This window comes from Mauremys mutica, chromosome 2 (genome assembly GCF_020497125.1).
Source record: "Mauremys mutica isolate MM-2020 ecotype Southern chromosome 2, ASM2049712v1, whole genome shotgun sequence".
Taxonomy (NCBI): Eukaryota; Metazoa; Chordata; order Testudines; family Geoemydidae; genus Mauremys; species Mauremys mutica.
In genome coordinates, this window is record NC_059073.1 from 210,983,492 (window position 1) to 211,117,971 (window position 134,480).

At 45.1% G+C, this 134,480-nt stretch overlaps 4 protein-coding genes, 1 long non-coding RNA gene, 2 other non-coding genes and 1 pseudogene across 8 annotated transcripts; 7 read left to right on the forward strand and 1 right to left on the reverse strand.

Annotated features, from left to right (window-relative positions):
• The first annotated feature begins 24,488 nt into the window (after positions 1-24,488).
• LOC123364301 (C-C chemokine receptor type 8-like) lies at positions 24,489-31,575 on the forward strand. The gene is made up of 2 exons (XM_045006310.1): positions 24,489-24,619; positions 30,417-31,575. The coding sequence occupies exon 2, from the start codon at positions 30,425-30,427 to the stop codon at positions 31,493-31,495; it is 1,071 nt and encodes a 356-aa protein (XP_044862245.1). The 5' UTR covers positions 24,489-24,619; positions 30,417-30,424; the 3' UTR covers positions 31,496-31,575.
• Positions 31,576-42,188: 10,613 nt separating this feature from the next.
• On the forward strand, positions 42,189-45,402 carry LOC123363254 (annotated as a pseudogene).
• A 2,827-nt stretch (positions 45,403-48,229) lies between these two features.
• On the reverse strand, positions 48,230-70,974 carry LOC123364884 (caspase-14-like). The gene is made up of 7 exons (XM_045007377.1): positions 70,861-70,974; positions 67,901-67,995; positions 63,617-63,772; positions 56,571-56,799; positions 54,607-54,735; positions 50,414-50,523; positions 48,230-48,337 (listed from the first exon to the last, which is right to left on the reverse strand). Exons 3-7 carry the CDS (start codon positions 63,758-63,760, stop codon positions 48,230-48,232), a joined length of 720 nt encoding a protein of 239 aa, XP_044863312.1. The 5' UTR covers positions 63,761-63,772; positions 67,901-67,995; positions 70,861-70,974.
• Positions 59,103-76,789, forward strand: LOC123364885. Its single transcript, XR_006577325.1, has 3 exons — positions 59,103-59,217; positions 59,472-59,581; positions 76,623-76,789. It is a non-coding gene; the product is annotated as an uncharacterized LOC123364885 (long non-coding RNA).
• A 7,046-nt stretch (positions 76,790-83,835) lies between these two features.
• On the forward strand, positions 83,836-94,918 carry SLC25A38 (solute carrier family 25 member 38). 2 transcript variants are annotated; one of them, XM_045008123.1, is made up of 8 exons: positions 83,836-84,212; positions 84,839-84,915; positions 87,849-87,970; positions 88,789-88,873; positions 89,491-89,670; positions 90,597-90,765; positions 91,460-91,626; positions 93,717-94,918. In XM_045008123.1, exons 2-8 carry the CDS (start codon positions 84,847-84,849, stop codon positions 93,837-93,839), a joined length of 915 nt encoding a protein of 304 aa, XP_044864058.1. In that variant the 5' UTR covers positions 83,836-84,212; positions 84,839-84,846; the 3' UTR covers positions 93,840-94,918. The 2 variants fall into 2 exon arrangements, with proteins under 2 accessions (XP_044864058.1, XP_044864059.1); XM_045008124.1 differs by lacking the exon at positions 83,836-84,212 and having other exon boundaries at positions 84,742-84,915.
• Positions 94,919-99,387: 4,469 nt separating this feature from the next.
• On the forward strand, positions 99,388-107,711 carry RPSA (ribosomal protein SA). Its single transcript, XM_045007857.1, has 7 exons — positions 99,388-99,488; positions 101,380-101,548; positions 103,379-103,497; positions 105,079-105,324; positions 106,241-106,369; positions 106,588-106,771; positions 107,569-107,711. Exons 1-7 carry the CDS (start codon positions 99,414-99,416, stop codon positions 107,661-107,663), a joined length of 1,017 nt encoding a protein of 338 aa, XP_044863792.1. The 5' UTR covers positions 99,388-99,413; the 3' UTR covers positions 107,664-107,711.
• LOC123365468 lies at positions 103,141-103,300 on the forward strand. Its single transcript, XR_006577602.1, has one exon. It is a non-coding gene; the product is annotated as a small nucleolar RNA SNORA62/SNORA6 family (small nucleolar RNA).
• LOC123365466 lies at positions 105,520-105,679 on the forward strand. The gene has a single exon (XR_006577600.1). It is a non-coding gene; the product is annotated as a small nucleolar RNA SNORA62/SNORA6 family (small nucleolar RNA).
• Positions 107,712-134,480: the final 26,769 nt, after the last annotated feature.

Genomic DNA, 134,480 nt, shown 5'->3' on the forward strand with positions numbered 1-134,480 from the left:
GATCTTGGCATTAAATATAAAGTAAAAAAGAAGAAAACAGCCAAAGCATAATTGAAATCTCTTTTAGGCAGGGACTGTTATTTTGTTCTGTTTATTCAGTGCTGAGAACAACTGAGTCTGGCTAATGACTGGAGCTCCTAGAGGCTACTGCAATACAAATTAATAATAATAATAAAAAATCTTCTGGTCATTCCCAATTTTATTTTATAAAACACACAAAAAAGTTTTGGAAAAGATGAGATTTCAGGCATCTGATAGCATTATGTTACAGCCGTGATCCAGGACCTTCTTCTGGTTGGTTATGGGCATACTAAAAATAAGTCAATATATCTTTAATCGCTGCTGCTTAAATGTCACAGAATTTACCAAATTTGCTTCAGGATTTCCCCAGGCTTGATGCAGAAAGTAGCACCAACGTGACATTGATTTCTATAGACTGATTGTCACGCAGACTTTATAACACTAATTGATGACTGTCTAATTTAAAATGTTTATTTTGAATTAACTTTGCATCTGCAACCTTAAAATACATGGAACAGCCTTTATATGCCTTACTCCGCACAACTCCAATAACTTTTGAAAACTACTGACATGAAATGTGCACCAGGGTCTGACAAGATTTCGCTGGGAAACCTACTCTGCTAAAAATGATGGCTAGGGCAGTAGCCACAGTCTCAGCTTCTGTATTAGATAGCGCTGCGGCTTCAGGGTACCTGGTGGCAGAATTCACAACAAGTATATATTTCTTTCTAATCCTGGAAAGTTTGGAGAGGTGCCCTACAATAGCTAAAGACACTCTGGCAAACATTGCCTTAATGATACGCCATAGCTGCAAAGGTGATTTGCAGGGTCCTTTTAACCTCTCATGCTTCTGACATAAGTCATAACTCTGCCCGTAATTTTTTACTGTCTTAAACATGTGAGGCCAATAGAAATTCTATTTAAGCCTGTAATAGGTTCTTTCTACTCCTAAATGTCCAGTAAATGGGCACCCATGGGCTAACTGCAGCAACTCTGTTCCATAGTTATCAGGCACAAGCGCTTGCTAATCTCACCAGGATGCCTCTTTTTACCTCTGGGAGCTGCTGAGTACAACAAACCTCCAAGAAAAAAATCTACCCTTCCCTTTCCCAGCCAGCAACCCTCTCCTGGTTCAAGGAAGGGTCAGCTTGTTGAGCCTGAAACTCCTTTTAAGTTTCACTTAAGTTCAGAGCAGACTCCGGTAAGACAGTGGAATTTTCAAACATCTCTTCTGAGGACAGGCTGACAGAGGACTGAGCGTATTTCCCTCCCTCTCACAGCCCTCCCTGCTGTCCACAGATAAAGCAGGTGAGGCAGATCTAGACTCTTTCTGGCTATGAGTTATGATGTTAGCCTGCTTACACATGGCTAAAATATTCTTGCCTATTAAAATGTCCACAGGAAGCAGATTTCTGATGCCTACATCTCCCTTAAAATCCTCCCTCTGGAGGTGAACCTTACCCAGAAGTACAGTTACACCAAATTCAGCCAAAGCTAAAATATTTGAACTCTTATTAAGGAGTTTATCTTCCTAACTTACCAACCTTTCCTTGACCTTAATGACTTGGGACACTGCGTCCCTCCTTACAATCTATGCCATTTACTTTAGTAGCCTTAATAAATCCCTCACCACCTTCCCAAGACTCAGTCTTAATATAGTTCACTGGGTCTTCTGCCTTTTCTGCTGGTACATTTATGGCTATGATAGCAACACTCACATTGTGGGGTGGATCCTGGGGTTCCTTTAAGTTTTGGGCAATTTGGTTTTATATGGCCAGGAGCCCTATAGGGACAGCACACTAACTGCCTTCCCTTAAGGTAGGAGGTTTTAAAACCTGGGCTCCCTTCTTTGTTTGTTTTTTTTAAATCAAAGTTGGGATTAAGTTTATGCCCAGACCTCTCTTCCCTCTTAACCTGGGGAACAGGGAGACTTCCCTTCCCCTGGGATTTATGACCTCCATCAATCCTTGATTTAACATGTTCATCAGCAATTTCTGCAGCCTCCAAAAGGGTGGAAGGTTTTTTTGTCACAGATGGCTGCTTGTACCTCATCTGTAACTATCCATAGCAATTGCACCTGGACCATCAGATCAAACAGTTTTTCATTATCACCTTCAGCCTCTACCCCCATTATCCATTGTCTCATGTTGAATATGTGTAATTTTATGAGTGATGTAGTCAAACATTTTAGGATCTCTGTACTTCAATCGATAGGTTTCAGGGGTAATCGTAAACCTTTCCAGTACATTTTCTTTAAATTTCTTATACACCATAGCATCACCCTCCTCCATATCATTAAAAACTTGTCCCATCTTCCCCATTAATCTGACCAAGAGGATAGGCATCCACTTACCCTCTGGGATCTTGTAGATCCCATACAGTGTCTCAAAGGTGGACAGGAACATTTCTATATTGTCAGTCTCTTGGAAAATTGGGCACACTTTCTCCCACAACCTTGTGTGTTGCGGGGTGGGGAGAAAGGGTGGTTGTACTCACTGGATGGAGAGTATTTGCTGCTCCAGTATTTTGAGCTGTGTTGTTTGAGCTTCCATCAGCATCCTGTGGGCTCTCTCTTCTGCTGCCGTGACTTCTTTGGTCTCCATGGTCAGGGGCGGCTCTAGGAATTCCGCTGCCCCAAGCAGAGCGGCGCGCCGCAGGGCGCGCTCTGGCGGTCGCCGGTCCTGCGGCTCCGGGGGACCTCTTGCAGACGTGCCTGCGGAGGGTCCGCTGGTCCCGCGGCTCTGGTGGACCTCCCACAGGCATGCCTGCGGATGCTCCACCGGAGCCGCGGGACCAGCGGACCCTCCGCAGGCATTTCTGCGGGAGGTCCACCGGGGCTGCGGGACCAGCGGACCCTCCGCAGTCATGCCTGTGGGAGGTCCGCCGGAGCCGCCTGCTGCCCTGCCAGCAAAATGCCGCCCCAAGCGCGTGCTTGGCTCGCTGGGGTCTGGAGCCGGCCCTGTCCATGGTCCGCCCTTCTGCCATTAGGCTCTTGTGTTCCTGGTCCTGTCGGGTTCTCAGGTGCTGCAGTTGGGCCAGTTCCATTGTAGTGGTCTCTGTGTCACCTGGGGCAGGAAGGTCCTTGGACGCCTGGTCAGAACTTACGAGCAAAGCGCTCAGTTCCAGATATGGGGTTTTATTTTCATGAGATAGTCTCCTGTCCTTACATAACTTTTCAAGGTCTTTATTTCTCAAGACGATCATATGACTGTGATTCACTCATTGTGGCTAATCTTTAACATTTAACAATTGTATGTTCTATAATTATATTTCACCAACCCAATGACAAGTGTGAACACCTGAAGCACTATAACAGTCTTACCATAGAGTCATGGACAGTCCCCTTGGGCGCTTCCATCTATTTTGCCTCCCAGGCAAGCTGGACTTTGTAATAGATGGTCGCTTACACCAAAAACCACAACAATATTCAGGTATCAGAAGGGTAGCTGTGTTTGTTGCTTTTTACAGATCCAGACTATGAGTCCTGCGGCACCTTAAAGACTAACAGATGTATTGGAGCATAAGCTTTTGTGGGTGAATTCAATATTCAGGTTACTCCCAGTCCCAAAGGACTAGTTACATACCCCAGTTTGGCTATACTTTAGATCTCGAACCAAAGACAACGCTTGTAGCCAGTCTTGTAATAAACTAACTAAAGGTTTATTAACTAGAAAAAAAAGAAATATGAGCGTTATTGACAAGTTTAAAGCAGATAAAGAGACACACACAAATGAGATATGATCTTAGGTGCCAAAAGATTGTAGTAGCTGCTATAAAATTCACGCTTTATAAGTCTCTTAGGGCTAACCCAAGCTAAACAGCTGGGGACTCCTTGGTTATGCTTAGAAATCCTTGCCCCTGAGAGTTCAAGCAGCATAAGAATAACATTTCTCCTTAACAGGTATTTTTATTCTCTTCCCCCAGAATTGAAGCTGTAATGGGAAGAGGGCTAGAGCCACATACCCTCTTCGGGGGGTGTTTGAACTCCACTGCCCTGCAGCCAGGTAAACAACCATCCACCCCTCACCTTTAGAAGCCCCTGGAATTTTTGAATTCCATTTTGTGTTTGCTCTGCATGGAGAGGTTTCATTGCATCTTCCCAGGTGACCATGGCAGGCTATTGCAGCAAACACTGTCCTGCTTGGACGCTGCAGATCTGCTGGAGAGGAGGCTATGCAGTCACAGCTGTGCTTGAGCTGTAGGAATTTTGATACCTACGGGCAGATTTCTCGAGGCGTGTGCGAAAAGGGCTATGATCGAGACACACAGCAGTGCAGAGCGAAGATAAAGGAGCTGAGGCATGTGTACTATAAGGCAAGGGAGGCTATCCATCGCTCCGGTGCTGCACCTAAGACCTGCTAATGGTAAGTCATCTTTATTTGTTTCCTATAAAATGAGATAGCAGGCACTACCAGTACATACACAGGCAGTTTAATCATTTGCTTACTGGAATGTAAGGCCCCAAATGTCACCATTGCTTCCTAGGAAAACTACATGTAATGTAACATTGCAGCACCAATCACAGAGATATACATTACTGGTTCTCATTTTCAGTGTTGCCTCAAAGCCTCCCTGATTCAAATTGCCCCCCTCTGGGCTCCTCTGATACCCCTGGTATCTGGCTTGCCAAAATCAGCAGCCAAGCAGTCTGCCTCAACACTTCACCCCTGAGCAAACCTTTTATCCTTAGTTTCACGAAGATTATGCAATGTACAACACACAGCTATGACCATGAGAATATTATCCTCCTTGAGGTCTAACCTGCCATAAAGGCATTGCCAGTGCACCTTTAATCTGCCAAAGGCACATTCCACAGTCATCCGCCACCTGCTCAGCCTGTTGTTGAACCGCTCCTTACTGCTGTCCAGGTTTCCCATGTAAGGTTTCATGAGCCATGGCAGTAAGGGGTACGTTGGGTCTCCCAGGATCACTATGGGCATTTCAACATCCCCTACTGTAATCTTCTGGTCTGGAAAGAAAGTCCCCACTTGTAGCTTTCTATACAGGCTGGTATTCCTGAACATGCGTGCATCATGCCCCTTCTCAGACCACCCCGCGTTGATGTCAGTGAAACACCCACGGTGATCCACAAGCACCTGCAACACCACGGAGAAGTACCCCTTCTACTGATGTACTCTGTCGCAAGGTGGTCTGGTGCCAAAATTGGAATATGTATGCCATCTATCGCCCCTCCACAGTTAGGGAAACCCATTTCTGCAAAGCCATCCACTATTTCACACACATTTCCCAGAGTCAAGGTCCTTCGTAGCAGGATGTGATTAATAGCCCTGCACACTTACATTAACACAGCCCCAACAGTCAACTTCCCAACTCCCAATTGATTCACGACTGACTGGTAGTAGTCTGGAGTCACCATCTTCCACACAGTGATTGCCACACGCTTCTCTACCGATAGGGCAGCTCTCATTCTGGTGTCCTTGTGCCACGGTGCTGGGGTGAGCTCCGTACACAGTTCCAGGAAGGTGGCTTTCAGCATCTGAAAATTTTGCTCGTCATCCCACACCTGCATGACGATACAATCGCACCATTCAGTGCTTGTTTTCTGAGCCCAAAAGCGACAGTCCACCCTCTGCAGCTGTTCTGTGAATGTCAAACGCAATCTAAAGTTCCTCCTAACCATATCACACAGCACATCAGGCAACTGGGAGTCTTCTTCAGTTAGGAACTTCAAGGTTAATGGCCCTGCCATCCACAATGTTTTCATGACAGTTATCAAACCATAGGAGAGCAGTGCGGGGTCCATCCCTTCTCACAAAGATGCCAAGGTGCATAGGAAAGAAGAGCCGTTGAAAAATGCTGCGAAAGAAAACCGGAAGCCCATGGAAAGCAGTGCACCACAGGACATTGAGCCTGCTCCCAAGAAGCGCCACGATCCGCTTCACCTTCCCACAAGACCTAGCGGCAGAAGGTGTCGAGTTGAACTGTGGGATAGGTACCCACAGTGCACTGCTCACACCGCTGATGCTAGGGCCCCAAGTATGGACACGCTCTGCTGACAGGGGGCGTGAGTGTGAACATGCAATACCGATTTTTATTATAGCACTTTTTGAGTGTCGACATAACTTTTGTTGACAAAACTTTGTAGTGTAGACAAGCCCAAAGTCTTTTGTCCACACTGACTTGTCTGAGGCCTGTAAACCTTCTTTTGTTGGGGAGAAATAACACCTATAGTGGTGAACTAGGTATTTCACACTCAGTAATGCTTCTCCCCTGACTGTGGGGGATTTACAGTCTTAGGCCTGGGCTACACTACAGAGTTAGGTTGACCCAAGGCAGTTTAAAGAAGTGTCTACACTTAAATTTAGCTCCTGCTGATGTAACTGCCCCACTACGCCAACTTAGGCCATGTCTACACTAAAAAATTATATCAACCTAAGTGTGATGGGGTATACAAACCTCACACTGGAGTAAAAGGAATTAAGGAATTAGTTTGGGCGCAGCCAGCCCCGCCCCATTACACGTGCAGCAAATGCACCATCTGGTGGAGGAGGAACTAAAAGACAGGGAAACAGCTCATTTGGGGGCAGAACTGGAAAAGAGTAGAGCTGCAACCTCTGGTTCCTGCAGCGCAGCACAGCCTGAAATCTCTAAGATAACTACCCCAATGGGCCCTCTGAAGGCAGAGGTGAAAGTAAGCCGGTACACCCCAGTACGGTGTACTGGCAAGAGCCGGTGTGCTGTACCAGGGCGGCCCAGCTTCCCCAGGCTGCAATTTAAAGGGCCTGGGGCTCCCAGCAGTGGCTGGAGCCCCAGGCCCTTTAAATTGCTGCCAGAGCCCCGCTGCTGGAGCCCTGGGGTAGTGGGTCAGGGCTCCCGCTGCCTCTACTGTCCTGGGTCCTTTAAATAGCCGCCGGAACCCCCCTGCCGATATCCCAGGGCTCTGGAGGGCTATATAATGGGCTAGGGCAGTAGAAGCAGGGGGGTCCTGAGCCCTTTAAATAGCCCCCAGAGCCCTGGAGCAGCGGAAGGACTCTGGGGGCTATTTAAAGGGCCTGTACGGGGACACTTTGGCAAACCAGTAAAGTGCCTAAAACTACTATGGCTTATCATTAAAAGCAAGCTATTAAACAGTCTCAGCTTGACCGAGGCAGGGAGTTTTGGATGCCACAGAAAGGGCAGCTTGACCCCGTGTCCTTCCTGATGAGGATTGTGTTGAAGTTGCTGATACATGCATTTTAAAAGAGTAGGATATGCCCCAGGAATGTCTACTGGGGTCTCAAGGCTGCAAACTCTGGAAAAACCCACACCTGGTTAATCAATAATCAGAAGGAACCTCTTGCTTGATGATTGAAACTGCTTACTTAACAAGGTTTCTTTAAGGGACATGTCATTCTATTACTAATGTATAAATAAGTGGAAAAAGCTTGACATGGAGGGGACTCTTCAGGACTGGTCTCTCCCTCTGGATGCATCTTGTGTTCCCCACCAGCAGACGGGCTGCGAAGGAGAACCAGGCTGTTATCAATATTATTTTTAATCCTACACCTCACTCAAGTGCTCAGGGACCTGTGGACATGTATAAGACATGTAACTATCAACCTAATTTATGAGCTTAGTTTTATAGTATAATTCCAATTATCCAAATTCCCTTTATCCAAAACTCCTAATTACCCAAATCTAGTGTGTCCATTCAGAAGACTTTTATGTTAGTTCATCACACAAACAACTTCTCAATTAGCCTCTTTACACCTGTAAGCTCTGATCAACAGCTTTGCATTTGTATAGCGGATCTCAAGAAAGTTATTTTTTTACACTGCTTTAAGAATATTACTTGTGTAACCGCTCTATGCCAATGGGAGAGAGCTCTTGCATTGACATAATAAAACTGACATAGCACTGTCCACACCAGGGGTTCTCCTGTCACTGTAGTTAATCTATCTCCCTATAGATGGTAGCTAGATCGACAGAAGAATTCTTCCATTGACCTACCCCTGTCTACGCTGAGGGTTAGGTTAGAATAACTACGTTACTCAGAGATGTGGATAATTCTGGCTTCAATGGGAGTTTTGCCTGAGTAATAACAACAGCATGAGACCATAGTTGTGAAATACAAATTGTGCTGAGAGAATACTGCAAATGCTGCATGATATTCAGCAGTATCATTCTTTTCCATGTTGTGTTGTACTATACGTTAAGGCCAATGGGACAGAGTGTCCTCACACACCTGTTTTATTCCATTGATGTCACTGACTAGCTGAGAGGACAGAGCAATCAGTTTTTCATTATCACCTTCAGCCCCCCACCACCATTATCCATTTTCTCATAAAATTACACATTTTATGCACATATTCAACATGAGTGATGTGCTCAAACATATTAGGATTTCTATACTTCAATCGATAGGTTTCAGGGCTAATCGTAAACCTTTTCAGTACATTTGCTTAAAATTTCTTATACACCATAGCATCACCCTCCTCCATATCATTAAAAATTTGTCTCGCCTTCCCCATTAATCTGACCAAGAGTCACTTACTTGCTGGGATCTTGTGGATCCCACACAGTGTCTCAAAGGTGGACAGGAACTCTTCTATACCATCAGTCTCTAGATTAATTGGGCAGATTTTCTCCCACTCCCTAGTGTTGTGTGGGTGGGTGTGGGTAGGTGCTCACTAGATGGAGAAGTTCTTTTTACTGTTCCAGTATTTTGAGCTGTATTGCTTGAGCTTCCATCAGTGGCTGGTGGGCTCTCTCTTCTGCTGCCTTGACTTCTTTAGTTTCCCTTCTGCCATCAGGCTCTTGTGCTCCTGGTCCTCTCGGACTCTCAGATGCTGCAGTTGTTCACAATTGCTTGTCTGATCTCTATAAACCTTCTTTTGTTGGGGAGGAGATAACACCTCTTGTGGTGAACTATTTCTTACTTGGTAATGCTTCTCCCATGACTGTGGGGGATTTACAGTCTTAGGCCTGGGCTACACTAGAGTTAGGTTGACCCAAGGCAGTTTAAAGAAGTGTCTACACTTAAATTTCACTCCCGGTGATGTAACTGCCCCCCTATGCCAATTTAGGCCATGCCTACACTACAAAATTATGTCGACCTATGTGTGATGGGCTGTACAAACTGCACCCTGGGCAACAAGGAGCTAAGAAATTACTTAGGGCCCAGCCAGCCCTGCCCCACCAAACCTGCAGCAAATGCTCCATCAGGTGGAGGAATTAAAAGACAGGGAAGCAGCTTATTTGGGGGCAGGCCTGGAAGAGAGCAGACCTGCAACCCATGGCTCCTGCAGTGCAGCATGAAATCTCTAAGATAATTGCCCCAAAGGGCCCTCCCTGAGTGAAGGGAGGACCCACCCCAGAAACAGAGAGGGAAGCATTTCCCTGTCCCTTGCATATGGACCTTGGACATTGGTAATCCCATTTTATCTTTTTTGGTTTGGACTACCCAAGCAGAGGAAAGCCTTGGAGTGAGCTGCCTGGGGGGAGGTGGGGATAGGAAGTGGCCCAAGGAGAGCAGTGTTAAACAGCTTCATTTGCCAAAACACTGGTAGCCCCAAAGGGTCCTGGGTAAGAGCCTGGTGAAGTGTAAGGGGCCAAGCTCCTCTACCAACAGGGAGGGATAGCTCAGTGTGGGGGGAGGGATAGCTCAGTGGTTTGAGCATTGGCCTGCTAAACCCAGGGTTGTGAGTTCAATCCTTGAGGAAGCCACTTAGGGATCTGGGGCAAAAATTGGTCCTGCTAGTGAAGGCAGGGGGCTGGACTAGATGACCTTTCGAGGTCCCTTCCAGTTCTAGGAGATTGGTATATCTCCTGTTATTACCTAACAACCCCCCTGCTGGTCATGCACCAGAGCCCTGACCACTAGGTGACACTTCCCAACCATTCCCCAAGTGAGGACCATAATACTAAATAACTGCAGCATCTGTATGCCGATGTAATTACATCACTTGTGTGTGTCCACAGTATGCTCCTTGTGTTGGCAGTGCGTGTCCTCACCAGGAGCACTTGTATCAGTGTAGAGAACAGTGCACCATGGGTAGCTATCCCACTATGCAACTCGCCACCATCTAGGGCAGGATGTTTTGAGAAGGCTTTGCACTGCCTCATGGTGCTGAAATGAGTTGCACAGGGGTGACTGGGAGCATGATTTCAATGTCCCATAATGCAGTGTTATCCAGCCTATAATTTACTCCTGAAAGAATTTTGTGCCAAAAAGATAAAAATTATGCGCACAATATTTATGTGCACAATGCTGCAGAAACTATGGGCCTGTCTCCTGGGACTGTACCATGTGCCTCAGTGAATTATATTGTGTTGGACCAATCTCTGTTGCCCATGCTCAATGCTACCGACTGGCAAAAAGCTCAACTGCAAGATACTGACATTCATGACACACTACTTGCAAAAAGAGAAGGGTGAAACCCTGTTGCAATTATTCCATTTATCCCCAAGGGTAGACAACTATTGAGGGACTAGAGCAAACTAAAACTGATACAGGGAGTGCTGCACCGGATCACAGTAGATCCTTTACAAAATCAACAAACCCAACTAGTGCTACCAAAAGAGTACAGAGCCCTGGCCATGAGGGCCCTGCATGATGACTTTGGACATTTGGGAATAGAGAGAACCCTGGAACTTATTCGTAGTAGGTTCTACTGGCCCCGGATGGCTGAGGATGTACGCAAGAAATGTGAGACATGCACTCGGTGTGTTCAAAGGAAAATTCTGCCCACTAGAGCAGCATATCTGAAGAAAATCACCGGCAGCAAATATTTGGAGCTGGTATGCATTGCTTTCTTCTCTTTAGAAATGGACAGGAGGAATGGTGGGAACATTTTATTAGTGACTGACCACTGTGATAAATTCAGGATGGACAGCTGCAGGGGGAATGGGGGGGTGGAGGGAACAGAAAACAGTCCCCAGAAGGTTAAAAGGCCCTCCCCCCATCAACTAGGAAGGAGCTACCAGAGATCAATTAGGATCAGCTGAGAGGGAGTTACCTGAGGTTAATTAGAATCAGCTGATTCCAACTAAGGGCTGCCTGAGACCTGTTTAAACCCTCCCCTGTTGGGAGAAGAGGAGGGAGAAGAAGTCAAGCTGCCAGTAGCAGGAAGGGGTGGTGAGTGAGTGAGTACCCGAGCAAGTAAGGTACCTCTTTACCACGCCCAGGGAGGGAGGTGAACTGTGCAGACGTACCTCTGAACTCTGAGTCTGCACTGGCCAAGGACAGCAACTGTGAGTGGGGTGCAGAGAAGGATTGGGCACATGAAAGGGACTTTTGGGTTGCTGGACTTAAGAACCTGAGGGGGAAAGGACACTGCCCAACCTACTTGTGGGTGGGTCTTTTACTCTTGGTTTATGTTTATGAACCCTGTTTGCGATGTTTTCCCAAATTAACGCTGAGTTACTTCCCTCCTTTTATTAATAGTTTATTTCCTACACTCTGCTTGCGAGTGGGGAAGTATTGCCTCTCAGGGGCACCGTGGGGTGGTATGTAAATTTCCCAGCTTACTGGGTGAGAGCTCAAGGCCAGCTCTGTTGTATCAATGGAAAGGACCCCTTGGATATTGAACCTGGCCCTGGTTGCTTCTGGCTCCACCGGGCAAAAGGGTAATACCATAAGTGCCTTTTCATAGCAACGGGCATAATTATCATTCATGCCCACCGAGGGCCTAGGCAGATGGCGGCAATATTGATTTTTCTCTTTCACATGCCCCAGTCACAGATTCAGCCAAGTTCTTAGGCATTCACCTACACAGCCTGGGACTTTTTCTCAGGCAGATGGAATACTGAACATAACCGTGATCTCTATTTTCTGATGAAAGACAGTTACAAGGTATTTCTGTGAGCTTCACGAATAGTGCTTGGAAACTTTCCTTGCACCTAACACCGCCCCATGTTGGCTTTGGAGTTCTGCTGACTAGATCAATGCTTGAAACCACACTGGAATTTCCGCAAAGTGAACTGGGTTGCATATACCGTAGAAGCTGAAGACGGGATACATCGTAGTAAGCCGATCTCAGAAAACTATGACTGCCTTGTTCACCTTCTTATTAAAAACTGCCATAAAATAGGTTCTGTGGCTATCACAAGGTCTCTTCTCATTGCTGGCAGCTGAATACAGAAGTACCCTGCAATGAGCCTGAGAAGAGTGATGATCTAGACACAGCAAAAGCACTAACAGTTATTGAATTCTGCCCGCCTGAAGAGATAGAACAAGTAGAGCCCCGAAAATCCATGGCTATCCGCATCCGAAGCCGTTGTATTGTTCACCATGTTTGCAGATCATGGATTGGATGTGGCTATAATGAGATTCCTGTGTCACTCCTGGGGGAATTCTGCAGGATCACATGCCCGCAGAAAACACCTCCCTCTCCCCGGAGAATTCCTGTGCTTCCCCGCAGAAAAGAGCAGTGAAGCAAAGGGAAGCTGCATGGGGAGGGGAGATGACCATGGGTGCAGTTTTTTGGGGGGGATTGCCCTCCCCTAACAGGGGTGAGGCATGGAAGGCCACATTAAGTTACATGCCACTGCCCACCTCCTCATGTCTGCAAGCGCACAGCTGCCCAGCTGAAGGAGGCTGTGTCTTGGCTTCGCTGATTCTGCAGCTGAATGCTGCCTCTTAAGTCCTAGTGCCAGTCATGCTCCCCTTCTGTGTGCTGGGAGCCTTCCTGTTTTATGTGCAACAGTGAGTACCAGCAGTGGGGCTGGGTAAGGGAGGGTGGGGGAAATGAGGGAAGGAGGAGTTGAAGGGGGTGGGGGAAAGAGGCAGTGTGGAAGGAAGGGGGTGGATTAGGGCAGGGGAGGGGAATGTGTGAGTGAGGAGAGGGGGATGGGACAGTTGGGGAGAGGGATGAGATGGGGAAAGAAAAGGGGATAGGGGAATCGCAGGGGGAAGCGGGAGCCCAGCATGCGGCATCCCCTCGGCAGCAGCTGAGGCTCCCCCTTTAAGCAGGCCCATCAAATCTTCACCCTGACAAGCCCTACCCCTCTAAACCTGGACCCTCTCCGACAAGCCCCTCATACCCAGACCCCCACCCCACTGAGCCCCAACCAGCTTCAGCTGGACCCCCATCAAGCTCCATTCCCTCAGCACCAAGACCCTCCTGCTGAGCCCCATCTCCCCACACGCAGACTGCCCCTGCTGAGCCCCAACCACCTTCACCTGGATCCCCTGCAGAATCCTATTGCCCCTGCACCTGGAGCCCCCCAACGAGCTCCTGAGCATCCAGATCTCCCACTGAGCCATCGGCACCCAGACTGCCCTGTGGAAGCAGGGAAAGAATTAATAAGGATTTGAAGGGGATCTTAATGCATGTCAGTCAGTTAGCAAGAGTTAGCCCAGCTGTAACCCTAATGACGTGAGACTTCTAGAAGCAAGGATAGTGTGAGGCAGAGGGAAAGAACTGTGTAAAAAGTTATTACGACCTTGTAACTGATAACCAAATATGCAGCCTGGTGTCTTCTAGGAGTGAGAAAACAAGATAGCAGAATGGCTTATGTATAAACAAAATGTAGTTGTTGCTCTTTATTGTCTGTATTATTGCTAGTTATTGTCTATAACAAAAGTATAAAGGCTTGCTGCAATTGTTTACCAGTTGAGAGACCTGTCCGGGACTGGGACGACCCTGTGTCCTATGGCACTCTCTCCCTCCATTGTAATTACTGGAGAAATAATAAAGTATTTGATTTTGCTGCACCCAAACGAAAAAGCAAGAACTGAGTTTTTCTCCGACAATTTGGGGGCTCGTCCGGGATGGCAACGCCCACGGACCCACAGACGGCTACTACGGATCATTCCCCTTCGAACCCCATGGCGCCACATGAGAGGTATGAGACCTTTTGAAGTCTCTATTGGGGTATCGGAGGAGGACTGTCCGTGAGGACGTCTGTCTCTGTTGGGCTCACACCATCTGAACTTATTGACTGTGCAGCAAGATCAGATGCAGAGTGGTATTGGGGAAAGGCCCCAACAAGGTTAGTTTATAGCAGTATTGGGAACTGCTGAGTTGGCCAACAAGGTAATGCATAGGTAAATGCATAAGGTAATGCATAGGTAAATGCATTAGAATGCACCGGTGCTGAGGGTTTTTTACCGCCTCAAGAGGGGTTGTCATACCGCCTCATGGTATTGTTCCGGACCAGGTAAAGATGCATCATGGTTTAAAAAAAAAAACACAGAGCCTCTAACGCAAGCCCGGTAACTAGTGGATCTTTAGGAGATCCGACTCACGGTGGGCTGACTCAACCTGGCATAGTCCGGCGAGGAAGCTGCCTGGGTCTAGGAGTGTGTGAACCCATCTTCCCTCCCCACCTTCCTTTCCATGTGGGCTACTGACAGTCTGATCATCTCACTGGATGCAATCAGAGTAAGCGTCTCCGTCTCCCAGAGACTAGCCGACGCTCTTTGCTGAAGGGAGGTGTAGGAGAGTCGTGGTCATCCTCGTTAGTCTCTCCCGTGTGAGTACCCTGTAGGGAGAGATCCTTAGTTTCTGAGCCGCTAGCGCGGACAGGGCACCCTCTCTGTGTGTGTAAGTGGAAAATGGGTAAGGGACAGTCTAAACATTCCACCTCATCCCCTAAGGGTACCCCAGCATATTACATGTACGTACATTATGGTCCTAAAACCTGCAGGTATTGGAATCTTCTCACTCGTGAAAATCCATCTATACAATGCCCATTAGAAGGTACCTTCAATCTAGATAAGATCATACATCTCAGAGGAGCTTTTAATCACCAAAGAAAAGCCTCTGACACAGTGTGAGCAATTTGTCTAGGAACGGGTTAATTTGAAATTCAGCTTGGCTTAGAAATAAAGATAAAGTTGCTCTACGTTCAAGGTCAAGAATCAACGCACACTATGCTAAGTACAAAGAAAAACTGCTTTCAGCCTCAGCTGGCTGTGGAAAATAGAGACAGAGGCAAACCAAAGGCAATACAAGTTACAGGATTGAAATTACATTTGCAAAGCTTAACTTTCCAGTGAGATCCAGCAGTGTGCTTCTGCGACCCTGTAGCTGGTGTGGCTTGGTGACACTGGAAAAGCCACAGGCAGTTGACCTGGACTGGAATCTCTGAAATCCGCAGGAGATTCCAGGGTGTAAAAGAACAGCCGTCCCAAGAGTGGAAGCATGTTGGAAATTCTGAACAGGCTGTATACAGGATAATCTCCCGTCCACCTATTCCCCTTCTCTGAATGTTATACACAGACGTGGCCAGTCTGGACATGTGTGAGTATTAAAGTGGCTTAAGGCTTGGAGCATTCATATTTTTCCCGAGTGATGTGGGAGCGTTCCCAACACTCTCCATTGTTGTTTTATTATTTTTAATGAAGCTTTCAAATTTGGTTATATGGTGTGTTTTCTTCCCCCAACCTCCTGCAGTGTCAGCCTGATCACCTGACATGAGGGATAAATTGGTAACAGATATTTGTCACAGTTTGGTGAGCAATTGAGAATGGGGGAGCCCTGCAGAATTTACACCATCTATCTGTTTTACTTTTGTTATTTTATGTTTGCTTTGTTTGGTACTGTTGGTGTTATATGATAAGGATTGCATGATTAAAGGTGAGCCCTAATAGAATAAGGAAACACTATCTGGTTCTGATTCTGTTCTGTTTAACCGGTTACTGTTGTTTTTCTGCTCTGTTCATTTGGGCGTTAGGTGTGTGGGCGGAACTGAACTTCTCGTTCGTAATTCCTCAGGGTGGAAGCCATGTGTGCGATGAAGCTCTGAGGTTGTATTGAGATCCTTCTGTCCCGCTCCCTGTAACGCACAATGTAATAGAAGTAGAAAAATCTGGCTTAGACTGTAATTCTCTCTGCTTTCTGTGTAATTTTCTTTTCTGTTTAAGTGTCAGCAGACAAATGGGTGGGTCTCTGGGTAGACCCCCTAAAGGGGTTTGGATTATGTGTTAAGTAAATGGCCTTTACCCAATGGCCATGTATTTTTGCCCAGGTGGCAAGCCTTACTAGGGAGGACTCGGGTAGTCTTGTAAGTAAAAATGTTCTAGGGGAAAGACCAGAAGGGTGGGGGCTAGTTGAGAAGCCCACCCTCCTAGCTAAACTAGTAGTGGAACAAGCTAGTGCCCATGGAAGGGACGGTTCAGCGAGAAAAACAGGATCGGGCCCAGGCGGGCAGGCAACAGACAGAGATTGGAAAACAGGTTGGAAACTTTTGAGGGTGTAGTGGAAGGAAGGAGTAAGTGAGTATAAGCATGAGGATTTCAAATACTCAGGAGGATATTTGGAGCGGTGATTTGAATTGGTAAGTGGCTGTTGGAAGACAAAGCAAGTGATTTAAAGGAAAGTAAAAAGTTGACTCTGTAGTTGCTGGAGGGAACAGCAGTTGAACTTTGTAAAAAATGCTAAAGAGAAAAGTTTTTGGTGTCTTTAAAATGTTTGTAAATAAATTCGAGCAAAGAAATTATTAGATTGCAATCATTTGGCTATGAACAATTTTGTTAAATTAGTTGAAGAATGTATACAGTGCTATGTAATGAAAATTGTATTAGGCTCTAAGGGCACTGTAAGTGGTGATGTTTTCTTTCAGTGTTTAAAAGCAAAAGTTAAAAGTAAAAAGCAAGCCAGAAAGCATCTGTGTTAATGCAAATTATCTAACTGATAAGGTAGAAGCCACTGAAACCTGGGCTGCCTATGAAACACATACGAGAAAATATGGGGTAATTCCCCTGTTTTGCCTGAAATCAACAAGGGTATTTGTATATTTTAAGTAATTGACTGCCCAGAAGGGGTAGACCTCTGTTTTTGTCTTTCAGATAATCAAAGAAAACTAATGCCAGCTGAACAGCATTCAACGTACCGTGCATTTACTGACAGAGTAAAAATTATGTTTTGTGTTCTATGTTCTGTCTTGTGGTGTTTGTCTCGTGGCCAGAATTGTTGTGTTTAATATTTTCATGGGATGGTCTGATTTGAAATCTAGCGGAAGTGTTGGATTGAAATGCAGATACTTGTTTTGTTCAACTTAGAATACAAAGTGTTTGGATACATCAGAAAAATGTGATATACTAAAGTCTAATACATTTTCTTAAGTAAGAGAAAGAAACTACATTGGCCAAATCTTTTAATTAAGAATTGTTGTTAAAATTTGCATACCAACGGTCTGCAAACATTAAATGTACCGCTCACAAGACTCCTCATGATGAAGTTACCCGTGGAAATGCTTTGGCAGACTCTGGAGCCAAAGCAGCGGCCCTTTCCGTACCTCAGGCTGAACATACTTGTGTCCTAATTGAGCAGCCTTCACTAGCCTCCCTTGAGGATCTGGCTAAGATCCAGGAGGCTGCATCAAGAACCGAGAAACACTCTTAGAGTGCTGCTGGATGCATTTTACATACTGATCATCTTTGGTGTGCCCCGGATGGTCGCCTGGTGGCACCGAAGATGTTACTGCCCTATCTTGCTCGCATATACCATGGAATGGCACACGTGAGCAAAGGGGGGGATGGTTGCTGCAGTTAACATAGATTGGTGTGCACCGAGTTTCCCTTCTGTAGCACATTCCTACTGTCAACACTGTGTGATTTGTCAACAGCACAACATTGGTAAAGCTGTTAAAGCTAAGCGGGCAGCCCACCCTCCTCCTTGGGGACCTTTTGTAAATATTCAGATTGATTTTATTCAAATGTCTAAATGTTGTGGTTATGAATATGTATTAGTTTTAGTTGATGTATTTACCAATTGGGTTGAAGCTTTTCCTTGCAGGAAAGCAGATGCCAGGACTGTTGTGAAACTAATGCTTAAAGATTTTTATACACGTTTTAGCATCCCTTTGAGTATCAACAGTGATCGTGGAACTCATTTTACTGGACAGATTGTAAAGGAGTTATGTGCAGCTCACTGCCCTCACCACCCACAGTCTGCTGGGACAGTGGAATGCCAGAACCGGATTTTAAAGAATAAACTGGCCAAGATTTGTGCTGAGACAAACTTAAAGTGGCCAGATGCTCTTCCTTTAGCACTGATGAGTATGAGAGCCATTCCCAATCGAAAGACTGGACTCAGCCCTCATGAAATTTTGACAGGATGCCCAATGCGACTACCAGCTGCACCCCCACTAACCCTAGCTCAGATGGACATTCATTTGATGGATGACATAATACTTAAGTATTGTCAGGCACTAATGAAATGTGTTAAGTCTTTTTATACACAGGTGAAGGAAGCATTACCGACGGATCCTGTGCAACCTTGCCACTCGTTGGAACCAGGAGACTGGGTCTACATAAAGATCCATCGACGGAAGACTGCCTTGGCTCCACGCTGGAAAGGCCCTTTCCAAGTCCTGTTGACTACCAACACCGCTGTAAAGTGCCAAAGACTGACTGCTTGGATCCATGATTCTCACGGCAAAAAGACCCCTCCACATCAGGAGAATTCTCCTACTGATAATTAGCCTATTCTTTCTTCTAGTTCTACTGTGCTTCTGGACAGCAGGGAAAAAAGGACAAGGTGACGTGCTAGCAACCTCTCCCTTGTCCACTGACAAATCTACTGTGCCTTGAAACTTTTCTAGAAGAAGCAAAATCATTACAGGGTGATGTCCTGGTAATCTTCCCTGTAGGATGCTGAACCACGACTGCTTCAGGAAAGAAGAAGAAACACCCACTCCACTGACATTGCCAAAGTCCAGGAATTCCTGACCAGAAAGGACATTGAGAACTGACCCTGGTGAAGAAACAAAGAATTACACACTGGCAGGGAAAAAAATTTGTGGGACCCATGCTTGGGAATGTGGTATTGATTGGATTTTGGGGTTTATTCTACAGGCTGCGCCCTGTGTTTTGGATAAATCCTTCAGTATGTATTGCCCTCCCTAATTGGATTTTAAATGACATTGCCCTTATCCAGTTTTCAGATCACTTCTACATACCCAGATTGCTCACAAGGTGCTGCCATTAGATTAGCACAACAAAAAGCCTGGGTTATTTCCTCTGGACAAAAAGGGAATTGACCAGATCCTTGTGGGCTAGGGCCAATAGTGCAGCAGCCATTTGGAATATTCTTAAAAGCCAAGAACATGATAAAAAAATTGGGCCAACTAGAAAAGGCCACTAGCCTTATTTTTAAAGCTCAGCTATCTTAAGTACAGGCTGGAGTTGGTGAGTTACATGTCATTTCCACCCATAGTTCTATGACCCAGAAGTTACTGACAGAGATGGTATTGAATATCACTGAGGCTGGGAAGGCATTGCAGTGGGATCTAGTATGTTTAGAAATCCAGGATTTCCTGAATGACCAGCTGATGGCCATTCCGAGTGATCTTGAGCACCAGACTTGGCCCACTGCCCTTACAGACACATCAGGATTACCATCTGATCTATGGTCATGGAAACATACTTGGACACTTTCTGGATGGAAGTGTGGACATTTACAGTGCTCCTTCCAAGCATATGGACCGGTTACGGGGGTGTGGGCTCCCACATACCGAATCCTGCCGGGTCCATGGGGAGGATGCATGTGGGACTGAATTATTTACCGAGACATCTGGGAAATTAGACCACCTGGTATACCTAACTGATTTATAGACAGTACCCCTAGAATAACACCTGACATTTTGGATAAGAATAGAGAGTCAATGGACATTTTGGCTGTTAGAACCACCACAGCTCAGTGTATCTATAAACTGAAGCCAGGGGAAGTTGTCACTGTTTATGACAATATTTGCTGAGAGGGTGGAGGTCAAGGAACTACCCTGACGGGACACCCACTTTTTCAAGCTAATGATAGCTGTGTGTACGTTAAAGCCACCACATTGCAAGATATACATATTAATCTTACCACTGCTGCAGGCAATCATATCATTTACTGGCCTGCAGATAGAATATTGCAAGTAGCTCTTAAATTTCAGGTATATTTTAATTGGACTAGAGTAGTGCCTGATCGGTTTCAAAATTTGCTTTCATTGTTACCAGAGGTTCAAAGAATCTCTGAATTGCAAGGGCAAATTCACATGCTTCAGAATATATATCAAGCTGAAAAGAATGCCTTTCATACAGCTTATAGAGTGTCTACTTTATGTACTAAGTATGATGTCTTGTGCTTTGTAACCAAAATTGTACAACAGCCCCATTATATTATTCCTATGGGAATGTTATTGTTTGTAGTGTTGTTAGTTAGCTTAGGATTATGTTGTTGTTGTTGTAAAAAAACGTAATAATAGCAATACCTTTCATGTTCATGCTAATCATGCATTGTCATTACATCCAATCAAAACTCCTAAAGTTGAAACATCTGATGTAGAATCTGAAATCCACGAATTAATGCAAATAGAGATTTGAAAATATTTGTTGTACTAGAAGTACAAAAGGGGGGAGTGTGGAAGCAGGGAAAGAATTAATAAGGATTTGAAGGGGATCTGAATGCATGTCAGTTAGTTAGCAAGAGTTAGCCCAGCTGTAACCCTAATGACGTGAGACTTCTAGAAGCAAGGATAATGTGAGGCAGAGGGAAAGAACTGTGTAAAAAGTTATTACGACCTTGTAACTGATAACCAAATATGCAGCCTGGTGTCTTCTAGGAGTGAGAAAACAAGATAGCAGAATGGCTTATGTATAAACAAAATGTAGTTGTTGCTCTTTATTGTCTGTATTATTGCTAGTTATTGTCTGTAACAAAAGTATAAAGGCTTGCTGTAATTGTTTACCAGTTGAGAGACCTGTCCGGGACTGGGGCGACCCTGTGTCCTATGGCACTCTCTCCCTCCATTGTAATTACTGGAGAAATAATAAAGTATTTGATTTTGCTGCACCCAAACGAAAAAGCGAGAACTGAGTTTTTCTCTGACAGCCCCTCACAGAAACCTCTCACCCCACACCAACCCCCTCCATACTTGGGGATCCTGCTGGGCTGAGCCTGCCTACCCACACCTAGTGTGTCTGGCAGGGTGTTTCTGGGGCAGGCCCGGCCCTTGCACTGTGTCAGAGTCAGGTGCAGCCTCACTGCTGAGTCCCTGTACCAGTGGAGGTGGGGACTTCAGGTTGATCTCTTACCTCAATGCAGCCAGTGGCCTGTGCTCCCCACTACCATGCTGGAGCCACATTTATTTATTGACAAATAAAATTTGCAGAATTTTAAAATATTGTGTGCAGAATTTTTTTAACTTTTGGTGCAGAATTCCCCCAGCAGTATTATACACACTAAGAGCTGCTGCTGACTACTGCTAGGAAGCCAGAAGCTGCCGCTGAGAGCCTGCAGGGGTTTTGATCGAGCAGGGAGATTCAGAGATGGTTGGTGGCTTCACTGGCGCCGGGGAGAGACTGTTGCTGTGCCTGGAGCTGACTGAGGGGGGGCCTGCCATGAAGGAACTGTGAGTAACCCCCTCTTGTTTGGGAAAGTACTTGCAAGGGACGGGGCACAGCAAAGAGACTGAGTCTGAGGAGATGCAGAGTGATCTTCCCATTGAACCAGGACCCAGAGCTGCTGACATTTGGTGGGGCCAGCTCCAGTTATCAGAGGGATTGTGCAGCTTGTTGCCTTGGTTGGACTGATACGCAGAACCAACAGAGCGCTGTCTCCAGCTTCAGATCTTGAAGTGTGCCCATGCAGCAAGTGTCTCGGACTCTGAAATCCAGAGGAGTGTACACTCTGGGGTGGGGTAAATGGTGGCAATGTAAATGCCAGTTACATACGTTTTGTTTAGCACTGTGTACTATATTTGTTATTTGATTTTATTCAACTGTCCCCCCACCCCCCGGTGGATTTAAATTAGTGGTGACATTTAATTTTAGTCTGTTATACTGTTTCTTTAAGTTGTTAAGTAAAGGTGTGAAAATTCAAATTTAAGTATCTTGGATGTATATTATTTATAATTGGTATTTTTTGAGTTAGACTCATCCCACAGATTATTATTATCAGAATGGGTTTATTCCTGGAGGTTCCCAAGGCACGCCATTGAGTGTGTTCAGAGGCTAGCCAGGTGGAGGCACCACCAATTTTAACTTCCTTTAGGAGTAAAGGGACTGCAGCAAAGGGGTGGATAGAGGATACCTACCTATCCAACATCACCACTGGGATACCCAGGTAGTAGCGTAGCTAGGGGGGGAGCAGGGGTAGCGGCTGCTACCCCACTAAACATGTTTCAAAAAGTGGCGCCTTATGGGTTAAAATGGCAACAATGGCGCCAGCGGGGCCCACACTCCACTCTGAAACTTGGCGCTGCCACTGCTGGGCTCCTGCAGCAAGGCAGGCTCTGAGGCAGCAGCCAAGCTCCTTCCCCCAGCTGGGCCGATCAGCTGGCTCCCAGCTGATGGGCGGCAGGGAAGGGCGACCCGGGGGAAGAGAGCTGAGCTCCAGCAAGCTGCTAGCCACTCCTAGGAAGCGGAGAGGCGGGGGCCCAGTTCCAGCAATACTTGGGGCTGGGTGTCGTTCCCCCCCCCCGTGCCTTCCCCGAGTGTCCCCTGGCCCCGACTTGCTGCCCCCGGCTCACCTTTCACGGGCTCCCGACCCTGTCTCTTCCCTGTGCTGCCTCCCGGACGCAGGGTCCTAGTGCCCCCCCCGCTCACTGCCAGGGCAGACTGACTGAGCCTGCCCTTCCCCCTCAGACCCTTTCATTTTCCAGCAGGACCCTCCAGCAGCACAGGGGGGGCCCCCGCCCACAGTCACCGCTCCTGCCCCATGCTGAGCAAGGAGGCAGCCCCATCCCTCAGTGAGGCTACAGTCAGAGAACAGCATGGGGGGAGGTGCATGCAGCACCCCCCGGCACAGACTATGGGGGAGGTGAGGGAGATTCCTGGACCTGAGAGGGACCCTAGGAGCACATGTGGTGGGGGTGAGTGTGCTGCTGGGGGGGTGAGAAAGGGGGGGCTCCTCCTCCCCCAGAGCTTGCTGCTGCCAGCAGGGAAAGGGCTGGGGGAAATCCTCCTCTCTGGCCCCTCTCCTGGAGCAGACTGCCTGCACCCCAAACTCATTCCCAGCTCTGCCCCACCCCAGAGCCCACACCCCCGTCAGAACTTTCACCCCCCACCGCACCCTCAACCCTCTGCCTGAGCCCCTCCAGCACCCCAAACACCTTATCCCCAGTCCCAGCCAGAGCCCTCACCCCCTACACCCCTACTCTTTCCCTCAATACCTTCCACACTCCAAACCCCTCATCTGCAGCCGCAGCCCTCACCTCTGCACCCCTCCCATCCCCAAACTCCCTCCCAGAACCTGCATCCCAATCCCCTGCCTCAGCCTAGGGCCTGCACCCCAGACCTCCTCCCTCACCCAAACTCCCTCCCAGAGCCTTGGGCAGGTGGGGGGCAGAGTTTGGGCGGGGGCGGGTTCTGGGCACCACCAAAATTTCTACAATATGCCACCCTGGACATGCCCCTCCAGCCTTAGGGGCAGGGGCACCCACCCACAAGTCAACTGTTTATGGGGGCCACGAGCCATCAGCTGTTCGGCCGGGGTGGGGACAGTAGGGTAGCTAAGGGAGTGCTGTTTGGCTGGTGGCTAAAAACCAGCTAATCAGTGAGGGGAACTCTGCTCCTGGAGCAGGAGCTGGCTGGGATGAGCTGAGCGGTCCCACTCTCCTACCTGCTTCTTGTGGCAGGCGTGCTTTCTCTGGCTCTGCAGCTCCTAACCTCTCACCCAACTAAAGGCAGCCAGTAGCAGCAGCTGGCAAGTGTATTTCAAAGGGGGTCTTGTGGTGAGGGTGGCTGGGTGGGGAGACTGAAACCCCATCCCAGGGGGCTGTGCTGAGAGACAGCACCTGGCTGCTGGCAGGGTGGCCATCTGCATTGGGGTGGGGGGGCACCAGTTGCCACCCAGCTCTCTGCATCTGGCAGGGGGCTCTTGTGTTTTTATTTTATGTACAACATAAATATGTATAATGAATTTAAAAGTATGTAATTAGTAATTTGATATGTCGGGTGGCACCTTTTTTTTATGTGTTTGCTCCCCCTGATGTTAGAACCTGGCTACGCCCCTGTACCCAGGATCTCCTTTAATGTCAACAACATCAGGCACACAGGTGAGTGGTGCCTGCTCCTGAGTAACCCAGGGAGGAAAGGGAGAGTTACACATGCTTCCACCGGGAGAACAGACTTCCGGTCCCTTGCACTATCTGGACTATTTAGAATATCATCGGCTTCAGTTACCTCTTTATTAGCACCTCACACTGGGCAATGCAGATAATCTAGTCGGGGGGAGGGGAGGGGCTCAGTTTTGGAGCCCAGCACCAAATACTGGGCTCTGCCTCCCTTTAATGGAATGGGCAGGGACAGCAGAGCTCTTGTGGAGACTGTTGGGTGGGGAAAAGTGTGGAGTAAAGGGAGCCACAAAGGTTATGAGCCAGCACCTTGTGGGTGTCATTTACACCTGTGGAAAATGAGTTAAAACACTACTGTCCCATGACATTTCTGAGGTTGCCTAGTGAGCAAAATTATCTGCCAGATCTTAAACAGACTGAGGTGTGATTCTGTGGTGAACACTCACATTCTTTAGTCAAATCGGTACAGTATTTATATTCTCAGTGCTGAAGAGTAAAAGGTAACTTCTTTGGCTAGTCGTTATCCCAATTCTAGAGCTGTGGTACTCAAGTAATAGATAAAGGAAGAAGACGACTTTACCATTTTTAACTGTGAAGATAAAGCGCTCATTTATGAAGTGGCACTGAAAGAAAAACCTCAATTGCGAAGGTAAGTATAGATGGTGGGGGTCACAAAAAATTACAGCCAGCTTTCTAATAATTAATGTATTCTCCTCAGTGTCAATAGTGTCAGTGGCACAATGTATCCAAAGCATCAGAAAAGGAGCAGGAGTTAGAATATTTTGCGAAGTTAAAATTACGAACATAAAATGATACCCCATTATGGCTAAGAGAAAACTCACAGATACTGTTTGATTGCACAGGTAGCTGGATGCCTTATGTGGCGTTTTCTACCCGGTTTTAGCAATGTGGGAGGCAATGTGGAATCGATGGACAAGTGGCTGGATCTGCTGTGGCAAATGCTATGATAGTACTTGGATCAATGTTGTGCTTAATTTATTCAGTGCAATGGCTACTTCATGTGATTTCGTGCATGCTGGTGAAGAGAGTGAGTAAGCGTGTATCTACACATATTAAACAAAAAGGGGTTCTTAACTTGGGTTAGCTAATTCACATTAGCTAATTTGGGTTCAAACAGCAGTGAATACTGGCAACTGCAGCTCACATTAAAATGTATGAAGGAGCCTACACTCGAACTTGAGCTGCTAACACAAGTTGCTGTGTCTTCTCAGCTGTTTTAATCCAGGTGAGCTAACCCAAGCAAAGAACACAACACACCTTTTATTTGCCATACCCTAGAACTGAATGTATGAGTGGCTTGGCTAATCTTTAATAAGAATTGTCTTTAACTGAAGATAGTGCTGCTGGTATGCAAGAAAGGACATCCAATCTCTCACAATATTCTTTAAAAGTTTCTCACCGGTGCTGATGGGTGTTTGTTAGCATTTTAGCACTTTCTCCATTGGATGCCTGAGGACTCATTGTGTAAACCCCTCTGCACTTGGATGTGACTTCTGTGCAGCCAATCTACAGTAAAGTGTTGGTGTAATATGGGACTTTTTGATCAAAATTTTCAAAAGCATCTGCTAATTTTATGTGCCTCCCTTTTGAGATGTCCTGTGACAGGGACGCAACCCCTCTGCTCCTGTCCTCTCCTACTGGCTCTAACACCTCTGGTTTGTAAACACCACCCTTTACAGTCCCATGTAGCAATTGTCTTTACAGTGACAGACCAGCATCAGGACCCCTTGCCATAGAGGAGAGAGATCTCTCCACTAAGGGATTTCCTTCTACCTTGGTCTTGCTAGCATTTCCTCCCCCCCGCCCCCCGCCCCGCACTTCCTTCTTGTGTGCCTTTCTACTCTTCTAGTTAATGGGTTAACTAGCTCCTTAACTCTCCCCAGCACAGACTGATCTTGTGATTAGTCCGAGCTTCCCTCAATCAGGCCCTTCTCCAAGGAAATTAGGTGGACTTGCAGTAACCAGAGTCCTGGTTCAGCTGCTGGTTCTCACACTGTCCCACACCTCCCCACCTTGTCTGGCAGAAAAGTTCCTCCTTCCCTGGGTTCTTACTACTTTACTGGATGTGATGCTCTTCTGGTGTTGTTCTTTGCCCCCAGGGTGCTCTTCCAAGGTCCCCTGATGGGGTTTGCTCATTCTCCACCCGCAAAAAACACAGTTGGTTTTCTGTCTCAGCTCATAGATCTTCATGTCAGGGGCAACCCAGTGGGATACTCTTCCCACTCTTGCCCTCTTTGTTTTGTGGCAGGGTTGTTGGCACCCCTACCCTCCTGGTTACCCAGGGTCTCCAGTTCCCCCAGACCTCCAAACTGCTCCTACTGTCCCTCCTCCCATCATTCAGATGGCGTGGTTCCAGTGATCGCCCAACCCCCACCTGTGAACTCTGGTTATCCTTATCATGCAAGGCTAATTCTATCCTCTCTTCTTTCTCCCCTGCTTTCTCTAGGGGTCCTCCCGTCCCTTTCTACCTGGCTTTTGTTTCGCTAATGTTTTTCCACACCCCATTCCCCCATGTCTAGCTTTGCATTCCCCTTCCCCAATGGTTTTATTTTTTTTCCAACGGCGTCCCTGAATCCCCATCTAATTCCCTAATGGGAAGGGGCTCCAGTCAGTGCCTAGTGAAATAGGGTGGGATATGGTCACCACCACCCCAACCCCTTTCCATCTAAACTTCCCCTGAACTTTCAGAGGTACCTCGGCCATGGGGCAGAGTTTCTTATCTCCATGGAAGCATTTGAGCCACAGCCTTTCCCCCAGGAGCATCCAGTGGGGCTTCACCGGTCCCTCTTAACTAATGAGCAGGCTGAGGCAACGTCAACTAGACCCCTTTGACAGCTCCTCCGCAGCATTACAGAAATCGTGGGTAGTTTCTTTCCCCTTCAATGTCCAAAATTCCTGGCCCAATTGCAGAACTCTGCAAACCCACATTCCATAGGTGGGCAGCCCCTTTTTATGTGTCCTTGTCACCTGTACTGATAACACATGATACCCTGAGAGCCAGCTGGAGTCATCCTAGGTTCTGCCCTCTTCTTCTCTGCCACTTTTCCAGCCCACCAAATCTAGGATGGCCACCTTAACCACATCATAATCCTGTGCCTGCTCGTCATTTAGAGCCAGGTCAGTCACCTGAGCGTCCCCTGTCAAATAGGGTGTAGCCATAGGGCCCAGGTTCCCTTCTCCCAATCTGCGCTCATAGCTACTCTTTCAAAAGTGACCAAACACGCATTGGAGTCATCTGCAGGCTCATCTTACAGAGACCTAGCGCCTCTGCCCAGCTGCTGTTCCCTGCCACAGGATTCATCACACCTGGGAGTAGCTGCTGCTGTATATCAGCTTGCAGTGACAATGCTGGTTCTCAGTGTTCTGTCCCACACCCAAGTTCAAGGTCACTCAAACCTGATCCTCAATGGTGATCCTCACTGCTGGGCCTGACAGGTGCTCAGCTAATCTGACAATCAGGCCCTAATAGTCTTCCTGACTTCAGCTCCCTGAAATTGTAACCCTAATGAGGGACAAGGGCAGGAATTCTAGAGCACTCCCACATAAATGGAAAATTGATGCCTCCATAGGTGAGGTCCTTAACATTCGATCTACCCTGACATTATAGTGCATCTCTTGACATTCGGACCTTCACCTAGTTACCCAAGTTAGATATGATGAAGATTAATGAAAAACTTATTTCTAGGGCTCTCAAGCGATTTAAAAAATCAATGGTGATTAATTGCGTTGTTAAACAATAATGGAATACCATTTATTTGAATATTTTGGATATTTTCTACATTTTCAAATATATTGATTTCAATTAAAACACAGAATACAAAGTGTACAGTGCTCACTTCATATTTATTTTTATTACAAATATTTGCACTGTAGAAAACAAAAGAAATAATATTTTTCAATTCACCTTATACAAGTACTGTAGTGCAATCTCTATCATGAAAGTTGAATTTACAAATGTAGAATTATGTACAAAAAATAACTGCATTGAAAAATAAAACAATGTAAAACTTTAGAGCCTACAAGTCCAATCAGTCCTACTTTAGCCAATCACTCAGACAAACAAACTTGGTTACAATTTGCAGGAAATATTGCTGCCTGCTTCTTGTTCACAATGTCACCTGAAAGTGAGAACATGTGTTTGCATGGCACTGTTGTAGCTGGCGTTGCAAGATATTTACATCCCAGATGTGCTAAAGATTCATGTTCCTTCATCTTCAACCACCATTCCATAGGACATGCGTCCATGCTGAGGATGGGTTCTACTTGATAACAATCCTGCTTGATAACAATCCAAAGCAGAGTGGACTGACGTATGTTCATTTTCAACATCTGATTCAGATGCCACCAGCAGAAGGTTGATTTTCTTTTTTGGTGGTCAGGTTCTGAAGTTTCCACATCTGAGTGTTGCCCTTCTAAGACTTCTGAAAGCATGCTCCATGCCTCATCCCTCTCAGATTTTAGAAGGCACTTCAGATTCTTAAACCTTGGGTTGAGTGCTCTAGATATTTTTAGATATCTCACATTGGTATCTTTGTGTTTTATCAAATCTGCTGTGAAAGTGTTTTTAAAACAAACATATGCTGGGCCATCATCCAAGACTGCTATAACATGAAATATGTCAGAATGCAGGTAAAACAGAGCCGAAGACACACAGTTCTCCCCCAAGGAGTTCAGTCACAAATTTAATTAATGCATTGTTTTTTAACGAACATCATCGGCATGGAAGCATATCCTGTGGAATGGTGGCTGAAGCATGAATGGGCATATGAATGTTTAGCATATCTTGCAATGCCAGCTACAAAAGTGCCATGCAAACACCTGTTCTCACTTTCAGGTGACATTGTAAATAAGAAGCAGACAACAGCATCTCCTGTAAATGTAAACAAACTTGTTTGTCTGAGCGATTGGCTGAACAAGAAGTAGGACTGAGTGGACTTGTAGGCTCTAAAGTTTTAATTGTTTTGTTTTTCAATGCAGTTATTTTTTGTACATAATTCTACATTTGTAAGTTCAACTTTCATGATAAAGAGATTGCACTACAGTATTTGTATGAGGTGAATTGAAAAATACTATATATTTTGTTTATTATTTTTACAGTTCAAATATTTGTAATCAAAATAATACAAAGTGAGCACTGTACACTTTGTATTCTGTGTTGTAATAGAAATCAATATATTTGAAGATGTAGAAAAACATCCAAAAATATTTAATAAATTTCAATTGATATTCTATTGTTTAACACATGATTCATTGCGATTAATTTTTTAAATCACAATTAATTTTTTTAGTTAATCATGTGAGTTAACTGTGATCAATTGACAGCCCTACTTATTTCATCATGTAAAAAAGTTCTACCAACCCCAAGGATCAGACACATTATCTCCCAGGTTAATAAATATTCCAGATCTTTCCCAAATACACGCTTACAGCCAATTCTTATTAACTACACTAAAATTTATTTAAAAAGAAAAGAGAGAGAGTATGGTTAAAAGATCAATATATGTACAGACATGAGTTCAATACTTGAGGTTCAGACTCATAGCAGAGATGGTAAGCTTTATAGTTGCAAAGAGTTCTTTTAGATGTTAGTCCAATGCCCAATATTATATTCAGGGTGGACCAGTCAGCACTGGGATATCAATCTTGTGGCTTAAGCTTCCTCTGCATTAAAGCATCAAGGAGATCTGAGATGACAGGATCAGGACTCAAAGGTGTTTTTATGCAGTGTTCTAGCATCCACTTGACCATACAGTCCTGGGCAAACAATTGGTTTTTGATATAACCTTCTGCTTCCTTAACACCGCCAGCAATTAGTTACACAAATGAACATAGGACAATTTATTCATTAGGCAGTATATCACAAACTTCAAAAAGACATAGTGACAATATTTCACCCAAGATTTATCTAAATGTTCATATTCCCTTTTGATCTCTGAATCCATAGCTATAGTGACAGGAACTGTCTGTTTCCATGGCTAACATTTATGAGTACACATATACAATTAGTATCACCCCTAACTTTAACAATATAGGTTTGCATTTCAAAGTTCTAACCTATCTAGCATCAAATGGCCTTAATGACCATTTCTAACATGTCTCCACAGGCTGACTCTGTGTTAATTAGCCTGCAGGATGCTTAACCCATTCTGGCCATGTGTTACACTCTTTATAAGATTTGTTGCCAGTATATAACAGTGGTAGAAATGATTTGCATGATTACATTTTAATTAGATAATGTCACAGGTCGAAGTGTTCCTTTACCTGAACAGGCTAGCCTATCCTCAGAACCAAATTCTACCCCTTATAGCCTGTGCAACCCTATTGACTTCAGTGGGGTTGTGTGGGGTATCGGGGCAGAATTGTGCCTAGATACTTACTAAAAAATAGGATTGTTGGATTGTATTAAATTCTGTGCTCCTAAACAGGTCACCTCATGATGAATAATTCAACTGAGTCGAATCTTCTCTCTACTCTTGATGATGATTATTATTATCCTGAGTTTGGCTCCGTCTGCAGCACAGAGAATATCAAGATCTTTGGATCAGTATTTTTTCTAGTCCTTTACTGTGTGGTGTTCGTGTTCGGCTTGGTGGGAAACAGCTTGGTCATTTGCGTTCTGATAGTTTGCAAGAAACTGACCAGCATGACTGATGTGTATTTGCTGAACCTCGCCATCTCTGACCTGCTTTTTGTTTTCTCCCTCCCCTTCCTGGCTCATTATGCTTCAGACCAATGGACTTTTGGAAATGCAATGTGTAAAACAATATGTGGAGTTTACTACATTGGCTTCTACAGCAGCATATTCTTCATAACCCTCATGAGCATAGATAGGTACTTAGCCATCGTCCATGCTGTGTACGCTCTGAAAGTTCGAACAACCATGCTCAGCACTGTTATAAGCCTCGCCATTTGGTCAGTGGCCATTTTAGCTTCAATACCAAATATCTTTTTTATCCAAGAATTTAATGAAGAGGGCAGTGTGAAGTGTGCTCCTTATTACCAAGATAATAGGACTACTTGGAAACTTTTAACCAATTCTAAAGTCAATGTTTTGGGCCTCTTGATCCCGCTTGGCATTCTCATTTTCTGCTACTCCCACATCTTGAAAAATCTGCAGAGATGCATGAACCGAAACAAGTATAAAGCGATGAAGCTGGTTTTTGTTGTTGTAGTTGTGTTTTTCCTCTTCTGGGCACCCTTCAACATTGCGCTTTTTATGGACTCTTTGCGAAGCCTGCACATCATAGATGACTGTGAGACGAGCAAAAGCCTAGACCTGGCCCTTCAAGTGACTGAAATCATCTCCTTCATCCACTGCTGCCTGAACCCAGTGATCTACGCTTTTGTGGGTGAAAAGTTTAAGAAATACCTTCATGAAATATTCAGAAAACATGCAAGATTCTTATTGATTTGCAAAGACCACAGTGTCTTTCAGAATCACTATAGCATCTCTTCTATGCGCACCCAGTCCTCGCATTCTTCTGTTATTGACCCTGTCATATAAAATAGAATGGGCCAAATACAACCATTCAAGGATGTATTTAGTGTGATATAAGTATCAGTGACTTTGAAAGAAAATACTCCAGGAAGCTCAGTAAATACATTACTTCACATTGTAGCTGGGAGGACTTACCTTTCAATTAAAGCTCTCTCTTACCCTAGTAATGACTGGTATAAAAGCTCAGACAATGTTATAATTTTGGTGTCCTTAAATGTATTAATTTGAGCTTCATATGTATAATATGCTACCTTACAAGGAGAACCAGGCTGTTATCAATATTATTATTTTTAAGCCTACACGTCACTCAAGTGCTCAGGGACCTATGGACATGTATAAGACATGTAACTATCAACCTAATTTATGAGCTTGGTTTTATAGAATAATTCCAATTATCCAAATTCCATTTATCCAGAAATCCTAATTACCCAAATCTACAGTGTGTCCAGCCTTATGTTAGTTCATCACACACACAACTTCTCAATTAGCCTATTTGCACCTGTAAGCTCTAATCAACAGCTTTATACTTTGTATAGCGGATCTCAAGAAAGTTATTTTTTGTACTCTTTTTTTTAATAAAGTACTAAGCTAACATCACCATTACTCCCTCTGTTCTCTGACTCAACCTGGCATAGTCTGGCGAGGAAGCTGCCTGGGTCTAGGAGTGTGTGAACCCATCTTCCCTCTCCACCTTCCTTTCCATGTGGGCTACTGACAGTCTGATCATCTCACTGGATGCAATCAGAGTAAGCGTCTCCGTCTCCCAGAGACTAGCCGACGCTCTTTGCTGAAGGGAGGTGTAGGAGAGTCGTGGTCATCCTCGTTAGTCTCTCCCGTGTGAGTACCCTGTAGGGAGAGATCCTTAGTTTCTGAGCCGCTAGCGCGGACAGGGCACCCTCTCTGTGTGTGTAAGTGGAAAATGGGTAAGGGACAGTCTAAACATTCCACCTCATCCCCTAAGGGTACCCCAGCATATTACATGTACGTACATTATGGTCCTAAAACCTGCAGGTATTGGAATCTTCTCACTCGTGAAAATCCATCTATACAATGCCCATTAGAAGGTACCTTCAATCTAGATAAGATCATACATCTCAGAGGAGCTTTTAATCACCAAAGAAAAGCCTCTGACACAGTGTGAGCAATTTGTCTAGGAACGGGTTAATTTGAAATTCAGCTTGGCTTAGAAATAAAGATAAAGTTGCTCTACGTTCAAGGTCAAGAATCAACGCACACTATGCTAAGTACAAAGAAAAACTGCTTTCAGCCTCAGCTGGCTGTGGAAAATAGAGACAGAGGCAAACCAAAGGCAATATAAGTTACAGGATTGAAATTACATTTGCAAAGCTTAACTTTCCAGTGAGATCCAGCAGTGTGCTTCTGCGACCCTGTAGCTGGTGTGGCTTGGTGACACTGGAAAAGCCACAGGCAGTTGACCTGGACTGGAATCTCTGAAAGAGACACCGCAGGAGATTCCAGGGTGTAAAAGAACAGCCGTCCCAAGAGTGGAAGCATGTTGGAAATTCTGAACAGGCTGTATACAGGATAATCTCCCGTCCATCTATTCCCCTTCTCTGAATGTTATACATAGACGTGGCCAGTCTGGACATGTGTGAGTATTAAAGTGGCTTAAGGCTTGGAGCATTCATATTTTTCCCGAGTGATGTGGGAGCGTTCCCAACACTCTCCATTGTTGTTTTATTATTTTTAATGAAGCTTTCAAATTTGGTTATATGGTGTGTTTTCTTCCCCCAACCTCCTGCAGTGTCAGCCTGATCACCTGACATGAGGGATAAATTGGTAACAGATATTTGTCACAGTTTGGTGAGCAATTGAGAATGGGGGAGCCCTGCAGAATTTACACCATCTATCTGTTTTACTTTTGTTATTTTATGTTTGCTTTGTTTGGTACTGTTGGTTCATCTCTGTCATCTCCTCTACTGTCTTTCTATTCTCTTTCCTTTCCCAGTTTATTAAAAAAATAAACTGTGTACTTTAAATGCCTTTCTATTTTTTCCTCATTTTTTGCTCCCTCATCCCCATAGATCAGAAGGCACCTCAGGTTGGTGGAATATACATTGGTGGCTCTTTGGTTTATTAAAACCAGCAATACCTTGTACAGAAAACAAAACATGGATCAAATTTGTCTCTGAAATAACCCTTGGGCACTCAGTGTTACACAAAGATTAATTTGGTTTAATAATTCAAAATTAGAAGCCATATTTTTCATTTTAAAATATGCTTGCATTTCTTTCTCCGTGACAGAAGAAAACAGAGTAGGGACGCCAACAGGAAACCGTAGCTAGCTAGATAGATGAGATAGATCATTAGAACGGTCAGTCTTAGGGAGAGACTCAAACATTTTAACATTTGGGTGTTTTCTTCAGCAACAAGTTATCTGTTTTCTTCATAATTTTTATGTGAATTGCACAAAATGCAAACAGTGAATACCAATAAAATAAATACAGATAATAATGTTTAAAAAGTAAAGTTTAATATGATAATATACTACTATGTCCCCCCCTTTTTAAAAAAGATTGTGACCAAAATTGAGCACATTTCCTTATGATGAGAGTATGACATTATATAATTTATATATTATTTCCATATTACCTAATCTCAGCGTCTTAATACTAATATATTATGATATAAAACTTACTGAGGACAGTGCAAAATTCAGGAGAACTAGAGCCCTGCAAATCCACGGATATCCCCTTTATATCCGAGGATGCAGTTGTATTATCCACCATGTTTGCCAATCAGATGCTGATACAATGAGATTCCTGTGTGTACTTCCAAGAGACACAAAGCCCCCATCCTCAAAGAGAGAGAAGTGTCACATAGACCAACTCACAGCAAAGTCCACCCCCTCCCCGTAGAAACAGACAAAATATTTCCTCCCCATCTCCTGCCCTGCCCCTAGGGTGACCAGATGTCCCGATTTTATAGGGACAGTCCCGATTTTGAGGGCTTTTTCTTATATAGGCACCTATTACTCGCTACCCCCTGTCCTGATTTATTACACTTACTATCTGGTCACCCTACCTGCCCCGTATACAGAGAAAGGAGAAGTGATACAGATCAAGACAAGCAGCAAAATCCCTCATGCTCCTATTGGTGATCACTGCTCCAAGGCAGAGGGCAGAAGCAGCACACGGCAGTACGGGGAGAGACAGCTGAACTGCCTGGCAATTGATAGCCTGCTGGGCAGCTCTGCACAGGGAACTTAGGGGAACTGATTGAGGGGCTGCCGGTCCACCCTGCTTCCAAGCCCCCACCAGCTAGCTCCAACAGGCTGCTCTTCCTGCAAGCAGTGGACAAAGCAGGCGGCTGCCAAATAACATTATAGGGGAGAATTGCGCAACTTTAAACGAGCATGTTCTCTAATAGATCAGTGACGTAACAACGAAACAATGCAACAACATTAACCAGGAGGACGTTAAGTGAAGAGTTACTGTACAATATATTTAACATAGAAATTATATTAAAGAGAAGATAAATATAACATAACAGGGTAAAACACTATTCTCAGGATCACCAGTGACCCTACTTATAATTTCCCCAGTCACGTGACCTAATATAGCAAATGTAAAATTAGTGTCCCATTGGTATGTGTACTTTCTAGGGTGCCTGGCTGACCTGTGACCACGATATCGTCTGTGCAGCAGTAGACTCACAAGTGGGATAAGGTGGTAAATCCTTCCACAAATTTAGTAGGGCACCAGCTAATAAAATCCCCAAACCGTTACCCTCTGGCTTGAGAACAAAGTTCAGGATGTGAGGGGTCTTCCAAACAATTTTCCTGACTAGCTAACTAAAAGATGGTGACTCACAACTCTGTAATGGATCTTCAGGTTCAGAGATGGCTCTGGGCTCCTCAGTCACTGCAGAGGGCTGACGATTGCTGCTGGCAGGTGTCCTCTTCATGCAGGAGTCAGGCTGCTTCTGGTGCCAGAATTTCCCCTCACCACCAACGGGTGCGGGGCTCAAGGTGCAGCTTACAAATCTATACTAAACTCCTAATCTCCCACCCCAGTGCTCAGACCCACTCACAGCAGGTGGGCAGCCCTGGACTAGCAGCCAGAGCAGTGGTGCCATGTGGTGACTGATCTCACCTAGAGAGCTGGAAGCTTAACTCAGTCTGGCTGGGGGAAATTTTCCCAACAAAGCTCTACACAGTGAGAGTCACCTTGGAGCAGGAAAGGCTCAAGCTGAGGGATCTTGCTGTCGAGTCCCCAGAGGCCAGTTCTCCGGGGGAGCCCTGCATGCAGGCCTGGGACTCACCAGCGCCCCACACAGCAAGTCCTGCCCTTGCCCTGGCTGGCTCCAGACTGGCTTCTCCCACCCCTGAGCCCCCAGGGAAGGGCTTCTCACTCCCTATTGGTCAGGCTGGCTCTTCTTCCTGGGCTTTCACTTGTCAATCATTTGAGTCTGCCCCTTCCTCTGAGCAGGCACACCAGCCATCTTTCCCCAAACCAAGAGGGACCCATGTTGTTCTAAATAGTGGCTCTCCTCTCTCCCTCTTGGCTGCTGAGCAGACTCTGAGTCTGCCCTTGGGTCCCACTTCCTCCAGGACAGTGTGCCTCTCCCTGAGCTACCAGCACACAGAGCCCCAGGAATCTAGGTAAGCTCCTTGGGATTTCTACAGCATGGCGGCAGTCCCAGCCATGGTGAGTACAGCCTTGGACATTGGGGGGATTGGCGATATGAGGAGGGATAGCTCACAGGCATGAGTTTATGTGTATAGGGCGACTGAACTGAATACTGGCACCGTTTTCCACAGTCGGTGGTGTTTTTAGCTGATATCTCACTCCTGAGGGTAATAGAGGCTGAAAGTGAACAGCTCCAGCAGGTGTCAGGGTGCCACCAGGACTGTATGATACTTACCTGTGTGTGCTGCAGTGGTAATTGCTGAGTGGGGTGAGAAAGTGTCCTACGGCAATGGAAGAAATAAGACAGCCACCCTCCCCCACAAACCTTCAGCAGAGAATTGCAGGGTACCTGCAGGAAAGTTTCATCAGGATATCGATTCATGGGACATCCCAGTGCATGTAAACAAACAGTTTACAAAAAAACAGGGGCCACCTCTGCTTAACTCTACAGGGGAATGAAAAGCAAATAGGACTGCTACCTCTGTTGGTTATTTAACTACCTCTTCTAGCACAAGTTAAAAAGAGTACATGAACAGATGTGTCCTGCTACTTTGGGGGTTCCAGTCCTGTAATTTCAAAACAAACAGCATACTTGCCAGAGGTTCCTTCCCCTGCATCAAGGTCCTCCATGCTCAGCTGTAGGGACTGGCTGGATTGTGCAGGACTCAAAAACATGTCCTGGCTCACTGAGCTGCTGGATCCCCCAGTCACCTGTCTCCCATAATCCTGCTCCTCTTCCTTGTCCACATGCTTGCTGTTCACAGTGGTGGCCTGTGATGACACTGGCTCCTCCAAAGTAACCACAGGCCTCTTGGGGGTAGTGTGGGGTCTCTGCTGAGGATGACATGTAGCTCTTTGTGAAAGCAGCATGTCTGCAGCTCCACACAAGAGTGATTGTCGGCCTCTCTTGCCTTCTGGGACGCTTGTCGCAGCTCCTTGGCTTTCATGTGGCACTGCTGCAGGTCTGTCTTGTAGTTCTTCTCCTCCATGCCCTGGGCAATCTGCTCATAGATGTTGATGTTTCTGTGTCCGGATCGGAGCTGTGCCTGCACAGCCTCTTCTCCCCGCAGACCCAGGAGATCCAACACCTCCTGTGTACACCAGGCAGGAGTGTATCTGCAGTGTGGGGCAGGCATGGTCAGCTGGGCAGTTGTTAGCTGTGCTTGAGAGTTGCTAGGTGAGCTAGACAACCAGGAAACGGAATTTCAAAAATTCAGGGGACTTTAAAGGGGACTGGGGAGGGGCAGTTTCATGTGTTCCTGGCCGCTGGCAGCGGAGTTCAAAACAGTGGCCAGAGCGGTCAAGAAGGGGCATTTTGGAACACCTCCTGTCATGCAGTTATAGATCACAATATTTAAAGCAAACATTTACACCACAAACAAGTAATAAGCTAGCTAACTATAGGCTCCCAAGTTGTAGTCATTTTATCCAACATAGCACTCACTTGGGTTAACAAAATCCACTGACATGATCATTTCAGTTTTCAGTTTCCATGTGGCCTTTCTTAAAACAACCAACCACCCAAAAAAGCAAAGACAATTCCAGACAAAAATAACAAAACATTAAAGTGCCAAATTCTCCCTGGTGCAAATTGGCATCGCTCCATTGATTACATCAGCAAAGAATATGGTCCCAAATCCATTAAGTCAAAACAACTTTATTAGAATGCTGTGGTTATGAAAAAAAAATGAAAGTGAGGAAATTCATAATTAAGGTTCTTCAACCAACTGTACTTTGATGCTAATTGTTATTTGTAATATCTATTGTAAATAGTTAATGTTTTCTGATCTATTTTTCATCTAGCTGGGATATATTAATGGAAAAAAGCTGCCTTATTTTGTTGTGGAGTTGGCTTATGTTGTTGGAGTTATTGGAAGTTTACGTAGTCTCACTGGAGTTCATGCCTACACTGCATCTGATAATATCTCTTAAATGTTCTTTTGTGGAGTTTCAAATACTAAAGGATTGTTATTCACTCTGAGAAAATTGTCCGAGGAGTCTCTCAAATGTGCACAGTAATAGTATTCCTCACCACCACCTCACAATAAACAGGAGACTCAGACAAAGTTACAGAAAAGAAAATGTCTAGAGAAAAATTGCTTGGTTCCTACTAGCTGAAGCCTCTGCTATCCGATCCCCATAGCTGTATGCAATTCAGCTGTACTGATTTTATAAAAAGAATTTCTATCAGTGCTTCTTGAGAAAAGGTCATTCAAAATGGACCATTTGTGGGCCTTTATGTTGTGCTGATAACTTCTGTTAGTCACTCAGATCCCTGGTGAGAGGGGGTGTGAGTATTTAGATAGAAAATGTGAAATGATCATGAGGGTTGAATGTTTGTTTTGGGCTTTCTTAAAAATCATGGGCTGCTGGAGATCTGAGCCTCAGCCGCCTCCAGTTACTGGAACCAGAGCTTTTGCTAACCCATAAGTTCCTTTTCTTAGCAACAGGCATAATTACCCATCATGCCCACCGAGGGCCAGGGCAAATGGCAATAATATTGATTTTTCTCTTTCACACACCCCAGTCACAGTTTGGGCCTTGTTCAGAGGCATCCACCTTCACAGCCTTAGAGAAACCATGGGTAGTTTCTTTCCCCTTCCGTGTCCAAAACTCCTGGCCCAGTTGCGGAACTCTGCAAACCCACATTCCATAGGTGCGCAGCCCCTTTTTATGTGTCCTTGTCACCCGTACTGATAATACATGATACCCTGACAGCCAGCTGGATTCACCCTAGGTTCCGCCCTCTTCTTCTCTGCCACCTTTCCAGCCACAGTTCTCTGACTCTCCTCCTCAGAGTCAGTCCCTTGAACTGTGGCCCCTCTTTGCTGGCAATGTCCGCCTCAATGAATTCTTCTGGGAGCTTGACTGCAGCATCTAGGGTGACTGTCTGATGCCTCCTGACCCACCCCTGAGTGTTCTCAGGGATGGGCTGCAGGAGCTGTTCTAAAATCATTGCATCCATAATCTCACCCACCGTCGGAGCATCTGGCCTCAGTCAGCAGGTAGCCTAGTCCATCAGTTTCTGGGCAAATGCCCTGGGCTGTAAATCCCCCATCCCGCCCGCCTGCCAGTCCATCTAGTGGCCCAAAAATTTTTTGCTGATACATTTCAGGGGATAAGCCCACCCGATCTAGGATGGTCACCTTAATCACATCATAATCCTGTGCCTGCTCGTCATTTAGAGCCAGGTCAGTCACCTGAGCATTCCCTGTCAAGTAGGGTGTAGCCATAGGGCCCAGGTTCCCTTCTCCCAATCTGCGCTCATAGCTACTCTTTCAAAAGTGACCAAACGCACATTGGAGTCATCTGCAGGCTCATCTTACAGAGGCCTAGCGCCTCTGCCCAGCTGCTGTTCCCTGCCACAGGATTCATCACACCTCGGAGCATCTGCTGCTGTATATCGGCTTGTAGTGACCAGGGCTGGTTCTCAGTATTCTGTCCCGCACCCAAGTTCAAGGTCACTCAAACCTGATCCTCAACAGTGATCCTCACCTCTGGGCCTGACAGGTGCTCAGCTAATCTGACAATCAGGCCCTAATAGTCTTCCTGACTTCAGCTCCTTGAAATTGTAACCCTAATGAGGCAAAAGGGAAGGAATTCTAGAGCATGCCCCCATAAAAGGAAAAGTGACTCCTCTGCAGGTGAGGTCCTTAACATTTGATCTACACTGATATTATAGTGCAGTGTTTCTCAACAGTTGGTCCGTGGACCAGCGCTAGTCCCTGCAATCTCCTTCAAACAGTTTATGAAGACAGCAGACTGGTCCCTGGTATCAAAAAGTTTGAGAAACACAATACAGTGCACCTCTCTTGACACTTTGACCTGGATTCTCTGGTCTAGTAGGGCCACTTTGTGTAGCCTGATACAAAATGGCCTTAAAATCGCCAGAGAGAGAGCTGGAACAAATCCCCCCTTGTACAGAGGAACTCTTTCAAGTGGATGGAAAACTATCAGAGGAGGGTCTGCTGCCTTCATCAACAGTGTTTCCCCTTCCCCTTCCATTCTTGATATAAGGGCAGGAAAGCGGCATTTGGTTTGGCTGCAGGAGGCATGATGGAGCAGAGCCTCTATTAATCCTGAGCTGTCGTTGATATAACTTACACCAGTGGCAGAAGTTAGAGTTGGCCCCCTGCTGTTCTAACATTCATGCAGGCTGGTTGGCCAAGGATCAGGGAGCTGCAACACCTTCCTTGAGGCTGCCACTCTCCACTGCAAACATAGGTGGGACGTGATGTAGACTCGAGGCCTTTACCTTTATTTGCCAAGATGATACATTGCTGCTCTGTAGTCAGATTGGGTTTAGGAACATGAAGTAACTTCAGGAGATCTTGGAAATTCAGACTCAGATGTGTTTATATTGAACCTCCTCGATGACTGGCAAATCCAGGGGATTACATTATAATAAACAAGCTAGATAGGTCAAACTTGCCTTTAGTTAGGCATCTGCATCATTATTTTGCTATATTTAAATAAAAATGGCCAGGTTTTCAGTGCTGCTGAGCACTCACAACTCTTATTGACTTCCAGAATAGTTAGCAATGCTCATCTCTTTTGAAAAACGGCTACTTTTACTTTGGTACCTAAATACAAACAAGGGTTGGGCACCCACGTATGAAAATTTTGTCCATGCATGTTTTAAAAAAATTCTTGACAAGAATTGGCAACTGCAGATTTAGTGTTTGTTTCTGCCTAAACAAGTGAGAGAGCGAGCGCGTGCATTCAAATTAACACCTTGACTCTGTAGGAACACCACACATACTATAGATGCAAAAGATAATTGCACCCAGCGTGCAGGGATGATAAGCAGAGCTTGTAATTTACAAAATATATTTGTAAAGTTAACTGTTTTTCTCTAGTAAATTAGAAAGGTGCATATTATAGCATGGCACTAGCAAGGCTGCAGTCCTGGGGAAATGTGGTTGTCACCTACTAAGAAAAAAATTCAAATGTTTTTTCTTTTGCACTCATAATTCTAAATTGACTTTGTGTGACATCTCAGGCTGCATGTGTGCAGTCCTCTGTGAGCACGGCTGTCTGCCCTTTCTGAAGAAAACATAGTTTAGAGACAAGGAAATTATAAACAATAGGGTGCTCGGCATGTTCACTATCTCAGTTTTATTGGTGCTTTAATTATGCAGCATGAAGTCAGGCTGGTTCCTTAACCCGCTGAACAGGATGCACAGTGAATGGGAATCCCCGTGAGTACCATTCATTCAGGCTGAGCACTGGGGACAGGATTTGGGCCTGAGTACAGTTATCTAGTTAATCAGACTCTCAAAATTCTTCTGCTCGCTAACATACTATTTGTTGTTCCCCTTCTCATGGAAACACATCACGTCGCTGATACACCAGCCAGGAAAGTCACAAATCCATTGCCTCCCCAATGCTAGCCTGTCTCCCTCTCTGCATCGCGTGTAAAACTGAGTAGGAAACCCTGTGAGAAGTTCTCTCATGGGCTTCCCACTATTTCCTCTTTTCATTTTCATGGAAATGGTTTGGGGAGAGCAGTGCTTAATTTGCAGTGAAAGAGGTGCTGGGGCTCAAACAATTAGGTGCCAGGGTGCAAGCATGTTTTTTACTTTCATAACTGAAAGAGGAAGCCAAGAGATGCTGAGGCTACGAACTGCCAAGCCCAGAAGTGCCAAAGCTCAGCCTTGGCACAAATTAAGCACTGGGGAACAACCTTTCTTGTGGAATTTTGACAATAATAACGGAAAGCAGAGATGCCCACAAAAAATAAATCTAATGAAACCCCAACGTTAGCCAAATATCTTCCAACTTCAAAAAAAGCTTTGATTTGGTTCAGGTGTTGTGTGAGGCTTGAGGGCAAAATGTTTTTACCTGAACAAGTTAGCCTGTCCTCAGGGCCAAATTCTACCCCTTTACAGCCTGTGCAAACCTGTTAACTTGTGTGATGTGTCAGGGCAGAATTGTGCCTAGATTACTAACTAAACAATAGGATTGTTGGGTTGTATTAAATTCTGCGCTCTTGAACAAGTCACCTCATGATGAATTATTCAACTGAGACAAGTCTTCTACTTTTTATGATTATTATTCCAAGTGGGGCTCTACCAGCAGCACATGGATCTTTCAAGATCTTTGGGTCAGTGTTTTTTCCAGTCTTTTACTGTGTGTTCGTGTTCGGCTTGGTGAAAAGCAGCTTGGTCATCTGTGTTCTGGTATCAAGTATCAGAGGGGTAGCTGTGTTAGTCTGGTTCTGTAGAAGCAGTGTTGGTGTCACTAGGCCTAAGTAAACCAAAGTTGTGACTTTGGGCCTGAAGTGAACCAAAGTTCTTACATGCTGTGAACTTTAACCAACCTGCATGCTAACAGCCTAAAAGCAAAATGTGTAACTGTCAGCAATCTCAGCTTGCAGATGCAGGAGGAGGGGGAGAGAGGGGGAGAAGGCTTCATGTGCCTAAGCTGACAAGGCCAACAGATAAACATGCGGATGAGAACTTTTCTAACACGCTGAAATGTAATGCCTAATGTAGCTGCTGTTGGGAAGGGAGGGGTGAGGGGGAAAACCGAACAAAAGGCTTACACAAGCAAGGGGGGTATAAATGCTGGGACCCCGCCTGCGCGGGGTGTGCAGGATTTGAGATTGTTATGTCTCCCTGGCACCTTATTTGGGCTCAAATAAACGTGGTTTTTGCTTCTCCACCCTGGGTGTGTCAATTAGTGCTACGCACACCGGGCAACGAACCACTGCTGTTGCTCCGCCTCAGGCTCCTTGAGCCGGCAACAGCAGCAAAGAATCCTGTGGCACCTTATAGACTAACAGACGTTTTGCAGCATGAGCTTTCGTGGGTGAATACCCACTTCTTCGGATGTGTTCTGGTAGTTTGCAAGAAATTGACCAGCCTGAGTGATGTCTATTTGCTGAACCTCACCATCACTGGCCTGCTTTATGTTTTCTCCCCGCCCTTCCTGGCTCATTATGCTTCAGGCCAATGGACTTTTGGAAACACAATATGTAAATTAATATGTGGAATTTACTACATTGGCTTCTTTAGCACCATATTCTTCATAACACAGGTACTTAGCCATCGTCCATGCTGTGTACGCTCTGAAAGTTCGCACAACCCTGCTCAGCATTGTTATAAGCCTCGATGTTTGCGACCATTTTAGCTTCAGTACCAAATATTTTATTTATCCAAGAATTTAATGAAGATGGCATTATGAAATGTGCTTATTACTGTCTGTTACAGCTGCCTCCCTGCTGCATTCCTTTTTTGTTTTCCTCTCTGTGTGGCCGCCCCTCCCGGCCATGGGACTAGCAAGAGTCCTAGCCTGGCCCTGCTCAGTGGAATGGCCTTTGCAGACTAACCGGAGCCATTGCTCTGCTCAGGTGGGGGTGGGCCCCTGCCTCCTTTGTTCAGACCTGGGCTCGGTGTAGGGGGCGCTGCCCAAGAATGCAAGACCTTATATGGCCACATAGCTGAGCATGTAAGTCATGCCTGTGACTTAGAACTAGCCCGGACACGTCTGTGCACACCTGAAGACTTTTCCCTGCTTTCTCTCCTCCCCTCTAAGAAGGGGAACCAATCAAAGTTACTGGCGGGAAACTGCCTAAGTCTGCCTATATAACCAGACATTTTCTAAGCAGACCTCGGAGAAGGTCCTTGCTTTGCCACCTGGTCTGATCAGCTAGGGGTCTTTGGGAGGCCCTCTCCCCGCTCTCGTTTGTTTTTGAGCGTACCCCCGTTTTTAAACTCCCCTCCCACGAACAACGAATTTTGCCTGGAGATCTCCTGATTATTGTGAGCGAATTGAGTCCTCTCTGCGTCCTCTGATGCTGCTGCTGTGCCTGCTTCTGCCTTTGCTACTGTCCTGGGGATTGGTAAGAACTCCCTCTTGCAGACCTCCCCTGTTCTAGCTGCTGGTTTTTCTTTCCCCAACAGACAGACCCAAGTTAACTCCTTGGTCTGCATCTGTAATCTGTTTCTGGTTCTGCAGCTCCTTTGCTGCTAGAAATAACCCTGTGCCTCCCTGGATTCTATCCTGGGCAGCCCACTTGCAGTTGCTCCACTGCTGCAGCCACACCCTTGGAGAACCACCCCTAGTATAAGGTGCACTCATTAAGTTAAGTTAGGTTTAGTATTATACTCTGTAAGTTAGGCTTAGAGAGTTGTTGCATTGTGTTTTGTTACTTGCTAATTTGTGTAGTTTTGGTTAAGCTAGATCATAGATAAGATTTTGCTGTGTTTTGTATAATTGTGGTTGTCTGTCTTCCCACTGCAAACCCCCCCCCCCCGCCTTGAGCTTCTCTGTGTCCCTCTGACTCCTTACAGTCTCTCTGTTCTCTGTGTCTCTCTAAGTTTAAATCTCCCTCTGCTCCACCATGTGCTTCTCTTCCCCCATCCCAATCTAGCATAAAACCCCATTGGTTACCTTTTTCTCTCTGATACACCACACATTCTACATTTACCCCACTGTGACACATTTTTACCTAAAATTGTTTGTTATTTAACATATTTTTCCATAACTGTTAGTTGGTTATATGCTGCTGTGACACACCTTTTTACATAGAAATTGTTAGCTACCTGTTGCTTTTATACTTCAGTGTTAATTGTTTACCAACTGTATTGTATCCCACTATTGAAACCCCCTATACTGTTCACCAAAAGAAACCCCTCCCCAATTGTCTACCTTAACAAACCCCATACCCCTCACTATTGAATTTTCCCTGTTTTTGCATTTTCTTAATAAAGTTTATTTTGCACCCCACCCATGTGGTAATTGCTCCCCAAGATCCCATATACCTGTATAATAGGACCATTGGAAACTTTTAACCAATTTTGAAGTCAATATATTGGGCTTCTTGATCCCATTTGGTACTCTCATTTTCTGCTACTCTCACGTCTTGTAAAACCTGCAGAGATGCATGAACCGAAGCAAGCATAAAGCTGGTTTTTGTTGTTCTAGTTGTGTCTTTCCTCTTCTGGGCACCTTTCAACATTTCACTTTTTCTGGCTTCTTTGTAAAGCCTGCACATCCTAGATGACTGCGAGACGAGCAAAAACCTAGACCTGTCCTTGCAGGTGACTGAAACCATCTCCTTCATCCACTGCTGCCTGAACCCAGTGATCTACGCTTTTGTGGGTGAAAAGTTCAAGAAATACCTTCATGAAATATTCAGAAAACATGCATGATTCTTGACTTGCAAAGACCACAATGTCTTTCAGAGTCACTATAAGCACCTCTTCCATGAGCACCCAGTCCTCGCGTTCTTCTGTTATTGACCCTGTCCTGTAAAATAGAGTGGGCCAAATACAACCATTCAGGGGTGCATTTGATGTGATATAATATCAGTGACTTTGAAAGAAAATACTCCAGGCAGCTCAGTAAATACATTACTTCACATTGTAGTTGGGAGGACTTAGCTTTCAATTAAAGTTCTCAGTTATCATAGTAGTGACGCTGATATAAAGCTTAGGCAATGTTATAATTTCAGTGTCCTTAAATTTATTAATTTGAGCTTCATATATATAATACACTTCCTTAAAAGGAAGGCTGTTATCAACATTATTATTTTTAATCCTACAGCTCACTCAAGTCCTCGGGGACCTATGGACCTGTAACTATCAATTGAATTTATTATCTAGGTTTTGTAATGCAGTAAAATTCCAGTTATCCAAATTCCCTTTATCCAAAAATCCTAACTACCCTAAACTACAGTGTGTCCATCCTGTGGTCTTATGTTAGTTCATCACACACTTAACTGCTCAGTTTGCCTCTTTGAACCTGTAAGCACTAATCAACAGCTTTGTATTTGTATAGCAGTTCTCAATAAAGTTTTTTTTTTACTTTTTTTAATAAAGTACAAAGTATTAAGCTAACATCAGCATTACTCCCTCTGTTCCCTGTATTTCTATATTAGTGAAACTGCACCTCAGAATAGCACTTTCATTAATCCATATACCTGGTTGGTCAGAAGTTTCAGATGTTTCCCAAACCACAGATATTTAACACTAATGTATGTAGTCATTGATGGTTTTAAAAAAAAAAAAGTTTCCTGAAGTATCCTGCTTTTTTCCAGTTGAGTTAAATAGCCCCTCTTCTTAAATATGTATTTGATGTTGTATACTTGCTACAAACACTAGGGTAATGCAAGTATGCCTACTCCTAAGAATCTTTTTTACTTATTAATAGTTTAATTTACATAATTGAGGCAACTTGTATAAGTAAAGGGTTTCAAGAAATTGCTCTAAATAAGATGACGAGGAGGAGCATATCTAAGGGTATGTCTACACAGCAACAAAAAAAATCCATGGCTGGCTCATGCTAGCTGACTAGGACTCGCAAGGCTCAGGCTACCGGGCTGTATACATTTCTAGGCTTGGGCTGCAGCCCAAGCTGTGGGACCCTCCCCCCGCCTCTTAGAGCCCAAGCTCCAGCCAGAGCCTGGAAGTCTACACAGCAATAAAACAGCCCTACAGCCCCAGCTCTGCGAGTCTGAGTTGGATAGCATGGGCCAGCTGCAAGTGTCTATTGCTGTGTGGACATATCCTAAGGCTCTAAAGCCTTAAATATGGTACATATGGCTGGTAGAATCAGCATTTCAATGGCATACTGAACAGTCAATATACACTGCATATCAGTGATACTAAACCTTTAAAAAAGGTAGGGCCACTTTATTTATGTTTCTTTTTTGGTTCATCTCTGTCATCTCCTCTACTGTCTTTCTATTCTCTTTCCTTTCCCAGCCTCAGAGAGAGACTCAAACATTTTAACATTTGGGTTTTTTCTTCAGCATCAAGTTATCTAGTTCCTTTACAATTTTTATGTGAATTGCAACAAATGCAAACAGAGAATAAAAATAAAATAAATACAGATAATAACGTTTAAAAAGTGAAGTTCAATATGATAATATACTACTGCTATGCCTCCCCTTTTTAAAAAAGATAAGTGACCAAATTTGAACACATTTCCTTATGAGAATATGCCATTATATAATGTAATGGCTTTATAATTATCTCAGCTTCTTAATACTAATATATTTTGGTATAAAACTTACTGACTGTGCAAAATTCAGGATAACCAAACACGTTGTGGGCCTGGGTGCCATGGGAACAGATTAAATTTAAACTGGGTAAAGATAAAGCAATGTATATTAACAAATAACCTGTGGAATAAGTGGGTACCTGGTCTGAGCCAATACAGTAAATCCTATGCAACATAGGAAGAATCTTCCTCCTGCCTTCCAATGTTATGAACAGCACCCCCCTTTTAGCACTTTATCCAAAATCCACTGAAAGCAATGGAAAGACTCCCATGGACTTGAAGAGCAGCAGGCTTATTTTGCCTTAGAAATAGAGTGGTTGGGCCCATTATTCTCTTCAGATACATGATGTGCATCACCACACACTTGAGATTACTGGACATATTATTGGTAACATTCAAATAACTCTGTCACACTGCTGCTAGTAGAACAGACTCCCCAGGCTAACACTTAGGACTAAGTTGTTGTAAGAGATTTGTTGGATGTTAGGGTAGATTTTATGGTGGAGTTTTAAGAAATAGTACAGGGAAAGAGAAAATGCCCTCTAGAGAACTGGAAAAGAAGCCAGTGATTTCTCAACATAAAACTTTTTGTACTGGTTGACTTTATTTATAAATGAAAACAAATAGAAGATCCTAAACTGGGTTTTCTCAAAGATCCTGTAAAAAAGTGCTCTCTAAAAAATGGGACTATTTGTTGAAAAAAACATGCCATTGTTGAAAATAGCTGTTAAAATGCAGTAATAAAGCTGGTTAGTTAAAAGGAACATCCTAAGAATTTTGCTATAATTTAGATGGTGACTATTTAAACTTTATTATCTGTATTTATTTTATTTTTATTCACTGAATAGGGTGGGACAGATAGCTTAGTGGTTTGAGCATTGGCCTGAGTTCAATCCTTAAGGGGGCCACTTAGGGATCTGGGGCAAAAATCAGTACTTGGTCCTGCTAGTGAAGGCAGGGGGCTGGACTCAATGACCTTTCAAGGTCCCTTCCAGTTCTAGGAGATTGGTATCTCCTATTATTATATTATGTATTTTGTTCAATTCAAAAGGCAGCGAGTCTTCCGTTGATCAGTCAGTTAAGGTGCAAAGTACACAGCTTTGGTCAGAGTTGATTCCACGACTATTGTCTCTTTCACAGGGCATCCATGGATACTAAAGGTTTCATGCACCAGGTTTTTATTGATCTGAAAAATAAAACCTTAATCAAAAAATAAATAAAAACATAATCCAAACCTTCACTGGTGAATGATGCTACTACACACAGAATCTGTTACAGGGCTGAGGAGGGGTGGGGGAGGAATGTAGGCTGAGCCCTAAGGCAGACCATGCATCTTTGGGTCTTGGAGTATTTGTGTCTTGTCTAAATCTTCATCTACAAGTGAACAAGAAGCAAAAGCGCTACTTGAGGCAAAGCACCTGTTACTGCCGTCCCATCTGGGCGAGGGCGAACTGCATGGAAGGGCAGCCAATGACAGTGTGGCTCCTTCCGGTCTAGCGAGTTGGCAAGATTCAATAACACCATGGAGAGGCACCTCCGAAGGTTTAATGGTTCCTTTCCCTTTGGATTGGGGATGGGTTAGAAGCTGTTTCCTCTGCCTGAGACTCATCTAATCCCTTCCTCCTTAAGGGAGCATTAAATGGAAACTCTCTGAGGTGAACTCTGCAGTGTTCTAGCTGTAGTTTTTTAACCACAGGAAGGAATGAACTGGCTTCTGCCCACTTGTCACCTAACTGAACACAAGCCTCCACAGTGAAAAGTACTGGGCTCAGACCTAATGTCAACTACTTCTCTAGCGAGTGTGCGTGAAAATCAACTCACCCCAGCCTTTAGCTGGGCATCCCCCACCCCCATGTATTCCACTCCCATCCTGCATCCTATGATTTTAATCAGCTTCTTTTCAGTCATGTACATTATTTTGTTGATTTTTATTTTGCTGACCTTTTTTTAGTACCTTATTGCTAGCCTTGCCAGAATTCAATTTTTATTTTTTTTATCATTTCAATGGCTAATATCAAATGTTTATTTTTTAAAGATTTTATCAATTTAAATGTTCACAGTGGTGTGAAATTATGGGGAGCAATCAGACAATTATTTAACGAAAACAGATGTTGAAATTCAAAAAGTTAAACTTTAACAGTATGTAAAAACACAAATTGTCAATATCATATGGTAAATATATTTAGATCAACAAATCAGACCTGTTTTTACTATTCATTCACTAGTCCATTTGTAACAAGCCAAATTCAAAAGTCTAAATCACTGGATTTCTGACTTCTCAAGGAGCATTTTTCTTACTTTGCCTACCTCTAAATTTTGATTATCATCAATGGAAATATTTTTTCACTGATGTGTGTGTGTGTACAGTGAAATTGATGTTATTTTTTGTTTGAAAGCCACTTGCATCAGTTCAGCAATAATATCACATGTGCATGTAGAGTATATGCTCTCTATTAACTTTATTACTTTAAATGTATTTAATGGACCAAATCTTCAGCTCTTGTAAATTGGTGTAACTCTGAGGATCTGGCCCAACATACACAGTAATTAAGGGTGACCACTAAAGGAAATTTAAAATACTGAGGTTGTTCCATTTTGTTGTTATAGTTGCTTATTTATATAAAGAAAACTCGAACGTGTCTTATTTTTTAACATTTGGGGCTTTTGCCTTGCAAATATCAGGAATGCTAAGTTTAGTCTTCCCTGATTTTGCTGGAGGTATCAGGCACATATTGGGAGCTTTCTCAAACTGTGCAGTTGTGATGACTCTAATCATACCATCCTTTCTTCCAAGTATGTCTAAGGTGTTGATGGTAAATAAGCTGTTACTCAAAGAGTTTTAAAACAATCAGATTAAAAATCTCCTCCCTTCTCCAGCTGCTTGGTTGTCAATTTCTTGTTTCTTGAGATATTACAATTCCACTATTTTACCAGCTGCATATGGGTGAAATTCACCCCTGTGCAGAATGACAGCACAAGGTCTATATATCACTTAAATACCACTGGAGCACTATTTTAAAGATGTGAGTACTGCACAGACCTTATGCTGGTCCTCAGGACAAGAGTGAATTTTGCCCTTCAGTGTAAACAAAATCCAAATTTCTGAAGTGAAAAAGGAGAAAAACTTTAAAACACCCAAAATACCTACCCGATAGCCTATCTTCACACACTGCAAAGAAGCAATAAAGAGCGGACACCCACTTAGTTTTCCTTTGCAAGTCACTTTGAACATACTCTTTATGCAGTTTTGTTGCATACTTACTTTAGTAAACAAATCCCCTATATGCCACTTCATGCCTTGCTCTGAAAAGACCTCATCCATTGCTTCAATCATCCTAGAGCCTTTTTCCGTGTTACGCAAAGAAACATAACCTACAGATGGAAAAGAGCAGGAACAGCTCGTCAGTTTAGATTTTTCCTAATAAAAGTTGATTGTCAAAATGCAGCTTATGAACTTTTAAAGACATATTAACACCAGGTGATCATTAGCCCTAACATGGGCACCTAGAGGAAAAGGGAGAAATAATGGTTCTCCTCCTCCTTCCTGTGCAGCCATGTTAGGATCAGCTAGAATTGATTGTGGAGTTTCCTGTGGAGTGCAGTCTCTGCATTGCCACTGCTCATCACCATGAGAAAGTGAGCAGAAAAAGGGCAGGGAGTTGGCAGAACCATGGTGCTACCCAGCCCCCCAATGTGTTGATAAACAAAGCAGAGGTGGGTGGAGGTGAAGGAGGAAGTAGGCTGCACACTCTCGTGGCAAGCCAGACACCACCACCAGTTTAATGGGGCTCTTCTTGACCTAACCTAACAAACTGTAACACTTACTTTACAAACCACCCAACAACTGAATGCTACTCACAAATAGCAAGGTATTATAGCTCCTAAAGTCAATACCATATCTGCCAACATTTCCAGTAGTTAAAGTGGGACAGCTCCTGCCCTTGGGGATGGGAGACCCAGGAGAGGGCAGCTTGGGGGGAGAGAGAAGAAAGTGGAAGAGCTAGCCCACCCCATGCTCACCCCACAGCAGTAGCAGCTCCTGTGCTTCCTGTCCTGCAGGGGCTGGCTGGGCTTGACTCTGCTCCAGGAATTGTGACTTGGCTCCCACTGCACAGGGTCGCAGTGCTTCTCAGGTTTGGCCTGGCCCGCCAACGCAACCAGAATTGCAATGCCACTCAGTCAAATGTGGCCCAGCCACCCCGTCAGGGTGGGCAGGCCAAACCTGTGTGGCACTGGAATCCCTCTTGCCAGAGCCAGGTTGATATGCCCCAAGTGGGGAGACAAGCCCAGCCAGTTGTGCAGGACAGAAGCTGCTTCAGGGACAGGGGATTTTGTGGGTGAAAGCAGGACAGTCCCACAAAACCCAGGACTGTTGGGAGGTCTGCAATACAAATACAAACTAAGAAATTCTCACCCCCAGGAATTCTGTCATGCCACGGGGACAGTGAAAGCTGTCGGGCATCCCTTGATGCAGAGGCCGATTTACCATGAAACAAACAGTGTGGTGGCACGGGGCCCCCAATGACAGGGGCAGCCGCCAAAATGCAGGACAAATCTCATCTGACAACCTGCCCCCGAGTCCCGGCCGGCAGCGCAGCAGGACTGAGGCAGGCAGGCTGCCTGCATTCCGTGGCTGGTGGCCCCATGCCGCTCCCAGAAGTGGCCGGCTGCTGGCACGTCTTTGCGTGCCCCTGGTAGGGGGGGAGGCAGCTCTGTGTGCTGGTGGAGGCAGCGCACGGAGACGTGCCTGCAGCAGGGCTAAGGCGGCTCCCTGCCTGCACTGCCTCCCTCCCTCTGCGCCACTCGCGGAAGCAGCCGGAATATCCCTGTAGCCCCTGGAAGGGGCAAGGGGGTTGTCGCCACATGTTGCCCTCGCCCCGACTCCACAGCTCCCATTGGCCGGGAACTGCAGGGGTGCGCAGAGACCCCTGGCCTTCCCACCTAGGAGCCGCTGCCAGAGGGATGTGCCGGTTGCGTTGGGAGCCATGCTGCCCAAGGTAAGCGACACCCCCCCGAACTCTCCTGCACCCAACCCCCTGCCCCAGCCCAGAGCCCACACCCAAACTTCCTCCCAGAGCCCGAACCCCTCCCCCTGCCCCACCCCCCTGCCCCAGCCTGGAGCCTGCACCCAGCACCCAAACTCCATCCCAGAGCCTCACCCCCGCACCTCCTCCCACACCCTAACCCCCTGCCCCAGCCCAGTGCCCGCAGCCAAACTCCGTCCCGGAGCCTGCCCCCCCATACCCCTCTTGCCCCCCAACCCCCTGCCCCAATCAAGGTACCTCACTTTATTTTAATTTACTTTCTATTACTTATAATATAGGAGGAGGATGAAGAAAAAAAGAATGAAAATGGGGCGAGGGGGATAAGAGAGAATGTTCTTTTTCTTGGGTGGGTCCCGAGGAGGGGATGGGGGGGCGCCAAAAATGAAGCTGTGCACAGGGCCCCACTAACTCTGAATCTGCCCCGCCTTGATGACTGTGGTTGATTTGCTCAGTTGTTAGGGGTGATGTATATTTGAAAGTGGATGTAGATGAGTGTGAAGGGATGTATGTAGTTGTGTGGCTTTTTTTCTGAAGCCTTGGTTTTTGTGGTTTCGAGTTAGTACAAAATTGCTAAGGTCAAATAACATCTAAGACTTGTATGTAATTTTGACTGCATTAGTGGAAATGCTTCTTTGCGACATAAGGGACTTTTGTACCTGCAACTACAAGAAATGTTCTCTACTGAACTCCATACATAGGCCACCTCTAACCCTTCCCACAAAAGAAAGCCCTGTTCAAATCTTTATTGTTTTTATACATGTTGAATAATATAGTCTTTCTGGGGGGAAGGGCGGGGAGAACTAATTTGGAAAAGAAAGGAGAAGGACAAGAAAGGCTCCAGAGAAAGGAAGCCCCAGTTCAAGGCCTGTTTTCCCTCACACACCTCCAGTTCCCACTGTCGTATTTCTTTAAAAAAATATGCAATTCATTAAAATTAATGCAATTGTCATTACTGAAATCAGGACAAAGAAATGCAAACACACACTACTGATCTCTTCTCCTCCCGCCCTCCTCCGCCACCTGCTCAGTAGATCAGAATATACTAGTCACAGATGAAACCGAACAATGCTAGCTCAAAATCCAATGAAGAATTTGACACATTGTTTTTCATTCCATCATGATATAGCCTTAGTCCACCCACATGACACCAAATTTTAGTGGATTTTCCCCCCATCTCGTTACTAATGTAAAGTAAAATTCTCCATCAGAAGCTGTGTTTGACAATTCTTTTGCCTGGTTTCAGTAAACTGGAGGTGTGATAGGTTTCCGTTTTCTGAGTGGTGAACACTGCTATTAATAGCCATGTCAGTCTTGACTTCAGCAGCAGCTAATTTCTTTGGAGGATGCAACTGTTCAGCATCTCTGAAAAAATAGCCATTTACTTCGTTTCCTAACTATGGGCCAAATTTTAAAAGATATTTAGATGCCTAAAGAAGCAGATAGGAACCTAGTGGGATTTTTCAAATGCACCTAAGCACCTAACTCCCAGTATAGCTCTACCAGCACTACATACACACCCTTCCCCCTGTGTGGATACACATATTCTAGTAAAGAAAAGCTTTTTTTGCTTTAGTTTTTCCAAGTGACATAAACTAAACTGAAAAAGGCACTCATAGGAGAATAAGTGTCCACATAGGGTGTTACACCAGCAGTACTAGATTGGTTTAAATTCATGCCTTAGACCTGTATAACTTTCCCATATAGAAGAGCCTTTAAATGTAGAGAAAAGAAAAGAAAATCTTACATCTTTTGAAATCAATGTCCATTTACTGACCCCCTTTCTGTCAGGACAACCTGAGACCACCTCTCCCTACTGTGTCTCAGAGATCTCTCTATTCATCTAGGGCCTGCTCGTCAGACTATTGTTCCGGGCCACCTCCCAGCTGTTAGAGTTCATTATCATATCAGGGTGAGGTTACATCAGCATTTCCACTAGGCCCAGTTTCACCATTTGGGGAATTGAAAAGTCTCTGTTCCCCATACGACGACTATTGGCATGAATTCACGTTATCCTTCTGTATCCTGTTTGGATATTGGCCCCAATAGAGAAAAATCGTATTTTCCTCAGTATAAATCTCTTACCCTTTTCCCCTGACTATGAAATAAAAGTTATTGAGAGATCCCAAAGCCTATGTCAGAAATGCTTTTGTATTTAAAGAACAGGGCTTAGAGTTAAGAGATTCTAGCTCTGCCACGGGCTTTCCTGTGTGACCTTGGGCAAATCATTTAACCTCTCCGTAGAATGGGGATAAAAACTACTGTACTAAATTGGAACTGGACCAAAAAAAAAATCAGTCAGAAATTGCATTTATAAAGGGCCAAATTCTACTCTCACGTACACAAACCCTCACTGGAATCAACCACAATTCATGTATGTAACTGGGGCCTAACTTGGCCTCATCTCTCTTACCCTTTTGAGTGGAATACACGACATAGTAATCACTAGCTGTTGGCAGCCTCCTGACAGCTATCAAGTTACAAGTACAATCAGCTTCCTTGAATTCATGCTCTATTTCTTCAACTCCATGGTCTTCTTTTCCTGTTTTTATAACAAGGAAATATGTTTAAACACACTGTAAAATGACTGCCTGTCGCCATACATGACTTGCATGTATGGGCTGCTGTTTATACACTTGTTTCTCTTATACAAAAGCTACAAGTATCACAATATTTTCCCATCCTGGCACTCCCACCTACTGCTACGGAAGGAATGCAGGGACTGAGATATGGTGGTTATGGGGTTAGCTAGCTAGCTGGATTATTAGATAGCAGAGTTGAGGAAACTTTTTGTGTAAAGTACATTTTGTTTAAATATATTGTTTTTATCAAAATCAGAAATTCTTACTTTTTTTTAAAACTCAAAATTAGAAAATGAATTATAGGCTTTTTCTTCCTTTTTTTTTTTTAAATTCCGTTTTCTGGTTTGTCATTTTTCCTTTTTTTCCCCTTCTTTTTTTCCATTGCCCCTCCCTCTATCTACTGCAAACTGGAAAAAATTGGAAAAGAAGAAGAAAAAGGGGTAAAAGAGAAAAAACAAAAAAATCAAAAATATTGAAAACAAACATTTTGAAATGAAAAACTGATGAAAATTTCATTAAAATTTTTGAAAACAAAAATTATGTATCTCAGTAACCTGAAGAATTAAAACAACACTTTAATTTCAAATATTGTAATGATGAATAAATAAAATAATTTTATCAATCAACTCTACTAGATGGTCTCAATGTCTGGGAAGAACGTGCGGCCTAGCTGTGGGGGGAAGTGGCTTATGGGGGACATTAATATGTAAAGTTGTGCAAGTAGCAACAGCTCAAGTCTGCAAACAACCATTGATCTCGGTTGATGTTTGACTTGCATTAAAACCGAAAATCTGCTCTGAACTGGGGTGGATTCAGGTTTTGGTTACATCTTTCCCAGAGCCCCACAAAATATCATGAAACAGCCTGTTCTTGGGAGCTTTCTATCTCCATTTTGGAGATCTATGAAGTTCAGATGATTAGAATAAGATTCTTTTAGGTGCCTCTCTGAATCTGTTAGGACCCCATAAACCTGTCTGCCTGTTGGAACCCTGATTCCTCTTTGGCTCCCAGCTGTTTCTTTTAATAATTAGGAAACACAGTCTCCTGGTAAAAAATGGCAGTGTATTATTTCTGACTCAGTGTATCAATTTTCATAAAACTGTACTTGTGAAATATTGCATCTTATATATAGCAAATCCCCACAAGCATTTCATCAGTGAAATTGGTCTTCTGGGACTATTCAATGGACTGAAAAAAGTCTGTTGCTTGGCAAAGCTGGCCTAAGAAGATGGCTATTTGTACTCCATACCATTGTGGATACTGTGGGGGCAAACTGTTAAGCCAGAAGGTTGCCCAATAAGAGCAGGAACTAGTTGTAGTCAGGCCTTATGTACCTTTTCTTGTGAGGAAGGGGTTTGTCTTCAGTTTCCCAGTCAGAGCCCTGAGGACTATCCCATTTACCATTACATAAGTTTTGCTAACTTTGAGGCCCTTGTCACCTCCACCATTCTGCTGGGTTAGGAGGATAGGTTAGATTCATTTTGGCATTTTGTAATGGGGTGTCCTTAACAGGCCAGGGTGTCACTGTGCAATAACACAAGGCACTGCCGTCCTCTCTGGGTGGAACACATGTTCTCTGTGTTATTTTCAATGCTGGCTGCTTCGAGATTGAGAGACCAGAACTGGGCGGGAATCTAGCTGTCCAACACCAGAGTACAGAGAACTGCTGAGGTCACTGGGCTAGATTTAATAATCCGTACTGTAGGCCCTTTATAGAGACCTGAAATGAAACCTTCATAGAAAGAGTCTGAAATTCAATACTACTCCTGCAAACACTATTTAATGTCCTGCTCACCTCCTCTGCATGCCTGAATGATGAAGATTTTAGGTTTTTCTTGGAGCTTTGGGCATTGTATATTGTTGAATAACGCAAATATATCATCAAGATCAACTGTGTCACGATCTTTCCCCTGAATGAGGCCGTGACTCCTCCCATGACTCATAAGAGTAATGAGGCAGCAGCTAATTTCATCCTCAGATTGATTGATTTGATCCCGGAACTCTTCCAATGCTGGCAATATTTCCTGTCACAAACAGCTGTGTTAGATATGCTGATCAAAATAATTAATTATCAAAAGAGATTATTTATTAACAAATGAAATAACAATAAAGCTAAAAGATCAATTTAATTAGCCATAAAAAGTATTTTTAAAGCCACTACTACACCTTGCAGTATCATTAACTGTACATTGTGGGTCCATGACTTGAGCTCCTAAATGCTACTATAATACAAATAAATAATAATAGCTAAAATGTGATTTAGATTTCTTCCCTTCTTGATCTAGAGCCCAAATCAGCAAGGTACTTAAGCATATGCCTAAAATTAGGCATGTGAAAAAGTCTTCTTGAAATCAATAGTACTAATCACATGCATAAAGTCTGTCACATGCATAAAGTCTGTAACAGTTATTGTTTTGGTGGGTGAGTGGGTGTTTCTGAGCACACCAATAGATAGCTCCTAAGTGAGTGGTTCCTCCCAGCAGGGAAAGGCCCCTGACACAAGAAGTAACTCTGAGAGGTAGTTCAGGGGTGAATGTGCTTTCTGCTGTAGGGAGAAAACAAAACTGTGTTTGGTAAGCAGCATCACTGGTAGGAGGGGAGCTGCCTCTGTGCCCTCGTCCACTAATAAAGCGATGTTCTGTGTGCCTCTGTCATTACTCCAGGGACTCTGTCCGCCTGTGCTAACCTACCAATAAGTAGACAGTGAGGTCCCAGGTAGTACCTTGCTGAACTGGTGCCTTAGAGACTGCTTCAGATACCACTCACATAATTGTAAATGAGGAGTAACTCCACTAAGGTCATTAGAGTTATATTAATATAAAGCTACTGTAAGTTGTAAGAAGCCAGCGGTATCAAACATGCCCTGAAGAACATTGTTAACAGCTACAGTTCTTACTCTGCCCTTCTGTCTGCAGCAACTAAGGCTATGTCTACACTACACTTTTGTCGGCAAAACTTTTGTCGGCCAGGGATGTGAAAAAAAACCCCACCACCCTTGCCTAACAAAAATTTGACTGACAAAATGCGCTGGACAGCACTTTGTCGGCAGGAGACACTCTTCCGTCAACAAAGCTACTGCCCCTCGTTGGGGGTGGTTTTATTTTGTCAGCAGGAAAGTGTAGACATAGCCTAAGACTGCCACCAATTGCCCTTATACATATTCCAAACCTTTAGCTTCCTCTTGGAGCTAAAGATAATGAGAATCAATATATGCCCATTATCAGAGGCTGCACTAGCTACAGGGAAACTAGGCAGCTGACTAGGGTGGCAGATTTCTGGGCAGCAGCCTGGGATGGCAGATTTGGTCTGGCCACCCTTCCATCATGGCAGACAGGGGACGGGCCAAATTTGAATGGTGATGTGACCCTGTGCACCAAGTCAAAATGCTACTCACTCAAATTTTGTCCGACCACCCCTCTGTCATGAAACCAGTGGCTCTGCCAAACCTGAGTAGCACTGTGACCCCATGCTTCAGGGCAAACAGGCTAGTCTGTAGAGCAGTGGTCCCCAACCTTTTTGTGACCAGTAGCACATTAATGTTTTCAGAAGAGTGTGGCGGGCACCAACAATTTTTCAAGGCTTATTTTGTATTTGTACATTAAATAATACAAAAACCCATCATATTTAATATTACATAATATATGAATCTAGAGAGAAGAGAGAAGCTGGAGAGAAGCTGCGAGGACAGAGAACACCGGTGCCCGCAGTCCCGGAGTATTCTGTCCCCAGCAGGCGCGGGGGCCCGGATTCTCTCCCCTGCTGGGCACTAGATGGGTCCCGCGCCTGCCGGGGACCGAGAACACCGGCGCCCGCAGCTTGCAGCCCCGGAGTTCTCTGTCCCTGGCAGACATGGGGCCGCCATGTCTCGGGGCAGCTTCTCTCCCATGTGGGGCATTAGGCAGGCCCCGCACCTGCCGGGAACAGAGAACACTGCGCCCGCAGCCTGAGTTCTCTGTCCCCGACAGGCGCAGGGCCGTGGCTTCTCTCCCCTGCTGGCGGGCACACATAAATGCCTCAGCGTGGGCACCACATTGGGGACCACTGCTGTAGAAGATTGAAATAAAAGTCATTGAAATTAATCCAACATAAAAATTTTCCGATAAGAAAAGGATTAAAGAAATTTGTTGTATGCTTATGCCATCTACTGGATACCAATGGAAACAAAAGAGAAATAGCTGAAATCTGAGCCCTCAGCTGGACGTCATCAGATAGAAAATCAGAGGATCGCCCTTCTCCAACAGACCCTGAAACAGGATACATAAACTGGGTCACCTTATGGGACTGCAGAGTTTTGCTTATCCCCTTCAAACAGCCTCTCCCTTCATCCAGGGTTACAGGAAGAAGAGCTTACTGACTAGCTGCAGAACCCAGATATACTATTGGACACTGACCAGCCTGATGAACAGCTCTCACTTCCTCTTGGGTTACAAGACAAAGAAATGGTGAGATTTCACCTCAGCTTGTATTTCTCTTTCTGATCTTGAATATAAATAACTAAAAGTTATCTTGAGCCTACACTCTTTAGTGAGACCGCAAGTAACTATATGTTGCCTATTAACTAACTATTGCTATAAGCATGCTCATCTTTGTAAGCCCATGCAGACTGGCCTAAGAGATTTAAAACCATAATGTACAATTGTACATCATGAACAATTGTTCTTAAAATTGTTTTCTCCATGCCACCCCATTCAAACAGGGATTCTTAAAAGTATCTTTAAGACAAGTGCATCCTTACTACTTGGAGAAATATGGGAAGAGCGGTAAATGTGTTGGAGGAATTGAAGAATTGATGACAGATGATCATAAGTAAGTGTAATTAGGAATGCTGATGATTTGTACTGGTATATGAGATAACTGCAGAATCTCAACCTTAGTCTATGACAGTTGCTTGCAAGACTTTATTTTTGTGTTCAGTACATGCCTAGAACACTGGCTATGTCTACACTTGATTGATGAACTGTTGATTGTACATATGTGGTTCTGGGTGAATTATCAAAATCTTGATTGGTTAAGAGCATCACGTGTCTTGATTTGAGAAATACTGTCCAAAGTAAAAGCTGGTGTGAATAGAACCTTGCATTAAAATTAGTAAGTTACGCTCCCTGGACTCAATAAAAAGGAGTTATCCTAACTAAAGTCCATTCCTATATTAGCTATAAAACGTATCAAATTGACAAATTTAGTTTGTTAGATTTCATCTTTAAAATCTAATTGGCACCTCAGCAAATTCATAAAAATTGATCCCCATTTACACTTGCAAAGTGAAATCATAATCAGATCTGTAAGGATTTGTGACTTAAATTGCGGTAGTTGAGCAATACACTTGATATTATTCATCTAAAATTGTAGTGGGGTGGTCACCCCGCTCCGGTTAAGAAGGGATTAAAAGCAGCCAAGGGAGGCTGGCTGGGTAAACAGCCACAGGTGTGGCCACACCCAATTAGGGTCCAGGTGACCCTGATAAATGGGCAGGCTGAGGAACGAGAGAAGACTCTTGCTGAGAACCAGAGAGGACTAGGCTGCTGAGGATAGCAAGCAGGGTACCTGAGACAGAGCAGAGCTGGGGAAAGGCAGGCAGAGCTGAGGAGCTCTGGCTTGATAAGTCCCCAGACTGAGGCCTTTCTAAAGGCCAGGGGAGGTACTAGGGCTGCAGGGAGGCAGCTGGGGTTTGAAAGGCAACAGGTTCAAACCCCCTGCCCAATGATGAGTGGTCACTTCAGACTTCAGTTTGCTCCTGAGGGAAGGGACTAAATGAGGACTAGCAGAGGGTCACAGAGGCAAGTTGGGCTTAGGATTCCCTGGGGAGGGAAGACCCAGAGTGTAGGGGCACTGCTGTGGGGCAGCACCCCAAGGTAAGGGACACTGGGGTCCAGGAGGGATGCGGTGCCTGAAGTGCTATAAGTGATGCAGATCAGGAGGAAGCAGGTACCAGTAGGAAGACACCAGCCAGCAGGAGGTGCTCTGGGGCTGGAACTGAACTAATTCCCGGACAACCAGCAGGAGGTGTCACGGTGGTGAGTGCCCGCTGTGCTACAAAAATATATCCAGGAATTACAGGTTTTGATACAAGGCAGACAAAGATCTTGGCATGTGTATTCTTTTTCCTGGTAAATACTCTCAAGTCCCAGTTAATTTATCTCAAATGAAGAAATGATGGGAGCAATGGCTAAGGAAGAGTTTTGAAGGGTAATTGATTCCTAAAAAACATGTACTTTGTTTAATTTAAAAATGCTGCAGAATGAGGATGTGGTGATAGAAAGTCCATGAGCTCTTTTGCCCCAAAATAAAGAGGTTCTGAAAAGTTTGCTTTATAATTATAAGTTTAGAGAACTTCATAACCATTTGCCTCCCACTAATCTAACTTTACTCAACTCCTTAAAAGAAGAGTCATGACAGTATTTAGAAGTCAGTTCTGCAGCTATACCCCCAGAATTCCCACTGAAATCCCTAAGGTCTTATCCTATTCCCTCTGAAATCGATGACAAAATTCAGATTGACTTGAATGGGAGCAAGATTGAGTGGGTTCATTTGTAAATAGGGGTTACAGATTAGCTTTTGCAGCCTTGCATTTTAATACCAGGAATGAGCCTGAATTCTAAAATGCAAGCATTTCCTTTTGCATATACAGATTTTGTGGTGCTGTATCACTGGATCTGGTCAGAAGGGAAACTGACCTGAGAAATGATAGCTTTCATATTTGCATGTATATGCTAAAGTTGTCAAGCACTTTACTTTATATACTACATTTTGGGTGTTCAATGCAGTCTATACTGGCATCTTTAAAATTCAAATACATTTAAGTTTTCTTAAATTCATAGATTTTTTTTTTTTAGCATGATGTACAAAAACTTTGCAGGAAGTTGGTGCCATAACAGTATTATAGAAATTATTCACATTACCTCAGGCACACAGAAATAACATCATTGGGCCAAATTCTGCACTCTGTTACACAGATACAACTGCCATTAAAATCAATAGTGTTGCACAAGTGTAAGCAAAGGTAGAATCTGACCCAAATACTGTACTTGATTTTATAATCTTAGGAAACACACAAAGGAATGATGGATGAAAAAGGGCCTATTTCAGCAATGCTGTAATGACAGCATTATCAAGATCTCCTTGACTGACAGCTCACTGGAGTCCATCCCTTGCCTGATTCTGACTCTTCCTTATTGATCTTCACTCTGGCAATTACTGAGATCCCTACTGACTGATTACCACCTCTTGGTCATCCTTGCCTGGTGGATACCAGCCTAGCTGTGTGGCCTAGCAGTCACTGCCTATGCCTTGGTCCCTTACAAAGATCATGAGGCCTAAAGATTAGCCCTTCCATGACAGGGCAATCAAAGGTAGGGAAAAAGCCTCATAGCCTAATAATGTACAGAAGATTGGCAATAAAGGGGTGAAAGGGGAAGGAAGGAAAAAAACCTTCTAAATAATTAACTACTTTTTTTGGCTCAGATAGTCTCAAGTCAAGCCTGGAATCAATCATTCAGAGAGGTTACTCAAGCCAGCCTATAGCCACCCAGCTGCAGATACGGAAACTGAGTGTCCCAAGCATTTGGATTTGTAAGGTATTGGAGGAGTGGAGCTCATTTGCAGAAGTTCTGTTGCCACCCAGGGAGTTGAAGTTTTAAACATTTCTGCATTAGGCTGTCCCTTTCCCTGGGAAGATAAGCCATCAAGGGATCCACATCCATAGCTTCAGGTACTTCAGTTAACCCAAACCCTGTCTATAAAAGATCATCAATAACTCTGGGCTCTGGTGGAGAAATATTTTCTAAACATTTTACAATACAGTAAGTCCTCACTTTAAGTCGTTCCAGTTAATGTTGTTTTGTTGTTGATCAATTAGGAAACATGCTCATTTAAAGTTGTGCAATGCTTCAGTCTTACGTTGTTTGGCTGCCTGCATTCTCCACAGGTGGCAGCCTCCCTGCACCTCTGGCCCCCGCCGCCAAACCCTGCGGATCAGTGCCTTCTCTCCCTCCCCACCCCCCTACCGTGGCAATCAGCTGGCTTACGGTGTTTCGGGGGCAGGGGGGAGGAGCGAGGACTTAGCGCACAGGCTCCCTCTGCCTCCCGAACACCTCAAGCTAGCTGATTGCCCCGGGCAGGAGGTGGGAAGGGGGACAGAGGGAGAGCCTGCGCATGAGTCCTCGCTCCTCCCACCTAAACACAGCAAGCCAGCTGATTGCCCCAGGCAGGAGGGAGGCGGGAGGAGCGAGGACTCAGCAGGGGAAGTAAAGGAGGATGAGGTGAGGGGGAGGAAGAGGCAGGTCAAGGATGGGGGCTTGGGGGAGTGGGTGGGCTGAGGCTTGAGGCCCCCCGCCCCTGGTGCTTGCAGAGTAGTGGAAGCTACCACTGCTGTGTAATGTGCTTCTCCTAGCCTACAGCACCTTCAGCCTCCTTGCCTGCCTCATCTGCAGTGTCAGTGGGCTGTGCCTGTGTAGGGTAAGGCAGGGGCACCTCCCAACTATAGTACTGTACTGTATGTTTGTAAACACACAGCACGTGCACACTACTCACCCCCCCCCCAGTGTAGTATTAAATTGCTTGTTTAAAATGTATATAATGCCTTTTGTCTGGCAAAAAAAAATTCCCTCGAACCTAACCCCCCCCATTTACATTAATTCTAATAGGGAAATTGGATTTGCTTAACATTGTTTCACTTAAAGTCGCATTTTTCAGGAACATATCTACAATGTCAAGTGAGGAGTTACAGTACTGATTTCTGCTTCAGTACAACTTCAGATAGCACCAAGTGAGCCCTTACTGCAGGTGTGGAAGGCATTCCCTTTGAAGCTGTCTGCTTGGTATGGTATAATTTTTAAGACTTACCGTCCCCTTAGGATCTATGCACTGTCCAGAAGGTGTTTCAAACCGGTACTTGTCAAACCACTTATTCATTACTTCAATATCCTTTTCTGCACCGCGCCTGCCTGTTGTCACACACATCAGAAATGCCACACGGGTTTTGCTCATGTCATACGTATCCTGTTAATTCAAAATGTTTGATGAATGGTCTGTAGCTTTACTGAACAACAGCATTCTAACACTGTATGGCTTTTCTACACGAAACACATGACTGAGGGCCCAATCCTGCAACTACTCTGCTAAGAGAAATCCCACTGACTGTGAGAGCATCTGTAGGATTGGGCTTCTATAGCCTTGTCTACAACCTAAAACTGATGTGTTGCTAATAGGGCTGTCAAGCGATTAAAAAAATTAATCACAATTAATTGCACTGTTAATAATAGAATACCATTTATTTAAATATTTTTTGATGTTTTATACATTTTCAAATATACTGATTTCAATTACAACACAGAATTCAAAGTATACAGTGCTCACTTAATATTTTTGATTACAAGTATTTGCACTGTAAAAAAAACCACCAGAAATACTATTTTTCAATTAATCTCATACAAGTACTCTAGTGCAATCTCTTTATCATGAAAGTTGAACTTACAAGTGTAGAATTATGTACAAAAAACTATTTTTTAATTCAAATCTAAAATTTTAGAGACCGTGAGTCCACTCAGTTCTACTTCTTGTTCAGCCAAATTGCTCAGACAAACAAGTTTCTTTTCATTTGCAGGAGATAATGCTGCCCTCTTCTTGTTTAAATGTCGCCTGAAACTGAGAAGAACTTTCTCATGGCACTGTTGTAGCCGGTGTTGCAAGATATTTACATGCCAGATGCGCTAAAGATTCACATGTCCCTTCATGCTTCAACCATCATTCCAGGGGACATGCGTCCATGCTGATGACTGGTTCTGCTCGATAACAATCCAAAGCAGTGTGGACTGATGCATGTTCATTTTCATTATCTGACTCGGACACCAACAGCAGAAGGTTGACTTTCTTTTTTGTTGGTTTGGGTTCTGTAGTTTCCACATCAGAGTGTTGCTCTTTTAAGACTTCTGAAAGCATGCTCCATACCTCATGTCCCTCAGATTTTTGGAAGGCACTTCAGATTCTTAAACCTTGGGTTGAGTGCTGTAGCTATCTTTAGAAATCTCACACCAGTACCTTCTTTGTGTTTTGTGACATCTGTAGTGAAAGTGTTCTTAAAATGAACATGCATGCTGGGCCAACATCCAAGACTGCAATAACAGGAAATATAGGGCAGAATGAGGGTAAAACTGAGCAGCAGACGTACAATTCTCCCCCAAGGTGTTCAGTCAGAAATTTAATTAATGCTTATTTTTTTTAATGAGAGTCTTCAGCATGGAAGCATATACTCTGGAATGGTGGCCAAAGCATGAAGGGGCATACAAATGTTTAGCATATCTGGCACGTAAATACCTTGCAATGCCGGCTACAAAAGTGCCATGCAAATGCCTGTTCTCACTTTCTGGTGACATTGTAAATAAGAAGAGGGCAGCATTATCTCCTGTAAATGTAAACAAACTTGTTTGTCTTAGCGATTGGCTGAACAAGAAGTAGGACTGAGTGGACTTGTAGGCTCTGAAGTTTTACATTTTATTTTTTAATGCAAGTTTATTGTACATAATTCTACACTTGTAAGCTCAACTTTCATGATAATGAGATTGCACTACAGTACTTGTATGAGGTGAATTGAAAAATTTATCATTTTTACAGTGCAAATATTTTAAACTAAAATATCATTTGATTCAATTACAATACAATTCACTGTATATGAAAATGTAGAAAAAAATCCAAAATATTTAATAAACTTCAATTGGTATTCTATTTAACAGTGCCATTAAAACTTTAATTACCGGTAATAGCAATTTTTTTGAGTGAACTGTGATTGACAGCCCTAGTTGCTAATAGCAGGCATCTGCAAGTGGTGCAGATGAACCAGGGCTGAAAATGGTTTAATCATAATTGCAGGTGGGACCAAACTATCTTCAACACTATTTCAGAGTATGGTCTAGACCAGGGGTCGGCAACCTTTCAGAAGTGGTGTGCCGAGTCTTCATTTATTCACTCTGATTTAAGGTTTCGAGTGCCAGTAATACATTTTAACATTTTTAGAAGGTCTCTTTCTCTAAGTCTATAATATATAACTAAACTATTGTTGTATGTAAAGTAGATAAGGTTTTTAAAATGTTTAAGAAGCTTCATTTAAAATTAAATTAAAATACAGAGCCCCCTGACCAGTGGCCAGGACCCAGGCAGCGTGAGTGCCACTGAAAATCAGCTCGTGTTCTGCTTTTGGCACCCATGCCATAGTTGCTACCTCTGGTCCAGACACTCCCCTAGCAGATTCTGCTCCTTCTTACACGAGCATAAATCAGGATTAACTTTAAGTTAATGGAGTTATAAAATGTAAAACTCACAAGTGAGGAGAATTTGGCCTAAAATAGCAGGTTAAAGAAATTTGTTTAAGGATTTGGGTTCAAATTATTTCTGTATTTAAGTAATAAACAAAATAAGATAGTTAACATTATCCTTGAACATTAAACTCTTCAGGGATAGCTGCAATATAAAAATTGGTCACAGGAGAACACAGATATTACAGGCCTGATTCATAAAAGGAAGAAAAGATGGATGTTTTTCATTTCTCAAGTTTTTAACAAATAATTTTTAGACTTTTGGTTGATACATGAAAAGGAGATAAATGGCAGATGGTTCTATTCATGGAAAAATTCTGTTCTCAGCTACACCTGTGCAACCCCATTGAAGTCAGGCACAATCTGACACAATTTGACATAATGGCTCTAGTGAGGTGGAGTGAAATCCATACCCCCACCTCAGCAGGGCCAGGGTTTCAACCCAACTGCATATATTATAGAATAATTCCATATCTACAAGTGCTAGTTTTCTATAATGACACCTCTACCTCAATATAACACGACCCGATATAACACGAATTCGGATATAACGCGGTAAAGCAGCGCTCACGGGGGGGCGGGCTGTACACTCTGGTGGATCAAAGCAAGTTCGATATAACACGGTTTAACCTATAACGCGGTAAGATTTTTTTTTTGGCTCCCGAGGACAGCGTTATATTGGGGTAGAGGTGTATATAGAAATTTGATGATCAGTGAAACTACTAGTAATTTCCTGAAGTTACTTTGTGCTATTGCTCTACCTATGAAAGTGGTGGTTGGGCGGGGAGGGGGGGGAAGAAGGGGTAGGGGTAGGTAATAGGCACCTATATAAGAAAAATCCCCAAATATCAGTAGGGTCCCTATAAAATTGGGAGATCTGGTCACCCTAGCTATACCTGAGCTCTAAGGCCCAGTTCCACAAAGATATCTAGGCTTCTAACTTCCATTGAAGTCAGTGGAGGTTAGAAGCCTAAATATCTTTATGGATCAGAGCCTGTGAGGTCCAGGATTGTATCATCTCTCATTATTTTTATTTTGGAATTTATTAAAGTTGACAGGCATATTAAAAGCATTCATATCTTAGGTGTAAATACAGCTTCCTTTAATTTTGCATGTGATGGTGGTTTGCTTTCAAGCTTTTCCTGTTTTTCAAAATCCTCTCAGGATATTATCCTGCTCCAGGAGCAATGCTCCATGCCAACTCTCCATGACAATGCGTGATCCTGGGTTGAGGGAGAGGAGAGTGGCCAATTGATCCATAATTATGCAGAGTCACTAGCCATAATCCCTCTTGTAGACAGAACATAGGGGAAGCAATTACTACTATCATCCAGGGGCTATAGTTACAACCATGAAACAGCTAATGGCCTAATTCTGCACATATCGCTTCACATATGGATTTCTGCCATGAATAATCCCATTAATTTTGATGTAGGGCTTACTACCATGTAACCCCTACAACTGGCTGTGTATAGGATGGGCCATGACCTGCATACCCAGGGTGGCATTCCATCCCCCAATCCCAAGGGAGATCCCCTTTTGGAAATTCCACTTAACCTGGCTATACTCAGGCTCCAGCCCACAGTATAGCAGGGTTAAGCAAACTATTCAATGTCATCTTTATTAACCTGAGAGAACTGCATAATTCAGCAAAATTCAATTATTTACAAATATCAGGCTGATTCTGCTCTCTGGCACACAAGGGCAGCTCCCACTGAAGTCCAGGGAAGCTGCACCCATAAAACTGGGAGGAGAACTTGGCCAGGGGCTTCATGGGTATTGAACTGTTCTGAGAAAACTGAAAAATAAGTACAATTACCAATTCGTCATAGTCACTTTGCTCAGTTCTTCCTTTAAAACTTGTATCACTTGTCTGATTCCTGGTTTGTTGTTCACCAGTTCTCAATACAGCAGCTGTGTGGATATTTAAAAACAAGTAATTTATAAGTGCAGCTCAAATGACAGATGAAGCTGTTTTTGTATGACTTTTTAATATCTTCCTTTCCTAATTTTTTGTAAGTCACAGTTGACACATTGGACAATGCAAACTCCTATAGGGACAACCCCCCGCTCCTCGATGCTAAACGCACACATCACTGCAGGCCTAGGAATATGCTTCCTCTACTCTGTAGTTTGACCAGGTGAGTTAAGCCTGTGTCTGAACTAGGCTTTTTTGTTTGTTTGTTTTTTTGTTTGTTTTTTGGGTCAAGTTTCTCACTGTTGCTCCAACTCCACCACTTGTGGCAACAGTGACTAGGACTTAAGGTAGCTATCAGTATATTAAGCACAGTGTTATCTAAGCCTACTCAGATAAAATTTACTGCCATGGTTAAAATACTGCCAGTGCCTTATCTACACTAGTTCTCCTACTGTTGCTACTACCATTTAAACTGAAACAGTGGCAGCACCAATACAAAATCTCTGGCCAAAAAGGCCTAGGGGAGAGAAGCCCAAAATAGAGCCTCACCCTGGCCCATACACTGTGAACTTGCTGTGCTGAACTTTACCTCAACTGGAAACGAACTTCTAAATCTTTATCTGGTGACTTATTATTCTGCATTTAAGTTAATTATGTTCAGGGACTGATTTGGAAAGGAAGACTGTTTCCTTCCCTTAAAATAAGTTGTTAAAAAAATAGGAAGAGGACTGCAGAGGAGTGTTCCTCTTTTTAAATGTTTAACATTCAAACCCTGTCTGTATTGTACTGTGCTGTCTGTAAATTGAGATTCAATCATCTTTTAATTCCATTTCACCTTTTTTAGCATCACCTACATTCTATTTTATACAATAACTATAGGAGTGAACTGTCTGTTATATCAAAACTTGGAAAAACTCATTTTAAACAAAATAGGAGTAGCAAATTGTGGTCAAAACAGTTTGATACCAATCTCTTCAGAACCCCTAATATATTAACAGACTTATTGTTCTGCATGTAAAACTTTTTGTCTGCATGGATTATGAGCTTTACTTATGTAAAATTCTCATTGAAGGAAATAGTGATTTTGTTTAGGTCAGACCTATATTAAAAATTGAGGATAGCAGGTTTATGTCCTGTTTACATTATTTTTTTTGTTGGCTATCAGCTCTCAACCTGCCAAGTTATAGGATATTAACTTTGATTATATAAACAAAACGGGAAAAACATTTTGATTCCAGCTCCTGGGTTGGTGTCTATTTTCCATCATTGCTGTTGTATGCAGCAGTGGTGTTGTAGCTGTGTTGGTCCAGGATATTAGAGAGACAAGGTAGGTGATAATATCCTGAAGAGTTCTGTGTAAGCTTGACTCTCTTACCAGCAGAAATTGGTCCAATAAGAAATATTACCTCGCCCATCCTGTCTCTCTAAATTACTGTCTTAGTGACACGAAGTGCATCTTTACAGTCTATTTCTGAGACCCTCTTTTTAAGTTTTCAGTTTAGTTTCTCAAACACAAAAGGAAAGCTATTATACTGGGATTAGGCTGGAGATTTACATTGCCAAGCACAGTCTTTTATTTCTTATTAACAAATGTCTGTTCATGAGCCTTGCTTAATTTTGCAGGTGTGATGGGAAATCCTGCTCCCATTGAAGTCAGTGAGTTTTGCCATCATTTTCACTAGCAGCCAATTCTACCTGTGGATTACATAATTCACTTGGTTAGATGTCCTAGTTTTCAGTGTGAATAGCTGATAGTGCTTGCGGGTATAACACTGGCTTGGAAACTGTGATCCACAGATTTAAAAATTTTATTAAAGTGAATGTTTGAAATGAAATAAACACAGGTTGAGAGGGAAGGTACTGTACATCTGGGGTCAGGCTTTGGTTATGGGGGGTTACAGATATTGTTTGTAAGGATGAAAAGATACATACATATTGCATAACCGGCATAGAGCCAGATTGAGGTGCAAGGGTTTTTAAAGTGTCAGTGGATAAGTGGGCTCAGCTACGCCACCCATGGAATGAATAAGGAGTCTAAGTCAGTATCGGTGTAGCAGATAAATACGTGGGTGGGGTTCGTCCCTTGGTCCGTCAGGGAAGGAAGTAGGTTATTTCCCTGGTCAGCTGTCTTGGTTACTCAGTGTGGTATTGGCAGTATCCGGTGATGTGTTCCTAATGCGCCAGGGCTGTGCCTACAGGAAATAGAGTTCAGGAGGGCTAGCTTGGCAGAACAATATAATTCTGCAGCGGCTGTGAGAATGGGACCATGTACTCTTGGAGCTTTATCTCCAGCACTGTCAGTACCTACTCCTATACCCCTGGATTTCCTATTTTAACAAATCTCGTAGGTTTTCACTCCCCTCTCTCATGCTTTGAAACACAGGGCCCTGCTTTCCTCTGCCTAGTCTAGTTCTTCAGCAAAACCAGGGAGCTGCCAACTCCAACCGACAGGGCGGGGGTAGCGGGATGGCTCCCCTGGCTGTTTAAACACAGACCCGTTTTGGGGCTGCGGGGGTGAAAGCTGTTCGGTATTTAATAACACCCTTCTCCCCCACACACACACGTGGTCTGAAGGGGGGGGACTTTGCTCACTGAGCTGACAGACAATGGGCTGCAATCCTGCAGCCCCCCGCACTGGCCCGGGGATGGGGCTGCCTGTCCGGGTAGTGGATCGGATTCCCGGCTCCGCTCTAGCTACGAGAGGCCCTTCGCCGCGGCGTGGATCGGGGCTTGCGGCAGGTGAGCCGGGGCGGGGGGGCTCTAGCGGCTGCCAGCCCGGCTCAGCGCCTCGCACCCGGTGGCGCTGCTCAGGTTACAGCCCGACCCCCCCTTCGCACTCCGCCCTCGCCAGCTGCCTTTACCTGGCGCTGCCGCTGCTCCCGCCTTTTCCTGCCCGGCCAGCGCCTCGCGCACGTCGCGGCGGCCCACGTCGTCGAGCGCCTCTCTCAGCACCTCGGCGGCCCGGCCCGCGTAGCGCTGCGCTAGCTGCGCCGGGCTCCCATCGGCGCCCCGGAGCTCGGCCCGGGCGCCGCGCGCCGGCTGCGGGCCCCGCAGGTAGAACGCGCAGCGCGCCCGCTCCTCCTCGCTCAGCCGCGCCAAGGCGGCCTGGACGAGCCGCTCCATCCCTGGCTCGGTCCGGGATCCGCCCGCTCGCCCTGCCGCGCCGCTCTGGCAAGCCGCGTCCGCACGGCGGAGCCTGACAAGCCGGGGTGCCGAAGCAGGTATTTGTGGGCGCGAGAGCCGCGCCCCAACCGCGCCCCACCCACCCCAGCGAAACCCTGACTCCAGCTCTCCCCAGGCGCGCCAAGCACGCGTCTCCCTTCCGGCCTGGCGGCTTCCTCGCTGCTTTCCAACCTGCCCTGTTCAGTGCGAGTCGGTCCTGCCTTCTCTGGGTGCTTAGAAGTCCCGTCGAAATCAGTGGGCGCTGTGGGTACCGCGTGACATGCTCATGCAGCCAAGCCTCCGGTGTAAGTTTTGTGAAGGCCAAAAGCATAACTAGGCTCAAAAAAGAATGAGAGATGGGCCTGGAGGAGAGGTCCCTCCGTGGCTACTAGCCAAGATGGGCAGGGATGCAACTACATACCCTGAGTGTCCTTAAATCTCTGACCAGGGGCCACCGATTCTTCCTAAAAGTGAGGGGGGTCTGAGGGCCCCCCTGCCCCTGGCCCTTCGCTTCCCCCGAGGCTCTACCCCCGGCAGAGCTGGACTGGGGAGACTGGGCCCTTCCACCCCCCCCCCCCCCAGGGTGGGGGTGGCCTGAGAGCAGCCCCTGGTTTGTGTCCATGGGTCCCACGCCCAGGGCAGATGGAGGGTCTGTGGCTTCCCCATACAGCTCTTACGCCAATCAGACTTCAGCTTTTGGCTGAAGATGGGGCCTTGGGGACCAAAGAGCCACAGCGGGGCCATGGAAAGCTGCACAGGCAGGTGTGGGGACCCAGGGATCCTCCATCTGCCCTGGGCAGGGGGTTGGGAACACAGGTCGGGGGCTGCTCTCAGGCCCCCCACTCACCCTAGGCAGACAGTGTGTCCATGGCTCCCCATAGCTCTCGGGGCCACTCTTATCCAGGCTGGGCTCCAGCTTCTGGCCTGGCCGGGGTATAGGACCTCATGGGTGAATAGGAGGGCCCTGGGCAAAAAGGGACAGGACAGGACAGGCCCGTCTACTTTCAAAAATGGGAGGGCCAAGTTTCAGCGTCCCTGCTTGTGACTGCCAGAAGCTGGGATTGGATGACAATGGATGGGTCTCTGGATAACTGCCCTGTTCTGGTCATTCCCTCAGACACAGCTGGCACAAGACAGGGTACTGAGCTAGATAGACTATTGGTTTGACTTCTTATGGCCATTTTTATGTTTTTAGGTAACTTTCACTATAGTAATCTAGTAGGAAAGCCAGCTACGGTGCACACATTGGAGGGGGAGGGGCCTTGACCAGTACCTGATAGATGGGTTGGAGGTAGCTGTGACAGGTTCGGTCACGGAGACCCCTCCTTGGAACTGTCACCTGACATGCTGGAATTACCTCTGAGCCCATTTTTCCTGCCAGCTTGGGTCTTCCGGAACCCTGCCTTGTTGAGCCAGACACAGTAGCCTGCTGCAACACAGACCCAGGTCTGGTCCATGCTCCCAAAGCTGCAGATTTTAACTAAAAACTGCTCAGCAGGTCACCTATCTCCGACACCCAGTTCCCAATGGGATCCACCCCCCCCCAATCCGTTTTACTCTGTATAAAACTTTTGCAGGGTAAACTCATAAATTGTCCACCCTCTGTAACACTGATAGAGAGCTATGCACAGCTGTTTGCTCCCCCAGGTATTAATCCCTTACTCTGGGTTAATTAATAAACCAAAGTGATTTTATTAAGCATAAAAAGTAGGATTTAAGTGGTTTCAAGTAATAACAGACAGAACAAAATAAGTCACCAAGCAAAATAAAGCAAAAACATGCAAGTCTAAGCCTAATACATTAAGAAACTGATACAGGTAATATCTCACCTTCAGAGCTGTTCCAATAAGATTCTTTCACAGACTAGACTCCTTCCTAGTCTGGGCCCAATCCTTTCCCTGGTACAATCCTTGTTAGTTCCAGCTCAGGTGGTAACTAGGGTTTTTCTCATGACTGGCAGCCCCTTTGTTCTGTTCCACCCCCTTTTATAGCTTTGGCACAAGGTGGGAATTTTTTGTCTCTCTGGGTCCCCACCCCTCCTTCTAAATGGAAAAGTACCAGATTTAAGATGGTGATATGGTCACATGTCCTGTGAGACCCCAGCCTCCATTCTTCCAGGGCTGGCCCACATGCGCCCAGGAAGGTTTGCAAGTAAACAGAGCCATTTACAGGCAATTGTCCTAGTTAATGGGAGCCATCCAGATTCCAAACCACCATTAATGGCCCACACTTTGCATAATTACAATAGGACCTCAGAGTTATACTTCATATTCCTAGTTTCAGACACAATAATGATACATTCAAGAAAACAGGATGAGCACACTCAGTAGATTAAAAGCTTTGTAATGATACCTTACAAGAGACCTTTTGCATAAAGCATGTTCCAGTTACATTATATTCACACTCATTAGCCTATTTCCATAAAACATATGGAGTGCAACGTCACAGTAGCATCCAGGGCATAGTTGCTGAGCAATAGTGGAAGGGGAAAGGCACCCAGGGTCTTCTGGAGTAGGGAAGCGCAGTGGGGGCTCTGCTGGCAGGTCCCATCAACCTGTCAGTGGCAGGGCCGCCCAGAGAATTCAGGGGGGCCTGGGATCTTCGGCAGGGGGGGCCCCTGCTGCCGAATTGCCGCCGAAGACCTGGAGCAGAAGAAGCTCCTGGGGCCTGGGCCTGTGAGAGTTTTCCGGGGCCCCGGTGCGAGTGAAGGACCCCGCTCCAGGTGCCCCAAAAATGCTTGTGGGAGCCCCTGCGGGGCCTGGGGCAAATTGCCGCACTTGCCCCCGCCTCTGGGTGGCCCAGGTCAGTGGGTCCCTGATGCTGGTTGGCTGGGGTGGGAATGGATAGGGGATCAGTTGGTCCCTGGAGCAGGGGCTCTATCGGTCCATGGGGCTGGCTGGGGAGAAGAGGTAGGGCTCAGTCAGTTTGTCCCTGGGGCCTAGTTAGGGACAGAGAAAGGGGAAGGGTCAGTGCCATCATGAGACAGGAGAAGGAGATGGGGTGCTCAGTTGGTCTGTAGGTGATAGAAGAGGGCAGTCAGTTCAAAACAGGTCCAGATCAAAAGAATCTTGCATCACATTATTTGCAAAGATCAGAGAAGGCAGACAGATTGGCTAACTTTTTTGCTGTTTGTAGTTGAATTTGTCTTAAGGGCATTTACATTATAGCTTCCAGTAAGGCCCCACCCTCTTGTCCTGAATTAACCTGCTGTCAGCACCTCCCACATCATGTTAATGGCCAGATTCCTGTGCCAGCTGCAAACCTAGCTACAGATTTAATGCCCTGCAGAAATGTATGTATTGCCATTACACCAGCAACATGTCAACATCGGCCTCCCAATCCTGAATGCACGTCCCAGTGAGTGACATTGTATCTGGGGTTGTCAGCTTCTGCTGAGTAACCCTCACATGTTGACTACAGTGAGCAGAGCTCCAACGTTGGGGCAAGCCCTCCGGAGACAGAGAAAGGTCTTCAAACTTGGAAGTTTTGCAGGAATTGCTCCTCATCCCAGGTGTCTAGCACAGCCCAGTTCCAGGAGTCACTGAATGTGATACAGACCCAAAAGTGGCACCCAACCTGGTAAAAATCCAGAGCAAGCAAGTACCTGAACTGGTTTTTAATAAGGCAGTGGCAGAGACCCAAGCTTCCTTTACCGCATTAACAGGTGCAGCAATATCTCCAGTCTCCAGTTCTGGACATTCTTGATAACCCGGTTGGTCTGTTGCTGGTCCTACTGTCATTCCTACCAGTCTGTCCTACAGTGAAGTTTGCTGCAGCTTCCTCTGGAGTATCTGGTGTTGGTTATTGAAGAGACAGGACACTGGACTAGATGAGGGCACCCCACCTTTTCCCAGTCCATAGGGCTCCAGGCGTAACCCAGTTAATTTAGGCGCCCCCACCTTTTCCCAATTCGTAGGGCTCCAGGCGAAAAGCACCTGCCCTTATCCAATTCGTAGGGCTCAGGATGCAACTAACCTGGTCAATTTAAGTACCCACACCCTTTCCCAGTACATAGGGCTCCAGGTGTATACTGCTTCTGCAGGTGTGCAGGACCTTTTACCAGTGAAAGAGCCTTACACGGTAATATGCTACATAACCTCTATTTATTAACAATCATCAAAAACAGACAGCACATGCTACACATACAGTGCTCACCACTCCCAATAAGACAGATGAACTTTTCTTGATGGCCAGTCAATATCAGGTCCATCTGTGGGACTCCAGTTTCTGTTTGGTGTTATTGGCAGTGTGTTGAGGTCTGGCAGCTCTGATCTTGGGGCTGAGTCCTGGAGTTGGTTTCCAAAGAACTTCCTTTTGGACCCCCGTTTATATAGTGAAATTTGAGTCCTGTTTAGCTATACCTTAACCAATCATTATACTAAAATTTTACTAACCAATTCTAACATAGTGTAACAAAATTCTCTAACCAATCCTACCCACCACCTTAATTAATTATGTAATAGACAGAAACAATGAAAGAACCAAACAGAGACCTTACAGAGAAACAATAGGGAAGTGAGGACCATAATGACAAAACAATAAAGAAATGAGGACTTCACAACCACAACTATTGATTAGTGATTTCTTGACAGACAGGATGCTATCAAACTAAGTTTTCTTCAACCATCTTAAGATCTGTTTCTTTATCTGGTGATAGCGGGTGCCATTAGGTCTCCTTCTTCACAGCCTGATATTACATTATTTTAATGTAATTTAGATGGAATGTGAGGATGTGACTTCCTGCTTCTTAGCTAATGGCTGCTGCTCGGCTGCTCCTTTAATCTGACTGCAGATGAAGGCCTGAGGCTCTAGGCCTTACAATATAGCTGCAGACAAAGACCTTATCCTTATAGGACTACTGCTCTGATTTATGATGACATTTCCGATGTTCCTAAACTCATGTCGGACCTGACCTTGCGAGATACTGAATGTCCTCTCTTCTCATTGACATCTGTGGGCACTTAGCACCTCTCAGGAAAGGGCCCACAGACTGTAATGGCTAAATCCTGTTCCCATTGTAGCCAATTGGAGATTTGTCATTGACTTCAGTAGGACCTAGGGTTGGCCTTTATTATTATTTAAGCAGTGTTAGACAAATCAGATATATTATCTATGTAACTTGGTATCTGTCGTGGGATAAGAAATGATATTTCAGTGATTTATGTGATAGAGCATATAAAGAAATTAACTAAATCACAGTTGTGGCAATGGATGCTGTGACTGAAAGCACCCCTGTATTCACATCCTATACACTATTGTAGTAATCTTTGTGTAAAATATGTCTTGTGAGGTATCATTTGAAAACTCATAACTGGTCACTAATATCATGGTGAATTGTATGTAGCAACATTATATGTAAAATTATGATGATGTTAGCACATATTCAAAACTACACAGCCCTGCCTAGGCAACAGTTGTTAAACAGGTCGGTCTCTCTCTCTCTCTCTCTCTCTCACCTAAGAAGACAAAGGCACCACCATCTCTGGGAGAGCTCCTGACCAAGGAAAGGGACAGTCGCCATCTTGCTGGAAGACTGTGGGTGAGACAGACCATCTTAAACAAAGCCTTGAACCAAAACTAGCTAGTTTAAGTTTTAGATTTTCAAATGTGTTTTCACTTTTATTTGCTTGTAACCAATCTTGAATTAACTTAAAATCCTAACTTCTTTTGTTAATAAACTTGTATTATCTTTTAATCTAAACTAAAACAGCGTTGTGTTTGAACTGTTTGGTGACTCCAATTAAAGTATAAAATAGTTGAATATTGACTGTTCATGAGCAAGAAACCTTGATATCTGAACTATCCTGGAGAGGAGTGGACAGTGCAAAACACATGTTTTTGGAAAAATTCAGGACTGGGATTGTGTTGGAGTCACCCTGCAAGTAGTAACCAAGGCTGGCGGAATCCAGAGTGTGATTGGGGTGTTGCTGACAGGCTGCTGGGGTCAGAGCTGCTGGACCAGGGCTACAGCTATACACAGACACTCAAGCTGTGACCTGTATGCTTGAAGGCTGTTTGTGAGTGGCCTAGATTGGGAGCTACCAGAGGTGCCGACTTTTCAAAGATGTGCCGGGGGGTGCTCGACCCTGGGGCTCTGCCCCAACCCCAACCCCCCCCTCCATCCCTTCCCCCAGGGCCCCACCCCACCTCTTCCTGCCTAGTTCTGCCCCTTCTCCCTAGTGTGCCACATCCTCACTCCTCTCCCTCCCAGCCTCCCTGTATGCCACGAAACAGCTGATTGGAAGGAGGGAGAGGTGCTGATCCACGGGGCTTGCTGGTGGGTGGGAGGTGCTGATCCGTGGGGCTTGCCGGTGAGTGGAAGGCCCATGGTTGTAGGAGGGGAGCTTATAGGGAGGCTGTCGGGGAGTGCTCAGGACCCACCATTTTTTCCCCATGGATGCTCCAGCACTGGAGCACCCACAGAGTCAGCGCCTATGGGAGCTACAACAGCAAAGCATTGTGAGGCACCCAAAGTTGCAGGACAGGTAGTGACACAACCCCTCACTGGTCTGGATTACACCTGGAATGTGACAGATGTACACTAGGTTACTTTGGAATTTGTCAGTGCCATATAACCAATATTTAAAACTTCTGTTTTATGTCCTTTTTGGAAACTGATTAAGAGAGCAGAGTTGGCTGTAAACAATACATTTCCGAAAATCTGTCCTGAGATACTTCATGGTAAATGAGAGCTATTCACCACACTCCAGAGATTTTGAAGAAAAGAGATTCACAGGCTATATAAATGGCACAAGGAGGTTCAGACAGTTCTAAAGATATAGATTTCATCTGTTTCACTTCACCATTGTTGAGTGTTGTTGTAGCCATGTTAGTCCCAGGATATGAGAGACAAGGTGGGTGAGATAATATCTTTTATTAAACCAGCTTCTGTTGGTGGAAGGGACAAGCTTTTGAGCTTCTCAAAGCTCTTCCTCCGGTCTGGAGAAGGAAACCAGAAACATGTAATACATTAAACAGATTCTTCTTTAATTTCCTCTGACACTACTTTGTTAAGGTTATTTTTATTTCAGTGTTGCCATCTCTCATATATGTTTTTGTTAAAGCGCCAGCTGTGGAAATTGATAGCTGAGATTCTCCTTCAGTCTCTTATTTCAAAAGAAATAAATTTGAAGCCCTCAAAGTTGTGGAGTAAAGCCTGAAAATGTGCCCTGAGTAAACCCAGAAGGCTCAAAAACCAGGAGAAAAAACAAAAGCCCCCAAATGTATATGGTTTAAAAATAATGAGATTTTTAAAATAATCTCATGATTTTTGAGGGCATGATTCATGGTTATTGAATGCTTGTGGTTGGCAATACTGATCTTTTTATTAAACTGCTTTTTATAAAGCCTAAGGTCAAAGTTAGAAGGCTGAGCTCCAGCTGGGAAGATCTGGGAGGACAGGCTGAGAACAGACTAGGACAGAAGAGCTCTGCCTATGTGGGAAGACACCAGAACTCAGTATGGTCTGTAATGTGGAGATGGACTTTATTTTGGGACCCTGAGGACTGTTCAGAACTAGTTCTGGTATTAAACTGGTCTCAGGCAGGGTGGTGGTGATACAGTAAAGAATTGTTTCAGTTCTAAACTAGCCCTAGCAGTGGGAACTGCTATCCACATTAGAGCCAGTGTGCTGCTCTTAAGGGGTCCTTATGAGGGGAAAGCAGAGGTAGGTGCCACACAATTGCCTCTGGTCACAAGGGGGCACTCAGGAGGCAGCTGACCCTTTGTTTTAAATAACTTTTACATGGTACCATTTCACTGTCTCCCCTGGTGTGTGGGGGGGGGGGGGGAGGAATTAACTTGATTAGTCTCATTAGGTTGAGCTGACAAACAGATATTCAGCTTTATTCATTTTTTCCCCAAGTAGTCCCATAATACATTCAGTGCTAAATTCTGTCCCAAAACCTGCAAGGACAGGTCCTCTATTCTCAGTTGTACTCAGGGAGCCCAGCTGAAGTCAATGGGACTGAAGGAGGGTAAATGGCAGCAAAACTTGGTCCTCAGTCACCACAGTTAGGAAGGATCATCTGGTCGTTAAGGTACCAAACTGGAGATTGGCCAGAGGCTCCCAATATCACCTTGAGCAAGAACTTAATCTCTCCATGCTTCAGTTCCCCATCTGTAATATGGGTGTGATAATACTTCATCTCTTCTACCCTTGATCTGTCTTTCCTGTTCAGATTATACAATATTCATAAGAACATAAGAACATAAGAAAGGCCGTACCGGGTCAGACCAAAGGTCCATCTAGCCCAGTATCTGTCTACCGACAGTGGCCAATGCCAGGTGCCCCTGAGGGAGTGAACCTAACAGGCAATGATCAAGTGATCTCTCTCCTGCCATCCATTTCCATCCTCTGACGAACAGAGGCTAGGGACACCATTCTTACCCATCCTGGCTAATAGCCATTTATGGACTTAACCACCATGAATTTATCCAGTCCCCTTTTAAACATTGTTATTGCCCTAGCCTTCACAACCTCCTCAGGTAAGGAGTTCCACAAGTTGACTGTGCGCTGCGTGAAGAAGAACTTCCTTTTATTTGTTTTAAACCTGCTGCCTATTAATTTCATTTGGTGACCCCTAGTTCTCGTATTATAGGAATAGATAAATAACTTATCCTTATCCACTTTCTCAACATCACTCATGATTTTATATACCTCTATCATATCCCCCCTTAGTCTCCTCTTTTCCAAGCTGAAGAGTCCTAGCCTCTTTAATCTTTCCTCGTATGGGACCCTCTCTAAACCCCTAATCATTTTAGTTGCCCTTTTCTGAACCTTTTCTAGTGCTAGAATATCTTTTTTGAGGTGAGGAGACCACATCTGTACACAGTATTCGAGATGTGGGTGTACCATGGATTTATATAAGGGCAATAATATATTTTCAGTCTTATTCTCTATCCCCTTTTTAATGATTCCTAGCATCCGGTTTGCTTTTTTGCCCGCTTCTGCACACTGCGTGGACATCTTTAGAGAACTATCCACGATGACGCCAAGATCTTTTTCCTGACTCGTTGTAGCTAAATTAGCCCCCATCATGCTGTATGTATAGTTGGGGTTATTTCTTCCAATGTGCATTACTTTACATTTATCCACTTTAAATTTCATTTGCCATTTTGTTGCCCAATCACTTAGTTTTGTGAGATCTTTTTGAAGTTCTTCACAATCTGCTTTGGTCTTCACTATCTTGAGTAGTTTAGTATCATCTGCAAACTTTGCCACCTCACTGTTTACCCCTTTCTCCAGATCATTTATGAATAAATTGAATAGGATTGGTCCTAGGACTGACCCTTGGGGAACACCACTAGTTACCCCTCTCCATTCTGAGAATTTACCATTAATTCCTACCCTTTGTTCCCTGTCCTTTAACCAGTTCTCAATCCATGAAAGGACCTTCCCTTTTATCCCATGACAGCTTAATTTACGTAAGAGCCTTTGGTGAGGGACCTTGTCAAAGGCTTTCTGGAAATCTAAGTACACTATGTCCACCAGATCCCCCTTGTCCACATGTTTGTTGACCCCTTCAAAGAACTCTAATAGATTAGTAAGACACGATTTCCCTTTACAGAAACCATGCTGACTATTGCTCAAGAGTTTATGTTTTTCTATGTGTCTGACAATTTTATTCTTTACTATTGTTTCAACTAATTTGCCCGGTACCGACGTTAGACTTACCGGTCTGTAATTGCCGGGATCATCCCTAGAGCCCTTTTTAAATATTGGCGTTATATTAGCTAACTTCCAGTCATTGGGTACCGAAGCCGATTTAAAGGACAGGTTACAAACCTTAGTTAATAGTTCCGCAACTTCACATTTGAGTTCTTTCAGAACTCTTGGGTGAATGCCATCTGGTCCCGGTGACTTGTTAATGTTGAGTTTATCAATTAATTCCAAAACCTCCTCTAGTGACACTTCAATCTGTGACAATTCCTCAGATTTGTCACCTACAAAAGCCAGCTCAGGTTTGGGAATCTCCCTAACATCCTCAGCCGTGAAGACTGAAGCAAAGAATCCATTTAGTTTCTCCGCAATGACTTTATCATCTTTAAGCGCTCCTTTTGTATTTTGATCATCAAGGGGCCCCACTGGTTGTTTAGCAGGCTTCCTGCTTCTGATGTACTTAAAAAACATTTTGTTATTACCTTTGGAATTTTTGGCTAGCCGTTCTTCAAACTCCTCTTTGGCTTTTCTTATTACACTCTTGCACTTAAGTTGGCAGTGTTTGTGCTCCTTTCTATTTGCCTCACTAGGATTTGACTTCCACTTTTTAAAGGAAGTCTTTTTATCTCTCACTGCTTCTTTTACATGGTTGTTAAGCCACAGTGGCTCTTTTTTGTTCTTTTACTGTTTTTCTTAATTTGGGGTATACATTGAAGTTGGGCCTCTATTATGGTGTCTTTTAAAAGGGCCCATGCAGCTTGCAGGGATTTCACTTTAGTCACTGTACCTTTTAACTTTTGTCTAACTAACTCCCTCATTTTTGTATAGTTCCCCCTTTTGAAATTAAATGCCACAGTGTTGGGCAGTTGAGGTGTTCTTCCCACCACAGGGATGTTGAATGCTATTGTATTATGGTCACTATTTCCAAGCGGTCCTGCTATAGTTACCTCTTGGACCAGCTCCTGCGCTCCACTCAGGATTAAATCTAGAGTTGCCTCTCCCCTTGTGGGTTCCCGTACCAGCTGCTCCATGAAGCAGTCAGGGCAGGGACTATCTCAGTGTGTATTTGTACACAGCATAACGCAATGAGCTGGTACTTCCAGGCACTACTGTCATAAATAAATTATTTCCTCGTCTAAAACATTGTTCTTAAGTTTAATTTTACCAGTTAACACTTAGTAGGAGTCAGAAAGAACTCTCTGATGAGCTGTTTTACTGGAGATGGACAAGGAGATGACAAGATTTTGTTTAGCATTACCCAGCAGAAGACTCTCTAATGATTAAAACAATGAAGGAAGTCTTTGCAGATATGGCATGGAGTGGCATATTAGGGATTTATTTATTGATATGAATGTGCAGGCTATCTGGGTAAATAGTACTTCAGAGGTGGCCTGCAAAAGAAACCTGTTTGGTCTTCTGCACTTAGCTTGTTTAAGAAGTATAAATGCAACCTGAAAAATTTCTATAGGTTATTATTCAGCTTGTTTTTTACCTTAGGAATCCAGACCCTGTCTCCACTGGAAGACTCTGAAGGGTGAAATTCACCCTTTGCAGAAGGCCACATAAGACCTAAGCAGCATATCAGGCCTAGGCTAAACAGGTTTTGTACAAATTTAACTATTTTTGATTAGAGACGTGACTTGTGTGTGTGTGTGTGTGCGTGTAAACTGAAATTGTTAAATTGGTACAAAAATTGTTTGTAGCCCAAGCCTCAAGGGGAGAGGATCTGGGTTGGGGTGACAAGTCACTTACTCTGGAAAGCCATAACTGGCAGGTACTGGCATCATTTCTCTTCTCTTGCATCCTCACTCAGACCCTCTGCCCAGCCCCGAGGCTGCACCCAACAACTGGGTGACCTGATTATTAACTCTGATCTCTGTGGGGGACTCTTTCAACCTAGAAAAGGTATATACCATGCTCCTGAATTGACTGATCAAAAAAACCCAAACAAACAAAAAACCCACCTCATTTTCAATTCAATAGCAGTTAAGTCACATTCTACAAATTATATATATAGTCTCTTTAGGATGTTCCTTTTAACTAGTTAGCTTTATTATAGTACTTTCAGAAACTATTTTCTATCATGTTTTGATTTTTTTTCTGTATTACTTCTTATCAAGCACTTTGTTACAAGATCAAAGAAAATCAGCTCTTTGAGATTTGTATATTTTCCTTCACTTATAAATAAAATCAAACACCTTTCAAGAACTTATTGTGACATCATTTGTTTCTTTACCAGCCTTCTAAAGGGCATCTCCTCTTTGTTGTATTTGTAGAAGTACAGACTTCTTCTTAAAAACCAATTAAAACTTCACTATATAAAACCCAAATAAATCTACAGTTTAGCCTGCTTGTCTTCCTACTGCCTTGGAACAACTTATGTAAAGGGGCAATTTCTTTCTAACGCTCAGTGGTAGGAGGTTGATTTATGCCTTGAATCAGGAGGTTTGAGCAAGTTTAACATAGATTTGTTTTTCCACACTCAACTCTGGACGCTAACAAAACTATCCAAAAGACATTACCCCTGATATTCCTGATTTTGTTCCATTATTCTGATTTCTTATGTTAAAGATCAGAGGGGTAGCCGTGTTAGTCCCATGCATCTGATGAAGTGGGTATTCACCCACGAAAGCTTATGCTCCAATACGTCTGTTAGTCTATAAGGTGCCACAGGACTCTTTGTCGCTATGTTAAAGATGTGACTGAAGTTTCCTTTTGTAGCTAATGTAAAATGCTCACATTTCTACAGTGCCTTAACCCCCTTTTCCTTATTAGGTTCTGCACAGAGTTTGCAGAAGCTGTTGCTTAGAAATTTTTCAACTGAAAATTTATCCCAGCAAAAACTGGGGTTGTCTTAAAAACTATTTTTTTTCAGGAAAATGTAATGTTCAATTAATTTGTTTTAGTGTTATGGCAAATTTTTGAAACAAAATTAAAACATTTTCTTTTATTTTGTTAAATTGAATTTTTGGTCATACTTACTGCAGTACCCAGCGTTAGCCGGCTGGTGTCGTCCGAGTGCTGTTGCAGGAGTGACTCCGGCATGGAGCGTGAAGCTGGCTATATCACGCCGGAAGCTGACTGGCTGCCAATACGCAGCTCCGGTTCAGGGATCTTACGTTGATTCAGAGGAGGCTGACATGACAGAGCTGTTATAACGACACTCTCCTGTATGCACCCACCAACACAAGGAAGAGCAAAGTGAGCAACCTGGAAGCACACTGGGGAAAAAGACTAGCAATCTGGCGTTTTCCCGAAAGCAGAGTGCAAACTGGCTGAAGGCTAGCAGCCTGTATGCGGACTACTAACGAAAGCCCAGCCACGACCGTGTAAGGTGTTGTGGAAATGCATATGTAATATCACACAAACGAGGATTCCTGGAGTTTAAAGGTGACTATAGTCATTTGTTGTGTTGTAAAATCTGACCTCGGGAAGGCCAGGTAAAGATTGTGAAGGAGCACTTGAGGAGATAAGCGTTTGGGTACCCCTCTCTGGGAAGTATTCTAAAACAAGAAGTATTTACAAGAATTTCAATACAAAGACTTAAAAATGCAGGCACCTCATGGGGGATGAAACTGCTTAATGAGGGAGGAAATAACCAGATGGGAAAGAAACTGCAAGAGCAGAAAAGGCAGAGAAATCAAGGAACTTTGTGCGCGGGTGTGTACATTTAAATATTAACAAAGAGAGTAAAATAGTTCCCATTTTTTCAGGGTAGTTTCTATTTTTCTGGGAAATCCGAAGTGCTTTGTTTTCCTGTGTTGCTCTTGAATTGCAGATGTGCCTTTTTTCTTTTAAAAAAATCACCAAATTTGAATTGAGTTTGGAATTAAGTGGCCTCCTCCCAGATGTGAAGAGGATTTACCAGAAATTATGATCACTTAAACGCTCACAACCTTTGTTTGCTTGCAGGCCTCTGTTCAGACCCAGTTCTTTCCTATCTCCAGCAAGGAGAGGGTGGGGGAAACATCTATTTAACTACTTATAAAGCATCATCCCCTCATTTCTGTGTCCAGCTTCTTAAATGATCCAGAAAATCAGGCCTCCGCTGCTCCAGTCTCAAGATGTAGGAGAGAAGATGGAAACACTAATGGTAAGGAAATGGAAAAGGGTGATGGGTGTGGTTTTGTTTGAATGCCACAATCCCTGGAATTGAAAATCTGGAGAAGGGAAGGAACAACAGTGATGTCCTGTCATCCTGAAAAACCCCAGTGTATATTTGTCCCTTTAAGAGTCAGCTTTGCTTGCTTGTGTTGGGTATTGCAGGATTTTTCTTACTGGAAACTAGGCGAGTTCATGTAGAGAAATCCAGTCTTTTCAGTTCAGAAGAGATCACATGGGGTTCTTGCACATTAGGGCTGCAGTTCGGTATTACAGGTTGCATGGCTTACAGTGGGGAGCAGTGCTGAGTGTTGTAGTGTGTGTAGAGGGTATGCAATATGCATTGTGATATGTGCAAGGCTGCACCATGACTGGAGCCAGAGAACTTGTGTGTCACATGGTGGAGTGCAGTTGGTGTGCCTGGTACTGGGATGCAGTAGGAGAACTGCATGGCATACAGAGAGCGGCAGTGCAGAGCAGTAGAGGTTGTATAGCAATGAGTTACAATGCCACGGGGACTATATGGTATATAATGGGGGTAAGTCCAATGAAATGTCTTGTAGAGGCTGCATGGCACATGGGGAGGCTTTGAAGCATACTGACAATGTCTTGGGGATTGCAAGGTATAGCATGGATGGGAATGCAGCGTCGGGGAAGGATGTGCTGTTCGTCGAGTGTCAGTGTATGGGGAGGATTGTGTGGTACTGCATGATGCACAGGACAGTGCACTAGGAGATCAGGGGAGGCTGCATGGGACAAGCTGGAGGGTAACGCAGCACACACAGACGGGTGCGGGGGTGGTGAATGGTACCAGTGCAGTGCATTGTGGGATTGCAGGGGCAGAGGAGGGTGCGGGAGGTTTAAGGATTGTCGCAGTGTGTATGGGGGAGGGGGGTGCGGGGCGCTACAGGCTGCTCTGAGCCGCAGGGCAGAACGCAGCCCGGCCCGGAGCGAGCCTGGCATGTAGCAGCGGCCGCCTCTCCCGCTCAGAGCGGGAGGGAAAGAGTTAACAGAACTCTGGGTCCCGCCCTTCTCCTGATTGGCTGGAGCTCTCCTACCGTGATTGGCTGGCTTCGGAGGGGTGCCTCTGACATCACTGCCTTTGCCGGCCGCTGCCGTAAATGTCCGGGCGGGCCCGCACGTGGCAATGAGGAGAGTGATTGGTGTGGCTGCGGGCGGAGCCTGTGACATTACCGGTGCGATCCTAGCCCCTGTCCCAAGCTAAGCAGGGCTAGGCTGGGCCGGGACGCGGATGGGGGACCCCAGTCCCCTGCTGTGGTCTTCTGTCAGGCCCAGACGGGCGTGTTCCTGTCCTGGCTGAGTGGAGTGGGTGGGTCAGTATTTGGAGGGGAGAATCCGTCTGCTCTCTCCCGGTGCCTTGTGCTGGGCCAGACAGGGTGTACAGGAAAACCAGGTCCTTAAGGCACCTCACGTGCACAGTGTGTAGCCTTTTGAGTTTTTTTTCCTTTCCCCACAAAAGAGCTCGTAGTTACCATAATGCCTCGGCGAGGCCACTGCCAAGACAGAATGGGGGAAAGCTTATTGTTTATGGCCTGTACTTCGTTTAATACTCTAATGATGATAATGCTTGGGGAGCCTCACGTGGAAGTCTGGTGATATCCATTAGTGAGAGAAAGATGCTCTAAACTAAATATTAGAAGCCACTTGGATATAAAAGACTTATTATTACAGCTAAATACACATCAAGAGAAGCTGAAAACATGATTGCTAGTCATGAGATTCTCTGGTGTGTCCGGGCAGTGTTATGTTAGTAGGATGTGTTTTCTGATGTGGCTCTGTGCGGAGGGCACAGGGGCTCTTTGTCTCTTGGGAATCATGTGAGGTGGTTTTATTTAAAGTAAGCCTGTGGCTTGCTTTGTGGCTTATGCTTAAGTCCTCTCTGGATCAGGAAAGAACCTACCTCAGGAGCAAGATTTGGAGCTGAAGGAGTGGGGTGAGGAGAAAGAGAGGAAAATTAATTAACTCTGCATTTCTGCAGTCTCTCCATCTTCTGCTGAGAAGACATTATACTTTTCTTTGAGCATATCCCAACACCCTCCAAATAACTCTTCACTTTTTAGCATCTGCTTGGTAGAGCAAGAATTATTTTTGGATTTCTCTAGCCTGCTGTGTATTCTATATTTTGCATTGCAGCTGTCCCTTTCACCTGTGTAGATGCTATGATTGAGGTCTATAAATCATGACAGGTGTGAAGAAAGTAAATAAGGAAGTGTTATTTACTCCTTCTCATAACAGAAGAACTAGGGGGTCACCAAATGAAATTAATAGGCAGCAGGTTTAAAAACAAACAAAAGGAAGTATTATTTCATACAATGCACAGTCAGTCTGTGGAACTCCTTGCCAGAGGATGTTGTGAAGGCCAAGACTATAACAAGGTTAAAAAAATCCCAACTAGATAAACTCATGGAGGATAGGTCCATCAATGGCTATTAGCCAGGATGGGCAGGGATGGTGTCCATAGCCTCTGTTTGCCAGAAGTTGGGAATGGGCGACAGGGAATGGATCACTTTGTGATTACCAATTCATTCCCTTTGGGGCACCTGGCATTGGCCACTGTCAGAGGACAGGACACTGGGCTGGATGGCCACTCTTATGTTCTTATGCCAATACCTGCTTTTATTCTGTTCTGTTGAGGTCCTTGTACTGCACTGTACACAATAGTGAAGAGGAAATCCATGAAGATAAATTAAAAAGCACTTGTAACACCTTTCACGCAGTGTTTGTGTATACACTTCAGAAGGTTTTAGGCAACTATTCCTGCACACTGAATTGCTATCGCTCAGTGTTCATCCCCCAAATGCTTCCCCCTGCCTTCAGAAATCCCCTACAGAACTAGTGAATACTCGTCTCCTCCTGCGCTGTTTCCAGTTAAGTCTTTTTTTAAAGCCAGGACTTCTCTTTCAGATGCATCCAGTGCTAAAGGCCTTTGTGTGCGGTTCCATCAGTGGGACCTGCTCCACCCTTCTCTTCCAGCCCCTAGATCTTCTTAAAACCCGGCTGCAGACCCTGCAGCCTTCAATCAATGGGTAAGTGCTTGAAGCTTCTGCTGTCCGGGGTGGCGTGGGGAGGGGAAGTGGGGTGTCTCATTTTCTTGCTGGCCAGGCCCTGGAGTTGAGGGCAGGATCTCAGTTAGTGTTGCTAACAGCTGGGCAGGCAGAGTAGAAAGAAGAGCTTTATGGAAATTGGGGTATGTGTGTGGGAGGGGAGGTACTTTGAAGGAGCCTACAAAGTGAAAGATGGTAGTGAGACCTTATTCTCATGAGCGCTACTCTAATGATATTCAGCCATAGCATTGGGAGGTATATAGCTGAGAGCACTGCATACATTCTTGAAGCAGCTGTCCTAGGTAGGCCCATGTGGTTTCACTAATGCCCAGCATGCTCTGGAAAATCCCATATGACTGCTACATACCTTTACCCCATGGGGAGCTGGTATGTCAATATCTAACCACACTCTTCCTCTTGCCTGATATATTCATCCATGACCCTATCTATTGTTAATCTACAGTCGCTCCGGTGCTGATGAACTATGATGTCACTAATAGTAGATTGTGATATCATAGTTGCTTCCATAGTGGTGATGCTAAGTATGCTGTCAAAATCCATAGATAATCCCAGTGGGAGTGATTGTGGCATTGTAAATCATGGATGGAGGCAGCATTGAATGAACAAGGAAGAACAGGCTGAATAGAGAGAGAACTTCTAAAGGTGCTATAGCTAGCACACAGGTGTATCTCTGGAGCGCTCTGGGTGGGTGAGGGAGGACTAGAGCAGGGCTGTAGGGTTGGTCCCATGGGGTAACAGCTGCAGTATATCATTTAATTCTTTTCTTGTTTTCCTTCTAGGTCAGGTCATGTTGGGATGGTAGCTTTGTTCATTAGGGTTGTTCGCACTGAAAGCCTCCTAGGGCTTTGGAAAGGGGTCTCACCAGTAAGTGATTATTTTAACCCTGACTTTTTCTTACCTAGCATGTGTTAGTAAGTATGGTTTAGAATTTTAAAGGTATTTAAATGTTGCTCCGCTCAGTGTTGCAAGGCTGAAACGACTTAGATGTCTGTCCTATTTTCAAAAGTGACTTAGGCACTTAAGAGCCTAAGTCTCTCTCACTGAAGGGCAGTGGGTCTAAGGTTCCTAAGTGCCCAAGTCACTTTTGAAACTGGGAGGCATCTGTCTATGTTACTTAGGCCATGCAATGCTGAGGGGAAGACATGTCTAATAAGTATCTATACAAATCTTGGCCTATATATCTGTAATGGCTGATGCATTGGCCTAAGCCTGTTTCAGTTCCTGAATGTGCATGTAGTTGGGGATGGAGGCTTTGGGTGAAATCTTGGCCCCATTGAAGTCAATCGCAAAACTCTGACTTCAGTGGAGTCATGATTTTGCCCTACACCTCTTCTCCTTTCTTCAGAGTACCAGCTCTTTCTTTTCAGTGACCCTCCCCGGGGCCTGAAGCTTCCCAGCCAGTTGAACGATCCCTTGTATTAGTGTTCTGTAGTCTGTTCTCGCTCCCTTCTATTTTCTCTCCATTTTTCACTCTTCTGCAGTCCTTCGCAAGATGCATCCCTGGGGTCGGGATTTACTTCAGCACCTTGTACAAGATGAAGCAGTACTTTCTCTCAGACCGGTCCCCCACAGCCCTAGAGTCTGTCTTTCTGGGTGTTAGCTCCCGTACAGTAGCAGGGGTTTGCATGTTGCCCATAACCGTGGTGAAGACACGATATGAGGTGAGTGTCACAATTTTCATACTTCTAGAACTTTCTGATGTGTTGTGTTGTGGTTTCATACCCTCTCCTATAGCACAAAAAATTCATCTGTCTTGAGTATCAGGGACTGAGAAACTGAGATCCTATTTGCTGCTTCTATACTGAGTAAGGTGCTTAAATTCTGCAATGTTGGGTATGGTTTGAAACCTAGATGGACTGAAAAATTCTCCACGCTCACACACCTGGGGCAAGTAACTTTTTTATAGTTTACTTGCTCAGCAAGAAATAATATTTTTTATCATAATCATCATGGCAGGAGTGGGGGAGAGTGGCTGTATCTTGGCTGTTAACACTCTTGCAAGGCTGGTCTGTAATATCTAGTAATTGTATGGTGTATATTTATTTTATATGTGTTAGTCCCATTTCACAGATCTGCCATGCAGGAGATAAAGTTCAAATTCCCTTCCTCATCTCTTGCATCATTGGTGGGGTTGCTGGGGAGGCACCATGCTTAGCTCTGTGAGGAGACTGGGGTTAAATCTTCCAGCCAGTGGAAATGGATGGAGTGGGAGAAGTAAATTGCTATAGAAAAAGTAGCTGATTAAAATATCAGTGCTAAAGCGTGTGGGAAGCTCTGTTGCTTATAATGTATCAAGACAGCTGCTCTCTGGCTCTGCTGTAATGTCACTGGAATAGTTCTTATGTCATCTCGTCTTGTGTATATACTTAAAAATATACTGTAAGTACAATATATGATTGGCCATGGGAAAGGAGAAATCTGGCTGGTTGCCCTTGTGGGTTTGAAGCATTTAGGAGTCGGAGGTAAGCGTACACCCCTTTGTGTGTAGAGAGGTGATTTCACTTCAAGGCTTGCTCGGTAATGATGTCCCAGCACAAGGGACCTTATATCTGACGTGTAGGTAACTGTTTTTGTGTGTCTTCTGCAGAGTGGGAAGTATGGCTATGAGAGTGTGTATGGAGCCTTGAGGAATATCTATCGGACAGAAGGGGCCCGGGGCTTGTTCTGTGGGCTGACTGCAACGCTCCTGCGTGATGCACCCTTTTCCGGCATCTATTTGATGTTCTACACCCAGACCAAAAAAGTTATACCTCAGGGTAATGCTGAATGTGGATGTAATAACACATAATGTGGTTCTTTCCTTTCTGTCCACATGCTTTACTTTGGCCTTTTTCTGATTAAATTGATCCCTTGTAGGGCTAAGGTGGGGCATTAGTGTTCCACCTGTAGAGAACTGGATGCTCACGTTCTGGAGGAGTCTTAAATGAAAATGACCTGGGCCTCACGTTGGTGCTCAGGGAACTCTGGTCTAGATTGCACATAGAATGCATCACGCTTCACAGTGATCTGTTGTTTGCCTACAAGCAAAGTATGAGACAGATACTTCTGGGATGCAGTTACCAAGCAAGGGGTACTGTGAGTTAGGGATGAGGAGTTGGCAGAGCTGTGCACATTGTATAGTTCCCCAACACTCCTGCAATCTCTGCTAAATTGAGACTTGCCTGATTTTGGTGTGAGAGCCTTCTCCTCTGCAACTTCTGCCCTCTAAAACAGCCTTTCTTTAGCTCTGTGTGTCTGTCAAATTCAGTCCCAATGGAAGTAATTTGTTTAGCCAAAATTAGCATTGGTGTCTCTATTTGCTAATCTCCTTTGAAAAGTCTCTTCCTCAGTTATCTACTTTATAATTTGGTAACTATTTAGTTTGGGATACAGCTTCTAAGAAAGTCACTATCTACAGAACAGAATTGTACTGTATTATGTCTGACTAAGCTGTGTCTTGCTCCATTCCAGACCAGTTTGATCCAGCACTCACCCCCTTAGTGAACTTCAGCTGTGGAATCTTTGCTGGAATCCTGGCTTCATTGGTGACACAGCCTGCTGATGTAATCAAAACCCACATGCAGCTGACACCTGAAAAGTACCGCTGGACGGGGCAGGCCATTGCCTTAATCTTCAAGGTGAGGCTGAGAAGATTGTGTGAATGTAACTTCAGTGCTGGTCACTTCACCAGAGATGCAGATTTGATAAAAAGGTTCTCGCCTTCATCTCTAAAGCAGACCTTCAAATGAGTTATTACTAGGTATACTGCTGTGAACGCAGTGTAGCTTCTGAAATGCTTCCTCTGTGTTATGCTATGGGAGATTGAACTTTTCACCTCTCGGTCACTGGTTCACATACAGCCTGGGTCAGTAGTGACTGAAGTTACTCCCATCTGATGACTGGTTGGTGGTCTGAGTCCAGTTCCCAAGGGGCAGATATCCATATCAGCGTCCAACATGCTACTGTTGCTTGTTTCTTGCTCCTTCTGAGCGGTATGAAAATTAACGTGCTAGATAACTTCTCCATCACCTGGTTATTCCTGGTGCTCCACCATCCTTTACCTATGTTCACAGAACAAATCCCATGGAAAAGCAAACACGCTCTCTAGCTGATTATGGGGAGTGAGTGAATAAAAAGGGGATGACAGTCATACGCATTTGGGCATGTTACATTCACCCCTCACACGTAAACTAACTTGTATCCTGAGCCATCGTATGACCTAGAGGTTTCACTTCACCTTTCTTCACTCCATTATAGAGCACTTTTACCCTTAGACTGTTGTTAATCGAATGTACTTACTGATTTCACTTCAATTGTGTTAGCAAATAACCTTGCAGGATCTGATTGTACCCAGTCCTGGGCTGCTGACATCCATGGCTTATCACTGTAGTACTCCTGTGATTGCCAGACTGAGGCAGGAGGATTTTTGTAATATGCTGCGTTATAAACATGAGCTTCAAGGCTAAATGGGCTATAAAACAATTATCTGTCCTTTGAATACTAGCAAGAAGTGAATGTACAGATTTGTTTTCCAAGGAACTGGGTGGGGATGCATGCAGTGGATACCCCAGTGGAGCACTCATCGACCTGTATTTGGCCCCCGAGTTGTATGTCCATTGGATGCTAGCCCAAGATGTGATTCACAACCCCTGTGATGCAATGCTAGGGGATACACAACATCAAAGTTGGGTTACAGTTGTCCTGACATTGGGTTACCTTGCTGATCAGATGACTCTTGGCTAGACTGTTTCTTTGTTGCAAGTGAGAGCCTGCAAAATCAGAATGAAAGATCTGGAGCTGAATTTTGCTGCTCAAGTCCATATCAATCCTCCTCCCTAAAGTTTGGGTCTGTTTAAATCTGGATTTTAGCCACGCTTCTGCTTAGACTCTATTTGCTCCCATTCAGAATTTCTCTTTCTGCTCAATGAATGTAAATCCTAGGCAGAGCTTTAAAAATACTTGTGGGCAATTCTCAGGGGTGAAAGTAAAATTGAAAACTTACTGGTATGGGGGCCGGCTCCGCGCCTCCTCAGCCCCTCCCCCCCCGAAAGGGCTGGGCCTCAGGCAGAAGGGGTGGGGCTGGGAGGGTCAGCATCCCCCAGCCAGCCCTTCCACGCTGCCTGGCCCGCGCCGCTCGGGGCTCCAGCGGTGATTTAAAGGGCCCGGGGCTCTGGCCGTCACTGCCACTTCTGCAGAAGCAGCCAGAGCTCTGGACCCTTTTAAATCACCAGCCCAGGGCAGCTGCTCCTTCCCCCCCCCCCCCCGGTTGGCAGACTGGGGGGCACAAATGGGGCAGTGATAATAAAATGCTGCCGCGGCAGCGCTTTAAGCAGAGTCCTTTGTCGTGGCTGGTGACTATATTAAGTGACCTGAAGTCGTTTTCTTGTCCTTTTCCCCCTTCCCCCCCCCCCGGGCAGAGGTGGGGCTTTCCCTTCATGCCCTGTGGTTCCCCTCCCTCTTCTTACTGTTCTGTAATGTGCCTCACGGTATAGCAGCTGTCCAGTAACTTCTGGTCCTTCATCAGCAGGAGTCACTGCAGTTGAGTGATGCTAGAGATCCCTTCCCTGCGGCTGTCCCTCTGGCTGAGTGCTATGTGAGCATGGATTTCTCAGGCACTAGGGACTAGTACAGAATGTATTTCAGTGCAGCCATGGATTATGCCATCCAGTAGATGTCTAGGAATTAAATGAAGTGAGACAGCTGGTGTTTGTTTTGTCTCGTCCTGCAGGACTATGGACTGGTTGGCTTTTTCCGTGGCGGCGTCCCCCGTGCCCTGCGGCGCACTCTGATGGCAGCGATGGCATGGACTTTATATGAGCAGATGATGGCAAAAATGGGGCTGAAATCCTGAAGGACTTGTAGTGGAGGAGACCAGCCTAAGCCCTTCTCCTGCTCACCTGGATCAGCTGGTGAGATGTGATTTCCCAGTTCTGTGCGGGTGGATCTTTGTTCCACAGTGGTAGAGTGATAACGATTTCTGATCCAGGGGACTAGGCTGCAAAACTTGCCCTCTCTGACACAAATGCAAGTAGCAGAGAGAAGGTTTTGACTTTGCATCGTCAGAGTAAAGCATTCCAGGAGGACCGTATCATTCAACTTCCTTGGAAGATGGGAGGGTTTCAGTGTCCTACGAACTACATGGTTACGGTAAAGACCGTTGAAAGAAACTCCTTCAGAATAGTCCTATGTGCCCTGAGAAGCCTTTGCACAGAAGCCAGCTGAGGCATTTGGGGAAGAAGTGATTGGACTTGGACTACAGAACTCTGCAACTTTCTACCCTGGTGGCCTGGGATCATAGACTGGGCACACCATGTGCCATCTGACACTCGTCCAGTTATCTGTCAGTGTATTTTGCTTCTGCACCCACAGGGAAGGCATAGAGGAGAATGCTACGAGGGGCACCGTGTAACCATTTGTTTCAGACATTGCTTAATGTATTAGAGTGAGAAAGGGGGAAATGTATCTGAAAGGAATGCTGGGAAATGCAGTCTTACCATACCTTGCACAGTAGCTTTGATGTTGGATAACATAGCTGGGAACCTAACTGACATCTCCGTTGTGGCTTGCAGCAAAGGCCATTACACCTCTTCCCTTGTGCTTTAGATTGTATTTCCCACGGCATGACCCAATGTCTTGGAAGAAGACATTTTCCACTGGCTTTATTCTTTGTCTATAGGCATTTGTTATGCCTACCCACATGACTACAATGGCAGGGCAAAAGCACTGACTGGCTTGAAATATGACTTAGCTAAGAAAGATGGAAGGCCAGAAAAAGGACTTGAGAAATGGAGTCTTTTTTTGGAGAAACTCCATTTGCAGTCTTTCTGTAGCAGCTGTTTTTCTTGCACTGTTTAAATTGAGCTGCAGCTTTGGACCATTATCCAGGTTTAACTCCAATGGATGTAAATGCCTCTGTAATAAAACATATCATGCAAGAAGGTTGTATTCTACACTGTCACTTACATTTGTAGCTGCAAAATGGACTAGCAGCTCCTTTCTCTTTCTTCCCAAGGGAGGGCGGGCGGGGAATCTTTTGGTCTTAGTTTCAGTGCCTTTCTTTTTTTAAAAAAAAAACACTAGGACACCTAAGAAACGGATGGAAAACAAACTCCCTAGTGTGTGGGGTGGGGGATGAGGCGAGATAGCTCAATTGACTTCCATGGGGACCAGTTCTACTAAAGCAATGAGGACAAACAGCCCTGTGGGAAACTGCAGGAGAGGCACAGTCAGGTTACGTCTACATGGCAAAACAACAAAAAACCCACCACAGCGAATCTGAGCCCAGCTGAAGTGATGCAGGCTTGTGTTCTGGGGCTAAAAATAGCTGTGTAGGCATTTGGGCTTGATCTCCTGGAGCCTGGGCTCTGAGATGCTCCCCGGGCTATTTTTAGCCCTAAAGCATAAGCCTGAGTCAGTAACCTGAGCTCTGAGACTTGGTGCTGCAGGGCTTTTTGTTGTTGTTTTGATTTGTTTTTTTTTTGCTGTTTAGACAGATGGTCTCTTCCTAAGCAGGTGCACCCCAGAAGAATTGCATAGTATTGCTCTCAAAGGAGTTGTTGAGAACTTTCATTATTATTCTTGTAGCTCCAGTCATGGAGCAGGACCTCATTGTGCCAGGTGTTGCCTAAACAGAACCAAACCACAGCTCCTGGCCCAAAAAGCTTCCTGTCTGTGTATGGGGAGGAGCACATTTCCCCTTCAGTGCCCCTAGCTTTGAGCACTTGCTTAAGTAAACATCTCCAGTAAACGTTTATAGCAAGAAAAACACTTGATTATTTAAGCTGACTGCCCTTGCAGAGAGGCGAGAGCCTGCATACTGACTGAAGGGCACACAGAACAGGAGCCTCTATTGCTGGAGGAGGCCTGCTGCTCAGGGGATGCTGCCAAAAACATTAGCTCCCTGCTACAGCTGATATCTGCCACGCCTGTGAAATCAGTCTCCTAGGAGCATGGCTGAGCCCTTTGCAGACACCTTATCTGCTGAGACATTCATGTTCCAGGATTGGGGAGGGAGGGCTATAGAAGCAGGAGTTAGCGGGTGCCTCCTTGGATAGAGAGGCCTGGTTGTCAGCAGGTTTCTCTGGCATGGAATCAGGGCACAGGAGTTGTACCACTATTGTGCACAGCCTCCCAACCAAGCTTGCAGATTCTGCTACTGCTGAGCTCCACATCTGGCTAGACATAAAGCACAGTCATATTTAAGCTGCTGAAGGCTCTAGCCTTTAGAGGCAACACTAGATGGAATCCCTAACTTGGCAGTCATGGGAGGAGAGGAAGTTAACTATTAATGTTATTCATAGAATCATAGATTATTAGGGTTGGAAGGGACCTCAGGAGACCATCTAGTCCAACCCCCTGCTCAAAGCAGGACCAATCCCCAAATGGTCCCCTCAAGGATTGAATTTACAATCCTGGGTTTAGCAGGCCAATGCTCAAACCACTGCCTTCATAGGAAATCAACTGCAGACCCCCTTTGTCAGGCTTCCTGTGGAAATTAACAATCCCCAGGCCCTTTTCAAAGAGAGTGTGTGAAAGAGTTTGGGGCATTTTTAGACACTGCTCAGGGTCCTGCATAGTCATTCACACCAATGCCAAGGAGGGTGTGGGGGGGGAAATGCTCCCCTTAAGATGGATATTCACTGTGCACAGGTGGAAACGACTACACAAGTGCAAGGCCCCCAGAGTGCTAGGTGAACAAGCCGAACAAAAAAGTCCCTGCCACAAAGAGCGTCCAATCTAGTGCCCCTGAGTTTGAGCACAAGATGCAAGGCAGCACAGGAATCTGGACGTTGAGCTCAGTTTAAAAAAAAAAAGTTCTGGTGCCCCAAGCTGTGTGTAACCTGCTAAGCAGATAACAGCTAACGCATGGGTTTATACCATCACTCCCCTTCTTCAACCCCTCTTACAGAACTGAAGTCTGAAATGTACTGTACAAACCTCAATTCTGGCTCCTTACCCTTTGAAAGCTAATCTAACTTCATGGATTGGAAGCTCCGCAGCTGTTGTTTTTTGTGGGATGTAGAACTGAAGCTCTTTGGGGAAGGAATGATAGTCTGCCATTTCTTTTTGGTGTGCATGTGTGTGTGGAGGGGGCGGTATTAAAATGGAACCTGCGTAAGGTGAAATTGTTTTTTGTAAATCTGATTTTACTACAAATGTTGTATATTTTGTAAGTGGAATTACCAGGAGAAACCTGTAGATCTTAAAAGCATGAACGTGCTACTATGGCATAAGAGTCCGCAGCCTTCTGCTCTTCATGATTCCATTCCCATGTGTACTACACAGAGCCCCACTGATTCTACAGAGTCTGCCTATGTTAGGTCCTTAAAAGTGACTCCAGCCCTACCTAGGGTGACCAGATGTCCTGATTTTATAGGGACAGTCCTGATTTTTGGGTCTTTTATATAGGTTCCTATTACCCCAACCCCCGTCCCAATTTTTCACATTTGCTGTCTGGTTACCCTAGCCCTACCAGCCTGGCTCTGCTAGTGCTGTCACAAAAGGAAGAGATTTTTGCAGGGCTCAGCATCAGCCATGGATCAGAAGGCTCATGGGGTGGAGTCAACAGTTGGGCTCTTATCTGCTACACACAGCTGATGCTTGACGAGGTTCAAAACCCTTGCCTAATGTAGAAATAAACCAGAGGAAAAAGTGGCAGGTCAAGGTAATTCTGAAGCACAAAGTCACCTTCAGGCTATGGAAAGATCATTCTAATGTCCCTGGCCTCAGGCTGTGTGCATCTAAAACCAACACCTGTGATAGAAGGGCTAAGGAGAAGGAAAACGTCTAACTGGCACAGTAAAAGCAAGGCTGTTGCAGGTTTCAACAGTACTCTGTGCTCACTGTGTGAATGATAAAACCATTATTTCTATACTGCCCTAAAGGCTGCTTGTCAGTAAGACAGATCCGGAAGAGTTTACAGAACAGAAAACACAGAATAGGAGTAGGGAAAAAAGGCAGTAACATCTTAAACTCTTCCCCAATTGCTGTAATATATTTTTGCCCATTGTCTCATTGTGTCCTCATTTCTATATATATGGGGGGGTTTAGGTCTTAAGTGCTTCAAATCAGGGCCTTTCCTTTTGTGTATTGTACAATGCCTATATCTGCTTTTATAAATCCCTTAATATCAGAACATTATACTTAATACTGCTGTGAAGATTATGAAAGGATTTGTAAATTACTATGGAATAACCTCTGGTTACACAAAATTATACATCTCTACCCGCATACACACAACAGGTAGTAGGTATTGCACAGAGCTGTGAGGCCACTTGAACTCCAGAGTCTCGGTTTCCCTAGCCAATCCATTAGTTGAACCTGGAGAGTAAACTGTGACACAAAAGCAGGCCTACCATATCCTACAAACAGCAATTTACATATGTAAGAGAGCTGCCACCAGCTAGTAAGACAGTGACTATTATAGATTAAGAATTCTAAGGACAACAGCGAGACATAAAGGACCCATTAAACCCTTTGAGGTAGCAACAGTGGTGGATTAGCCACTGGGCCTTGCACCACCCCCCTCCAGCCCTGCGGCAGCTCCCCATGCGCCCCCCTCCACCCTGAGGTGCCCCCAACCCCACGGCAGCTCCCCCCCTGCCTTGAGGCTCCGCCCTCTCCCCCGGGAGCCATGCAGCACCTCCCCACCCCAGCTCACCTCTGCTCCTTGTCCTCCCGGAGCACACTGCTCTGCTCTAATTCTCCTCCCAGGCTTGTGGCGCCAAACAGCTGATTGGCGCCGCAAGCCTGGGAGGCAAGAGAAGTGGCACAGCGACCACGCGCTCAGAGAGGAACCGCTGTAAAAAAATAATTGGGGGCACTGCTTTTTGGCGCCCCCAAATCTTGGCGCCCTAGGCAACCGCCTAGTTCGCCTTAATGGTAGCACCGGCCTTGGGTGCAGTCGCATCGTGTTTCCAAGCTCTTCTCTGCAACCAGGAGGGCTGGGACCCTTACTCGTATGGGGTGTGAAAGCTGAGGTCGAGGCAGAACAAAGGACCCCAGCAGCTGGGGCTGGAACCCAAACACCAGTGGGTGGGGCCTGGGGATAACATGGTGGGAGCTGCCAGCGGTGGGGGTGTGTGCGGGGCGGGGGGGGGGGGGGTTTACACTGGAGGAGAGACGGCCACGTGTTTGCTCTAGGGCCCCATCCCAGGCCCTGCCTCTCCCCTGCCCCCAGAGCCCTCCTACAGCGTAGCGCCCCCTGCAGGCCTGGCTCCCAGCCCGGGGACCCCCAGCACTCGCGGCTCTGCTGCCACCTGCCGGCTGCTGCCCGGCACAGGCGCTGCGGCAGAGGGCCATTCCCACGTGACTGTTGCTAGGGTCCCGAGCCTTCCTCCCGCCCCTTAGGAACCAGGTGACCTTCAACCCTTTCTCTCACTTCCGCCTACGTCGCTGCCGCTGATTGGCCGACGGGAACATATAAATGAACGTCACTGCGCGCGGCCTCCCTCTTTCTCTCGCTGAGCCTAGCGTGGTCTCCATACGGCGTTGTCACCGGGTGAGTCTTACGCGGGAGCGGCGGGGCGGGAGCCGGCCGGGGGGACCGTCCGCGCGGGGGGTGGGGGTGGGGAAGCTTCTGGGCGGGTTTCGGGACCGGGCGGGGCGGGAGGTTCGTTTAGGGGCCCGTCTCCGGGATCTTCTCCCCCCGCGAGCTCGCACGCGCCGCTTCGGCCAATCCAGGGCCTTCCGCGAGCCCCGCCAAGCGCGCGCGCGGCCCCCCCACCCCCACGCGCTGGCAAGTGGCGCTGTGCGGTTGGGCGTCGCTGCTGCTGTTTCGGGAAGCGGCGGCGGCGGCGGCGGCGTGGTGCGCACAGGCGCTGCGTGCCCCGTGCTGTGCGCGGGTGGGATGGGTGGTGGTGGGGGGGGGCTCGTTTAGGGGTAGCTCAGCTGTACTGCAGGGAACTTAAGCAAAAGCCACACGAGTCACCGATGGCAGAATGGGGAGGTTGCTTTTTTGCATCCTTTTAACTACGGGTTTTCAGTCGCACCTTGCTTAGATTGCACCCCCACCCTAGGGATTGTCATGGACATGCAGGGTTGGAAGGGACCTCGAGAAGTCAAGCCCTGTACTGTGCCAGGACCAAATACATCTAGACCACCAGTGGCTGCTCTTGACAATTTTTCCTAAAATACTTACTTGTGTTTCCTAAAGTTAATTATGTCCATGCATATGTGCAGTTTGTAGTAATTTTTTATGTTGGGGGGTTTTTGCAAACACAATAAAAATAATGTACTATTTCCTTACTGAGCCCAAACAGAATAGAAATACAAATAAAGTGCTTTTCATATTCTTGTCTTTTTTTCTTTTGCTTTTATTGTTGTATGTTTTTAGTAGGGCTGTCAATCAATTTAAAAAAATTAATCACCAATAATTGCACTGTTAATAAGAATACATTTATTTAAATATTTTTGGATGGTTCTATATTTTTAAATATATTGGTTTCAGTTACAACACAGAATACAAAGTGTAGAGTGCTCACTTTATATTTTTGATTACATGTAATTTGCACTCTAAAAATGAGTTTTTTTCGGTTCAGCTCATACAAGTACTGTAGTGCAATCTCTTTATCCTGAAAATTGAACTTAAAATTGTAAAATTATGTACCAAAAACTGCATTCAAAAATAAAAGAATGTAAAAGTTGAGCCTGTGAGTCCACTCAGTCCTACTTCAGCCAATTGCTAAGACAAATGAGCTTGTTTATATTTGGAGGAGGTAATGTTGCCTGCTTCTTAGTTACAATATCACCCCGAAAGTGAGAACAGGTGTTCTCATGGCACAATTGTAGCTGGCATTGCAAGATCGTTACCTGCCAGATGGGGCATATGAATGTTTAGCATTTCATGCTTAGACTACCATTCCAGAGGACATGCTTCCACATTGATGACACTTGTTTTTAAAAAAAAATGCTTTAATTAAATGTGTGACTGAACGACTTCCGAAAGCATGTGCCACAGTTATGTAACAAAAAATCTACATATGTAACTTGTACTTTCATGATAGAATACACTACAGTACTTGTATGAGGTGAATTGAAAGTGTAGTTTTAGTGTAAATATTTGTAAACAATAATATAAACTTTGATTTCAGTTACAACACAGAATACAGTATATGAAAATGTAGAAAAACATCGAAAATGTTTAATACATTTAAATTGGTATTCTATTGTTTAACAGTGCGATTAATTGACAGTCCTACTTTTTAGACTTGTTAGCTGCAAGAAAAGCCCCTGGTGACTGCATGTGAGATACACTGATCCAGACCTCCCTAACATGTTTGTACAACAGTTCTTAAAAACCTCCAGTGACTAGGATTTCCCCGATGTTTTGTTACTTCACACAATTACTTCTGAGTAAGTTTGTGGTAGAGTGAACTGATTTGTTGTTCCAGGTTCCCTGTCGTTACTTTAAAAGGGGAACTTTCACAATGTCCGGAGGTCTCGATGTCCTGCAGATGAAGGAGGAGGATGTCCTCAAATTCCTTGCTGCAGGAACCCACTTGGGAGGCACCAATCTAGACTTTCAGATGGAACAGTATATCTACAAAAGGAAAAGTGATGGTAAGTACTTCGGCAGTGCTTTGGGACTTAAAATGGATATTTAGTAGCAGCAACTGGCAATGATGTTTAACATGGTTACATAAGAGAGACCGTACTGGGTCAGACAAGGTCCATCTAGCCCAGTATCCTGTGTTCTGACAGTGGCCAATGCCAGGTGCTTCAGGGCGAATGAACAGAACAGGTAACCAAGTGATCCATCCCCTGTCACCCATTCACAGCTAAGTGTTTTTCTTGAAAAATGAATTCAGCAGAGCTGGGCTCTATCTTATGCAACATTGAGTACCTAGAGTAGGGGTGAGCAAACTAAGGCCACATCTGGCCTGTCAGATCATTTAATCCATCCCTCAGCTCCTGCCGGAAAGCGGGCTCAGGTTTTGCCCCACTCCATCCAAGGAGTGGGGTTAGAGGCTTGCCCCCACTCCATATGGCTCCTAGGAAGCAGCCAGCATGATCCCCTTCCGCATCCTAGTATGTGGAGGCACGGCCAGGTGGTGCTGTGTGCTGCCCTGTCCGCAGATGCTGCCCCCGCAGCTCCCAGTGGCTGCAGTTCCCAGACAATGGGAGCTGCAGGGGTGGCACCTGCAGACATGGCAGTGTGCAGAACTGCCTGGCTGCGCCTTGGAGCTGGAGGGTGGATATGCTTCTAGGAGCTGCTTGCAGTGAGCGCGTTCCAGAGCCTGCATCTCTGAGCCCTCTCTGCGCTCCAGTGCCCTGCCACAGCCCTTATCCCCTCCCATCCTCGGAACCCCTCAATCCCAGCCTAGAGCCCCCTCTTGTACTCCAAGGTCCTCAGTCACACCCCAGAGCCTGCGTCCCCAATTTCCATACCTGGATGTGGCTCTCGGGCCAAAAAGTTTGCCCACCCCTGAGGTATATTTGAGTGAAAGTTGCACTTTTTTGCAGGTTATCTTAAAACTTGGGTTTGTACCTTTTCTGGTTTGTGGTGCACATAAACTTTCACAAACCTCTATTTCCTGCTTATGGTTTTACCTTAGAAATAGTCTAGTCTAACCTGATAATGCTGGAAGGTCTTAGGTATGTTTAACAAAGGTGTCCTTTAGCCAAAATACTAATTAATGCTGGAGTTAAGTAGATGCTAACAAAAACAGTAACTCCGTATCATGTCCCTTCTAAGTTGTTCAGTTTTCATGTTTTAGGTAGGTATGATGTCAAAATTCCAGGCCTCCACCTATACCTCAAAAAGGGCAAATAAAGACCCAAGTGTAGTTTTTTTCTCTTGCAAATCACAAGCCAATAGAATTTACTAAGTATCTTTTTTCCTTACTGTATTATCTCTTAACACAAGGATGTGCCAAACGTGCAGGAATGGCTTGAGTAAAGCTGGTAAATGGGGAGGAAAGTGTTGTGCAGGATTTTTAATTTTGTAACTGGTTTATGAAAATCAAAACTTTTGAGTTTGTCAATTTTTCCCCCAGCTATAGTGTTGATCCAAAATTGCTTTCTTTGTCAAATTGTTAAATCAATGACAGAACTGAAATTCAGAAAGTTTCTACCGCTCTGGGTTTGAATAACACAATTGTTTTGTGCATATGTGGTGATCCTTTGTTTTATTTTCCTTGTTACAAGTCTTAACTGCACACTGTTAAAGCTCAGAGATTAGGCCAGTTTCTGACCAATGACCTCCTGAGTGTCGGAAGTGTGCTACAGTGAATTGCATGGCAGGATATTCGCTAACACCAGGAGAGGTGTTCCCTCTGTGACTGGGGTTTGATAGTAATCGCTGCCACATGCCAATCTAGTTGCACAAAAGTGCAGCTCCAGTGAGAGCTTATACTTGTTGGTTATTGAGGATGCTGATGTTAACGTTAGGTATTTACATCATCAATCTGAAGAGGACTTGGGAGAAGCTTCTATTGGCAGCCCGTGCCATCGTTGCCATTGAAAACCCAGCTGATGTGAGCGTCATCTCTTCCAGGAATACTGGACAGGTATGGACCTTTATTCATGGGGCGCAAGGCCTGCTTTTGTAGAGTTGTGCTCACTGAGCATATGTTGCATGCAGGGCTGTGAGGCTAGATAAATGGAAGCAGGCAACCCGAAATCTAATGCTTATTTTGGACATAGACTCGTTGCATTTGGGGTTTGGGAAGAATGTGTGTGTCCATTTTCAGCAAATTTCACATATACACAGAAGCTTCGGATCTGTATGTTCTGCAGACACAAGTTGAATAGTTCGTAGTGTGCTGTTCTGTTCCTTTAGAGCAAGTGTCTTGGATGTGAGGGCTAGGTGATGGTAATGACAGATTAGTGACTAAATCAGTTGTTTTAGATGGGTTCTAATGCATTCTAATTATGCACATTTCTTTCTTCACTTCTTGTAATCTTGGGGGGAAAACCTGCTCCTGCATTATACATCCCTTTTGGAGGCCTGGTATTGCAGCTGTTACTTTTCCCAAGTCTCTTGGGAATCAGTCAACATTGCACCTTGGTAGGGGTTGTTGCTGAATGAGATGGTGTCTCTGGGTTTCCTGCATTGCAGTGCTTTCACATTCCATTTTAATGATAAACTCTTTAAGACCTATTTTCATTCTCCAAATTGAGAGATGCTGCCATAAAAGCAGTTATGATGCAGCAGGGAATTTACCCTTCAAATTAAGTCCAGCCTAGCCACTGTTAGCTTTTGCCTCTGTACTGGTAGAGATGGGCAAAAGAGTGGGTTCAAATTCATAGTGTCATGATAGGTAGGTCTTGTATAGGTCTAAGATGTAAGCAGAAGACCTTCAGGTTGTGAATGGATTTTGTTGTATACTTCAACTGTTAAAACTTGGAGCTGACTTAATTTCTTGCCAATGACCTCCCAAGTGCCAAAAGTGTGCTACAGTGGAGCAGCATGGCAGGATGTTTGCTAAAACTCCGTGACTGGAGTTTGATGGCAATCACTGCCACATGCCACCCTAATTGAGAAATCTGATGGGTTTAAAGAATTTTTCAATAAATTAGATTTGGTGGGATATTACTGAGACATTGACGCAGGTAAATTTAACTGTTTTTTCACCTGTGATTAAAGTTTTGCTGCAGCCAGATATGGGAAGTTGAAATACTGTATAGAAATTTGGGGAGAAATATTTTGCTCTTTCTTCCATTTCCTTACACCCTCACCCTGTATTTGTTACAAGAGGATCAGCGTAAATACAGAAGCTAGGTAAATAGTAAAGCTAGATTATTAGCAACATTTAAGAGTAGAGTTAAGACCTCTGAGGAGTTGCATATGGTTAAGATTAGGAAGTAGTCCCATGTTTCCACAGTCCTGGGCTGGCTGCTTATTTCACTGACAGATGGGGCTTTACTCCATTTCAGTCTTGCAGAGCTGGAAATAATTGTGAATGTGACTACAATTCCATTCTGTTTCATGCCAGAGCTGAATTGTCGGAGTTCAGTCAGACAATAGAAATTGAAATAGAAAGAAGGTCATTCAAAAATACATATCCTCTTTGGTTGCCACAGTACCATGATAGAGAGATTGTTGATCCAGCTGTATAATCCTGGTTTTGTTTTTACTCCCCTGATAGCGTGCTGTTCTGAAGTTTGCTGCTGCCACTGGCTCTACACCAATTGCTGGACGTTTCACCCCTGGTACCTTCACAAATCAGATCCAGGCTGCCTTCCGTGAGCCGCGCCTTTTGGTGGTTACAGATCCCCGGGCTGATCATCAGCCATTGACTGAGGCATCTTACGTTAACATCCCAACCATTGCGCTGTGCAACACAGACTCCCCGCTGCGCTATGTGGATATTGCTATCCCATGCAATAATAAGGTAGTTGCTCTAGTATTCAGTGCTTCTCCCTTTGGCACTCACTCTAGATCCATGGTATGGAAACCTTAGTATGCACTCTTTCAAAACCCTTTCTGCAGAGAAGGGCTAGAAAGTATTGGCTATCTAATTTGGTAAGAACCAGTTAAAGCCTTTTGCATGGTGTGGGAGGGAGAGATGGTGTGAAGGAGGGATTGAACTGCACATTGTTAGAGCTTGGAGCTGAGGTCAGTTTCTGGCCAATGAACTCTCAAGTGTAGGACATGTGCTACAGTAACCATGGCAGGATTTTTCGCTAACGCCACAAGGGCCTTTGTGGTCCAATGAGTGGAGTTTGATAGTGATTCTTGCGACATTTCTTAAACGTGAGAGATAAAAGTAAAGCACCAAGATGAGTCTTCCAGCTGATGAAATTGCTCTGGAATACATCTGTGCGTCTCTGGAACTACCTCAATGGTGAGGCTTATGGGGGCAGGAGCCTAGGATGTTGATTAGACCCTTACTCTGAAATTTGTTCATACCTAAGTCAAAACTTGAACATATTCAGAATATGCTGTAAATTTTGTCTATTTGGTCAGTTTTTCCTAGCTATGTAAGTTCAGTTACCCCATAAACATACTACTCATATCTGTATTCTTAAAGTCTTGATGCTTATGGGGTGCCTATGAGGTATTTTCACCGTTGATCTGAAAAGTGAGCAGTGCCCGAAAGGAGTTGCCTTGATCTTTCAAGGACCCTCAGGAAGGGTTTGAGGGAAAAATAAGCATTACTCAGTTACAAGAGCTTGTGCTTTTAAGAGGTTTGGACTTGGTGTGTACATTTTGTGCTCTTCTTTTATAGATTTCAGCTATGGCATATATCCTTCTTTTTTTTAAGGACTGGTTTTGAACCAAAGGTTAGACACCAGTTTGTGTTTCAGGGGGCCCATTCAGTGGGTCTGATGTGGTGGATGCTCGCCCGTGAGGTCCTGCGTATGCGTGGTACCATCTCCCGTGAACACCCATGGGAGGTCATGCCTGACCTCTACTTCTACAGAGATCCTGAGGAGGTAAAAACTTCTGGATTGAGTTGGGAGTGTGCATGTAGGGGAGGGTATGGAAACAACCTTGCTGGTCACTTGAGGGAAGTTTCATCTGTAATACAATCACTAAAATAGTTAGAACCTCACTTTAACCTCAATTTTAAATGGTCTTCAAGCAGTGCAAGTTAGCTAATATAGGAGTGTACTCCCTCCTGCTGAGATTCTCACAATCTTGTGTCTGGTAGATTGAAAAGGAAGAGCAGGCTGCAGCTGAGAAGGCAGTTACCAAGGAGGAGTTCCAGGGTGAATGGACAGCCCCAGCACCTGAATTCACCGCTGCTGCTGCTGCTCCTGCTCCTCAGCCTGAGGTTGCAGATTGGTCTGAGGGGGTGCAGGTACCATCTGTGCCAATCCAACCATTCCCAACTGGTGAGTTTTTGAGACGTGTGCTGATGGCAGATATAGAAGTTCTTATGTGGGGGATTTTTTTAAAGAGCTGACTTGGTGATAGTCAACTATATGAAACTTTGGAGATGCACATAGAGCTCTGACTAGCTTTCATGTGCATTGAGTGAATTTCCTCAGATTTTCATTAGTTTAGAGTGCAGTTCCATAGTATTTGCCAAACATTTCCTGCAGATGTCCTCTGGTTAGCATGGCTGAGTATTGGGAAGTATTTTTTATCTATTCATCTGGTAAATTTGTATAGATTACCCTGTCTTTGGAGCCTAAGGGTATGTCTACACTGCACAGTTGTCGCTGAAATTTTTCTTTCGTGGGTGCTTAAAAAAGCCCCCCACAAAAGACAAAAGTTTTGCCAATGCAAGCGACAGTGTGAACACAGCTTTGTCAGCAAGAGCGCTCTCCTGCTGACAGCTTATGCTGCTCATGGGGCTGGAAGTATTTTGTTGGCAAAAGTGCTGACAAAATACTGCAAAAGAGCATTCACACACACTGACTCTTAGCAACAGGCTGTGTAGACACAGCCTTGTCACTAAAAGCTGCATAGTGTAGACAAGCCCTTATTTAACCTTTAGATCGGTACTTCTTAGTGGTCACAAATTGTTTCCCAATGGGATACATGAACAGTAAACCACACTTGTTTCCATAAGTGTTCTTGCCTATTCAAATGCATGATTAGATATGCATGTGAAACTAGTTAATAGATGCACAGGATGTGAGTACAATTGCTGTAGAAGTTCCTGATAGTCACTTTATTATTTCAGAGGATTGGAGTGCCCAGCCTGCTACTGAAGACTGGTCTGCAGCTCCCACAGCACAGGCCACTGAGTGGGTTGGGACTGCCACTGAATGGTCTTAACTTCAATACAAGTACAGTGAAAGAAGTAAATAAAAGATCTGTTTCTTACACCTTGCATTTCTGGTCCTCCTTTCTGGTGTATTGTTTTTCTGAAATCTCAATTTACTCTCCAGTTAGTTTCTTTAGACATAAGCAAACTTGATGTGGGCACTTGCCAAGATTTGGGATGCCCAAGATGTAACCTATAATTTTCACTTTGTAAAGTCTTATTTGTGCTTTTCAGAAACAAATCTTCATAGAGCTTGTTCTGATCAGAAAAGTATTAGTGCATGGGGAATGTTGTATATAACTGGCTCAAATAGCTACTCCCTTGACATGTAAGAGGATGGGGTCTTCTACACCTAGATCACCTGTTTTACGGTGGGACTGAAGACTTTCTATAGTTAGTGATGGGCATTTTGGACTGTTGATACCATAGGTTTAAAACATACTGTTGGAAAGGTGCCCAGACATTATGGAGATGTTTCAGACACTAAGTCCACTTTAAAAGGCAGCAATTGAGATTTTCCACTTGAGGAATCATCCTCTCATGAATTATTTTGTATACATCTAGGGTAACTTCCTATGAAAACTTCACTGCCTTACAGGGAATACTTAATGCAAATTGACTATTATAAAATGCATATTTAGTGTTTCTATCCCATGAGCAATCTTCATCTTCAGTTTGGGAATGTGTATGTGGACTTACAGCATGACCCACAGAACTGCTTCAGGCCTGATCTGCCATCTGCAGAGTTTTGCCAAGAGCACCATAGGAGCCACTCAAGGGAAAGCCAGGGAGTATAAAATCTTAAGGCCTGAAGCGCTCCCAGATCCTTCACGGTAAGAGAAGCCAGACCATGAGAAGATCCCTTCTCCCCAAAGAGGAAGAGGGACAGAAGAACTCCATAGAAAGCAGCTGCCCCCAATTCACTCCAAGGGTGATATTAAGGGTCTTTAGACCTTCCAAGACAACAGTTTGGGGAAGAGTAAAGACTTGCTGGAGGTCTTAAGTGAGGGGCTTGGAAGCAACTGTCAGCTCAAGTGTCCCTTTCTGATCTCTCTCTAGATCACCATGAAGCAGAGACCCACAGTACAGGGAGTCTCATAACCAGTAGCTTGTTATACATAGGCAAAAAATGCAGCTGTGGAAGGAAATAAAGAAGTCAGAATACTTCAGAAAGACAAAGGGGGAAGTTCAATCATGTTAATTGGCTTTGGTTCCATTACAGGTAACTGGCTATGATAAAATACTAGCCAACAAGTGCATGTATGTTTGGGCACTGATTTGATTTTTCCTTTAGGCTAGTGTAAGTGACTAATGGATCTGTAAAACAAGCAATATAGAGAAGCAATTTCCTGCAAGTTGAAAAATTTCAAGAGGAAATTTACAGGGCTGGTGAGTCGTGAGTTAATAGTGGAAGTAAACCAGGTTGATAAGGAGTAAAGACAGAAGTTCACTGGCTGTCAGTACTAAAAGCCTATTCACATTTAACTGGCCATAGCATCTAAACTCCGTAGCTGGTAGGATGGGGACTGTTGAATCCCAGACAGATGGAAAACTGAAGTGATAAATGCACACTGGCTTATTTTTCTATCTCCCATCATACAGGTGTAGCTCCTTAATCACAAATAATGGATGATAGCAGTAAAGGGGCTATATCCATGCATGTTGCACAAACTACCACCTCAGACCACTTCCTGAATGCATCCATGAATCTCATCAATTGCATATTAAAATTGTGCTGGGAGTTAGATATTTAAAGCCTGATGCTGAGGAGAACTGAAAATGGTATCTAAACACACAAACTGGGAAGAGCTTGTGCCCCTTTGTTATACATCTACATGCCCAACAGAGAGAAATGTTCCTGAAACAAGTGCAGGTTTTAACTTAAGTAGCATTCAGTTTTCTCACATTTTAGCATTATTCAAATTGCTTGTTTCCCACCATCTCAGATATTTGTGTGGGCATTGATCCAAGCTGGGTGTTGTATCTTAAGCCTAATGTTGTTGGGGAGGGGTGGTGGTGGGAATGGGTATGGAAGGATGGTTTGAGTGAATCTGAAAGGGCTGAAGATCAACTTTGAAGCAGGTGACCCTACTAGCTGTTTAATTTCACATATAATCATTTTATAAGACAAAAGGACTAGCAAGAGTACAGACAAGTCTGCATAGTTCTTGTCTAGTGGATGTAAAGCTGTCTATATGGAGCTGTGCTGCTGCTGCTGCTTTTAGGTGTTCCGATAAACCAATGTGTCTTTGATGTTTAGAATGGATTATGCCCTAGAGCAGTTGTCCCCAACGCAGTGCCCATGGGCACCATAGCGCCCGCCAGGGCATTTATGTACACCTGCCTAGTGCCCAGCAAAGGGGAGAAGCCGCAGCCCTGCGCCTGCTGGGGACGGAACTCCGGGGCTGCGGGCACAGTGTTCTCTGTGTGTGGCAGGCACCGGGCCGTGCCTGCCTGGGACAGAACTCCAGGGCTGCAGGTTGTGGGCGCCGGTGTTCTGTCCTTGGCAGGCGCAGGGCTGCAGCTTCTCTCCAGCTTCTCCGGGGCTGTAGGCTGTGGGTGCTGGTGTTCTGTCCCCAGCAGGTGCTGGGCCGTTGCTTCTCTCGGGCTTCGACGCTGGAGAGAAGCCGTGGCCCCACCCCTGCCAGGGAATCAAGCCAAGCACCAGTGTTATCAACAATGTTCAAGGTTTGAAGCCCTCCAGGAAGCTTTTGTTTTGCAGTCCTCAACAATATAGCGTGGTTTGTGGCTCCCAACATTGACATGGTGGGCTGTCTCTAAAATGCCACCACAATTCTGCTACAGCACAATGTCTGGGATGAAACCAGTTCAGAAGGCTCCATTGCCTTTCCAAAAAATCAAACGGGAGCGGACATTGAGAATGTCTCATTCTCTGTGGACCATGAAGCTTATCACATGTTATCTAGTGTAAATCCCTCACCTGGTAGCTTTGATAATGTTGGGATGTAACACTTAAAACTACCTCATCTTTATATTAACTGCCATTGAAGTTTTACATATACACAGTTGCACTTTTAAAAACCAACTGATTGTAGGGGGAAGATGCGTGTTCAAATCTTTGCAGCTTGGGAGGGTTTTTGATCCCATCAGCTAGATTAAGGCTCCACTACTTCTGCTTCAGAGGCCCTCTATTGTAGGAAAATTATTACATATAAAGTAGCACTACATTAAAATGAAAAGGAAATGTGCATTTAAACAGGTGTAATAGAATCCCTACCACTATTCACTCAAAGAAATTCAAGGTCTTTGAAACAAGATGGTTCTACTAAAACTTTTTAAAATTAAAGTTGAGAGCAAAATATTCAAAGAGGGAGAACACTATATATTAATATACAATGTATAAAACTGAAATGTTCATATTCATTTTTAAAACAATTTTGAATGTTTTTCATTTTTTAGTGTGATATGAATGTGCTATATAAGTAAAGATACCTTTATTCTCTACTAATTAGAAAATCAAATATTGTAAATAAAAATAACACTAAGGCTATGGGAACTCATCTGATCCAGTAAATATCTTCTCCATGAGTGCATCCTTTTATTTTTTGAAAAATAAATATATCCATGTCAGATTTAAATATTGCTGGTCATTTTATACTGTTGTAAATGGTGGACCATGTATGTTGCTCTAGGTTTATCTTGAAGTGAAACACACTATTGTACTTGTGAGACTTAAACATGACATTGCATTTTCTATACTCCAGCATATACAGCTCAAGTTATTTATAGAGCTTTTACTTAAATTACATGAGTCAGTTGGAGTTAGAGATTTGATTGGAGAATGCAGTTGTGCCTGTGGCCTACCTACAGTTGGGGAACCCCAGAGCTGGATTATTTTCCCTGATTAGTTATTTCCCTGCCCACGGGGTGGTGCTGTTGCACCTAGTCTGCGTAGGAGTCCAGCAGCACAACACTGTGAAAAAACAAGTGCTTGACAAAGCAGTACCTTGGGGGGAAGAGACTGATTCCACTGGTTCAGTCAGTGGCAGATTTAGAGTTTGCGCAGTTTCGTTTTCCACCCTGCGCACCCTTGGGACCCAGCCAAGAAAAAGAACACTAATCTCCCCCCTCCTGCCCCCATTTTTCATTTTTTCCCCTTCTTTCTTCTAAAAGTAATAGGAAGCAAATGAAAATAAAGTGAGGTACTTTGCTTGGGATAGGGCAGTGGTCCCCAACCTTTTCATCTTGCAAAGAACCGTGGCAGCGATCGAGCATCCGCCAAAATGCTGCTGAATTTGGCAGCATTTTGGCAGCGATGCCTCTCGGTGACGTCGTTTGCCGCTGACAAGCGATGTCAGCGAGAGGTGTTGCCGCTGAAATTCATCAGCATTCCGGCAGACGCTCGATTGCCAGCCAGGACGCAGGTGCATTTAGATGCCCCGGGGGTGTCATGGTGCCTGCAGGCACCACATTGGGGACCCCTGGGTTAGGGGGTGCAGGCTCTGGGAGGAAGTTTGCAGTTCCTGGCCAATGGCAGCTGCAGAGTCAGTGCTTGGGTCAGGGGCAACATGTGGAGACATCCCCCCCCCCTAAGGGTGGCATGGTCAGGGTCAGCCTTAGCGCTGCAGTGCTGCTGCTGGCATGTCTCTGCGCACCCCTTGGGGGAATGGGGGCAGCAGGTCTCCATGCACTGCCTTGGGCGGAGGCAGCACATGGATCCGCCTCTTCCTCTCCCCCACCCCCAAGGGCTCACACAGATGTGCCAGCAGCCAGCCACTTCTGAGAGCGCTGTGGGGCCACCGGCCATGGAATGCAGGCCGTCTGCCTGCCTAAGCCCTGCTGCATTGCTGGCTGGGACTTGGGGACAGGTTGTCAGATGAGATTTGTCCTCCATTTTGGGGGCGCCCCTGTAACTGCATTGTTTCATAGTAAATCCGCCTCTGGGTTCAGTAAGGGCCTGATAAGACTCCCCTCCTCCAAGAGATTATCACCCATCCTCAAACCTGCCATTCTCCAAGCAGTACTGAAGAAACCATCATTAGTACCTACTGTGTAACTGCTAGCTAAGCAAGCTATTTGAGAAGCTGGAAAGACAGGCTTCAGTCCCAGCATATCAGCCTTCTAGCCTCTTTCAGTCAGGGCTAGAACATGGTATAGACAGCACTTGGCTCTGACAGCTGACCTGTCTGCAGGCTAGAGTACATCAGTAATCATCCTAATGGACTTGTGTCACATTTTATACTATTGACTTTAATATAATCTTGTTTTACCTCCAAGAGATTGAAAAGAAACACCCTGAAATATTTCAGCTCTTTTCTTTCACTGAAAACCCAGAGAGTTGCTTTGGGCAACTGTTTCTCCACCTCAAACACTCTCAATTCACAAGGTTCGGTCCTCTCCTTAACATCTCTGAAACCCTTGGGAAAGCTGGTGAGAATATGGCATAAAGTGCCATCAGTAAGTAGATTTCACCCAGCTCTGCATCTTTATCAAATGTAAATAGAACCATTTCCCAGTAGAACCCTCATCCTGATAAATAAATTACAGTATCCACTGAGATGCCTCTTAACTGCAGATGCTACTCTGGCTAGACACATTTTGAATATTAAACTTTCTCAATGTTCTGCTGTAAAATTTACATTGTTTTATTTCAATTATAGAGGACACGTGGGTGGTCATTGGCCTTGTAAGTTGAAGAGAACCTTTGACACCTCCATTCCTAATTTAAGCCACCCTTGGTTCTCTCTAATCTGGGAGAAAGTGGAACTCACAAAGGGTTGATAACAAGCACGGCAGCTTTGTTTCAAGCATTCCCAGATTCGGTTCTCAGGTTCCTTGTAGCCATAGTACTCACAAGCTGAGGTGGAAAGTCCTTGAAGCAGAAGGTCTCATTTCCATCAGGTTGAGCACAGTGGTTCGCTACCTGGATTTATTGGCACCATCTGTCTTCCTTGCATTTCAGGCCCCGTTGTTTACTCTTCTCTGGTTCCTCCAAGACGGTTGCTTTGGGCCGTGTTTGAAAACAAATACTTTTTCTTGTTGACTCAGTTTTTTCCCCCTTTAATTTAGCTCCTTCCTTGTACTTTCTAGTCTCAGCTTTCCCAGCACAATCACTGCTTTTTTTTTTGTTTTCCCTCTCCCAGTCCGACTGGCTACCTTCCTTTGTCCTCTTTTGCCTTGGGTAATCAGAACAATTTCCCTGCTTTGGAAGCTTATACTTCCCTCAGCTTGCCCTGCTGGTGTTACAAAAAAACAGGAGTTTTTAGATGTTGACTGTGGCTCTTACTGAATCATAGAAATGTAGGGCTGGGAAGGACCTTGAGACGTCGTCTAGTTAGGGTGACCAGATGTCCCGATTTTATAGGGACAGTCCCGATATTTGGAGCTTTGTCTTCTATAGGCACCTATTACCCCCCACCCCTGTCCTGATTTTTCATACTTGCTCTCTGGTCACCCTACATCTAGTCCATTCCCCAATGCTGAGACAGGACCCCTAGACCAGGGGTTCGCAACCTTTTTCTTTCTGAGCCCCCACCAACATGCTATAAAACCTCCATGGCCCACCTGTGTCACAACAACTAATTTTCTGCATATTAAAGCCAGGGCAAGTGTTATGGGGTAGCAAGCAGGGCAGTTGCCTGGGGCCCCATGAAGCTAAGCCGCTCAGGCTTCAGCCCCATACAGTGTTGGGACTTTGGCTTTCTGCCCTGGGCCCCAGTGAGTCTGATGCTGGCCCCGCTTGAAACCTGCTCACAGCCCCCCCAGGGGGCCCTGGACCCCTGGTTCAGAACCACTGCCCTAGACCATCCCTGACAGGTATTTATCTAACCTATTCTTAAAAACCTCCAATGATGGGGATTCCACAAATCTTGTTAACCTATTGCAGTAGTTACCAAGCCGTACAGAAAGCTCATCCTGCTGACTGCCCCCAGAGGTGTCACCCCTCCCCTTTATATCAATGGAGGGGAAAGAGATCATTGTTCCCTTTGTAAATTAAGGGAGAGCATTAGTCAGGACTGTAGGCTCCTCTTTGGCCTGCTTGTCCACTCATAAGACACAGGCCCTTTAGGCTCCTTTCCACTGTAACTAATGGGAAGGAAAGATGAAAATGACTGGTGTGAGTGAAAGAGAAGGGAGGGAGTGAAATACTTGGGAAATAAGAGAAGGAAAAAACAGAGACATGTTGCTGTAACAGGTCCTGACTTTTCATTTTGGAAGGGGAGGGGATGTCAGGGGAAACAGGGAGGTGGCTTCATTGAGGCACAATAAAGGAGCAGCATCTTTTCCATCTCGCAGCTGCCAAAATCCTCTTTTGTATAGTGCCGTCATTCACAGTGCAGTTAGGGTCTAGTCCTCCCTGCAGGTTCCTTTAAAGCCCTCCCCCTTTTTTTTTCTGTGTGTTTGGGTGCAGCCATTTGCCTCTCTCCAGGTGCTATAGACTGGGTGTAGTTCTTCAGCCCCTCCCTTAGGTGTGGTTTTCTCTCCATTGGGAAGAGAGCTGGCAGGTAGAAGTTAGGAGTGGAATGTTTTGCTGGCTCCAGAAATGTCCTTTTCTCCATCTAACTTGGCTTCTGGTAGCCCCAGAACTGATGTACTAGTTTGCTATCCTAATATAGCTACAGGGAGTGGTGATTCTCTAGCTTGTGAGCTAAAGATTCCTTGTTTGGACATTGTAGTCAGCCAAATATGCTCCGCTAGCTCATTTTGAAAGTCTGGGATCTCCAGCAACCAGTATTGCCTATCCCAAGTGTTCAAAAACCAGGAATTGGGCCTCAAAAGATCATGAGATTTAAAAAAAAAATAGAATACATTTTGGATCTAGTTTATTAGTCTTCTGGGTTTTTTTTTTTTAGCTTTAAGATCAAGTCACATTGTTAAGCTTTTCTCTGCAGCCATCAAGGTTACACACTTTTTTTTTTTAAATGAAAACAGAGATTCTCACCTAATCACATGAGCTTAGGCTGGGCCTTTAAGAAAAAAAATCAAATATCATGAGACACAATATAATTGTGAGAATTGGAGTGGGTGCACTGGGATTCAGTCCCTGTGAGACTACACTATGTGGTGAGGGTTAGCTCTCTGGATGACTGTTGTACCTTAGGATCTGGTGGTAGCAGACAGCATGACTCCTGCAGGAGAGGAAGGGCTCACCGGTGATAGGTAAGTAGTAGGTCTTTGCATCCATTTTAATGTATATTTTATTTTAAAATTCCAGGTGTTTGTTGTTATATTTGAGGAATAGTTGATTGGCCTTCTTTATAGAGTTCACTTTTATCTCCCTTTATAGGGCTGAATACGATCCAGGAGAAATCCTGTTACTACAGATAAATTAGGAAGGGTTCTTCATGTGTATGCGTAACACAGCATGATGAACTAGTGCTAGTTTGGGACAAGAATGCTACTTTGTTGAAGTCTTGGTTTAGGGGTTGTTTCTCAGGCTAATGATTGGGGGCTGTTCCACAGCGAAGGAAAGCAAATCTCTGACTACTGGGGGAAGGTGGAGTCCCTGCTTTGGACAGAATGGTACCTGTTCCCTAAAGGTACTGTAGTCGCACTGGGACAGAGGGAAAAAACTAGAGACCAGGAGTGGTAATTGCAGGGAACTGATGATGACAATGCCTCTTATAGTTCCTCTTGCTTTTTTCTAAACCAACTAGTTCCATGGCCTGTTAGTCTCTCCTTATCTGGACTCCCCTGTTCTGTACAATATCCCAGATTGGTTCTGTTGCCCTTTTCCACTCCTTTCCTACCCTGTTCTGTCTTTCTGAGATATGGTGACCAAAAATGAACTTGGCGTTTAAGATGCAGAATGATTTATGATGTATTTTCTGCATTGTAGTCTCCTAATACTCAATTCCCTCCCCACTCTCCCCAGCGCGCGCTCTCGGCTTAGGAACCATTCAGATTTTAAAGGGTATGGTACCTTCCTGAAGACTGTTTTATCATCATCATTAGTTAAGGCTTAGTGACTCCTGAGAGATGATGGAAGAGTGCCATGTTTAAGTACTTGCCTATAACTGACACATTAAAAATGCAAATGGGATGTGATTTACCACTCATGGGTTCCCTGGAGCTGGCAAAAGCGGGAGTCCTTGATGTATGGTGCTCTTTTCACTAAAAACGCTAAAGGGACAAAAAGGTTTCTCATCACAGCGGGATTTGGGGATAAGGTTGCCTGTGTGTCACCAGCCAGAAAGCACACTGTAAAACAAAAAAGGGTCCAGTCGGTTTCTCAGTTTTCACACACGGTCTCCTGTCAGTAAAAGCTGGTGTTCAGCCTGGAGCCTTCATCAGAGCTTTCTGAATTGGCACTGCCCGGTGAAGGCCGAAATGCTGTGTTTGGCAGGCAGTGCCATACCTGTGGAGGCCTAGCAGGGCGAGCACTGGACTGGGAGTTAGCGAGACCTGGGTTCTATTCCCAGAGCTTCTATTGGCCTGCTGTGGGCAAGCCACTCACCTTCTGTCCCTCAATTTACCCCTCTGTAAATTAGCAATAATGATGCAAACTTCCTTTGTAAAACCCTTTGAGATCTACTGATGAAAAGCCATATAAGAGCTATATATATATATTTTTTTTTCAGTATTGTGAGGGGAGTATATTTGAGGAATGTGTCCAAGACTATTCTTCTTTGGAAAAATCACTTCTCTGGTACTCCTTTCCATTTGTTTCTTTCTATTCTCTCTATTTCTCTTCCTATAAGGCCCTGCGGCAGGCCTTCCTGCGGCAGGCCTTCCTGCTGCAGCTCTCCAGACTCTAGGGAGCTGATGTACTTGTCCTCACTCGTTTTGTACCCCAGACACTGCTCCTGTAGGAGAAGGAAAACCTACCACACCAGTGAGGTCCCTCAAACGCAGGAGACAGGAATCCAGGGCTTCAAAATGTTGCTTTAAAAAAGTTCTCCCTACACCCAGGTTCTTTACAGACCCTGGGTGGGCTCAGCTTCTTTGCTCTCAACAGCCTCTATGTGCTAATTATCAACAGCTCCATACATGTGTCCAGCTGTCTCCTCATTTCAGCACTGGGAGGGGGTTCTTACAGTGTGTGAGCTCAGAGTATCTGAGCAAGATCTCTAGCTAAGCAGAAGTACCTGGGATGATCGTCAGGGGCAGGGGCCATGCAGATGGGGTGGTGGCAAAAGGAGAGTTTGTCCCAGGCCTGTCATTTGAGAGGGCCCCCAATCTGAGTGGTGGTGTAAGCTGGCACAAAGGAGTTGCAGCACCTGGTTTGGCCTGAACACTTCTCTATTGTGATGGTGGGTGGCCAGGCCAAATATGAGAGAGTGGCAGGGTGACCCGGTGTGCAGGATTGCAACTCTACTCAGGTTGGCCCAGTAGTCGCTCCGTCCCCAGCCAGGCCAAATTTGATTGATTTGAGTGATTGGTGCTGTGACCTCCCCCTCATTCCAGGTTGCAACTCCTAGAACCAGTCCCAGCTCCACAGCCCCCTACCCTGCCAGGACATGAGCCACCACCGTGGGGAGAGCTTTCTAACACACACCCCTTCCTTGACCTTCACTCAGTGGGGAGTGGAGGGGAGCACCTCCATAACTTTTGTGAGGCTCTATCTGCAGCCTAGAAAGGAGCCATGCAACATGCAAACAGTTTTTGTTCCTCCTGAGTACAGTAGACGGTCTCCTTAGAGATGTGTTGAGCTTCAGCCCGATAACTCGGGTAGCTGGTGAATAGCCCTCCCTGCCAGCTCTCATTAGAAATACAATGTAAGCCCTTTCTTGTCCTTGGCAGCCTCTTTAGTTTGTGTGTGTGTGGGGGGGGGGGAGGGGGAACTCATTTATTTTAAATATGTTTTGTTTTAAAAGGCTGCAGTTGTACACATCTTATTTTCACTCTAAGGGTGAGGCCCAAATGCCTTCGGAAATAGATATTATTGTGCTATCTGTAGATGGTTTGTGAAGACAGATGTCTTAGTGCTGGCTCTCTTCCAGCTACAATTAACCCATGGAAGAGACCAATTCTAAACACATTTAGTAAATGAGCCGTGACTAAGATGAGTAGAGGCTGCAGTGGGTCAGGCTGGGTCTATATTTGGAAGCTAGATATTCAAGCAACATTCACTTGCTGCAGGAAGCTGTGCTTGTGGCTTAGTTCTGCATTGATTCAGAAGGAGGAGTACCTGCTGCGAACATCCCAGCATAGTGCTAGGGCACTGGTTCCCAGACATTAACAACCTGTGAACCCCTTTCACTAAAATGTCAAGTCTCATGAACCCCCTCCTAAAAATGAATATTTCCAGGGATTTTCTCCTTTACTTGAGTATAAATTATAAAAGCAGTGATCTTGGAAATATGTCATAAAACAAATTTTATGATTATTACACATTATCATTACAGTATTTTTATTACATTATGAAAACAGCAACACTCTTCCAAGATCTCACTTTCGTAGCTTGTATCACTTTGAATACACCTATCTAAGACAAGGCGCCTATGTTTCTTCAAGGAGTATCAGATATGAAACAGCATGAAGGTATTTAAGAAGCCAACTCAAAGAGTTCCTCCTACACAGGCATTCAGGTCTTGAGCAGTCCAGGCAAACAACGCACGTTACAACAAAGCCTAAACTTGTTCTTCATAATAATTTTAAAAACAATACTAGCTGCCTATTTAATTTTAAAAACAGCAAAAAATATCCACCTCCCTTTCCAATCTTATAAGGAGTCTTGAAGTTTAAATCTCCTCAGTGTGATAGATATGCTTGCTTTGATCTGCTTAGCTCTTGGAAATCCAGGGGCTCTGGGCTGCTGGCCCTGTGCTGCCTAGGATCCCCAGGGACAGCTCTGTCTGCCATTCAGGATTTTTTTCCTGTAACATTTTGCGAACCCCCAGGGGTTAATGAACCCCAGTTTGGGAACCACTGTACTAGGTGATACTGTGATGCTGGTGAAGGATGTTTTTAGGGAGAAATGTAAAATTGGAGGGCCTGTCTCTGAGAATTCTTTAAAGATGCGGTGGTACTTCCTGTTAGAGTTGTGGGGTTAACTCTTCTGTCCTGGCAAAATTCGAGCTTGGGTAACTTTATTCTGCCTACCTGAAAATTCCCCTGCATTTCCAGTTCAGTATGGCTTTCTTTTTCTAGTCTAAAGTACATTGTAATGGTGCTTCGTGGTGGTATGCAACTGCTGTGTTCCACCCCAGAAGTGACATTGTTTGGCTTACCTTTAAATTTTGGTTCTGTGATGGAAGAGAAACTCTTCAGTAGTTCTTTATAGTTATTGATAGTAAATATTGTAAAAGGTGTGAATAGGGTGGGGAGATATAAACTTCTGAAATTAAGTCCTAGTTAATGTGGGGCTCCCCCAGAAAGAAGTAGAACATTTGTTTTGCCCTCTTTGCTTAGCATCTTAATTAGGATTAAGGCAGCACACAGAAGCATTGAGCATGAGTGCCCTTTAACAGCTTTCCATCACTGCACTGTGCTACAGGCACCGATCCTCCAAGTCTTTACTCTTGCAGACAGTCCCATGGACTCCACTGGTTCTACCCAGGTAAGTGTTTCAGGATCAGGCCCTTATACAGTACGCAGTGGAAGGAAATGGAGACTAGCAGTCAGCTCCCAAGCAGCCTGTAAGATCCCCTGCTTATGGTCAAGCATTTTCTCAGGCACTCCATGGAGGATGCCCTGTAATTCATCTCTAACTCCTTCCCAAAGGCATAACAGCATTCCCTCCAAAGAGGAGAAGCACCTGCATTGAGCCAGCACTAAAATATGGCAATATGGTTTATACACTGTTCAGAAGGGCATGGTTTCCCCTGGCCTTCCCATCACGCATTCATTTGAACAAAGCTTTGTACTCTTTCTCCCTCCCTCTCTCCCTCTGAGGTGATACTGGGGTATCTGTGACTCTCCACTTGTAAAAGCATAACCAGTTAAATCCATTGATTAACATAACTTGGGTGGGGGGCTTTGCTGAAATGCTTTGTGTGGCTATTGTAAGTACACGTGGAAATATTGTCTAGTAGTGGTTAAAGTATGAGCTAGCGATGGGAGCGCTGCCAAATCATTCCCAGCCCTGTTTCAGGCTTGCTCGGTGAGCCTGGGAAAGCTGCTTAACCTCTGCTTTTGTTTCCTAATCTGTAAAAGTAGTCTTATTAAATCAACAGGAATTTTCCTTGAGTAAGGACTGGGATTTGGCCCACTTGGTCTTGAATTTCAGCTCTTACTGCTTTGCATTATTTTTTTATCAGATAAACCATCATGTTTAACATGTAGTACTGTATATGGTCCACCTGGAAATCCTGTGCACCATTTCTAAATGTTCCTAAGACAAGCTGTCAGATGAGCCTCCTCATGAGCATTGTTCAGTGGAAAGGACGGTGCTTCTGAACTCCTCTGATTGAATTATCTGTATAATCTATGAGGTTTGAACAACACCAAAGCAAATACATGTGGTCCCAAACACTGGCATTCTGCCAAGATGCTGGTCTAAAGATTCAGTATTTGTAGCTTTATTCAGATCTGCCTGCCAGCTAGAAGTCAATTGCAATCTGTAGGGCACTGCAAACCGTGCTATTGTCAAGACATTGCTAACAGCTAACCTTTCACTGATAAGTAATCGTGTTTCACAACAGTAATGTACATTGTTTATGTTCAGCAGTTGAAGCATACTTCCTTAGTGCTGTATACTATGGTGCCTGTGTCCTATCTCTGAATGCTAATCATCCCAGAAAGAGAGAGAATTATAATAGCCCCAGTCTGTGTTTAAATGCCAGTAGCTCATTCTTATCCCATGCTCTCTTCATCACCACAATAGTGCACATTGGTTTATTAAAAAACACCCTACTTTGTTGTTCTGAGACTTGAGGGCACCAAATCTTTTTATGGCACTAAATCTTTTTATGTCCCCAAGGCACTACTGTGAGATCTTTCTATTTTTAATTCAAACTGTTCTTGTTTTCAGAATTCTGCTCAGGTAAGTTTCTTGTCCTGAAATGTATTTGGCTTATATTGTGTAAGATTCATCCTCAAACAATTTGGTTCATTTATTTATTTATTATTGATTATTTGCATTATGGTAGCACTCACAGGTTTCAACTAAGATCAGAGACCCATTGTGCTAGGCTCCTTATATGCACTTGACATAAGAGACAGTTAATGCCCCAAAGAAAGAATTTTGTCCTCTTTTCTTTTATAAAATTACCCTTGTTGCCTGATCTTCCACCTATGTGGCCACTAGTAACTGGCAGAAAGGATCTAATGCTAAATCAGTATAGAAAAATTCTACTTGTCTATCCACCCAGGTGAGAAATATCTCTCCCCCCCCCCCCCGCCACCACCTCCATGGGTAAGTAGTATGTTAGGTTTTTCATTATTACTATCAATCATACCAAAGGGTGGTGACTAGAGTTGTGGGATGATTTTTCTAAGGTGCTGAGCATCTGCAGCTCCTCTCAGAAAATCATGACTGTATTGCAAGGCTGCATTAAAAGATGTATCCTAATTTATACATGCATATCTTGAAATCAGAAGGAACAGCCTTCCTCTACCGTCATGGCTCTTCATTTACTTTCAGATTTCCTCTCTTTTTTTTTTCTTTTTGTGAGTGTAGCCTGTTTAAAAATGTGTGCGCTGCAGTATTAGAGCATAACACCAGATGATTGCCATAGGTGAGACATTCTTACACATCATGACCAGTAGAGGGCAGTGGTACATACACTATCTTCCCACAATGAATGCATGTATTTTATTAGAACTGGTAGGAAATCAGCTTTTTTTTTTTTAGTTGAAAAATTTCTGCTATCTTTCATCAGAAAACTGACATATTTCCTGACCAACACTAATACATTAAAGGATAAATACATTAAAGATTGTGAAGTGTTTTGAGATTTATTAATGAAAAGCAAAATATAAGATACAGATATTTATTTTATTAGATACCTGCATGATTCACGCAGTTAAATAATCTTAAGGTGCAGTGTCTATAAAAGATACAATTTAGTAAAAATGCAAACATGTTTTGTTGTAGCACCTTTTACTGGAATATCCTCGTTTGTAGCCCTCAGAAGTAAGATTTCCATTCTCTTTTTTGGGAACTCTGCTTCCCCCACTCCCAAAAAAGATGTGTTCAAGCAATATGATCAGTGTATTTTTTTTCTGTCCAATATTTTAATATAAACATCCCAAGAGCTACAACATGTCTGTGTCTGTATTGCTGTATTAGTGCAATCTCCTTTCCCTTTTATATTCAGGTAGCATTTACATTGTTTATGAAGTTTATGTGCTCCATTTACTGTATAAAATGTTTTATTATAAAAGCAGTTGCTCTCTGACTGGATGTTTATGGCCCCATGTATATACTTTATGAATCAGTTATATAGCCCTTCATATATTGAAGACCATAAACATCTACTTAGACAGAGAATTATTTACTACACTTACCATAAAAATAACCTCTCATCTGTGAAGCGCTCCTTAATTAGAACAATGGCGTGTTTGTGTAAAGGTATTAATAAACAGCATTGGTTTGTGGGGAAAACATGCCTATTTAGCATGCTTCAGAAGCAGTCATTCCCCAATAAAATGTGCTAATAGCCTACTCAGCCCTACTGCATTTTAATTAAGGTCTAGCTATCACTTACTTCGTTGCACTTTCAGCATACCTGATCTTTGGCGCTTCCTTATTTTTCACCAACCTACAGACAGGCCAGATGGTGGAGCTGTCTAGCCAAATCTATATCTTTTTCCTTTTTAGCTCAGCTCAGTTGCTTTCCACCCACCCCTGCTATCTGCCTGAAGAGATCTAATTTAGCATTGGCATCTTCTTTGAGCACTGTTCTGTTGATACCTAGCTCCTTTGAAAAACCTACTCTAACCGTTACTCCTTCTGGGGCTGCTTCAAGCCTCCAAAAGTTGTCACGGTTTGTAACCCCTGTATCCTGCAGCTATTTCCTAGTAAGTTCCCCCTTCTCCCCCTCCCATACCAAAATATATAACTATTACAGGCCCAGTCCAAGTCTTTCCAATAATCTCGCTCTCAAGCCCTATAATTGACTTTCAGACGTGTATTGAATTCCAGCCTGCTATGCTTACCACTCATTTCCTAGGGAAAGCATTTCATTATTAATAATAATTCATATTATGATAATGCATAAGGCCCCAAACAGGGATTGAGGTCCCATTGTGCCAGGCCCTTACAAACATATACTGAAAAGAGTTTGCAAGCGAGGTCACACTTGCTGCTGCTTGACTGGATGAAAAGTGACTCTTTCTCTTCGGTCCCAGTGATTACCTTTTTAACCTGTAGTTTTTAATACCTAAATCTCTTGCCTTCCTGTCATCCATAATCAATTTCCCCTTGCTAACCCCATCCTTCAATTCAGGGGCGGCTCTAGCAATTTCGCCGCCCCAAGCATGGCGGCACGCCGCGGGGGGCGCTCTGGTGGTCGCCGGTCCCGCGGCTCCGGTGGACCTCCTGCAGACGTGCGTGCTGGGACCTGGAGCCGGCCCTGCTTCAATTGTTCCTTTTCAATTTCCCCACAGGACCTCAGCATTAGGGCTTTTGTCATCATGACACCTTTATTTTCAGTAATTTCTGAGGTCTCTCATCTACTGGCTTGTATTTAACGCTGTAAAGCATCTAGGGTTACAGCTTGTATACAAGTAAAATATAAACTGTTCTATAAAAATAGAAAAATAATTCTCTAGGGCCCCTTGAATGTAATAATAAAGAGATTTCTGTCTCCATTAAGCACAGAGGCTTTAGGCCACTCCCCACAGTTTGGAAACAATCGCCTCTTGCCAGGAACCAGGGGATCTAAAGCTGATGGTTTCTGCTCAGCCCACTCAGGCCCCTGACTCTGCACTGTGGGAGCTGGGGTGTTGGCTGGCTGCCCAGCAGCCCTCCCTGCCCTGCTCTCTGAGCCAGGTCACCTCTGCAGGGCAGGGCACCCCTCAGGCAGGGTGGGTGGCACAGCTCTGAACTGCGACCCTGATGTGCTCTTGCCTTTTCCGTGAGGCACTTGTTGCCCCTGCGGAACAGCAGCAGAGCCATGAGCACCAGGGCAGTGGCAAGTGAGCGCCTTGGGAGCATCTCTGCCAGGCTCTGCAGGCAGGGGTCAGCTCCAGGGAGCCTCACCAGTTGGTGAGGGGCTTCTTCAGGGAAGAGGCAAGAGCGTGTCGGGGCGCAGTTCAGAGCTGTGCCATGCGCCCTGCTTGAGGAGTGCCCGACCATGCAGAGGCGGCCTGGTTCAGGGAGCAGGGTAGGGAGGGCTGCCGGGCAGCCAGCCAGCACTCCAGCTCCCACAGCGCAGAGAGCCAGGGGCATGTGTGTGATATATATTACATAGGCACACACACACTTTCATAAATAAAGATCTATATGTGTGTATGAAATTAAACACATTTGAGCCCAAGAAGGGATTGAGGGAAAGAGTTTAAATGAGCTAAAGAAAGAAGAGTATTTTTTCCTTTTCTTCTTCTCTGACTGATCATTTACTTCCCCAATTTGTATTTGTCCACTCCCATAAAATAATTTTTCCAGAAGTTTCTGAAATTTGTCAGATCATTGTTCAGGTGCTAGATCAGCACCTCAAAAGAAGCAGTTTCTTCCATGTACTGGACCCAAACTCTTATTTTGGCGGAGTCAGATCATGCTACCTACAACAACCTCTCTGCATGAGACCTAATGCAATCCATTTTTTTGGCTGAACGTGGCATATCATCTTATGGGAAATCTTGGCTACATGTGATGCATAATGTGACTGCACACAGTAGACAGCACAAAGGTTTTAGAGGAAACCTTCACCACCATTTCATCTTATTCTAATTGGCAGAAAGAAGAGTAGGGAGAAAGTTGGTTCGTGAGACTGAAAACTAATGGGGGTCAGAGGGGATCTGTAAACAAATAAAACCCTACAGATAGTAGGGCATTATAGGGCACAGGGTTGGGTTGACATGTTATATTTACAGTACATCTGTTTGATTTAAATATCTCAGACCACATTATTGGAAGAGGATGAATAGCAGAGATTAGAGTGTGATCTAGAAAGACTTGAGTCACGTGGTTCTGCCTTTTGACTAACAAATAGCGAATGTTGTTAAATACATACAAATGTGGAATAACGAGTCGGGGCCTATAGATGAAAACGGGGACAAAGAAAAAAAGTGGACATAGTTAGAGAGAATTCCCTGAAGCTTTCAGTCCAGAGACCAGCCAGCGTTGCAGGATGCTCTGCCAGGGGAATGCAGCGTGTGAATCAAAGGCCTGGTCTACACTAGGCGTTTAAACCGGTTTTAGGAGCGTAAAACCGATTTAACGCCACAACCGTCCACACTAGGAGGCACCATATATCGATTTTAATGGCTCTTTAAACCGGTTTCTGTACTCCTCCCTAACGAGAGGAGTAACGCTAGTATCGGTATTAAAATATCGGATTAGGGTTAGTGTGGACGCTGATCGACGGCATTGGCCTCCAGGAGCTATCCCACAGTGCACCAGTGACCGCTCTGGACAGCATTCTGAACTCGGATGCACTGGCCAGGTAGACAGGAAAAGCCCCGCGAACTTTTGAAATTCATTTCCTGCTTCCCCAGCGTGGAGATCTCATCAGCACAGGTAACCACGCACAGCTCATCAGCACAGTTAACAATGCAGTCTCCTGAGAATCGTAAAAGAGCCCCAGCATGGACTGCACGGGAGGTACTGGATCTGATCGCTATCTGGGGAGAGGATTCAGTGCTAACAGAACTGCGTTCCAAAAGACGAAATGAAAAAGTATTTGAAAGAATTTCTAAGGCTATGACGGATAAAGGCCACAGCCGGGACTCAGTGCAGTGCAGAGTGAATGTTAAGGAGCTCAGACAAGGCTACCAGAAAACCAAAGAAGCAAACGGAAGGTCCGGGGCAGGTCGAAAAACATGCCGCTTCTATGCTGAGCTGCATGCAATTTTAGGGGGCTGCGCCACAAGTACCCCACCCCTGATCGTGGATTCCGAGGTGGGGGTTGTAATCTCTGCCATGGCTGAGGATTATGCAGACGGGGAAGATGAAGATGAAGAAGAGGAGGAAGACCTAGCAGAGAGCACACAGCACTCCGTGAGCCCCAGCAGCCAGGAGCTTTTTATCACCCTGACGGAATTACCGTCCTCCCAGCCCTCACAAGCCACTATCCCAGACAATGACGCCATGGAAGGGAGCTCTGGTGAGTGTACCTTTGCAAATAGCAAACATTTTCTTTTAAGCAAGCCTTTTTTAATGATTGATTTGCCCTGAGGACTTGGGATGCATTCGCAGACAGTATAGTTACTTAGAAAAGTTTGTTAACATGTCCGGGGATTGAGAGGAAATCCTCCAGGGACATCTCGATGAAGCGCTCCTGTAGGTACTCCAGAAGCCTTTGCAGAAGGTTTCTGGGCAAGGCAGCCTTGTTCCGCCCACCGTGGTAGGACACTTTACCACGCCATGCATGTAGCAAGTAATCAGGTATCATTGCGTGGCAAAGCATAGCAGCGTATGGTCCCGGTGACTGCTGGCATTCAAGAAGCATCCGTTCTTTATCTTGTTCTGTTATCCTCAGCAAAGTGATATCATTCAGGATAACCTGGTTTAAAATCAGGAATTTAAGTAAGGGGGGTGGCCATTTTTCTACTGGGTTCGTGGACTGCATCAGCTTAAAAAAAAACCTTTCCTGCACGTAGCGAAGCGGGGGGAGGGGAGGAGTGAAATGCCGATGATCTTTTCTGTGTTTGGTCACCGGCGATCTTCCCCAAGGTACCAGACACGCAGTGGGTGGGGGGTGGTGAGGTTGTTGATTAGCAGGGAGCTAGCGTGGTATTAGCCATGCGTTGGGGGGGAGGGGTAAATCAATACAGAAGCCGAAAGACAGTGGCTTACCATGGCCGCATGCAAGCTGAATTCTGATGCCTGGACCTGTGTCTGTGAGATCTGTAATCCCAGAGCTGCAGGCACTCACTATTAAGATGAAAAATGCGACCTTGTAGGGAAATCACATGTGCTAGGTGAATACTGCTTTTCACTGTGAAAGAGTATAACCATTGTTCTGTAAAATGTATCTTTCTAAATATTTATCTCCCTCATGCAGCTGCAGATTTTTCAACCATCCCTCCTCCATCCCAAAGGCTAGCACAGATAAGGCGGAGGAAAAAGAAGACGCGAGATGAGATGTTCTCGGATATTATGGAAGTTACGCGCAATGAAAGAGCTCATCTGAATGAGTGGAAGGACGTGGTTTCAAATTACAGGAAAGAGGCCAGTGAACGTGAGGACAGGAGGGATGAACGTGAGGAGAGGAGGGACAACCGAGATGAGAGGTGGCGGCAGGAAGACCGGCAGGAAAATCAGCGGTGGCGGCAGGAAGATCAGCGGTGGCGGGATGCAACTCTGGGGCTGCTGCGTGATCAAACTGACATGCTCCGGCGTCTTGTGGAGCTTCAGGAACGGCAGCAGGATCACAGAGTGCCGCTGCAGCCCCTGTATAACCACCCTCAACCCTCACCATGTTCCACATCCTCCTCACCCAGACGTGTAAGAACGCGTGGGGGGAGGCTCCGTGCACCCGCCCACTCCACCCCCGTGGACAGCCCAACCAGAAGGATGTCGTTACTGTGAATTTTTTTTTTAATGGCCTTCTCTATCCCTCCTATCCTCCTCCCAAACCACACCCTTACTTCTCTCCCTCTTTTTATAATGAATCAATAAAGAATTCATGCTTTTTAAATGAGAGTGACTTTATTTGCATAAGTAAGCTGTACTCGAAGGGGGTGGGGGAGTTGCTTACAGGGACTGAGTCAATCAAGGGGGTTGGGTGTTCATCAACAAACACAGCAGTCACACTGTACCCTGGCCATTGATGAAGCTCGTTTTCAAAGCTTCTCTGATGCGCACCGCTTCCTGGTGTGCTCTTCTAATCTCCCTGGTGTCTGGCTGCGCGTAATCAGCGGCCAGGTGATTTGCCTCAGCCTCCCACCCCGCCATAAAGGTCTCCCCCTTACTCTCACAGAGATTGTGGAGAATACAGCAAGCAGTAATAACATAGGGGACATTGGTTTGGCTGAGGTCTGAGCGAGTCAGTAATGTCCGCCAGCGTGCCTTTAAACGGCCAAATGCACATTCCACCACCATTCGGCACTTGCTCAGCCTGTAATTGAACAGATCCTGACCACTGTCCAGGCTGCCTGTGTATGGCTTCATGAGCCATGGAATCAAGGGGTAGGCTGGGTCCCCCAGGATAACGACAGGCATTTCAACATCCCCAACTGTTATTTTCTGGTCTGGGAAGTAATTCCCTTGCTGCAGCCGTTTAAACAGAGTAGTGCTTCTGAAGACGCGAGCGTCATGAACCCTCCCTGGCCATCCCACATGGATGTTTGTGAAACGTCCCTTGTGATCTACCAGTGCTTGCAGCACCATTGAAAAGTACCCCTTGCGGTTTACGTACTGGGTGCCCTGGCGCTGCGGTGCCAAGATAGGGATATGGGTTCCATCTATCGCCCCCCCACAGTTAGGGAATCCCATTGCAGCAAAGCCATCCACTATGGCCTGCACGTTTCCCAGAGTCACAACCTTTCGTAGCAGCAGCTTAGTGATTGCTTTGGCTACTTGCATCACAGCAGCCCCCACAGTAGATTTTCCAACTCCAAATTGATTCCCGACTGACCAGTAGCTGTCTGGCGTTGCAAGCTTCCACAGGGCTATCGCCACTCGCTTCTCTACTGTGAGGGCTGCTCTCATCTTGGTATTATGGCGTGTCAGGGCAGGGGCAAGCAAGTCACAAAGTTCCATGAAAGTGCCCTTACGCATGGGAAAGTTTCGCAGCCACTGGGAATCGTCCCACACCTGCAACACAATGCGGTCCCACCAGTCAGTGCTTGTTTCCCGGGCCCAAAATCGGCGTTCAATGGATAGAATCTGCCCCATTACCATCAGGATCTCCAAAGCGCAGGGGCCCGCGGTTTGAGAGAATTCTGTGTCTACGTCCTCATCACTGTCATCGCCGCGCTGCCGTATCCGCCTCCTCCTCGCCTCGGATTGAAGGTCCTGGTTCACCATAGACTGCACGAGAGTGCGCGAGGTGTTTAAAACATTCACGATTGCGGTATGGAGCTGAGCAGGGTCCATGCTTGCTGTGCTATGGCATCTGCACAGTTCACCAAGCAAAAAAAGGCGCGAAATGGTTGTCTGCTGCTCAGGGAGGGAGGGGTGAGGCTGTACCCAGAACCACCCGCGACAATGATTTTTGCCCCATCAGGCACTGGGATCTCAACCCGGAAATGCCAAGGGGCGGGGGAGGCTGCGGGAACTATGGGATAGCTACGGGATAGCTACCCACAGTGCAACGCTTCAGAAATCGACGCTAGCCTCGGACCATGGACGCACACCACCGATTTAATGTGTTTAGTGTGGCCGCGCGCACTCGATTTTATAAAATCTGTTTTACAAAAGCGGTTTATGCAAATTCGGAATAGTCCCGTAGTGTAGACGTACCCAAAGCCAGGGATGCTAGCACTCTTTCAAGCACTGTTTCAACCACCCATTGACCGCTCTTTCTCATGCCAGTCACTACTCAGAAGGAATAGAGTTGCTCTGAAGGGACAGAGTCTAGAAATTCAGTGAAGTTGACTGTGAAGGTCTAAGTTTGACCTGCATCAGTGGTAGCAGAGCATAGGACTCCACTTGATTTATTGTCGTCCACAGGACAAATACTGTGCCAGCAACATTGGAGTCTCTCTTGTGCATGCCCTCATATATTCTATCTGTGTCTCTCGCTCGAGTACATTTATTTACTCCTCCTCCTCCTCCTGATCTTCCACTTACACTGCCAGCAGTGAGTTCCATTTTACTGGGGCAGTTTCTGACCCAGGCAGAAATACATTTTTCTTTTAATAAGCAACGCAGCCCATCTCTCTCTCCCACCGAAAAGCGGCATGTCGCTCTCTAGAATGTGATAGCATGTTCATCCCAATGCAGATTCAGCTGAACCAGGCTAGTCTCAAGCTCAAAGTTTTTGTGGCCGGCTAACTCACTGTGGGGAAATCTTGATAAGGAAAGGAAGTGGCCTGGACACCAGGGACTTGATTTAAAGCCCACGGAAGTAAATGGAGAATTTTTTTTCTTTTTTCTAAGGTTCAGGCAAATTCCTTCCCCTGGCACTTTTCTCTGAGCGCTGGAAATAGGACGTATTAAGAGAAGGCTTGAACCCCTGAGTGTTCAGCCCAGTTCTGCAGACCTGAGTGGTTTAGAGGAGCACTTCAGCTAAGGTTTGAATAACCATCCCAATGTCTGAGTGCTTATCTGAGTCAGGCCACTAACCCTTTTAATAAGAGCAGTTACAAAGCATTTCATCATTTTCAAAGCACCTGATTCACATTAACTAATTAATCTTTTGAGGTTTGCCCATCACTAACTGATCAATATCTTTAGCTCAGAGCCTCAAGGCTGTATGGGATGCATTAGCTGTTCAGTGACTGCAGCAAATGCAAGCAGTCTCTTAATCTGATTCCAAACTGGGCCATTTATTTTATCTCCCCATTTGGAAAGGCCTTTTAAAAATAACCAAGTTTTTTGAACAAAAAATAATTTATTTTTAAATCTACTTGCCATTTATGCAAATGCCACTTGGAGGTTAAACAACAAATAATTAGACCCTTCTGCAGAGTTTGGATTAGTCCCCATTTTTATATTCTTAGTGATAGCAATAAATGCTTGACTAAGAGTCCAACACTGATTTCTTCCCCCTGCCTTGGTATTTGTTGAAAAAACAAATCCATCCCAAGCCTCCCCTGAAGCTCACTCTATGCAGAAAAAAAGCTCCGTGGTGTGTGACTAGATAGCTCCCACTGCATCTCACTTTCCCAACCAATTAGGAAAACTTTCAGCATTTGAATTTTGCATGTTCACTTTTGCCAACAGCTCACAATGCTGAATTCAGAAAGGACTTTGGAAAAACAAACAAAGATCAAAATTTGTTGGCATTTTTCTCCTCCTTGTCCCTTGCTTCCAGCCTTCCTTTAATCTGTCTACTGAACTACCAAACCTCTGGGTGCAGTGGGATGGGGGTTGCACTGCAGAAAATGCTTGTTTCCTAGCTGAACTAGGGTGACCACTCGCATTCCCAAGGAAATAAAAGGGCAACTGTGTGACAGGTATGAGGACAAAATTGATTTTTCAAGGGACATTTGTCTGTGTGATTTTTATTTATGGTAAAAACTGCACATAGTGAGAATTCAAACACTTAGTAGCATCTAGTGTACTTTGCTGAAATATGGGACAAAGTGAATTCTCTGATCATTAACATGGGATATTAGGCTCAAAATAAAGGATTTTGTTTAAATATGGATGAGATGCACATTAACGTGTGTGTGCGCTCACACGCATACAATCGATATTACATTTGTGATTGGTGCTGTGATATGAAGACCCCACTTCTCCAAAGCAGACAAGCATAATGGGAGAATAAGTGGGAGGTTACTTCTATGTCATATTTTGGAATTGCTTTGGAGGAAAGGTCTCAGTCCTGTGGTGAGGACTAAACAGTCTCCTTTGATGGTCAGAAATGACAAGATTTTAATTTTCAAGTTATTTTATGCTTTGCAAGAAGGGAGACATAAGTATTGCACACCTTTAAACATTGACAGTGTGGCGTCTGCTAGCCTATGGTAACCTAAAACACTTATTCAAAACAGTGAACCAAATTCATCTCTCGCCATCCCGTCCTCAAACTTTCAATCTTCCTTATACGTCAAAGGGGGCTTCTACTAAAGGGGGATTGAGACATTAATCCATCTTTTTCCCTTTGTGGGTTGCCTGTATTGAGAGTTGATAATACCCAAGAGGAGCTCAGGTTTTGGACTGAAAATCAGGCTAACAAATCACCCCTAAAACATCCTAATTCGGATTAGGTGGGCTGATTGCATGTCTGCTAAATACACCTTGAAAAATGTGACCGATTCCTTCTGTGGACTTTGGTGGAAACAGGATTAGGTCCATAAGGTTCAGAATTCAGTTTTGTTTTGTTCTTAACTGGGGCATATGTGAGAGTTTTAGATGCATTTAGATATTTATGATTGAGCATTTTTTCTTCTGACTAAAGAGCACAATGGCAGCTGCAACAGGCATTTTCTTTTGGCTCTATTCTGCACTTAGCTAATTGGGTATCTCTGCAGACTTTGTGCAGTAGGAAAGGCTCACCATGCTGCTTTGCGATTGGTGGTGTTGTGACAATGGGGCGAGAGAAGATTTTTCATCAACACTGTATCAGAGCAACTTGCTTCAAAAAGCACCGAGCGAGTTAGAGATACGATTTTCAGCAAGCAGCCTCCCAATTCCTAGGGAAAGACACAGTGCTGTTGGGAGACTGTAATCTGTCCACCATCACGATGTATTTGGGGATGGCAAAACTTACTCACTTGCTTTTTGCTACTCTTTGCCTTAGATAATCAGCATTTCTGAAAAATAATGGATTTGTTATTCCATCAGGAGACTGCCCCTGCCCATGGAGCAAGACTGCCAGAAGATGCTCCCCAAGGCACTCGCTTGCCACTGCACTAGTGGTCCTGGCTCTGCTGCTGTTCCTTGGACTAGAGGCGATACATGGGGTGGTCACCTGCCTCCCCGCTATCAAGAGTTACTCGTCGTCTCTGGGCTGAGGAGCAGTAGCAGAGCCAGGACGAGGGGGTGCAGCTGGACGCCTTTAAGTCTGAGCCTCTCTGCTGATTCAAGTGTAAAACTTGCAGCAAGAAATTGAGGATTCTATTGTTACTCAGAAACATGGGTTTACTTTCTACAGGATTTAAACAACAATGCACAGAGCGCCCTCTTTGCACAGCTAAACTGCCTGAATCACAGGCTGGGATGGGATTCTGTAAGCCCAGTGGCAGCACAGCAAGCATGCAAGTAGATGATGATGACCCAGAAAGGTCTGATATATCAACCACCAAATCTGGGGAACTCCTAGCTTCTAGTGGATCATGGTCTAGCTGACCCCGAAATGGCCAAGGGCATTTTGAAACAGGCCAGGACACTTCCAGTCTCCCAACATCTTGGGCTAGCCCACCTCTGCTTTTCCTCCACGTGAGACGTGAACCTGCCCATTTGCAGTTGCAAATTGCAAGCACAGAGTGTGACGAGACTGTGAAAGAGGAGCAGACAGGGAACGGTGGTGGTGGGAAATAGGGTGTAAATTGAGCAGAGAGCTGGAAGGGCGAAAACCAAAAGGAGTAGAGGGTGGAGCAGGGAGAGGAGGGGTCAGGGCCGCCCGGGGGGGGGCAAGTGGGGCAATTTGCCCCGGGCCCTGGGCCCCCACAAGAGTTTTCCGGGGCCCCTGGAGCAGGGTCCTTCACTTGCTCCGGGGGCCTCGGAAAACTCTCGCGGGCCCCGGGCCCCCGGAGCGTCTTCGCTCCCGGTCTTCGCTGGCCGGAGGTCCTTCCTCTCCAGGATAGAAGGACCCCCCCGCCGCCAAATTACCGCCGAAGTGGGACCTTCGGCGGTAATTCGGCGGCGGGTCCCGGAACGGAAGGCCCCCCCCCTCCGAAGTGCCCCAAAGACCCGCGGCGGGGGCTGCACTTTGGCGGCGGGTCCCACTTCGGCGGTAATTTGGCGGCGGGGGGTCCCCGCCGTGGGTCTTTGGGGCACTTTGGCGGTGGGTCCCAGAATGGAAGGACCCCCCCGCCGCCGACTTACCGCCGAAGCGGGGCCCCCCACCGCCCAAGACCCCGGGCCCCCGGAATCCTCTGGGTGGCCTTGGGAGGGGTAGGGGGTGGAAGATGGGGAGAAACTGTACTGGATGAAATACTGTACACAGGACACCCTCTTGCACCAATCTGACTTTTGCAAGATTCTTCTTTCCCTACCATGGACTTCTCTATAGTTAGAAAGACATTGTTCTTTTTTTGTTTCA

Coding starts and splice junctions, on each gene's coding strand:
- LOC123364884 (XM_045007377.1), bottom strand. CDS start 63,760: ATGAGCAAAACCCGTGTGGCATTTCTGATGTGTGTGACAACAGGCAGG. Junction 54,736..56,570: donor CATTCAGGCATGCAGAGGAG/GTGAGCAGGACA, acceptor TTATAAAAACAG/GAAAAGAAGACCATGGAGTT. Junction 50,524..54,606: donor CGTGTATTCCACTCAAAAGG/GTAAGAGAGATG, acceptor TTCCATCTGTAG/GTTATGTTTCTTTGCGTAAC.
- LOC123364301 (XM_045006310.1), top strand. CDS start 30,425: ATGATGAATAATTCAACTGAGTCGAATCTTCTCTCTACTCTTGATGAT.
- SLC25A38 (XM_045008123.1), top strand. CDS start 84,847: ATGATCCAGAAAATCAGGCCTCCGCTGCTCCAGTCTCAAGATGTAGGA. Junction 84,916..87,848: donor AGAAGATGGAAACACTAATG/GTAAGGAAATGG, acceptor CTTCTCTTTCAG/ATGCATCCAGTGCTAAAGGC. Junction 90,766..91,459: donor CAAAAAAGTTATACCTCAGG/GTAATGCTGAAT, acceptor GCTCCATTCCAG/ACCAGTTTGATCCAGCACTC.
- RPSA (XM_045007857.1), top strand. CDS start 99,414: ATGAACGTCACTGCGCGCGGCCTCCCTCTTTCTCTCGCTGAGCCTAGC. Junction 105,325..106,240: donor CTATCCCATGCAATAATAAG/GTAGTTGCTCTA, acceptor TTTGTGTTTCAG/GGGGCCCATTCAGTGGGTCT. Junction 106,772..107,568: donor AATCCAACCATTCCCAACTG/GTGAGTTTTTGA, acceptor TTATTATTTCAG/AGGATTGGAGTGCCCAGCCT.